Source organism: Gordionus sp. m RMFG-2023, chromosome 1 (assembly GCF_954871325.1).
Source record: "Gordionus sp. m RMFG-2023 chromosome 1, tfGorSpeb1-WG-v2, whole genome shotgun sequence".
In the NCBI taxonomy this organism is placed as follows: Eukaryota; Metazoa; Nematomorpha; class Gordioida; order Chordodea; family Parachordodidae; genus Gordionus; species Gordionus sp. m RMFG-2023.
Window position 1 is genome coordinate 79,629,644 of NC_088775.1, and position 130,896 is coordinate 79,760,539.

General features: G+C 26.3%; 6 protein-coding genes and 1 long non-coding RNA gene across 10 annotated transcripts; 3 read left to right on the forward strand and 4 right to left on the reverse strand.

Annotated features, from left to right (window-relative positions):
- Positions 1 to 4,059: 4,059 nt before the first annotated feature.
- On the reverse strand, positions 4,060 to 13,359 carry LOC135931949 (uncharacterized). The gene is made up of 3 exons (XM_065469267.1): positions 13,108 to 13,359; positions 12,985 to 13,068; positions 4,060 to 4,491 (listed from the first exon to the last, which is right to left on the reverse strand). The coding sequence occupies exons 1-3, from the start codon at positions 13,130 to 13,132 to the stop codon at positions 4,268 to 4,270; spliced, it is 333 nt and encodes a 110-aa protein (XP_065325339.1). The 5' UTR covers positions 13,133 to 13,359; the 3' UTR covers positions 4,060 to 4,267.
- Positions 13,360 to 14,015: 656 nt separating this feature from the next.
- LOC135922193 (DNA topoisomerase 2-alpha-like) lies at positions 14,016 to 30,863 on the forward strand. Of its 2 annotated transcripts, none has more exons than XM_065456618.1 (22): positions 14,016 to 14,147; positions 14,258 to 14,476; positions 14,517 to 14,607; positions 14,654 to 14,717; positions 16,710 to 16,953; positions 20,444 to 20,659; positions 20,807 to 20,980; positions 21,211 to 21,312; positions 21,774 to 21,968; positions 22,028 to 22,267; positions 22,461 to 22,697; positions 23,049 to 23,154; positions 23,601 to 23,710; positions 23,924 to 24,016; positions 25,350 to 25,464; positions 25,547 to 25,668; positions 25,990 to 26,542; positions 26,934 to 27,145; positions 27,200 to 27,514; positions 27,778 to 27,939; positions 29,553 to 29,717; positions 30,044 to 30,863. In XM_065456618.1, exons 1-22 carry the CDS (start codon positions 14,088 to 14,090, stop codon positions 30,686 to 30,688), a joined length of 4,440 nt encoding a protein of 1,479 aa, XP_065312690.1. In that variant the 5' UTR covers positions 14,016 to 14,087; the 3' UTR covers positions 30,689 to 30,863. The 2 variants fall into 2 exon arrangements, with proteins under 2 accessions (XP_065312690.1, XP_065312691.1); XM_065456619.1 differs by having other exon boundaries at positions 14,082 to 14,212.
- Positions 30,864 to 53,142: 22,279 nt separating this feature from the next.
- LOC135931657 (rRNA-processing protein FCF1 homolog) lies at positions 53,143 to 57,125 on the forward strand. The gene is made up of 6 exons (XM_065468911.1): positions 53,143 to 53,208; positions 53,250 to 53,311; positions 53,354 to 53,416; positions 55,631 to 55,852; positions 56,371 to 56,553; positions 56,623 to 57,125. The coding sequence occupies exons 1-6, from the start codon at positions 53,206 to 53,208 to the stop codon at positions 56,669 to 56,671; spliced, it is 582 nt and encodes a 193-aa protein (XP_065324983.1). The 5' UTR covers positions 53,143 to 53,205; the 3' UTR covers positions 56,672 to 57,125.
- Positions 57,126 to 65,484: 8,359 nt separating this feature from the next.
- Positions 65,485 to 84,255, reverse strand: LOC135922798 (striatin-4-like). The gene is made up of 19 exons (XM_065457275.1): positions 83,949 to 84,255; positions 83,803 to 83,906; positions 83,701 to 83,762; positions 83,574 to 83,661; positions 83,179 to 83,528; positions 83,050 to 83,134; positions 79,876 to 79,930; positions 79,608 to 79,731; positions 78,332 to 78,421; positions 76,799 to 76,890; positions 76,652 to 76,719; positions 76,303 to 76,419; positions 76,185 to 76,235; positions 74,349 to 74,473; positions 73,964 to 74,152; positions 71,305 to 71,448; positions 69,518 to 69,616; positions 69,368 to 69,454; positions 65,485 to 66,163 (listed from the first exon to the last, which is right to left on the reverse strand). Exons 1-19 carry the CDS (start codon positions 84,150 to 84,152, stop codon positions 65,988 to 65,990), a joined length of 2,310 nt encoding a protein of 769 aa, XP_065313347.1. The 5' UTR covers positions 84,153 to 84,255; the 3' UTR covers positions 65,485 to 65,987.
- A 1,770-nt stretch (positions 84,256 to 86,025) lies between these two features.
- Positions 86,026 to 97,373, reverse strand: LOC135922799 (uncharacterized). The gene is made up of 3 exons (XR_010571034.1): positions 97,276 to 97,373; positions 92,647 to 92,748; positions 86,026 to 86,316 (listed from the first exon to the last, which is right to left on the reverse strand). It is a non-coding gene; the product is annotated as an uncharacterized LOC135922799 (long non-coding RNA).
- Positions 97,374 to 99,755: 2,382 nt separating this feature from the next.
- Positions 99,756 to 103,563, reverse strand: LOC135930780 (GATA zinc finger domain-containing protein 15-like). Its single transcript, XM_065467567.1, has 2 exons — positions 102,807 to 103,563; positions 99,756 to 99,862 (listed from the first exon to the last, which is right to left on the reverse strand). Exons 1-2 carry the CDS (start codon positions 103,561 to 103,563, stop codon positions 99,756 to 99,758), a joined length of 864 nt encoding a protein of 287 aa, XP_065323639.1.
- A 662-nt stretch (positions 103,564 to 104,225) lies between these two features.
- On the forward strand, positions 104,226 to 117,714 carry LOC135931710 (RING finger and CHY zinc finger domain-containing protein 1-like). 3 transcript variants are annotated; one of them, XR_010573133.1, is made up of 9 exons: positions 104,226 to 104,313; positions 104,358 to 104,477; positions 104,640 to 104,758; positions 109,912 to 109,984; positions 111,758 to 111,861; positions 113,777 to 113,806; positions 114,894 to 115,014; positions 116,820 to 116,948; positions 117,505 to 117,607. XR_010573133.1 is itself a non-coding variant. In XM_065468980.1 (8 exons), the coding sequence occupies exons 1-8, from the start codon at positions 104,260 to 104,262 to the stop codon at positions 117,580 to 117,582; spliced, it is 699 nt and encodes a 232-aa protein (XP_065325052.1). In that variant the 5' UTR covers positions 104,226 to 104,259; the 3' UTR covers positions 117,583 to 117,714. The 3 variants fall into 3 exon arrangements, 2 of the variants coding, with proteins under 2 accessions (XP_065325052.1, XP_065325053.1); XM_065468980.1 differs by lacking the exon at positions 116,820 to 116,948 and having other exon boundaries at positions 117,505 to 117,714; XM_065468981.1 differs by lacking the exons at positions 104,226 to 104,313; positions 104,358 to 104,477; positions 104,640 to 104,758; positions 116,820 to 116,948 and adding an exon at positions 109,675 to 109,772 and having other exon boundaries at positions 117,505 to 117,713.
- The last annotated feature ends 13,182 nt before the right edge of the window (positions 117,715 to 130,896 follow it).

Here is a 130,896-nt window from a genome sequence, read left to right on the forward strand (position 1 = left end):
CATTAATTTTTCCGACTATAACATCCGAAACAGTTATCGATAATCTGGTATTTAAAATTTTTTTTATAAGAATATATATTTTAATGTTTATCTAATGAATTTTAAATGAAAAATAAAAGTTAAAAGTTTGTTAGCCTTCTTATTGTTAAAATTTTTCAAAGATCCGTTAGCACTTTTAAAAATTCGAAAATATTTTAAATAACGATTATGACAATTATCATTCTTCTATGGTACATATTCATTTAAGTTTTATTTTAACATCCTTACAATATATATTCTTACCTATTTACTTTAAAAAAATTCAAAACACAAATAACGATTATGACAATTGTCACCTATCTATGGTACATCTTCACTGAAATTTTATTTTAACATCTTTACAATATATATTTTTACCTATTTGTTTTAAAAAAATTCAAAAAAGTTTACAAATAACGATTATGACAATTGTCAGTACATCTTCACTGAAATTTTATTTTAACATCTTTACAATATATATTTTTACCTATTTACTTTAAAAAAATTCAAAAAAGTTCAAAAATAACGATTATGACAATTGTCACCTTTCTATGGTACATCTTCACTGAAATTTTATTTTAACATCTTTACAATATATATTTTTACCTATTTACTTTAAAAAAATTCAAAAAAGTTTAAAAATAACGATTATAACAATTGTCACCTTTCTATGGTACATCTTCACTGAAATTTTATTTTAACACCTTTACAATATATATTTTTACCTATTTGTTTTAAAAAAATTCAAAAAAGTTCACAAATAACGAATGGTACATCTTCACTGAAATTTTATTTTAACATCTTTACAATATATATTTTTACCTATTTACTTTAAAAAAATTCAAAAAAGTTCAAAAATAACGATTATGACAATTGTCATCTTTCTATGGTACATCTTCACTGAAATTTTATTTTAACATCTTTACAATATATATTTTTACCTATTTGTTTTAAAAAAATTCAAAAAAGTTCACAAATAACGATTATGACAATTGTCACCTATCTATGGTACATCTTCACTGAAATTTTATTTTAACATCTTTACAATATATATTTTTACCTATTTACTTTAAAAAAATTCAAAAATAACGAATATGACAATTGTCACCTTTCTATGGTACATCTTCACTGAAATTATATTTTAACATCTTTACAATATATATTTTTACCTATTTGTTTTAAAAAAATTCAAAAAAGTTAACAAATAACGATTATGACAATTGTCACTTTTCTATGGTACATCTTCACTGAAATTTTATTTTAACATCTTTACAATATATATTCTTACCTATTTACTTTAAAAAAATTATAGTTCTAAAATAACGATTATGACAATTGTGACTTTTCTGTGGTATATTCACTAAAATTTTAATTTAACATGTTTACAATATATATTTTTACCTGTTTGAAAAATTCAAAAATAACGATTATAACAATTGTCACTGTTCTATGGTACATCTTTACTGAAATTTTATTTTAACATCTTTACAATATATATTTTTACCTATTTGCTTTGAAAAAATTCAAAAAAGTTCAAAAATAACGATTATGACAATTGTCACTTTTGTATGGTACATCTTCACTGAAATTTTAACTTAATATGTTTACGATATATATTTTTACCTTTAACCTATATATGCTGCTAACTAAAAAAATCAACTTAGTCGACTAAATTAGTTGTTTTAGTCGACTATATTAGTCGTTTTAGTCGACTATGTTAGTCGTTTTAGTCGACTATATTAGTCTTTTAGTCGACTATATTAGTCGTTTAGTCGACTATATTAGTCGTTTAGTCGACTATATTAGTCGTTTAGTCGACTAATTAGTCGTTTTAGACGATCAAATTAGTCGACTAATAGACTAATTTAGTCGCTAAAGTTTTTAGTCGATTTCCATGACTACGACTATTAGTCGTAGTCGAAAGAACTCGACTAATTAACAACACTAGTGCTGCCTCAATTCGGTAACTTTGGTTTTTGCCAAAATTTACAGAGGCATTATCAGCGCAAAAAGCTGACATGCAAATCATAACCCTGAATCAGCTATATTTATCATTATGTGGCTAGCTACATCGTTGGATTTTTCACTATCCGAGGAAAAATTTTAACAGTTTTATGGAAATGTTGCTATTCTTGTTGAAATAGCGAAGGATCAACGAAAATGTTTTAATATTTCCCTTATTAGATGCATCTGTTAGAATTGAATATGGATACCCATCTTTCAAATCGTCTAGAATTGACCTCTAGGATACTAAAACACTTGTGATAGCCTTGCCCATTTTTGTTCTGCCACAAGTAAGGTTTGAACTTATATTGGAGTCGTTAAATATCATGATAAAAAGATTCGACCCACATTGTGATGATATAGCTCTGTGAATGTTGAACTACATGATAGATGTATACGATTTCCGCAAATGTAGTTGCATCTGTATTATTTATTATTTGAGAATATTTTTGTATTGCAATCAATGTTGACCCCTGTACTGACTTATATGAATGAAATGATGTTGATTTATTATTGGATAAAAATAAAACAGGATAGAAAGAAATTTACAAACTAGACATGTTTTTCGAATAAATATTTAAAATTATTTTAAAACTCATCAATTAATGTCTCTCAAAATTATTATTTATATATTAAAAATGTTAAAATACTAAAAAAAAATGCGGGAGAAATTAAAAAATAGCGGTAGATTTCCAATTGCGGTAGTTTTGCGGGAGAGATGTCTGCGTGTAAAATAAAAAATTACGGGAGTCTCCCGCTGATGGAGGGAGAGATGGCAGCCCTGAACCCTATTCATGAAATCAGCTGTGAAAATGATACTCATAATTTTTTTTAACTACTTAGCACTAATTTCGAATTCAAAAACCGAAGCTATATTTTGTCATTTATGCGGAAAAAATAGAATTAGTAAAAATGAGCCCTAAAAATTTGACAATTATCCTAAATTTCGCATTTAAAGGATTTGCACTTAAAAATATATTTAACATTACACCACAGCGAATTTTAACAAAATGGTGACATTTTCTCATTTAAGTATTTCCGATTAAGCCAATTTGTGTATTATAAAATTGTTTAATATTAGAAAAACTTAATTATAATATACTTACTTTATGTTTATATTATTCTTAAATTAATTTTTTTTTTAAACTTTAATAATTAATTTGAACACTTACGGAATTTATTATATAAAAATAATTTATTTCAAAAAGTTGATTAAGAATACAAAGTCTTCTTCCAAATACCAAAAGTAGCTTTTATAGAATTTTTTATTATTTCAATTATGAAACAAATTTATTATTGCTAAGTCCATCAAAATTTAGTTCTTGTGGCAAAACTGACACTAGATGTTATTTTTCGGCATATTACAGTATTATTATCATATTAGGACAAAATTAGTTGCTGTACGTTTTGTTAGAATAGCTCTATAATTTTTATATGTAGTAATTATTTAATTGACCGAGGAAGTTTTTTTGTGTTTAGATGAACCTGATTTCATAAAATTGATCATGCGAGGAAAAATTTTTGTTATGGCATCATCCCATGCCTTAAAGTATATATACAATTAATATAATATATAAAAAAATTACATTTTGAAATTATCCACATTTGTCAGGTAAAAAATTTAAAAAGTTAGAAAAGCCAGTTTTCGTAAGCATAATTTATAATGCCTAATAAAAATTTAGTATTTAGTACGAAATTTATTATTTGAACTTATTTTAAATTTTATAAAATGTCTATTTGGCATATGTCGCTTTTCATCATACTTCGGAATATGCACGAACCTTGACGCATAATCAGCTGATATTAAATTTTTTAAAACCTGATTCTCATGGAGAATCTGATTAGAAACACCAACGATAGTGTTTTAAGATCGTGTAGAATCGCTGATGAAACTTCACAGATTGCCAATCAGATAACTGAAGATTTAAATTGTCAAAAGGAAAGTTTGTTAAATACTCAAAAAAAAGTTCACATTAAATATTAGCTTAATAATAAATATTTTTAGGCAGAACAAACAAATCAAGATTTATTGAAAAGTCAAGTATACATAAGAAAAGTGTTTTTGAAGTATATATTTACTATAACAACTTATAATATATAATTTAGCACAGTCACAAATAAATATATACTCTATGGTGTTATATTGTTGGAAATTATAATATTGATATCATTGTTATATGTTAAATATTTATCTAAAATTTTATAATGCTATTTTTAATTACTATAACAATGATTACAACATTCTTTAGTCTTTATCACTTGTAGGTTTAAATTCACAAAGTTGATGTAAAGAATTACTGACATTATTTAACCCTTTCATCAGTTTATCTATAAATTCTTCTGATTTTATTCGAGTATTGTTGATATCATATTCTTTCATATTTTGCTGTAAACTAAAATCAAAATGATTCTGAACTAATTGCTCTTGTTGGTCTCTTATTTGATTCATTTTGTCATACAAATGTTGACCTATAACATATAACATTATATATTTGTATATACTATATTATTTTTTAAATTATAATGATTAATTTTTTATAAATTTATATCTGCAAACCATTTTGTAATTCTATTTGAAATGCTTAAAAAATTATTTTACAAAAACAAAATATGATAATAGTATAGAAAAAGGTGAATAAATAAAACCTCTAATATTTATTGTAATTCTCAGATATTTAATCAATATATTTTTTTTCATTTTTGCCAGTATAAAATTAAAATGGAAATCAGTATTAAATACAAAATTGGCCAGTAATTTTTATCAGTAAAAAATAAACATTTCTTTATAAGTAGCAGAGATGTGTAAGGTTAGGTTCATAGAAAAATTTTGTATAAGCTACCTATCCCATTATTTAAATGTTTATCCAACCCAACTGAGCCTGATAAATTTTTTACTAATATCCTAACCTGGCCTGTTAAAATTTTACAAAAAGTCAAGTCTAATGAAATATCTCACCCAACCTATTAAAATTCTAGAATATCATTAAATTTTTTAGAAATTTTCAATGTTTATATCTATTCTTTTCTCAATATCAATTAAGACTCTTATATCTCTACTCTATGACTATCCATTTTATAAATTAATTGTGTTTTAATATCTGACTTTATTTATAGGTTTATAATATTTTTAAACAGCTCTTAAAATACAAAATAATCATGTTGTAGTTTATTTTAAATAAATAAAATTAGATTGAAATTCAATGTCTGGCCTAGTTTATAATTTATTTCAATTATGGAATCAATTTATATAGGCAGTTTTTAAAATAAAATAGGCTCATTGTCATTTCAAAGAATATTAATCAAATTCTAAATCAGAGATTTGTGAGGCCTAGCCTGATTTTATATGTATGAAATGTCCCACCCAGCTTGTTAATTTTTTATGTAAAAATTTTCTGCTCTGCTTGATCCATCAAAATTTTAATAAATTTGCTCAGCTAGGCCTACAGATTTAGTATACCTACAAAAATACAAATCGAATATTTGCATTATTCATATTTGATTTGTAAGTCTTGGTATGCTCAGATTGTTAAAAATCTATCCCCATCATGGGACAAAAATTTTTTTTGAAACCAACTCCTTGAAAAAGTAGTTCAAATAAGGTTAAAGTGTTAGATGGGGCGGTGGTAATATACGGTTTTACTAAACTAAATAAAATGTAAGCAAACTTACATTTTAGTTTCTCTCATATAGTTGTTAAAAATTTAGAAATTTTTTAGCATTGTGTTTTTCCAAAAGAACAGTTAATTTTTTAAAGAGGTAGATATATTATTTTGCATTTCCTAATGCAAAAAAAAACGTTTACCAATTTTGCACATGCCATATAAGATATTATTGAAATAAACAAGTCATTTAAATTTAATTACTGGATATATTTAAATAAGGTAATATGAATTAATAATTTTTTGGACCCCTCATTTATTACTTAAAATGAAATATTAGATAAATCAATAAATAGTACATTATAACCATAAGTGTATCCAGGACACTGCTAAAGGTGGAGGGAAAATATTGTAAGCCCTATATTAGATTTTCATAAAAATCATTTTCGGTCTTTAATTTTTTTTATTAAAACGGTTTTTTTTTTCTAAAAATTTTGAATTAGTCGTTATTTTAAAAGTTAACTTTTACTAATTTTTCTTTTAAATTCTTCTTTATAATGATATATTTGTATACATTTTTTGGAGGAGGGGGTCGAGTAGTAATGGCTGAAAATGTTTACATATTTAGTCACATTTTATAATTTTTGGCCCAGCCCGTGTTTATAGAAAAATTTATTTTAAAAAATTATATGGGCCAATCCATATACCTGAGGCGAGTTTTGGTCTGGGCTAGCAGGCCTATAATATGTACATAAACTATTTCATGCATTTTGAATTTAAACATGTCTGGGATCCTATAACATCAAGGGGATTAAGATTTTGGTAAAACCCTAAATCCAAAAAATTATTCAAGAGGACTTTTATTTTAACCGTTTAAAAACTGTTACTCTTAATAAAATATTAATGGCCAAGGGTAGGCGGTTTATTCAAAAAAGAATGCAGATGAAATAAATTATTTATATTCAATTCTTTTGGATGAATCAAAACCTAATAATTTATTATTTAATTAATATATTCGTTTTTCAATATGTCTAGTTAGTTACTGACATACTTTTAAGAAAACGGTGCTCCTAGTAAATTCTTCTTGCATGATTTTTTTTATAAGTCTTAAAAAAATATTTTATTTTTTAAAAAAATAAAAATTACAACTAAATTCTATATTTAATATTAATATAATAAATCATTTAAAAAAAATAAACAGTCAAAAATCTAAAATTCCAAAAGTTACCATCCCAATTTTAGAAAGGATAGTTGATTAAGTGAATATGAACATCACTTATGCTTGGGTCATGATTTACATAATATTGTTACAGTGGATGGTATTAAATAGCTTTTGTTGAATATATTACCAAATGAATAAGAGAAATTATACTGCTCTAGGATATAAAATTGCAGAGTTTGAGGCAGATCAAGGAAAATGTCTATGTACAATATATCTAACATTAGATATGCTAGATATTGATAGCACTAATCTATACTCTGATACTCGTTTCAAATTGGCGATTCCAATGATGATAATAACAATAATGCCACACATGAAAACGTTAAAATTATATGTCCCAACCAGGTGGCATAGTATATTAATTATGCTTGAAAGCATATCTGTAGCAAATATAAATTTAATTAATAACGATTGAAAAGATTTTCAAACAATCTCGAACTATGAATCAGTTATAGTAATAGAGCTACTAGCGTTTTCTAAAATTTAAAGAAATAGTTGAATTTCTATGCTAAAAAAAACTTGCATTACGATATCCGGTTTGTGATCTGCAAGTAATAATATATAAGTTTGTTCATATTTTAATTAATTTTTTTTTCAAAAATAATCTAAGTGTTGGCATCTTTTCTAGACCCCAGATTTTAAAAATTGAAAATTGTGTCAATGTGAACAAAATTACAGTCGGAATTTATAATAAAACATCTTAAACGTATAGAGTATGATGATATAAAGATAGAAAATATAGCGATTGAGAATTAAGAGGAAATATTAAATTCAAAATAATTGACAAAATTAGCTACTAAACACACTTTAAGTGATCTTGAACAGAAATGCCATATTCTTCTCGGAAAACGCCATCACAAGACATGGATTAAATTTCTGGAAGGATTAGAGGATCTAACTTCTTAAATTTTCCGCGCTACATAAAAAATTTCTCATGTACTGGTAACTAACACACTTAGTGAAAGAGTTTTCTCTTCCGCTGAGTTGACGTTGAATTCAAGAATGTCGTAATCGTAGAAATATATATATATATATATGTGTATATTAAAACATTAATTATTAGAAATGTCAATCATAGTAAAATAGATAAATAATATGGGATTATTGATAAAAATTGGATTATTGAAAAATTATTTTTTCTTTGTATTAAATTAATTCTTTTCTTGTGAAAACATTAAATAAAGAAACTTGTGAATTAAAAAGTGTTGTGATTGTTTTATTTTAATTATTTTTGGGCAGTTATTTGATTATTTTATTTAAATTATTTTTGGGCAGTTATTTTAAAGATCATCATCATGTATTGAAAATTTAAATAAAATTACAAAATCGATTTTGAATTATGAGTTTTCTATTAAATAAAGTTCTAAAAATATATCGAGATATCTGAAGTGTAAAAATTAATAAACAATTAAAAAAAATATATGTTGCAGACCGCTGATTAGATTTTTGAAACTCGCGCTAATTTAAAATGATAAATATCAGGCCCTTTAACAAGACTAATATTCATAAATTTAAAAGTTTATAAAATATTTTGAATGATAAATCACTTATTTATACAATAACATTAATCTATTTGCATAATAAGTAATAAATAAATATATTATGAAATTTGAAAAATTTTTTTTGAAAAATTAAGACGCGATTTTGTTGGATTTTTATAATATCCTCCAATAACCGTTCTTATATAAAGGATAAATATTGGCCCAATCTGATAAAAAATATCAGTAACCCTAGTTACAAACAATATTTTTCAGGGTTGGCATGTCGGTCAAATACTCTAAAATATTACTGGCAAATAAATATTTTGATATAATTAACTAGTATGCATTAAAAGCATGCTTATCAATATTATTAGGTTACAATTTATTTAAAAATATATTTGTAAGATAAAAAGGAATCGTTTTAATTAAATTTTATATTAAAATTTAAAAAAGTTTATAATATATTATAAAAGAATTTTTTTTAATAATAAAATAAATAAATATAATAATTTAGCTTAGTCATGGTTTATTTTTTAATAAATTATATTAATTCTCATTTATTTTACTTCTACTTGCTACATTTGATTGTAATCTTTTTAGTTGTTCTGGTCAGATTTACAAAATAATTTATTCAAGTAAAAAGCTATATAAGCCAAATTATTGAAATAATTGGTCGATAATTATAAAATAATTAAGATTGAAATTTTACAATCATCAAAATCTTTTATAGTTGAATTTTAATAAATTAGGGATTATGGTCAAACCAAAGCATTAAGTTTGGAAACATTTTCAATAAGTATGCGATGGTAAATCAGTTAAAGCGGTATGCAGGTTTTGCAAGATGTCCTATATTACTCACTTTGATAAAATGGTTAAGCATTTATTAAGCAGCTGTACTATGTGCCCTGTCATAATGAAGGAAAAATATTCAAATTCCAAAATATTAACCTCGACAAAAAATATCACAAATGTAATTTTGTAATACTTCTAGCTCTAATGAAGAATTGGGTAAAATTAGTGAGAATAATTATCAATAGGGATGTACCGATATTTTATATCGGATCGGGCCGATATTTCACCCATTTTAAAATATTAGTTATCGGTCAATATTATAAAATTTCCCGATCTGATCTGATATAAAATGGCGTCTTTAACAAAAATAAAATTTTTAAAAAGTTATATCTAAAATCATTTATTTTTATAAATAAAATCGAAATCCATTTTTATGTATATTTTTTTTAATAATAATAATTACATTCTGCCATATTGTTATTTTTTTGCGCATTCTGTTTAAAAAAGTGTGCGATAAACTCTTCAGAATCTGTTTTTAGTGAAGTTGGTGATATTGACAGTTACCATCGCGCAGGCTGACCTCTGATAAATTTGAAATTTTGGTATTTCTAAAAAGAAATCTTCGAAATATTATTTTAAATATTTATTTCAAATTTCATAACATATTTCTTTATTACTTATTATGTATATAGATTAATGTTATATAAAAGTGATTTAACAATAAAAATATTTTATATACTTTTAGAATGGAATTTGAATTGAATATAAAATATAACTGGTAAAAAAGAAATCTTCGATATATTAATGTTAAATATTATTTTAAATATTTATTTCAAATTTAATATATTTCTTTATTACTTATTATGTATATAGATTAATGTTATATAAAAGTGATTTAACAATAAAAATATTTTATATACTTTTAGAATTGCAATTGAATTTAAAATATAACTAGTCATTATAATATATTTAAATGACATATATAAGTATAATTAAATTATAGATGTTATACTAATAAAAAGTATATTAAAAATTAAAACCATAGGTATCTTTACAGAATACAAAATTAGATATGATATCGGATCGGTAATCGGCCGATATCAATTTAATACAGGAAATACCGGATCGGATCAGCTTCCAAAAAGTTTGCCTTATGACTCAGGAGAATTTGATTCCATATATCTGATCAATCTACAAGCAAGGCGATTAAATGTAAATCTCAATCTTGTATAACCGATTTCATAGATAGAATAAATCCCAAAGAAAAAAATGAGCACATTGTTTGCAAAATGTGAGCAATTAACCAGACCACTGAAAATCCCTACAATAGGTCCTATTTACACTTTACCCAGGCAAAGGCAGTTGGCTGGATATCTTCTATACAAAAGTGTCAGGAGATATGTAGGCGAGAGTTGCAGATATAAAAATTAAATCTCCTCACTTATAAATTGGGCTGGAGCAACATCTGAAACGAGAGAATTATTAAATTTATGGTGATGACGCCTGTTCCAATATTCTACAAATTATTAAATACTGAGGAAAATCGCCATACGGAAATTGTATTGCCCAGAAATTTAAAAATATAATTCATGAATTGAATCTGGCAAAAGAATATTCTCTGGTTACTAATGATGCCGTTAACATAAAGGTAGCCTGAAAAATTCTAAAATCTGAATCTATTTATTATACAATGTTATGGTTATGCAGCGCATACATTGCAGTTATTCTTTCACTATTTTGAACAACTTCTGTTACCATATTTCAATAATTAAAGAAATTGTTAAATTTTTCAAGAATAAATACAAAGCAGCTGCAGTATTTTCCCATAATAAGAATCAACATACCATCTACATAAAGTACAATTATCCAAACAAAACTTTGTCAATAAAATGTATGGGGCAAATACAAATATGTAAGAAAGCTCTGAAAACATTAGGTGCTGAAGAAGCTGTATGTGATATTTGTCCCATATAAATTACCAATAATATATTAAATGAAGAAATATTTTGGGTGAAAAATTTAAAAATTTAAGCTATACTCCAACCTTTAGCTACCTCATTGTTGGTGCAAGGGGATTTTGGCCCATGTAAAAACGGGATGCTTAATTTGGAAAAACACATGATACAATCATGCCATGATTCTAAATTCTCTCCACCTGAAGAAAAAAAAAATTAAAGTTAAGTTTGAAAAGAGAAAAAATGATCTAAATACATGCTCACAAAACTGCTTATTTATTGGACCCCTAATAAGGGGAGCATCTTAATAGTATTGAATTTGATGAAGCATGTAATATAATACAAGAATTAGGTATTTTACAAGGTGGTGGTGATGATGATAATCAAAATATTTTAAGTGATATAATAAATTTGAGAAGTAAAAGCGGCATATTTAATAGCCAAAATATGTGGAAAGTGGTAACTTCCATAAGAAACAATCAGATTTCAGCCTCAAGTTAGTGGAATGCACCTGGCTCATTAAGAGAAGTAGCTAATATTCCCTAGTTTGACTTCTTTTTCAGAAAGAAATTGGTCAGTTTGGGGAATATTCATATGAAAAACAGAAATTGATTGAAGACTTCTACAACAGGAAAATTGGTAAGAGTATATCATAACTTAAGATTGATTAAAAATATTAAAGAAAATAATGATAATGAATATGAATCAGGACAGGTCTCTGCCATGGAGGGCAAAACATTAACTATAGAATGAACTAAAAAAATACTATTAAATTTAATATTATGATTCATTATAATATTATATATATATATACAACATAAAGTTAATATTAGCATGAAAACATTTATTTGAATTTAACCATATTTGACCAGTCAAATATTGGTCAATTGACCAAATCATATTAGACCGGTCAAATGCACAACCCTGATATTTTTGCAAAACACTCATCATCAGATTTGTAGTCATTTATATTAAATTTAAGAATCATTTGGGTACAGAAATTAATTCAAAATTCCAAACTAATAAATATTGAATATAATTTATAAAACTATTTGAATGCTATTAACAAATAATTGTCCTTACTAAACTAATATGACTCTTTTTGAGGTTATACAATTGGAGCAATAAAAATGTCATTCAATCTTGATGCAATATTCTTCATATTAAGTTCAAAACAAAAGTAAAAAGAATTAGGAAAATTTTATTAGCAAATTCTTCCTAATCTGTTTAGCAATTTGTAAACAATTTTTTCCCAGTTCAAATTATAAATAATTGTATTCCAATTTTCTATATATTTTTTTAATTTGTAAGGATTAATTTTTGGGTATTGGTTACTGGTATCAGTTATAATTGAAGATACTATGTTATATCTCAACTAGAAATTATAGTTTAAGTTTTATTATTTTTTTTAAATCGAAATCTTGATCACTAATATATTTTTATATGTTTTATTTTTAAAAAAAGATTTAAACACAATTTTAAACCATTTAAGTTAATTTTGCAGAGCCTAATTTAAATATTTCTTTTAAATATAAAGCAGTACTACTTAAGAGCTTTGGAATAGGATTTTTAAAAACATAGGTAACAATTTTCACAAATTAATTTATTTTCAACAGTTTATAATATCCACAAATAAACATTCTTTCCACATATATAATTTCAATTAGCTTTGTTCAAAAAGTTAAATGAGTGATTATTCTTTTATATAATAAACATGTCTAATAATTAGAGGTTGAAAAAGATTAAAGTAGCAAAAATATTAATATAAAACAAAAGTATCAAAATTTAATTGTGGTAATAAAAAGGTAGGAATTTATTCCTTCTTTAAATTTATTAACAAAATCATATTAATGCAATAGGATATACAGCTTAGTTGAATTATAAATAGTATTAATCATAATATTAATTTTTACCAAATGCGTCATGCTTTCCATTTGTAAATTCATTAACAAGATTTATTAGATCATCTCTATGCCCAACTCTTGTATCACTTTGATCTATTTATTATAAAATTATATTTATAAAATTTTTAAAACCTTCATAATTTAATCCTGGAATCATATTCGATTTAATTTACATCTATCAATAAATCAAAACTATATTGCAATAGCTTAGACATAATGATTTAGTTGTATATATTTATAAAATGTAGTATTAATTGAAAAGCTTTATATAGAACGCGACATTTAAAAATGTGATAAAAAATATTATAAATTTTGTTTCATTTTAATAAGTAAAGAATTAAAATGTAACCCCATATATGTCATAATAAACTGAGTTCTGTCGTAATTTTCTTCAAAATAAAATTAACACTCCTGAAGATAAAATAAAGGCAGACTTTACCTATACGTTTATAATCTATATATTTTTTAGACCTTGTTAACCTAAAAACAAAACGAACTATTTCGAAATCACATTTTTTAATCGCGAACTAGTCCATATTTATTAAATAATTAATTACTAGTTAAATCAATTTTTAAGCTTATTATAAAACTCATAATGTAAAATTTTCCCGGCCCAAATTTAGGATACAATAAATGAGGTCCTTTTTCTAATCTTAAAAACTTCTTATATAAGAAAGGGGAGAGCCCCAAATTATACACAGGAAATTAAAAGACCACAAGTAATCATTCTGGGAAATTACATTTTAATAATTACTAGCAAACTTAGTTTTTAAAATGCCTAAATTGTTATTTTATATCTTCTAAAAATGAATATTAGCATCTCGTCGAAACGTTATATATAATAAATTTATTATTCTTATAATTCATATTGCCATTACATAAATTGATTTACTTAAAAATAAAATGCCATAATGAACTATTTTAAAACTTTAAATTCACCTTTACTTAGTAGTTTATTTTCACCGTCAAAATTTTATAAAATTACAATTTTTTATTAAGAATATTTTAATAATTTTTAATCCCCGATATATTACAAAATATTTTATATCTTTTGCGCTTTTTTGATTAATGGCCTGTTATTAGCATATTTTCATAATATATCAAACGATTTTATGAATTCAATATCTTCTTCAGACGATGATGCTTGGGAACCGCAAGAGATTAAAAATGGAGTAAATAAAACACAATTTCAAATCCCTACTATTTATATATGTTGATTCAACGTTATTTAAAATATGTAATTTATTAGTTAGAGCTAAAATTTAATCAAATATGTTTAAAGGTTTCAAAGGCTGGGAAGATGAAATCCAGTTTATTAAAGAAACCTTCTCAAATTCCTGATATAACGCCAAATCAAAAGCGAGATAAATCAGATAATGTTAATGATAAAAAAGTTACAAAGAGGCCATCAATTGAAAGGATATATCAGAAAAAAACTCAATTAGAGCATATATTACTCAGACCTGATACTTATATTGGTTCAATCGAGCCTACTACACAGGTATTATATTTATATAATTATTATAATATAATTTAAATAGCAAATGTGGGTTTGGGATGGAAATGAAGGACTGATAAATCGAGAAATTACTTATGTCCCTGGACTTTTTAAGATATTTGACGAAATTTTAGGTAATTTTTTTAAAAATATGTCATAAATTAGTTCTTTTTAAAATAGTGAATGCAGCTGATAACAAAATAAGAGATAAAACAATGAATTGCATAAAAATAAACATAGATATGTAAGTTATTTAATATATTTTACAATATATAAAATATACCATGATCCAAAAGAAATGCATATTTGTCTGTCCCTGTTCCAGGCAAACTTGTTCTGTTCTATTCCCAGTACATTCCAAAGTGCATTCCTAATAAAATAGCAATTAATATATTTTTTTATTATTCATTAGTACATATAATTCAAGTATGTTATTAGGACTTTAGTATTAATTAAGACATGCTATAAGATTATTTATATTTAGGCAGTAGTATTAGTATCAAGCTGAGTGTCAAATAACAGTAACTTGGAAATAAAATTATCCATTTTTAATATAATATTAATTTTATAAACAGTTAAAAATATTTTAAATTTGATCTGAAACAATATTTTTTATATCCTTAACATTACTTAATGATGCAATGAGTAATAATATTATGTGTAACAAACTAGAATTAAAAAGAAAAAAACAAATATTTATGAATAAGCCATTCTAAATATTATTATATTCATGTTCATAGTGCTCTATAATATTCCCCAAGTTTTGTTCTATTTCTTTAAATATAATACATCAGTGATGAAATGTCCATAGAACCAAGTGAAGCATTGCTTTCCTTCAAATTTTTCTTAAAAATTCTTAAATAAAATTAATATAATATTTATAATAATCTAACTTTGTTAAAAAAAATTATTATTTTTATAACATTAAAAAATATTTAAATTTATTAGCATATCTTCAACAGTAAATAAATATAATTAATTGACAGTATTCAATATTTTTGTTCATCTAGAGAGGATTTTTTTTTGTATTGCATTTATTTATTTTATACATAATTATTTTTTAATTATTTTTAAATGTATGCCTTAATATAATATTTAATATAAGAACCAGTTATATTTTACATGATTAGAAATTATAATAATGAATATAATAGTTTAGATATCATAAATCACTAAATTATACATTTCCAATCTGATATCCAGGCCATATATCAGGCCCTTGCATATATATATGTCTAGTATACTAATACAATGTGATAGGCTAGTGTTAGTCCATAATTTATTAATTAAGGATGATTTTATTGCTAATAATATAGTGTTATTATTTTCAAGTTTTAAATAAATATTATCCAGAAAGTAATAAAAAAAAATCTGGTATTCATATATTAACTGATAGTAACCAATCCGATTTTAAATGATAAACATCTGGGACAAAATATCTATATAAAGAAATATTGATAAATATAAATAATTGGGAAGGCCTCCTTTGATCATAAGATTTTGATCGTATTTTCGTCCATTTCGATCAAAAAGGACAACATAATCAATTCAAATTTTATGCAATTTAAGCATTTTATATCAAATATTTCGAAGTAATATTTTAACAATATTTAATATATCTTAATTTGCAACTATTAAATGGACCAATCAGAGTGGACGAATTTACGATCATTGTTAAGTAAATCATTATCCGAGCTTGTATCCTAGATTCTAAAAAATGGTTTTTTGATTCGAATTTTAAAAAAAAATTAAAATGGATTTCCGGTTCTGGATTTATACCTGTTAAACAATATTTAGAAAAATTTACACAATAAATATGGCATGAATAAAAATTTAGCATACCTGATTCAAAATAAATGTTTTAAAAACAAAAATACGCAGCTTTGTTTCACTATTTTCTAAAATAATATATTTGACACAAACGATAGAATCGCGCCATTGAGCCATTGAACGATATCATTTTGAACGATTAGTAAATTCGTTACCATTTTAAAAAAACTGGTTTCGCTAAAATGAGTTTGATTACTATTTAAGAAATGCTTCTAGATCCTAGATTTGTCCCAATTCCAGCTGTTATTCTCTTTATCATAAAATGAATTCCTTTTTTACTTTCACAATTTTAAGAATATCGCCCTATAACAGACCGTGGATTTAAATTATAATATTTTATATCATATTTTTTAAAAAAAATGATGAAAACGAATAACGATGGATTATTTATGATTTTTTTTTTTAGAGAAACGAATACTATTTCGATTTGGAATAACGGAAAAGGCATTCCAGTGACGGAGCACAAAACCGAGAAAATATATATTCCGGCCATGATATTCGGGCATTTACTAACTTCGAGCAATTTTGATGACGCTGAAAAAAAGGTCGTCGGGGGGCGGAACGGTTACGGAGCTAAATTATGCAATATCTTCAGCAAAAAATTTACCATAGAGACCGCTTGCAGAGATTACAACAAAAAATTTAAACAAGTAAATTTTTTTTAGAATGAAATTTTAGTGTAATTAAACATTATATTTTAGCCTATTTTATAGTTATGTTCCATGTAATTAATTTTAAGCTTGACCCCTCGTTCACAGTTAGCAAGAATTTACAACAAATTATACAAAATATGTTGTATTTTTATGTTTTTATATATTTCGCCATGAATTCGCTCTAAATGTGAATGCAGGTTTAGGCTTAATTTATAGTTAACCCGTTATGTTCAAGCGGTGCTGTACTTACAAAATTAAACCAATAAATAGGTATAATTTATAAATATGAATTAGTAAAGCTCAATTTACCATTGTTAAGGTCAAGAAGAACTATGATTTTGATAACGTTAAATAAAGCAACACCAGTTTACTATCAATTAGACCTTAAAGGCAATCATCTTATTTATAAATATAATATTGTCTTCAATTTTGTAACTAATAAACATTTCAAACAGGATTTCATTTATTAATAAGGTGGTGCCAATTCAATGTTGGATGTCGATTTTAAAAAATATTGGATCGGGCCAATATTTTCAAAAAATTGATCTGATCCAATATTTCTATTGTTATTGGTTATATTATGATTATACATAGAATTAATATCTTATTTTATACATAATTTCATAGTAATAAATTCATAAATGGACAAAATTCAATATATTTATGCTTATAAAGAAAATCGAATTATTAAAAGATAGAGTAGCTAAAGATTAAAAAAAATTGCTTTATCTCCATAAAGAAAATGATTTTAAAATATTGAATGAGTTACATTATGCTAGTGTTTTTTTAAACGGTTAACTTAGTCAAAAGTATATTATCCATGCTTGGAGATTTTGTCCACAGCTAGCAGAAAGGTTTGGACATCTATTGTCAAAATTTAGAGGAATAGGTAACAATATTTTGGCTAAAATCTTAAATCGAGCCTTTTATTTAACAACATACAATGTACCATAAACACTGCCCATATTTTTAATAATATTGCTACCTAATTGAGCGTTTCTCAAATGGTATCGTGTAAATTGATCACAATTTACAAACATTAATAAAAACATAAAACGTTTGCCTTTTTTCGAAAACACTCAATTAGGTTGCACATAAAGTTGCTTGCCTAAGTAGTTTCTATAAGTTATAATAACACCATTAAAATATTTATTTTTCAAATTTTGTCTTTGTCAAGTTCTATTTTTATCATATATAATGAATAACCCATAACATTACTTTAATAGTTGGATTTTACGAAAATTTCCTTAAGAATAGTTAGATTTCTTGAGCTGATACAATTATTGACAAATTCCTTTTTTCTCTATATAACAGCACCAATATCTTAGAAATTTTGCCAAAATTCCAGGCTAGTTATGTCTTAATGTTTGTACATAACATTATAAATAAAATAAAGTCAAAAAACTTGAATTGGGTGTCAGGAAAATTGAATTCAGGATAAAGATCATAATTAGTAAAGATGCACTCATATGATATATTTTTTTTATCCATATCACCGACTGATACCTAAATAATATATAACTCAAAATAACATCAAATATTTTATATTTAAACAACTTATTGTGTCAAAAACGCCATCTTGCGGAAATTAATTTAATAAAATGAATTACTAAAAATTACAAAATAAAAAATTTAATAAATGATTATAACGAATCAAAAAAAATTAATATTATTTCTTATTTTTTTTAGTTAAAAAAATATAATTTAAAAAAAAATAATTGTGGTTACGATATCAGCTAGTGGCACTCTTTACGATATAAAGTCAGCAAATCTTTATATATATTTGTTTCATTCAAATAATCTTTCATATCACATCAGCATCTGTAGAAAGATTATTTTCTTCATTTGGAATGGTTCAATCCAAACTTTAGGAATTGTTTGGGAACTTAGTAAATTTCAAACAATAATTTTTAAGTATATTTTGTTATTTGAATGATTTTATTTACACAAGTCCTGTATAATTCGAACTCGGCCCCTAGACATTTTAAACTTTTCCGAGCTGGATCAGCTTCGGGCCAACAAAAAATTGAATTTACAGCTTGCACACAATTATTATTACATTTTTTTTCTAGATTACTCAAATAAAAGTTGACGTTATATGTTCAGATTGATTTATCAAATTTATGCTTTTATTTAGGGCTATGTCGATATTAAAATGACCTATTTATAAATGTATATAATTTAGAATTGACACAAGTTTGGCAGCAAATTTTTTATCTTGTAATATCGATATATCATTAAAACTTGTTATATAACAAAATTATTATAAGGAGGCGTCAGAATTGAACGATCAAAATTTGTTCTGGATCGAATCAGCAAAAAATTTTTAAAAACCGATCCATAACATAGGCTCATTTCATTTGCCTACGCTGACTCTTCTTTGAAATATTGATTGATAAATTATTTTAAAGTTTTTTGTAACATTCCAAGATGGTTATTCATTAAAAATTTACTGCTTATCTTGTAGCAATTCTGAGATATGCACATTTTTGTTCATATTTTAATATCGGCACAGCCCTACTTTTATTCATTTCATAATTCGTGTATGGTTAATATAAATCGATAACTTTTGAGTGATTAGCTCTCCCTTACATTTCTTTTTAGGACTTGGAACTAAATTTCTTTTTTTTTATTAAACATATAAACGAGACAAAAAAGTAACTAAAAAAATGGTATCAAAATTTAAAGGTCTATTTTATTTTTGAAATTCAAAAGGCATTTTTTTTTGTTTTCTCTCCATAAATACAAATTAGATTTTAATTATTTTTTCGAATGAATGACGTTGAAAACAATATAATATGAGCATTAAATAAAGCAGACGATCATGCATATCATTTTTTTGTTACGAACCTAACCTAAACCCTGAATCGCTATTTTTACAAGAAAATGGCGCCATAGTAATAAATGAAATTGTTCTATCTCGCCAGAAGCGAAAATTTGTTCTGCCATTTTATTATTACTATTTTTTGAAAAATTAATTGTATATGATAAGTTAAAATGTGTTATATTTTTAATTTTAGATCCATTTTCTTGAGCGCGTTTTTTGTATTTTACCGGAAATGTATTTCAGCATGTTAGGAATACCTCTACCATAAAAATTCCAGAAAATTTTGCCCTTTCAACTTTTAAATCATTTTATAATCTATACTTAAAAAATCTATGAAAAAAATATATAATTTAAATTATATTAACTTTAAAATCATGAAATCGCTGAGTAGATATTCTAAACTTTCTAGAATACATTTCCGGTAAATTGAGGTGTTTTTTTCCAATCACTCTTATTATATAAATAAAATCACCAGTTATATTTAAAAAAAATTTTTATGATCAATTAATTATATGCTAACCAACTATTAATGAATAATTAAGGATTTGTCGGCTTCCTTGCTAAAAAAATCAGCTAAGGTTTCTCCTAATTTACTTAGAAAGGAAAGGTCGCAGATCAACGTGTAAATGAATGAATTATTAAATTTAAATATTATTTAAGACCTGGAGCGATAACATGTCAAGTACCTCTGACCCAAAAATTTCTGATTTTTCTGGAACCGATTTCACGTGCGTCACATTTCAACCGGATTTAAGCAAATTCAAGATGGTGAACTTGGACAAAGATATAACCGATCTCTTTTCCAAGAGAGCCTACGATATCGCGGCGTCAACGTGGGGAGGGGTTAAAGTTTATCTTAACGACAAAAGATTGGCTGTAATTTTTAATTTAATATTACACATGCTTAAAATTATTTTTTTATATATCTGTTAAACAATTCTCAAAATGTCGAAGACGATGATTTTTTAATGCCATATCTTTATTTTCACCTTTTTTTATTGAAATAAATAAAAATAATTGTAGATAAGCAATTTTAAAGATTACATCGATCTGTATACGAAAGGAATTGTGGACGAAAATGATGAAGCCATAAAATTAGCATACGAAAAAATAGGCGATAGATGGGAAATAGCGGTGACTAACAGTGATAAAGGATTTCAATCGATAAGCTTCGTTAATAGCATTTGCACTGTTAAGGTAATTAACGTGTGTTTATGATATTATTTTTGGGATTATTTAAATGATTTAGATAGAATATATAAAAGTATAGGCAAAGAGTTAAAGAATGCTTTGTAATAATTTTCTATTATTTACCAGAAAAGCATTTTTTTGGCTGAGCAGGTTTATAAAAGCTAGCGACGCCAAATTGACGAATATGCCCAACCTTAAGCTAACTAAATTGATTTAATTTTTTATTATATAATTAGGGTGGTCGACATGTCGATTACATAACTGATCAAGTAGTTGATAAGTTGATGGATGTTGTAAAAAAGAAAAATAAGGCGGGAGTCAAAGTTAAACCTTTTCAAGTATATCCTTAAAATTATTTATACCTACGGTTTCTCACTGCAAAGAACGCTTAACTAATTTTTTTGAATATAACAGCAGGTACCAAAATAATCCTTATTTTAATATTAGTAAAATAAATATAGATTTATTATAATTTAATAAGATGAATATTTAAATAATAACATTTATAATGTACTGTATCAAAATGATTAATCATTTATTATGCCAAAAATAAATAGTGATTGGGGAAGATATATAAAAATCAAAGAAGTATATGATAAAAATTAGACATTCCGATCTTGATCATGCCAAAAAGGTTTCTTAAAAAGAAAGAGAAAAAAAATGGTTAGGGGGTATTTGCAGTTAGACTCACAATATATTTCTTATTTAGTATATCAGCTATAAAACCTTATATTATTAATATCCATCTTATATTTCATCTGAATAACCATTTATCTTTTGTAATGATTTTTAAAAAAAGATCAAAAATCATTTGTGGGTTTTCGTGAATTGTCTGATAGAGAATCCCACTTTCGATTCTCAAACGAAAGAAAACATGACTTTACAATCCAAATCCTTTGGTTCTAAATGTACAGTTTCCGAAAAATTTCTCGGTGTACTCCTAAAAACAGGAATCGTTGAGAATATCATGAATTGGATTCAATATAAGGCTCAGGTTTGATTTTTTTTGACTCATTTGATCTTTATTATTATTATATTCCTTTTTTAAAATAGAGTCAATTGAACACTAAATGCCATGCGAAAAAGCATTCAAAATTGAAAGGAATCCCCAAATTGGATGATGCCAATGACGCAGGTACGAAAAATTCGCTGGATTGCACGTTAATCCTGACTGAAGGGGATTCAGCCAAAACGTTGGCCATATCTGGCTTGGGAGTCGTTGGCAGAGATCGATTTGGCATATTTCCACTTAAGGGTAAATTGCTTAACGTGCGAGAAGCAACTCATAAACAGGTCTTATATGATAATATATAAGAGAACATGTGTTTGCAGTTTTACATTATATATAAGTTAAAATACACGTTGTCGTTTTTAATCAAAATGTTTTTTTTAAATATAAATTTGTTATTTTTTTAAAAAAATATTTGCACAAGTTATATGAAGTTAGGTTAGTATTATCATAAAAATATATTTTTTACAAAAAAAGCTAATGGAAAATGTCGAAATCAACAACATGATTCGGATCATTGGGTTACAATACAAAAAACAATACAATTCACTCGAAGACCTAAAAACATTGCGTTACGGTAAAATAATGATAATGGCTGATCAAGATCAAGATGGCTCTCACATCAAAGGCCTCATTATCAATTTCATTCATTATAATTGGCCATCCCTGGTTAAACAATCCTTTCTAGATCAATTCATCACTCCAATCGTCAAAGTTATTTACGAACTTTTTTTATATGATTTAAGTTGTAAAAAGACTGATCCAATACATTTAACCAATATCAGCTGAAACTGTGTTGGTATTAAAGCATCTCCTTGAAATAAAGACTATTGTCGATTCTTCAAAATTTTTATTTGCTTAAAACTGATCCGATGACGAATGCGAACTAATTAGCCCACTTTAAAAAGAAGTTGTAACTTAAGAATTTATTGATTTGATAAGAAGGGGGAGAAAAAATAATTTTAATGATTGAGCAAACATCTTTTAACTTATTGAAAATAACTAAATTAATAGATATTAAAAATGTTGTAAAAAATTTTTTTCCCCCGCCATCTACCCATCAAGGCATTTAAAGGTAAAGATGAAAAAAGTTTTTTCAGCATACCAGAGTTTGAGGAATGGAAAAATCAAACGCCAAATTGGCATTTATGGAAGGTCAAATACTACAAAGGTAATATAATTTTTATGACTCTATTTTTTTAATATAGATTACTTAATTGGTCACAACTTTCTAACTTTGGTTTATGTACTTTTTTTTAACCTCTTAAATTAAATTAAAATATAGATACACAATATTTTATTTCTTTCTTTTTAAAACTAAAAATAATAATTATATATTACAATTATCGCAATTTCAATATATGTTATATAATAATAATTCTATTTCTTTTTATACACACAATATTTTATTTCTTTCTTTTTAAAACTAAAAATAATAATTATATATTACAATTATCGCAATTTCAATATATGTTATATAATAATAATTCTATTTCTTTTTCACGATAAACAAAAAAAAATAAACACACATTTTTAATAATAATAAAAAAAATAAACAATTACATAACAACAATTATTTTTTTTATTGTGATATATTGGTCTAATTTTTCTTTAAAGGGTTGGGAACATCTACTGCTAAAGAAGCCAAGGAATATTTTAACAACATGCCTGTCCATAGGATTAAATTTAAGTATCAGGGCAATGATGATGACGATTCTATCTTATTGGTATATACAGTATTTAAATTATTGAAATTTCGAGAAAGAGTTCGATTTCATAAAATATTCTGTAAGCATTTTTAATATTATTTGGAGGTTTTACTAATAAATTAAATTTACTATTATATATCTTTTATATTTTTTTGAAAATTCAAACAATAAATATAAATAACTGATTTTATTTGTTCCCTAAAATTAAAAAATATTTTAAAATGGATTTAGGCATTCAGTAAAAAGCGGATAGAAGATAGAAAAGATTGGTTGAGGAACTGGATGGAAATTCGTAAAAGCAGACGCTTGCAGCAATTGCCCGAGGTTCATAAATTATTAAAATAATTCTGTACCATAGTAATGTTTAGTTTATGCATACCAAATTATATTAATAGTTCTTACTGCAAAACTGTCTAACTCAAAATTTTCAAAATGCGTTTTTTTGGAATTTATGAACCTTATCAATCAATATGTTTTTTTAATCATATCAAGGTCTCAAAGCTAATACCAATAGAAATTCACTATTTTTTATTTTTAAAACTTTCATCTCTATTTGTATTTATTTAAGGGAAAATACACCTTATAATATGAATGCATATTTTTTATTCATATTTATAAAATATAATTTTTGATAATAGGAGAGTTTGCCTCCATTATTTAACTTTTATTTAATATCCGAAAATTGAAATATAGAATCTACAGGACATAAATTAATATTATTTTTTGAAGGGTATTCATATCTAAAAAAAGGTTGGAGATGCTAAAATATCACAAATTCAAATCTAAAGCTATATCATCAATTTAAGAAATTAAAAAACATATTTTTAATACATGTATGCCTATCCTTCCGATAAAAATAAGTTAAAAATGGGAACATCGAAATATGAGCATCATCCAATAATTCCTACATTTAAGTGGATAATTAAAAATATATTTAAGGTGATTGGATAAATTGTACGTCACAAAATTATCAGGCATGAAAGGGTCTACTGATTATATATTTTTATGGAACAACCCATCCCTCATAATCTTTATTAGGAATCATATATTGGTATAAGGGTGAAAATCTATTATTTATTGGGATAAAAAAAATGATTCCATAACAAGAAATTTATTAATTTAGACAAGTATCCTCTATGAAATATTTTTTCCCAGATCTTTTCAAATAAGCAAGTTTGTGGCAGCTGTCTAAAAATAGAGTAACAATATTCTGGTTAATTTTGACCTAAATGATGTTACTCGGTTATGTTAAAATGGTGGAATACTTAGATCCAAATCCCACTATATTATTCGGATCAACCTAACCTAGCCCAAAGTGAGAAATTAAAGAAAATTAAAAAAGATCAAGTCCGGGTCTGAAAATAATTTATTTTTAGTCAGGGCCTGGTTTAAAGTTTTGAAACTCTTACAGGTCTCCGATTTTAATATTCAGGAGAGCATTTTAAGAATTTGATCTGGTGGCGTAGATAAGAATGGTCTAAAGCATTTTTCTAGTATGAGAATAAGTAATTGCCATCGATTGAAACAATTTAAAAGACAATTTTCGAGAATGCAAGCTTTTATTATAATTGAATATTTTTATTTAAATATCTGAAATCTAATTTATTTTTTTTTAAAAAAAGAAAAGTAATAATATTATATATTTAAAAATTAATAGTTCTTTCTCTACGGGAGACAAACGTCCGTATTATCATATGCAGATTTTATAAACAAAGAATTGATCCTATTCAGTAATATGGATAACGAAAGATCTATTCCAAGCTTATGCGATGGTATTTCAATTATTTTTTAAAAAGCACTTTTTAAATAATTATTAATAACTTTTTATATATTTTTTAATAAAATAAATATTAGGTTTAAAACCTGGTCAAAGAAAAGTATTATTTACATGCTTTAAACGTAATGATAAGAGAGAAGTTAAAGTGGCTCAGCTAGCCGGCTCAGTTGGAGAATTGTCGGCATATCACCATGGCGAAGTTATTTCATTTTTATCTCTTGTGATATTTCTCACAAGTTTTTAATATTAATCAAATATTGAAAATGGTTAAATCAAGATTTTATAAAAAAATCATTCCTAAACATTGAGATGATTATTCAAAAATTAGGCCCAAAACATTTTGTCATACTTTAATGAAATTTCATCTCGAGGCATAGGTTAATATTATCTTGGTTAAAATTTTGATTTATTTATTAATTTTTTTAAAAAAAATCTGCTAAATCAAAGTTTTTGATTATATAATTTAAGATCTATGGACATTAAATAATTACAATTTTTATCTCTTTTTTTGCTTTAATAGGCTTCTTTGATGGGTACAATAATTAATTTAGCTCAAGATTTTGTTGGATCAAACAATGTAAACTTGCTCCTACCCATAGGTCAATTCGGCACCAGACTTCACGGTGGTAAAGACGCTGCCAGTCCTCGTTACATATTTACGTATTTGAATCCCTTAACTCGAGCCATATTTCCGGCTTTTGATGAACCACTCTTGAAGTATATGAAAGACGATAATATTCGAATAGAGCCGGAATGGTACATCCCCATTGTACCCATGGTTTTGATTAATGGGGCAGAGGGAATAGGCACTGGCTGGAGCACAAAAGTTCCGAATTATGATCTCAAGGATATCATTAAAAATTTAAGGGTCATGATTGAAGCCTCCATCACTCTGCCTTTTGGTAATATTAGTGATTTGCCAACCACTCACATGGTTCCGAGTTACAAAGGCTTTAGAGGTAGTATATTGGAGGTAGACTCGGAGAGGATAGCAACTTTTGGGGAGATCAGTGTGCTCTCTCAGAATGTTATGGATGATGAAATTGAGTTCATGGACAGAGGCGACTACGAAAGTTTTTTTTTACTTTTAAACCTCGTAGATATTTTTTTTTTATCGAATGTCTTATTTTGTTAAATATGTTTTGTCTTTATGTTGTATGAAAAACGATCTGCATAAGACTTTCAAATTGATTAGATAACAATTTTTTTAAAAAATAACCATAAAATATCTGAATTAATTTAATAAAATCAGATTAGGATAGTGTTTGTTAATAAGGTGACTAAAAAAATTGGTTACGCCTCGAGACGGTAGTCGGAAAATCAGCTTGAATCCGTTTCAGAGGCAGCTCGTGGAACTAATTAAGGGGGGGGGCACCTACGGATTATGGTTTCGATTCTTTACGCAATTTTTTTTTTTACCAAGTGAAAATTTAATACTTATAATATAAATGAATGCATCACAAGGTAACAACAAAGAGGTTGTAGAACTCGAGATATCCGAATTGCCTATTAAGAAGTGGACTCAGGATTACAAAGAATCTGTTTTAGAAGGATTGCTAAATGGTTCCGAAAAGATTACGCCCGTTATTCTGGATTACAAGGAATACAACACGGATACAACGGTCAAATTTGTTATCAAGATTAGCAAAGAAAAATTTAGAGACGCTCAAAAGGAGGTAATTATTACGCTATTATTATCTTTTTCCATAACACATTTTTTTTAAATGTAGGGTTTGCACAAGTTCTTCAAACTTCAAAACACCATATCAACCAGTAGCATGGTTTTATTCGATGCCAATGGCGTTATCAATCGGTACAATAGCCCCTTAGATATTTTGAAAGACTTTTTCTGGGTTCGACTCGATTTTTATAAGAAACGCAAAGTTTACCTAGACGGTTTGTTGACGGCCGAGGCTATGAAATTGGATTTTCAAGCACGTTTTATACTGGAAAAGATTCGCGGGGACATTGTTATTGAGAACGTTAAACGCAATGAACTAATTAAGACGCTTATAAGTAGAGGGTACGAATCTGATCCCGTTAAGGTTTAAAAAATTTAGCATAATATACATAAATATTTGAGACTTGATCGGCACAAAATTTTGTGTGCAATGTGCATTCCTCACATCTAAATAGTTAATTGTAGTTTTATAATTATAAATAAGATTTTTTTATCAATCATAAATTTTTTAAAAAATTATAAGTATAAGAGCTATACCGGTTACACAAATTATTTTATTTTTACTGATCCGATAATATCGGATATGGTGGCTCGTCACTGCCCTAATTGTGTTATTAATAAATTTAGACTTGGAAGGTCAACGTGTCTAAAGAAGACCTTGAAGTAGAAAATACTGACGAAGTTGGAACTGAAAAAGGCAATATAGATTTTGATTATTTGTTAGGAATGGCATTATGGAGCTTGACTAAGGAAAGGGTCGAGGATTTGATACAAAAACAAAAGGCTAAAGTATTGAATAATTTTTTAAAATAAATTTAAATGATCTTTTTACATTGTATTATTGCGAATTTCCTAATATTTATATAACAATACAATTTTAATAATATTTTATTTTTTTAGGAAATGCCAATGTTTTTATTTAAGTTTATGAGCAGTTCTTATCTGGTGCATATTTTTTTTCGTAATCGTATGAGTTTTGAAGGAAATCCTTTGTCTTATAAATTTTAAAAATTAAGAACTTTCTTACATTCCTTTATAGCAATGACTAAACATTTTAAATTCTGCACCTGTAAGAAACTACACAATCTCAATTGCTCATATTAAAGCATTGACATTACCCTGAAAAAATTGTTAAATTTAGGATAGTAAAACAAAAATTCATTGTATTATTTTTTTTAAATAATAAATTTGAAATTCAAAACTTTATGCTCTCAAACAAAATATTATTTATTTCATATGGAAAACATTGCGAATTCCAAATGGCTACCACCTCTTTATATTCGCCCATACTTATTTTTCAAAATACATAATTTAAGTCTCTTCTTATATGTTGATCAAAAGGCAGCCGCATGAGTAGGCCATTTTATAGAAGTTTCACTAAATGTTCGATAATTAAGAAATTTCTCATTAGTACAAATAATATTGGTATGATCTAAATTTTATTTTAAATAACAAAGAAATTGACAATATGGTATGTTTTGAATTGGTAAATGCTTTGTTTAAAATTAAAAAGATTTGTGTATTAAATTAAAAAGATTTGTGTATTAAATTAAAAACGGCTACTATAAAAAATATTTCTGCACTTGTTATAATAATATATATTTCATGAAAAAAAAAGACACGGAAAATTAAGTCAAATCACAGCTTATGTAATTATCATATTTTTATCAGATGAGATATAATATATTATTCAATCATCTATTTAAAAAAAATAATGTAGTTTTGTTTTGCTTAATAGCTGAAGTACAATTCTAAACTTACTGTTTTTTGAAAATTTCTTCTGTTTTGAAGTATAAGCCATAGACAAGCTCTTTTTTACCATATCCATAGCAACAACTTTAAATCTAAATAGAAGTTTACACCCCTCTCTTGTAAATTGACTCTAAAGCTTTTTTGGAGCTTGGAATATTATTCCTATACCCCTCAAACCATTTATTGTTTATAGATAATCCAACCACTCATTTCTAAAATAAATTATAAATTCATTTAAAGTCTCTAACATCTCTATGAATAAATAATATTTTGAAGTATTGTTAAATATATCATAGCTCGGAGATCGTTGAATTGTGTTGATATACATTTATTTGAAAAGGTTCAATGAAGAAAACTTAGCAAATATTAATTAACATATAAATTTAAAATGTTTGCTTACCAGAAGAATAAAAAACATATCAATATAAAAACCATTGCATTTAAGTAATAAACAACAATTTAATAATAATATATATATTTTACATGGCATTCTTGATTAAAAAACATAACATAAATTGTTCTCCTTAAATATTGATTCATTTTTTCCTTTCAAGATCTTAAAATTAAAAATTTGCTTTTTTAAAAAAAATAGGTTCACCATATTTATTATATGCTTCAGCAGAGCTAATCGAAATTTTTATTTAATAAAGAATACAGAATTGCAATTATTAAGATCTCAGACAGAGCAAACCCTTTGGGTTCAAGATTTAGACAATTTAATGCAAGAAATGGCAAAAATGGAAACCAAAGAATTGGAAGAAAGTCGTGACGAAAAACCAGCTAAAGCGGCCCTTGGTAAAAGCAAAGTTGCTCGGGTATATATAGTTTTTTTGTCACATTTTAAGTAGATAAATTATGTAAAATCTCTAATTGTTTTGTGATAATCACAGATAAATTCTAATTGTCATTTTAATTTAACAAAACAATAGAAAACAATTATTTTCTACGTTAAATTTTTAGAATTTCTTATATTTTCGAACCGACTTGGCCCGAGGTCCGAAATATTTTTAGGTCCGAGACGCACTTTGGGCCGGATTGCCAAGCTCTACTTCACTTTCATTTTTAAATTGCAATTCAATATTTAAATAATTATTTACTAAACTCCCCTCCCCCCATCCACAATCAATTAAAAAATTGTTAGAAAATTAATTCGAAAAATCGCTCTGACACGCTTCCGTCAATCCGAGGCACTCGAGTAATTCCCGCGATAGACGAAGCCCTAAAAATAAAAGTAGAAAAGGCCAAGGAAACTAAGGAGAAGCGCAAGGCTACATTATCCAACAAAACCCCCGATACCGCCAACGACAAGAACGATATCGTGCTCATAGACGAAGAAGAAGACGACTCTTCTATTCAAAGTCCTCCTAAAAAAGCGAAAGTTGAATCTGAAAATGAGATCAAAAAAGCTAATATTGAAACAAATGAGATCAAAAAAGCTAATATTGAAACAAATGAGATCAAAAAGGTAAACATTGAAGCAAATAAGATCAAAAAACCAATTCTGGATAATAGAAAAGGTGTAAAAAGTCACCAGATAATGACTAACGGAGAAAAATCGGCTAAACCTACTATTCATAAAAAGGAGAAAAAAACGGTAGTCTCTATCCCAAACTTTTTATCTTCGTCTGAAGGCGACGACGATGAGTTTAAGGTTGAGCACATCGATTATGAGAATGACAAGAGTGATAAACAAAATGGCGGTAGCCCGTTACCTCTCAGAGCTAGGCTTGGCCGGGCATGTATACCGAAAAAATTTAACTTCTCCGAATCTGACGAAGATGATTGAAATAAAATTGTCAATGAATTAGATTTTTTTGATATAAATTTATTTTAATCACGACAATTTAATTTCTGTTAACTTTTTCTATTTATAACAAACTATAAATTAATATAATTCATAAATTTTTAACCCTATAATATAATCTCGAAGTAGTATAACCAATACTCTCATTTTATTTATTACACGATTTTACTATTTTATATTAGAATATTTTTTTAATATATTTTTTGTACAAAGTATGTAAATTGTGTGTAAAACTTAATAATATTTAATTTTTGATAATAAAAAAAATTGTGATAGTATTTGTAAATTATTATTTTTTATCAATAATTCTAATTCCGATAATATTTACCTGGCCATAGTTTCATAACTAGAACTTTTGAATGCAATAATAATGTTATTTAAATGTTAAATTTAATTAGGTTCCGAGAAAATAATAATTCAATTTTCTATAGATAATTTTCATTTTCTTATTTTTATAGAAATCTTACTTTGTTTAAGTTTGGATATATTATGCAAGGATCCTTGAGAAATTTTTTATAAAAATTAATTAATAGCTTGTTTGTATACTTTTTCTTTGAAAAATTTCCTTAAAATATAGTACCATAAAATGTTATCTTGACTCATAATATCAAGTTGACTAGGTCATTCCAGAATCATAAAAATGAATTTACTTTACTAGTGCTGTAAATATTTCTAAAAAAATTGAACCTTTCAACGTTCATTGACAAAAATCGAACACGTTCACCTGCAAAAAAAAAGAAATGCATTCACATTTGTTCAAAACTCCTTGAATAAATAGCATATATAATACAATATATTAGCCATGTTTAAAATTAATATTTAACGTTGGCAAGTCGGTTACAGTCAATTGGCCGAGGTCAAATACTCTAAGGAAATCTGAAGAAAAATATGCTTGAAAAAAACGATATAAATACATATGATCACAATGCTTATTTATTGGGTCAGTCAATGTGATATAATACAAGAATTAGGTTACATTGTGGTGATGATCTAAATATTTCAAGTGATATCATAAATTTTAGAAGTAAAAGGACATGTTTAATAGAAAATAATATTGAAAGCAGTTAATTCCACAATAACCATCATATTTTGGTCTCAAGTTAGTAGATTGGGCATGGCCACCGTGCTATTTAAGAGAGTTGGCATTTTACTAACAATTCCTAATTAATGAGAATAATAATATTGAATATTAATCAAACTAAAGCTCTGCCACGGAGAACGAACCATTAATTATTAAATGACAATGGATTTAAAAAATATTATAAAATTAATATAGATTCATTTTACTATTTTATACAAAATAAAGTTAATACTGACTTAAAAACATTTATTTGAATTTGACTGGTCAATTTACCAAATCATATTTGACCGGTCAAACACACAACCCTTGTTTTAAGTGGATAAAAAGTTATTTATATTAAAAAAATTTTTTTTATTAATTTTAATATAAAAACTTTTTTATGTCATATAAAATTTAATTATTTATAAAATATATATTCATAATACTTTAAATAGTGTTCAAATATAAAACCCTTGATAAAAATAATAGCGAAATTTTAAATCACACCAAAATAAATATATACTAAAAGATATTAATTATTTTATAAATTATCATCATAATTTAATAATGAAATACAACAATCTAAAAAATTATTAAAGGATACTTATAGTTATATTTAAAATAATAAATTATACAATCAAGTTTCGTTTTAAATTAGAACTTGAAAATTTTGAAACTGAGATATTTTTTTTTGGACACATAGTTTATTGTAGATATGATGTTACTGTAAAGTATTTATTATATTTGGGCCATGGTAATATTAATTAACTAGTTCTGAATTTTCAGAATCAGATGATGACAATTAACAACTTACCCTAATCTATAAATAATTTTCAAATTAATAAACTATTCCATAGGACGCTGGTTAAATAATTTAAATGTGAAAAAGGAAACATTTGATTGAGAAATAACAACTTTCTTGAAATTTTGGGTTAATATTTTTTATTTTCAAATGAATAAATATAAGATTTTCTAAAATTAAACGAACGCGTTCATCAAAAATAAAGGGACTCGTACAACATTACTTTAAACTCATCTTATTTTCTTTCTTACCATGTTATACTTAATTTTTGGCAGAGATCAAATTAATATTATATCTTTGCCTCTTGCTAATGATTGGTAATGTTGCATTATAATTCTAGACTAATAGTATGTGCTATTCAAGGAATAAACTTCAAACATTTAGACATTTTGCCTTTGATGATACCAACGGCATTTTTAGTTATTTCTTTTAATTTTACCCGATCGTCTTAATTATTGGCGGGTTTTCATTTTAAATTGAATAAAAAAAATTCTTTGATTTTTTAACCAATATAACAGATCGATGGAAAACATTATCACAGAAAGAATCTCTAAGTTATAATAAGAATTTTGTAAACGTTACTTCAAAAAAGAAACACGTTACTCTACATAAAAAAACGCGTTACCTTGTGAAAAAAGGAACGCGCATTACTTACTATTTAGAAAGTAACTAGTTACTGGAAAAATTAAAAATTATATACAGATATTTCCTATATATAAAAATAATATATTATAAGATGAGATCTTTTTATAATAATTTTTTTATATATAATATAAATAGAATTTTACAATAATATATTATAAGATATTTTTTATTTATTTTTAACAATTAATATTCAAAATTTGGATCAGATAAACAAGAGAGTGCTCAACACATCTTTCACCATACTACGCACACGTTCAACTGGCTCAGAGTATGGGAGGGTTATTATATTTGATAAATACAAATGTTATTTGAAAGATTTTATTAATAATTAAAGTTATTTTGAAAAAAGCTTAATAGATCATTTTTAAAATAATTTTTTTTAAGATCCTCATCAACATCTTTTTTTTATCTTTATCAGAAAATGATTTGGTAAGTGTGTTATTTTTTAAAGGAATCAAAGTCTGCTTTTTCCTTACCAAAATATTTTCTCAAACTAGAAATATGTTCAAACTTTCCACTTTTGTTGACCTAAAATTTTATTCAAAGTTAATCTAATTTAAATAGTGGGTGATTTATTGCTGATTGTATATATTCATCTTTATAGATAAGTTCGAATATATTAAATAAATATAATCTAAATTGTAAACAATATTTAAATCAGGGACCCTGAGTGAACCGTAACGAACAGTTACACCATTATAAACCGTTATAAATATCTGAACCATAACCGTAACCTAACCGATATAATTATTTTTTGAAGGAGTGAAAAGAACCTTTATCAAAAAAGGTTAACCCGGTTCAGTTTTTATATTTTAGAAATGGAAATAATTTGAATATCCAGAATTATATAAACTTGCTCTTAAAGTACTGGCGGTTCCTGCAACACAAGTTTCTATAGAAAGGGCCTTTTCTGAGCTAAAATTTGTGTTATCGTCACAACGAACAAAAAGGAATCCATTTATATTAGAAAATATATTACTTATATGTTCAAATAATATATTTAAAAATGAGTTATTTTGAATCTTATGATAGATGATTATAATAAAAATAAATTAGAAGATGGTGTTGCTTCAAAAAAAAAATTTCTAACCGTATTGAACCTTCATAATTAGCTGAACCGAACCGAATCTTTATAAATTTTTTCTTAAGAACCGTAACCAAAATGTAATCATTATAATTTTTTACATACTGAACCGTTATAAATAAAGGTTCGGGTCCCTGATTTAAACTGTATAAGTTTTATCTATGTCCTGCATAATTGCATTAATAAGTGGCTTGCGAAACTTGAAATTATTTAATTTTTAAAGTTATCATTATAATGGTTATTGTGGGAATGAGCTATCCTTGATGTTCTAAAATCAAAAGGGCCGTAGCAATAAATCCCTTAACATATAAAATCATATATATTATTTCTTAATTAACACACCATGCAATATGTTTATGAATGGCTTGTCATTATCTGAAAATCTCTGCAATTAGGATTTATCACAAGATTTGTCAAATTGGTTATTCTAAGACTAAATTTCACGGAGTTATAAATAGAGTTCCGTCTTGTTATTAACCGGTTAATCAGATATCTTCCCTTTTTTCCTTATAAATGGCTGTACAGTTTCGAGACTGCCCTTGTTTATTCCACAATTAAGGAAATATTTGGGTTGGGCAATTTTAACAAAATGTAGAATTTGTGCCCTTATTTTTTTTTTATTGATGTAATAAGTATTGTTAAATAATCGAATTCTCCTAACTTCGACTCCAAGTCAAAGTCAAAATTTCGACTTATTTTTACCACTCGAGTTCTGATTGAGTTTAGAATTTGAGTCGTGAACTTAATAGGTTAATTTAAATTTTATAAAATCGATTACTTATATTAGTGTTGTTTTGTGTAAAACCCAAACCTGAGGTTTGATCTAAAAATCGACTTAACCAGCCATCACCACGAACCCCACATCACAGACCCATACATTTTAAGATATTTTTTCTTGACCTTATTAAACTATATAAATATATGGTTAATAAGGTATCAATCGTTAGTTAATTAAAAGATCTACCGAATAGGAAAATACCCAAGCACCACCTCTCGATAGGTGAAGCTATTACGGGGGTCAGGAATAATTTTATCGGTATCAAACACCAAATATTGATATGATGTTGGATGGGTATAAAACAAGCCTGGTTATACCTTAATATGGTATATATGAGTACGGGGGGTGGGGGGGGGTATAAATAGATATGGTTACTCATATAATTGTTATGAATATTTACGAGCATTGCATGGCTCTAAATGGGCGGGTCTAGATCTTAGGGGCAAGAATAATTTCAACTTTATTATATATAAATTTAATATACATATTGTTAAATATATTTTAAATGGTAAAATTATTCGTACGACCTTTCGTACTTTTTCTTTTTGTAAAATATATTTGTATGACCTTTAAAAACTTATTGTACTTTTCTTTTTATATATGTTAAAATAACTTTTCTTAAATAACCATAAAAATGTACATAGGTAAATATTGTTAAAATAATTATATATATATAGTTGTAAAAAGATGTAATATAAGAAGAGAAATAAAGATAAAATAAAATAAACGATATTGCCTTCCACATGAAAATATCATGGTGGCAGAAAAGCTACTTTGGAGATTTTTTTAGATATTTTTCAGAGACAAATTTTAGATATGATTTTAGATAATGAAACTAGATGAAAGAGGATTATGGAATGATGTTTATTTAATTGTAAAACACGTAAGAGATGATCAAAATGTAAAATTAAAAATAAATAAAATAAAAATTTAATAATAAAATATCTAAAATATGAATAAACTAGAGTTGTTAATCGCTTCTTTTAAAAGTAGCGCGCTACCACTATCGCTATTTGTCAAAAAAATTAGCGCATTACCGCTATCGCTATTTGTCAAAAAAAGTAGCTTGCTATTAGCTACTATTTTTAAAAAGTAGCTTTAGCTATTTTAAGATACTTTTTATAAAAAAAATTTTTTTTTTTTATTTTGCATATAATGTAATTGTATAGTAAATAATATATAAAAATCAACATTTATAAATATTAAAATAGTAAATTTTGATTACAAAAAAATTTATGTAATAAATTTTAAATATTTATGGTAATTTTTTGAATTTTAATAATGAAATCATTTCAATATTATCATCCCAAAGTCTAGAGCGACGATCAGAAAGTATCAGTTTTGCCTTACTAAATAATCTCTCGAAACTAGCACTTGAGGGCAAGGGATTATTTAATCTTATATACATTGTTGTGTCCAACTATCAGCCTTGGTACATATATGAGATATCTCTGATAATTCTACTATTAAAGCATCTTTCATCACTTTAAACTTATTTGCTATTTTATTCACAAGTATCTGGCGACATAAAATAGTTGTACCAGGTGATAAAGTTTTAATCATCATAGTAAATGATGGATTATCAACCATTGGCTGAACTGTATCAATTATAAAATCTACTTTAACTTTATCAGTTAATTACTGAGAAATATTGGCATTTGTACTATTAATTAATTTTGTCTGAATGGAATTAGTCTTTTTGGATGTAGATTCACCTATGCCAAAGTTATTTAAATGTTGTTCAATTTCCTTAAAACTATTAGCATGAACAGTCTTTTAAAATAAATATTATTATTTTATGTAAAAATGATAATTTACCTTTAGGTGTTTCTTGAGGTTATAGCTACTGGAATGATTTGAGGAAATATTTTTTTTACATTTTAAACATATAAATTTGAAGCCAGTTTTTGTTTTAATATTTATCTTGAAAAATTTTTGAAATCTAGGGAATGGGAAAGTATTGCTATGAATATCATTTTTTTCCCTGGTATCTTCCATTTCATTAATATCATTGTCTGACTCTGAATCATTTTCAACGATTTGGATATCCATATGAGATGCCATTTTAAATTATTAACAGGTGATTTAGGTTTATAATACAAATTGAAAATTTGCAAATTGAAAATATATTTCAATTTCAAAATTAAATAATAAATCATAAAAATTATAATTAATTATGGTATTATATTTAAATTTTCGTGCTTATACTACTTTAACAACTCTGGAATAAACCTATATGCAACAATAATGATAAACCAAAATCCATAGAATAATTAGAAGATTATTAATTATATCATGATATTAAAAATATTTTAAGCTTAATACTTAATTTACCAGATGATTTATTTTTGCTTATGGACGCAATGGTACCAAAAGATGGAAGTACAAGTTATGAAGAAGCTATGTTTATATTAAAATATTTTTGTAATTATAAAGAGGTAAGGGAGATAAAAGAAACATCTAGATCAAATAATATATCTCATCCTAATAAAAAATTTCAATGTCAAAATTATAACAAAAATCAATATAATAAATTTAATAATAAAAAAAATTATTATGAAAATAGAATAGATTAAAAATATTATGAAGATACATATTACAATAAAAAGCATGAGCATTATAATTATAAATATCATAATAATAAAAACTTGAATAAAATTGAATTATGTAAATTAATACCAAATGTTAAAAACGAAATAAATTCTTATAAATGAAAACAAATAAATCATATGATAAATATTGAAGAAATAATAGTGATTAAATAAAATAATGAAATAAAAATTAAAGAAAATAATAAAATAAAAACTTTTATAATTAATAAAATATTTTAAAAACTAGTGTTGTTAATCGGCTTAGCCGAGTCGGCTCGAACAGAGCTCACCCAAATTTTGGGTCGTTTTTTTCGACTCCAACTCAAAGTTTTGGTCGTTTTTTACGACTTCGACCCGAGTTCAAGCCGAAAAAAACGACTTCGACCCAAAATATGGGTCGTTTTTTTTCGACTCCGACCCAAGTCCAAGCCGAAAAAAACGACCTCGACCCAAAATATGGGTCGTTTTTTTTCGACTCCGACCCAAAGCCGAAAAAAAAGACCTCGACCCAAAATATGGGTCGTTTTTTACGACTCGGACTCAAAATTTGGGTTGTATTTTTCGACTCGAACTTGAAATTTGGGTCGTATTTTTCGACTCAAACTTGAAGTTAGGGTCGTATTTTTCGACTCAAACTTGAAGTTTAGATCGTATTTTTCGACTCCAACTCAAAGTTAGGGTCGTTTTTCTGACTCAGACTCAAACAACGGGTCGTTTTATTCAATCCGACCCAAAATATGGATCGTTTTTTTAAAGACGCCTTAAAGTTAGGGTTGCTTTTTTTCACCTAACCAAATATCTAGATCATTTTTTTCGACCAAAAGTCAAATAACATTTAGTAGATATTAATATTATAGGCGGGAAAGTTTCTTAAAGCTTCTTTAAATTATAACGCTCTGGATTAACTATTCCATCATAGTTATTTTTTAAAATTTTTAAGTAAAGATGTACCATAGAAAAGAGGCATTTGTTATGATGGTTATTTTTGAACTTTTTTAAATGAAATAGATAAAAATATATATTGTAGACATGTTAAATCAAAATTTCAGTGAAGATGTATCATAGATAAGTGACAATTGTCATAATCGACATTTTTGTACTTTTTTGAGTTTTTTTATAGCAAATTGCTAAAAATATATATTCTGAACATGTTAAATTAAAAATTCAGTGAGGATGTATCATAGATAGGTGACAATTGTCATAATCGTTATTTTTGAACTTTTTTCAATTTTTTTAAAGGAAATAGCTAAAAATATATATTCTAAACATGTTAAATTTAAAATTCAGTGAGGATATATCATATATAGGTGACAATTGTCATAATCGCTATTTTTGAACTTTTTCAAATTTTTTTAAAGGAAATAGCTAAAAATATATATTCTAAACATGTTAAATTTAAAATTCAGTAAGGATATATCATATATAGGTGACAATTGTCATAATCGCTATTTTTGAACTTTTTCAAATTTTTTTAAAGGAAATAGCTAAAAATATATATTCTAAACATGTTAAATTTAAAATTCAGTGAGGATGTATCATAGATAGGTGACAATTGTCATAATCGTTATTTTTGAACTTTTTTCAATTTTTTTAAAGGAAATAGCTAAAAATATATATTCTAAACATGTTAAATTTAAAATTCAGTGAGGATATATCATATATAGGTGACAATTGTCATAATCGCTATTTTTGAACTTTTTCAAATTTTTTTAAAGGAAATAGCTAAAAATATATATTCTAAACATGTTAAATTTAAAATTCAGTGAGGATGTATCATAGATAGGTGACAATTGTCATAATCTTTATTTTTGAACTTTTTTCAATTTTTTTAAAGGAAATAGCTAAAAATATATATTCTAAACATGTTATATTAAAAATTCAGTGAGGATGTATCATAGATAGGTGACAATTGTCATAATCGTTATTTTTGAACTTTTTTCACATTATTTAAAGGAAATAGCTAAAAATTTATATTCTAAACATGTTAAATTTAAAATTCAGTGAGGATGTATCATAGATAGGTGACAATTGTCATAATCACTATTTTTCAACTTTTTCAAATTTTTCTAAAGGAAATAGCTAAAAATATATATTCTAAACATGTTAAATTAAAAATTCAGTGAGGATGTATCATAGATAGGTGACAATTGTCATATTCGTTATTTTTGAACCTTTTTTTATTTTTTTAAAGGAAATAGCTAAAAATATATATTCTAAACATGTTAAATTAAAAATTCAGTGAGGATGTATCATAGATAGGTGACAATTGTCATAATCTTTATTTTTGAACTTTTTTCAATTTTTTTAAAGGAAATAGCTAAAAATATATATTCTAAACATGTTAAATTAAAAATTCAGTGAGGATGTATCATAGATAGGTGACAATTGTCATAATCGCTATTTTTGAACTTTTTCAAAATTTTTTAAAGGAAATAGCTAAAAATATATATTCTAAACATGTTAAATTTAAAATTCAGTGAGGATGTATCATAGATAGTGACAATTGTCATAATCGTTATTTTTGAACTTTTTTCACTTTTTTTAAAGGAAATAGCTAAAAATATATATTCTAAACATGTTAAATTTAAAATTCAGTGAGGATGTATCATAGATATGTGACAATTGTCATAATCGCTATTTTTGAACTTTTTCAAATTTTTCTAAAGGAAAAAGCTAAAAATATATTTTCTACATGTTAAATTAAAAATTCAGTGAGGATGTATCATAGATAGGTGACAATTGTCATATTCGTTATTTTTGAACCTTTTTTAATTTTTTTAAAGGAAATAGCTAAAAATATATATTCTAAACATGTTAAATTAAAAATTCAGTGAGGATGTATCATAGATAGGTGACAATTGTCATAATCTTTATTTTTGAACTTTTTTCAATTTTTTTAAAGGAAATAGCTAAAAATATATATTCTAAACATGTTAAATTAAAAATTCAGTGAGGATGTATCATAGATAGGTGACAATTGTCATAATCGCTATTTTTGAACTTTTTAAAATTTTTTTAAAGGAAATAGCTAAAAAAATATATCCTAAATAGTTAAATTAAAATATCAGTGAGCATGTATCACAGATAAGGGACAAAAAATGGTTATTATATATACGAGTAGTTAGGTACATAATAATCTTTAAGTGATAAAATGAGATGCTAATATATTTCTTGTAATTTTAATTTATAATAAAATATATGTTATTGTCATAGACTAGGTTAGAAAATAAACTATCACATAAACTCATCTATGTTTTATTCATATTATATTTTTAAGTTTGAGGATATAAAAATATTTCCTCTTTGAAGCTACTAGTTAGGATAAAATTTACTTGGCACATCTTACAATGATATTTATACTTGTTTTTTTTTCGATAATAAATTTTATGCGATATCTCATGAAGGAAATTACATATCATTGTACAGAGAAATAACTTTGTATATATTATCTGCACCCATATCTTTTTTATCAATCTCTATCGATGACATTTTAAATTATATTGGAAACTAGATTGTGTAGATTTCTAAATATTAATTTAAAAGATTAAGATGCTAGAATTAATTATAGATATATCTTAATAATTTGTATATGCATTTATTATTTAAAATCTCTCGTTTTAAGCTTATTTAGCAAGAAAAATATTGACTAATCCTGAAATTGATAATAGATATCTATACCTTTATATAATCTATGAGAAAAATTGCTCTCATAATATTCTTCTTAATAAAATAGTGAATAATTAACGCCTGAAAAAAAGTAAGCGCTTTATAACATGGTCCAAAGTTAATCCCAGTATCAAATGTGTAATTTTTCTCAAGTGTTCAAAATTCTATATTTTAATATCAAAAACTATTTTAGTTATCAATTTAAAGTCAAATAATATTAAAACACTAATATTCTCCAGTATTAATAAAAAACAACAGCCTGAAACAAGAATACTAAGCTCAAAACATCTTAAATATTTGATACATTTATAGTTTAAATATTTTTATTTAAATTATATATATTTATTAATGTACAAAAAATTTAATTTAACAATATATATAGATATAAAAATTATATATAAAATTTATTATTCATGATATTGATATCCCATGAATTTAAACATAAACACTGTTTAAGTGTTTCACAGGCCATGCGATTTCTTTTATTTGTTACGGTGTCCACCCCTCTTGAGAAGACACGCTCGCTCTCAACGGATGTACTTTGCTGCGACAAAAAATCTTTAGCCATCATGCAAAAGTACGGTAAACGCTCAGAATTACAGTACGACTTAAAAAAACTCGACTTAACACTACGTTTTTGAAAAATATGGCTCGCCTAAATTACTAAATTATATTTAAAAAAATTCATATTTTATATTAAAAAAATGATTTATTGTTTTATTAGTTTAAAAATTCCATATGGAAGTGAAGTGACTATTTAAATTCTAAAATTAAAAAAGATATTTTATTTTACTTTTGTCCCTTATCTATGATACATCCTCACTGATATTTTAATTTAACATGTTTAGGATATATTTTTTTAGCTATTTGCTTTAAAAAAATTGAAAAAAGTTCAAAAATAGCGATTATGACAATTGTCACCTATCTATGATACATCCTCACTGAATTTTTAATTTAACATGTTTAGAATATATATTTTTAGCTATTTCCTTTAAAAAAATTGAAAAAAGTTCAAAAATAAAGATTATGACAATTGTCACCTATCTATGATACATCCTCACTAAATTTTTAATTTAACATGAATATATATTTTTAGCTATTTCCTTTAAAAAAATTAAAAAAGGTTCAAAAATAACGAATATGACAATTGTCACCTATCTATGATACATCCTCACTGAATTTTTAATTTAACATGTTTAGAATATATATTTTTAGCTATTTCCTTTAAAAAAATTTGAAAAAGTTCAAAAATAGCGATTATGACAATTGTCACCTATCTATGATACATCCTCACTGAATTTTAAATGTTTAGAATATATATTTTTAGCTATTTCCTTTAAAAAAATTTAAAAAAGTTCAAAAATAACAATTATGACAATTGTCACCTATCTATGATACATCCTCACTGAATTTTAAATTTAACATGTTTAGAATATATATTTTTAGCTATTTCCTTTAAAAAAATTTAAAAAAGTTCAAAAATAACGATTATGACAATTGTCACCTATCTATGATACATCCTCACTGAATTTTAAATTTAACATGTTTAGAATATATATTTTTAGCTATTTCCTTTAAAAAAATTTGAAAAAGTTCAAAGTTAGCGATTATGACAATTGTCACCTATCTATGATACATCCTCACTGAATTTTAAATTTAACATGTTTAGAATATATATTTTTAGCTATTTCCTTTAAAAAAATTGAAAAAAGTTCAAAAATAAAGATTATGACAATTGTCACCTATCTATGATACATCCTCACTGAATTTTTAATTTAACATGTTTAGAATATTTATTTTTAGCTATTTCCTTTAAAAAAATTAAAAAAGGTTGAAAAATAACGAATATGACAATTGTCACCTATCTATGATACATCCTTACTGAATTTTTAATTTAACATGTTTAGAATATATATTTTTAGCTATTTCCTTTAAAAAAATTGAAAAAAGTTCAAAAATAAAGATTATGACAATTGTCACCTATCTATGATACATCCTCACTGAATTTTAAATTTAACATGTTTAGAATATATATTTTTAGCTATTTCCTTTAAAAAAATTTAAAAAAGTTCAAAAATAACGATTATGACAATTGTCACCTATCTATGATACATCCTCACTGAATTTTAAATTTAACATGTTTAGAATATATATTTTTAGCTATTTCCTTTAAAAAAATTTGAAAAAGTTCAAAGTTAGCGATTATGACAATTGTCACCTATCTATGATACATCCTCACTGAATTTTAAATTTAACATGTTTAGAATATATATTTTTAGCTATTTCCTTTAAAAAAATTGAAAAAAGTTCAAAAATAAAGATTATGACAATTGTCACCTATCTATGATACATCCTCACTGAATTTTTAATTTAACATGTTTAGAATATATATTTTTAGCTATTTCCTTTAAAAAAATTAAAAAAGGTTGAAAAATAACGAATATGACAATTGTCACCTATCTATGATACATCCTCACTGAATTTTTAATTTAACATGTTTAGAATATATATTTTTAGCTATTTCCTATAAAAAAATTAAAAAAAGTTCAAAAATAAAGATTATGACAATTGTCACCTATCTATGATACATCCTCACTGAATTTTAAATTTAACATGTTTAGAATATATATTTTTAGCTATTTCCTATAAAAAAATTGAAAAAAGTTCAAAAATAACGATTATGACAATTGTCACCTATCTATGATACATCCTCACTGAATTTTAAATTTAACATGTTTAGAATATATATTTTTAGCTATTTCCTTTAAAAAAATTTGAAAAAGTTCAAAAATAGCGATTATGACAATTGTCACCTATCTATGGTACATCTTTACTTAAAAATTTTAAAAAATAACTATGATGGAATAGTTAATCCAGAGCGTTATAATTTAAAGAAGCTTTATGAAACTTTCCCGCCTATAATATTAATATCTACTAAATGTTATTTGACTTTTGGTCGAAAAAAATGATCTAGATATTTGGTTAGGTGAAAAAAAGCAACCCTAACTTTAAGGCGTCTTTAAAAAAAACGATCCCTATTTTGGGTCGGATTGAATAAAACGACTCGATGTTTGAGTCTGAGTCAGAAAAACGACCCAAACTTTGAGTTGGAGTCGAAAAATACGATCTAAACTTCAAGTTGGAGTCGAAAAATACTACCCAAACTTCAAGTTGGAGTTGAAAAATACGACCCTAACTTCAAGTTTGAGTCGAAAAATACGACCCAAATTTCAAGTTTGAGTCGAAAAATACAACCCAAATTTTGAGTCGGAGTCGTAAAAAACGACCCATATTTTGGGTCGAGGTCGTTTTTTCGGCTTGGACTTGGGTCGAAGTCGAAAAAAACGACCCATATTTTGGGTCGAAGTCGTTTTTTTCGGCTTGAACTCGGGTCGAAGTCGAAAAAACGACCCAAACATTAAGTCGGAGTCGAATAAAACGACCCGAGCTTTGGGTCGGGGTCGCGACTCGCGGCGTTTTAACAACACTATTAAAAACTTTGGAAATAAAGAAAATTAAAACAAATATTAAAAAGAGAGGCAAGGTGATTAAATATCTTGATGTTGAAAAAGTTTCAAGAATATGATATGGAAATTGTATGTTGAAAATGGAAGGAGAAAGAGAAATTTTTTTATAATGAACAAGTTGAAGATTGTTAATATGACTGATTATATTTTATTATTCAAAAAAAATAAAGTTATATAATTTTTTAGATAAATTTTATATTTCTTACCTTGACTAATATTCAAAGTATCTTAAAAATTAGTTTTTTGTAAAATCTTATTTTTTGTAAGATATTTTAGTATTGAATAGTAACAACATACTAAAAAACGTTAATTTTATATAATTTTTTATTTCACTTATTTTGTGAATACTTATAAAACTAATTAAAGAAATTGTATATAAACTGTAAAATATTAATGTAAAATATCATAATAAATATTTTGAAATAAAGTTTATTTTTACCTATATTTTATACCGTGCCTTCCATAAATATTATGGTGGCAGTTAATAACTACCTGTTAGTCATAAAGTTACCTTCGAAATACACTATTAAACGAATTTACGATGAAGCTACCCACAATTACGTTTCACAAAACCAGGACGATTGCTCATGTATATTACGAAAATTTTGACGACATGCAACACGTTTACAGGAGCATCAACAACAAGGAATATATAGACAGCGATGGAAAAAGATTTATTTTAAAAGCGAAGATGTATCAAAAATATTAAATAATTGTAGTATGATATATATTATGAATTTCATATAAATTATAAATAATTAAATATTAAAATATTATAAGATTATAATAAAATGAAACCATTAAAAAATTCTATACTTGAATGCCCTTTCTTAAAAAGATTTGATGCAATACTAAAAGATCCACAGTATACAGAGGCTGAACATATGCTTTCACACAGAGACTTCCAGAAGAGGAATATCTAAAATTAGAAGCTATTTGTACGGTGGCAGAATTCACTAACCCGGCAATCGTTATCGAAAGGTTCAAGCTTTTACATCCGGAAAAATCGGTGGACTCTTACATAAAAAAATTCAATGCAGCTGAACAAGTAATAGGTGAAACGTTCGAAAATTGGGTAAGCAAAGTATGTAGATTAAATACTAAATGTAAATATGCTAATTTTGATAGAGCGATAGAAAAAATAAGAGTGTCGACCATTAACAAAGAATTACGAAAAAAAATTGCAAAGTCAGAAGGGTTAACAATATCAGAAATATTAAAATTAGGAATGGAGTTTGAGGAACAAGAAGCTGTTGTAAATATAATTAATAAAACAGAAAATATAAAAATAGAAACTGACAATGGAGCTATCAAACAAATAGAAGGACGCAGGGATGATAAAATGGATAGGCGCATGGTTAAATATGATGATCATAACAAAGGGTCTAACGCACAAATGAATTATACAAATAGATATCAATGGACACCAAGATTTAACAATTATCAAGGGAACAATTATCAAGGGAGCAACCATCAATGGAACAATTATCAGGGGAATAACTACAACCCAAGATATCAAAATAGTTATTACCCAAGACAACAAAATTTTAATCCGCGATACCAAAACAACTATAGATATCGAAACAACTCTAATTCAAGATTCTATAATAGAAATAATTATTATAATAATGATAATCGATACTACAATGATTATAATAATAGATTTAATAGACATCAAAATGAATCACGATACACACCTCGTTACAACAATAATCAAAATTACAACCAATCATATAACAATAGAAATCAGAGCAATAACAATCAACTCAGATACTCTAACAACGTAAACACTGTCGATATAGAGGAGATAAAAGAAGATAATAATGATAAAATAATAAATTAATTTGGGTGCAAAGAACTTGGACGAGGACAAAGCAAATGATGCATATAAAGTACAGTATACATAAATGATATCCCTACGATGATGCAGATGTACAAGATACACAATATTGCCGATTAATATTGCAAGAAAGATAGGAATCAAAATCTTAAATAAATCGGACATAAAACTCACGGGCTATGATGGCAAGAGAATAGAAGTATTGGGAACTACACAAGTCAATGCAAGATTTGAAAAGAAAACTCATAAATTAAACGCGTATGTGGTTCAAAGTGACAAGATTGCACTTCTAGGAAGGACCTGGATAAGAGTTTTTGGAAATATATTGGATAAATTTGTAAATCAGATCGAAGAAAATCATAATGATACGATAGAAAATTTGATAAAAGAATGCAAGTCAAAAATCAACAAAAAACCGATCTGTAAGCAACGTCAAGTTATATCTAAAAGAAAACGCCACACCCAAAATAATACCACCAAGAAGAATTCCATACAAAAGAATTGATTTAATAACAAGAGAGTTACAGAAATGGCTCGACAACAAGATAATAGAACCAGTAGAGGAGGTACGCTGGGCAAGTCCACTTACTCCTGTTTACAAAAGTGATGGATCGCTCAGGTTATGCGCGGATTTCAAAAGCACGGTAAATCCTGCTTTGGAGGACTTCAAATACCCAATTCCACGGATAAACGATCTTATTGCAAAATTATCAAAAGGAAAAAAGTTCACCAAAATAGATTTCAAAGAGGCCTTCTTGCAAATTCCGATCGACAAGAATAGCCGAAACATTTTGACCATTTCAACACACAAAGGGTATTATCAATTCACAAGACTACCTTTTAGTTTAAAAACTTCATCTGCGATATTTCAAAGTACCATGGATCGAATATTTGGGGATATGAAGGACGTGATATTCTACATAGATGATTACTGATAACTGGTGTAAATGATGAAATACATATTAATAATATAAAAAAAGTCTTCGACAGAATAACTAAATATGGGCTCACACCAAATTTCGAAAAAAGCGTGTTTATGAAAAAAGAGATCAGATTTTTAGGACACGATATAGATGAAACTGGCATTCACCCGAACGAAAACAAAATAGATGCCATTACAAACATGCCAAAACCGACAACAAAAGAAGAACTAGCGACATTTTTAGGCAAGGTCAGTTATTACAGGAAATTTTTGTGCAACTTTGCTGACTTAGCTGATCCTCTTTATAAAATGGTTAACAAGGAAAAATGGATATGGGAAGATGCGCACCAAAAGAGTTTTGATGATTTAAAAACGTTGATTAGTAGTCCGCCAACTTTAAATTTTTACAACCCTGATCTACCAATTGGAATAGCGACGGACGCATCGAAAAAAGGACTAGGAGCAGTCTTATTTCACATCGAAGGAGATGGTAAAGAAAAACCTATTGCGTTCGCATCAAGAACTTTGTTAAAAGCTGAAATAAATTATACAAATATCGAAAGGGAAACGTTGTCTATAATATTTGCGGTAAAAAAATTTCAGGAATATTTAATAGGGACCAAATTCGTAATAATAACCGACCACAAGCCTCTTATATACATTTTTTCAAAGACACTCAAAGAAAACACTACAATATCGATGCGTTTACAAAAATGAAACTTGGCAATGGGAGCGTATGACTATACAATAGTACATAGACCGGGGAAAAGATATTTAGTGCCAGATTGCTTATCGAGATTACCACAGGAAAATAAAGAAAACATGATAAAGAATGTTGTAGTCAGTGGCGTAGCTACGGGGGTGGTTTTCGGGTTTGGACCCTTCCCAGAGCAAAATTTTTTTTTAGATTATACGTTCAAAAGACTTAAAAGTGATTTTATATCAATTATATTTTTCTGGTTTTGATGTTTGTGGAAGGATATTATATTACTATTGAAATTATTCTGGATAGTATTATTATAAAGTCATTGAGAATAATCTACTCGCCCCCCCAGACCCCCCCCCCCCAGCTTTTATATGTATGGACCCCCTCTAAGGAAAATTCCTAGCTACGCCACTGGTTGAAGTTGAAAAAGTTGATGATAAATTATGGGATATACCAATAAACTTGAATCAATTAGTTAAAGAAACAAAGAATGATAAAGAATTAATGGAGATAATTGATAATATTAGAAATAATGAACCAATAAAAAACAAAACATACAGAAACATGGAAATGGAATTGAGTTTGATAAAACATTGTTTATTTAAAGAAAACAGAGTAATAATACCACTGAACATGAGAAAAGAGATTTTACACGAACTGCATAAAGGACATCTGGGTGCAGGCAAAACAAAAATGTTAGCGAGAGATTATTTGTGGTGGCCTGGTATAAACACGGAGATAGATCTGGAGGTAAAAAATTGTGACTCATGTAATAGATTTTCGGACAATCCTCACATTATACAAAACCCATGGGAACCAGTAACAAAGATTTTTGAACGTGTACATATAGATTTTGCACAATTTGAAAACAACAATTTTATGGTATTTGTGGATGCATATAGCAAATTTCCGATTATAAAATGAATGAAAAACATTACGACGGAATCAACAGTAAAAGAATTGATGAGAATAATAAGCTTATTCGGAATACCACATAAAATCGTGACGGATAATGGTACGAATTTTACTAGTCAATCATTTAAAAAGTTTTGTGAAGATCATGGCATAAAACATATACTTACAGCACCTCATCATCAACAATCGAATGGGCAATGTGAACGGATGATAAAAATTATGAAAATGAGTCTTAAAAGAAATATGGAAAATAACACGAACATAGATTTGGACATAGCTTTAGAAAGATTTTTGTTTAATTATAGAAATACGCTGAATGATACAACAAATATGATACCCAGTATAGTAATGTTTTCAAGAAATATCAGGACGAAATGGGACTTAATCAAACCTACGGAAGATAACGAGAATGTTTTAAGAAGAAAAATATGCAAGAATAGAGAAATAGGAATAGGAGACAATATTTGGTACAAAACGTTTAAAGAAAATATTTGGGACAAAGGAGTAGTAGTACAAAAAGAAGGAAACTTGACATATAGAATAGATAATGGACATAACATTATTAGGAGACATCTTGATCAAATAAAGAAAAGAACAACAAACACAATAACAAACAATAATATTACACGGATTTTTAGAGGGGGAAGAGGTGAAGAAATTCAAAGTCAAACAAAAGTTCAAGTTCAAAATCGGAATTAAGACTTACGATCTAGAAAAACATGATTATTATAAATAAATAAAATATTTGATAAAAATAAATTTTGAAAGCAGATAAATAGATAAATGGAAATGTGAAGGTTAAATGCAAACAAACCGACGATATCTAAAGAGCGATGATACAATGCACAGACGAATTCAAAACAGATCAACAAATAAATAGTAAAGCTTTAGAGGAGACGAACAATGGAGGAACGAACGAAGTCAGAAAAAGGGGGAGATGTTAATATGACTGATTATATTTTATTATTCAAAAAAAATAAAGTTATATAATTTTTTAAATAAATTTTATATTTCTTACCTTGACTAATATTCAAATTATCTTAAAAATTAGTTTTTTGTAAAATCTTATTTTTTGTAAGATATTTTAGTATTGAATAGTAACAACATACTAAAAAACGTTAATTTTATATAATTTTTTATTTCACTTATTTTGTGAATACTTATTAAACTAATTAAAGAAATTGTATATAAACTGTAAAATATTAATGTAAAATATTAATGTAAAATATCATAATAAATATTTTGAAATAAAGTTTATTTTTACCTATACCTTTTATACCGTGCCTTCCATAAATATTAAAGATAAATTATGATATAAAAAAAATTGTTTAAATTGAAAAATAAGGGAGTAAAATTTAAAAATTTAAAAATAAAAATAATTGAAATTTAATAAAAAAAACTTTATATAAAACGCGACAATTCAAAATATTCTATTATTCTATATCCCAAATTATGATTATTATTCTTATTCTATGAATGAATCCGATAAATTATTTATTCCATTATCATCTCAATTATTTCAAAATTATTTTATTCGAGATAAATGATAACTAAATATAAATAATAATAAATAACGAGATGAACAAGCTAATGTGATAATGATGTTCAATCGAATGATTCAACGATAAGGATAACAAGCTACGAACAAACCAATGAAAAAGATATGACTGAGGCTAAACAACGAACATAATATCAAATGAAAATTCTACAACAAAGCAGAAAAATTTTTTAGAGGAGGAAGAAGTGAACAAGTTCAAGTTCAAAATTCACAAGTTCGTCAAGTTCAAAATCGAGAATATGACTTACGACCTAGAAAATGATTGTTATAAATAAATAAAAATTTTAAAAAATTTATATATATATATAAATTGAAAGCGAAATGGAAATGAAATGAACAATACAAACAACAAATCAACAAACAATGTTAAACCAACGAACAAATGATGTTCAATAAACGATTCAACAAACGATAATTCGATGGTTAAACAAACAAACTCAAGCCATACTAACAATAACTAATGAAGCAATCGAGAAACAAATAACGAATGGTAAAGAGGAGAAACTGAAGAAAGAAGTCACTTAAAAAAAGAAGGAAATGTTAAATATATTTTAAATGTTAAAATTATTCGTACGACCTTTCGTACTTTTTCTTTTTGTAAAATATATTTGTATGACCTTTAAAAACTTATTGTACTTTTCTTTTTTTTATATATTAAAATAGCTTTTCTTAAAATAACCTTAAAAATGTACATATGTAAATATTGTTAATATAATAATATATATATAGTTGTAAAAAGATATAATATAAGAAGAGAAATAAAGATAAAATAACATAAACGGTATTGCCTTCCATGAAAATATCACAAATCATATTAAAAATATTTTTGGACAGTGAGGCAACATTGTATTTTTAACTTATTTAATATTATGAAAAATATTTTTATTTGATGAAATATCTTAAAATAATAAATAAAAATAAGTAAAAATATAATATTAAAATAATGCAATAAAATAGAGGGAAAAAAATAATATATAACCTTAAAAAATAAGGGACTGGCTTTATTGTTTTTAATTTTATTTTTTAAGAAATTTAAAAAAAAGTATGTTCTATATTTATTTAATTATATAACTATAAACATAAGAAGTAATAAACAAAAATATAATGAATTTTATTATTCGATTCCACATACATCAAACATTAAAATATATTATTTATATATTGCATATTAGAATAAGAAAAAAAACATGTTTGGTTTCTTTTTAAAAAAATCGCATTATATCAAAATTAACGAAATAAAATGCTCAAGTCGAGTAAAATAAATAAAAATAAAATATTCAAAATTATTCTTGTTAATATGTTCCTTGCGGAGCTTTATATATAAATCAGACCTGCATATTTACAATTTTATGTGCCAAGACCAGGTTTTATATTTTCAGGTCCGGACCAAATTTTTCATAAAAAATATTTTGAGGTCCATATATTAAATTTTATATAGTTTTAATAAGATATCGATTGATACATCTAATGACATTATTTATATGTACTTTAATAAAGTCATAAAAATAACTTTAAATATATGGTAATAAACTCCTAGCCTTTGCTCGGGGTTCGTTCTTATAGCTTGTTTAGTCGATTTTTATACCCTAGCTACAGTCTGGGTTTTATTCAACCAACTAATTTACAACACTAATATATGTAATCTAGTTTCATAAAATGTAAGTTAACCTATCGAGTTCACGACTCAAGTTCAAAACTCGAGTCGCGACTTGAGTCGTAAAAACGAGTCTACTAATCGACTCAAAACTCTACTTTAATCATGGCTAAGCCAACTCGGCAGATTCTCTAAATTTTGATCAGATAAACAAAAACGCTTAGTGCTTAAAGCAACTTTTACTGTTCTTACATATACTGGTGCAGAGGGTGGAAGTGATGTATTATATTAAATAAATAAAAACTTTAATTAGGGGAATTTTAATGATATTTAAGTAATGGTCTTTATTTTCAAAATGCTTATTAGCTTACTAGAATTTTCATTCAAGTCCTCGTCAAATTTTTCTTATCTTTATCAAATTTAAGTATGTGTATTACTAGGAACCAAATTTAATTTCTTATAAATGTCAAATTTTACTCAATCTGAAAAGTTCAAGCTTTTTCCGTAACTTTATCCAGGACTAATCCAATTTAAATATGGGCAAATTATTGTATACTACATACTATTTTTGGAAAAAGTTGTTATTTTTAAAATTTTTATGTAACATCTTATAACTTATATGCAAAATTTTGAAAGTATCTGTATCTATAACTAACTTGCGTACCTTTCACCAATCCTGCTTAGAATAAATTTATAATTTTTAAATAAACGGTCAAAATATAGCACTAACTTAATATTTAAAAAGGGCCTTAAAATCATATTAATTTTTGCAAATTTAAAAGTCTAATAAATGTGCTTGATATGATATGAAATGGTAAATTTTTAATGATTATGATTGCAATATTATATTTGCAGGGCAAGAAGTTGCTTAATAAACCTTTATCAACAAGAGTAATATCCTTAAACAATTCACAAATGTACATATAAATATTTGACTAGTTATATATATATATATATAGAAAAGGTATAAAGCACAAGAAAAAGAAGTCAAAAAAAGGTGGCCCTATACCTGTTAAAGAATTGTAATTCCCCATCTATATTGTTAATTTGAAATATAACCATGTTCATATTAAATTTAAAAGTGGATGAAAATAAGTATGCCAGCACTAACAGTAGTGTAACAATCATCGTCACATGAAATGTTGCAGCCAGGACTAGTCCCTATACATGCACAAAGGGGTTACAGGATGCCCTTAATCTTAATCATTCACAATTAGTGATGGTTAAATTCTAGTTCTGACTACATAGCCATCTAAATTATCACTTAAGACTAGTGTGTTCTCTCAACTTAAGACCAATGTCTTTAATTTAATGACTGCACCATGGAAACTTATTCTTTGCCAAAATATTTCTATGTATAAATTTAACTAACATTCTTTTTATTTTATGAAACAATTTAATCTAAAGTATAAATAACCATAAATTTATATGAGCTGAAGAATTTTTATTGCAATATTGTTGTAAATCTGGTCAAAACTGTTTTCCGATATAAAAAGACTTAGACTGGTTGGACCTGTTATTTTAATTTTTTGTCATGACAGGGGTACTGATACTACTTTTATAGGCTTATCCAATACAATATTGCTGATTTTAAATTAATATTGGGTGATTGCCTACCTGATTTTGTTTTACATATTTAATTATTTTTATATATCATAATATAAATCATTTAAAGAATATCAGAGACCTACAGGCCTGGGTACATGGGTTGGACATATTTAATTTTTTTAGATAGCTGGGTCAGGCCTAATAAATTTTTTTTAAATAACTGGGTCAGGCCTAATAAATTTTTTTTTAAAAATACCCAGGCCATATTTTAAAAAATTTAGTCTGTGCAAATCTGCAGGTCAGTTAAAATGTATCAGATACAGATACATCTTCTAAAATTGAATCTAGATATAGTTACCTTACCTAAAAACATAACTTAATAGAAATGTATCTAAACAGATATAATTTATCATACTTAACAGGGTTCACCATATTTGAACAGAGACTTATTATGTAAGCACAAAGTATTTAAACAATATTTTTATATTTTTTTCTTGTTTAGTTCAAACATCATATAAAAGAATAATAAGAAAATATCAACCTATTTTTATAGTTCTTTCAAAAAAATTATCATTTTAAAACTAGCATTTATTTTAAAAAAATTTAACATTTGATTTTATTTTTATTTATTAAAAGTCAAGGGAATATCAAAAATTGTTTTAAAATATTCTAAATAAATATATTTAAGTAAAAAATTTTGCGCATCAATGGTATCATTTTTTGTAATTAACTGGTGTCATATTCCTTTACATGATAAAAATATCCTTCACAATCTTGAACTGATATCTATAGATTTAAATGGGGAAAAAAATTTATATACAAGTTTTGATATAATAAAGAAAATATTATTAGTCTTAATATTTTTTAATACATTTGTTTAAATATATGCCCATATGAATAAAATGAATTTTTTTGTTCAAATATTTATATTTTTAATATAAGAAAGCATTAAATAAAAGAATATCAAAATGTATCTTAAAAAGTATCTGGAACAGATATAGATACTTTTATTAGATCATCTAGATACATATATCACATTTTTATATCTAGATACTTTAACAACTATAGAACAGGTCTCTTAAAAATATGCTGTTATCAAATTTTAATTAAATTATCATTTAGGTTTATTTACCTATTATATTTATCAATGAACGTATTCATATTGATAAATCATTTACCTATATAGTAAAATGATTGAGTTCCAAAAGTATTTCTATCATGTAGAAATTAGAATCCCATGTAGTCTATGATCAATATATGTTAATAAAATACATAGTTTATTTTCAAAAGAATATACAGTATTGTGATGATTTAATAGAGTTTGCAAAAATAATTTTATATGGATGAGTTTTAATTTAATCGTCAATATGTTTCATTAACTTAATAAATGTTAGTTTTATTTAATAATTTGAACACTTCAAAGATAAATATATTTAATTAAATAATAAGAAAATTAAATTTAGACCCCATTTTATCAGATCTAATTGGTAAATTTAATAATATCAGCCAATAACCAATTTTTAAAAAAGGGAAATAGCATAATAATCATATATGTCACTAAGCCTGATTGCATTGTTACACTACTGCTAATTAAAGATGAAAAATAAAACAATTTTAATATGAACTATTAATTAATTTTATATTAAATATATGATTTTTTTTATAAATTATAAATAAAATAATTATAGAGTTCCCAAGTCCTCTGCATTATTTTTTCAATACAATACTCAGCTTGGTCCACCATATCACATATTAATGGATACGAATTTTATAAATATCAGTCTTAAAAATAAATTAGACATTTTTAAAGGGCTAATGGATTGTCTTTATGCAAAAGTGAACTGTTATATTACAGAATGTGTGATGGGCGAAATTGAGAAATTAGGAAATAAATTTAGAATAGCATTACGGTTTTAAAGAGAATACATATATTAAATGATATTTATATATACATTTTATGGGCCCCTATAGTGATGCAAAATCGCTCCATTTATTTTTAAAAAGGCTTACTTAGTATTTTATCCAGAAAAATTTTATGCAAGCTTGAAGACTTTGCTCATACATGGCACAAAATTTAGATATCTGTTAACGAAATCTTGAAGTTTAGGCAATATTTTTAGTCTAAAATATTGAGTTAGCCTTTTTTAAAAATCGGCTCAAATGGATTGAATTTGCATCAAAGATGCTTTGATTAAATTTGGATTATATGTTTTTTTTTAAAGTATGTTTTCTTATATTTTTCCAACTATTTTCTTTTTAAAAGTTAAATATCAGAATGGTATTGACAATTAAAATCTAAAGTTATTTTTGATATTATTATTAATTTATTTAAAAACTTTAGAACGAGTTTTGTTATCAGAATATCTTGGTTTTGATTTCAAATAAGGACACATAATCATTTAAAGAAATAAATAAATGAATATTTTAGGATTGCAAAGGATCCTAGATTTGAACGAATTACTTGCTTGCATAAAGGAATCTATGCCGATGACTGCCTTGTTAATCGTGTCCAACAACATAAGTGCTATATTATCGCTACATGTGACAAAGATTTGAAACGAAGAATTCGTAAAATTGCAGGAGTTCCAATTATTGGCGTAGCGAATCACAGGTAAAATAAAATATAAAATAGTTTTAAAAAAAATCTATAATAAAAAAAATAAATAATGTAAAAACATAGATTTACTGTGGAAGGAATGCCAGATGCGTTCGGAGCTCCCAAGATGTAATGACTGAATTATTCAGATTATGACAACGCATTTTTTCGCATTCTAATATATTACCCTGTTCGTGACTATTGAATATAATATTACTACCTATAAATATTATATAAAGAAGATATCCTTGATTTTTAGATTATGTAAAATATTTTACTGGTAGTATAATATTATAAATCTAGGTCTAAATGGGGGGGGGGGGGCAAATATCTTGAAATTAATTTTTTTGGACCATCAATTTTGCTTTTTATTAGGGCATTGCCGATATTAAATATCAGATCGGCACCTATATTTACCTTTTTCCAAAAATATCGGATCGGGCCGATACCTTTAAAAATCGATCCGATATTTTTACTTTTCTTTTTTTTGTTATTTTATGTATATTTATTTTACATTAATAATTTTTTCTAAATAATTTTTTTTAAACAATGCAAAATACTTTAAATAAAATAATTTTTTTTAATATGATATCTGAATTATGGAAATATTTTACAAAAGACAAAGATAATTTTGCAAAATGCGTTATCTGTGGAATTCTAATTTCACTGGGAGGAATAATGAAAAATTCAGTGTTGTTAAACTCTACTTTTAAAAGTAGTGCGCTACCGCTATCGTTTTCAAATGAGTAGCGCGCTATTAACTTTTTACGCTATTTTGATTTTTTTTTAAATATTTTTTTTGTAACTTTATTTCCACAAATAAAATATTGGTATAAAAACATGACTATAATTTGTTACATATATATATATATATAATTTATTTATTATTGCACTTTAATAATAATAACATTTCGTTGTCATGAATATTACAAGTATTGTTATTATCTTCACCAAATATTCTATTTTATATCTAGACCTGTGCGCCGGCTTTGGTTACGCTGAAAACTCCGCCGTTTAAGAAAATCATGCCGGCGCGCCGCCGCATATCGGCGGCTCACGGCCGGCGCAGAAATATCTTTCATATTTTATACCTTTTTATTCTAATAATTGGTCAACATCACTCTTGTAATTTTATAATGTCAATCAGGATTTTATGAATTTTTATTTTTTACTATTTTAAAATCATAATTATATTGACGTCATTATAGAATTCAATCAATCAAAAATCTAAAATTCCAAAAGTTACCATAATTTTACATATTTTTAAAATGGATGTATTTACATTTAATAATTCTATAAATAATTTTAGTATCCTAACTCTGGATATTAAAAAATCGATAGTCTGGAAATTTTTTGCAAAAGAATTAGAGAAATTATTACTGCTCTAAGATATGAAACTGCAGAGGTTGAATTTGAATTCGAGGAACAACAAAGAAAATGTCTAAGTACAATAGATTTAACATCAGACATGTTAGATCTTGACAGCATTGATCCATACCCGGGTACCCGTTTTCAAATTGGCAATTCCAATAATAATAACACGTTGGCATGGTATATTAATTATGCTAGAAAGCATATCTGGATTAAATAAGAATTTAATTAATAATGCTTTGAAAAGAATTGGGAAGCACTTTCTCAAATTATGAATCTGATCTGGTAGAAGAACCATTAGCATTTCTTTCAAAATTTAAAGAAACTGTCGAATTTCTTTCAGTACAAAAAGGGCCTACTTTAAACTTGGCGTTACTTTTTTAGAAGTGAAATTGAAACTAATTTAATAGTAAATGATAGTGATAATTCTGAAATTATTTCACTTAAGGAAAATATGCTAAAAAAACTTGCGTTACGATTTCCGGTTTGTAATCCGCAAGTAATATTATATAAGTATATTCTTTTATTTTTATTTAAAATTATCTAGGTATTGGCTTCTCTTTTAGATCCAAGATTTTAAAAATTGACAATTGTGTCAAAGTATTTAATAGAGCAAAATTGCTCAGCTTCAGAATTTATAATAAAACATCTTAAACTTATAAAGAATGATGATAATCAGGTAGTAAATATAACTAATGAGGATGAAAATGAATGATTAAATTCAAGTATTTGACAAAATTGGCTAATAAACATTCAACAAATATAAATTATGATTCCAAGTTAGGTGACTTAGAACAAGAATCACATTTTCTTGGACAAGATATAGACGTTCTAAATTTTTGGAGAGAAAAGAAGAGTGAACTTCCAAATCTTTTCCAGGCTCGACAAAAAATTCTTTGCATTCGGTGACTAACACACCTAGTGAAAGGTTTTCTCTACCGCTGGATAAAATTCAAGGAGATTCATCATTATGTCCCGAAAATTTAAATAAAATAATTTTTATAAATGATAATTATAAAATTACTAAATCGATTTTGGATATAATAAGTATTCTGTTAAATGAATATTAAAAAATATGCCGAGGTATCTGTAGAATAGTGTATATTTATTTGTTTTTTTTAAAAAATTATTAAGCAATTAAAAAAATTTATGTTATAAAAATCTATAACTGAGCCGATTTACGCCGATTTTTATTGACGGCGGCTAAAAATCGGCGCGCCGCCGGCCGTCAATTGCGCTAGCCGCCGATAGTTTCGTCTGCGCACAGGTCTATTTATATCATATTATAAAAAAATTATAATAAATTTAAAACCTGAAAGCCTTCAGGAAATTAGACCCATTATTTGTAATCACCTTATAAACCTTGTTCTGAATTTGTAAGACATATGGATTTCTAAAATAATATTTGCTAGAATGTCATACAATTATTCTTTTTTTGAATCAATCCAATGTACGGTCACTCCTAAATAAGCTCTAAAAATAAAAATACACATATTTACCTTCTATTGTGCGTCCAGAAATCTGCTGTTGTATTATTGTAGGAGACATTTGATAGATTTAATATTAAAGATTCTTTCATTTCTTTAAAGCTATTCAAAATTCTTGCCATCAATGTCTGCCGCCAAAATATCTTGGTACATGGAGAAAAAGTGTTTATCATCCTTTATAAAAGAACCATTATCCACCAAGGATAATGGTTGAACAGTATCTATTATAAAGTTCATTATGACTTTGTCAGAATTTTTGAAATACACCTGGTGTTGGTGAATCCAAATTGCTTAATTTTGTTTGAATTAAATTTGATTTAGAAGTGGATGTATCTTCTTCCATTACCCCAAAACTTTTGAAATATTTTTCAATCTCTTAACAGTCTAAAATTATAATAGTAATACTTAGAATAAAAATTATGTAGGAGATAAGTACATAAAAATGATTGAAATAACTTTTAAAATGTTTTAAATAATGATTCGATTTTTTGCTTAAAAAATATTGATTTCTTAATTCAAAGTGGGGTGGTAAAAAATAAATATCGGATCGGTTTTCAGCCAATATCTGATCATATCGGTGAAAAATATGTGGATCGGCACAGCCCTACTTTTTAGCAACATTCTAAGAATAGAATAATTTTTCGAATCATAAATTTTAGATTAACTGAACTTAAAAATTATTTAACTTGGGCCAGAGATGGAAAAATTGCACGAGAGGTGTGGTCCTTGGTACCCCGATTTTAATATATAAAATTTTGAACATAATCAAAAAAAATAATTAGAGTTTACTATTTAATTCATTGCAAATGTTATTTTGTTTTTATTTATTGTTAGAAATATTAGAGAATATATAGATTTTATTTTTTGTTAAAAATATTGGTGAATAATATTATAGTTTTATTATATTTATTACAATGTGATATTTTTTTGGAGAAACAATATTATCTCAGTTAATATCATAGAATCTTTTGCAGTGGTATATCCAAGATTTTCTATGAGACCATTTTCAGTGTCGCATCTTCAACCATTTTTCTTCTTGGTCTACGGCTATCAATATTGTTTACTAGATTTTTATAAATAAGTTAAGGTTGGGACATATTTTATTCTCCAATTCAGGTCCCTTACGCCTCATTTAAGCGTAATTTATTCAAGCAATGCTAAATTATCCTCTGTGTAATTATAAGAGCATGTCAATTGAAACTTTAGTTTCTAAATAAGTAGCGAAATGATGAAATCGCGATAGCTGTTTATGTATATCAAAAAGTATTTTAGCTGTTATGTATGATTTCTTTAGCGATTAATTTGACATTACTTGTGTTTTACTTATATTTATTTATTTATATAATTGCAAATAAGTAATCCATTGTTTTATATTATATATATGGTAAAGACCTGGAACGAATCGAAAGATGGTATTTAAAAATCTGAGATGAGCTTAAGAATCTGCAAAAATCAGGTTAAAAATGTTAAAATCCAGGTATTGCTAGACCGATTAAAAAAAATGAATCTAAATTATACAACGAAAAATCATACAATTAAGTGTTTAATATTCATGCAATCATACTTTCAATTTTCAAACATCCAAAATAAAGAAATTTTAAAAATTCAGAGACAGGCCAAAAACCCTATTAAAAAAAGGCAGAGCTCAAAAATCCAGGGTCAGGCCTGAAATATCGATCCTTGCAGGTCTCTGATAAACAAGTCTAAAATATCGGTCCGTTTTCATGCCGTAATCCATGATTTAGTTTTTATAATGTAATTTATGGTTTAAATTTTTTTGAAATATAAATTAATTCCACAACGAACCAGACCGTGAACTTCAACAAAGCAAACTCTTTTCAAAACATCAAATAATTAAATTCACAAACTTTTTAAAACTTTAATGAAAATAAACAAATAAGGTATTTCAATTTATAAAAATAAAAACATGTCGAAAACATAATTCCAGAAATTTTTTTTTAACTTTTTGAATTTTTTTAAAATGGTTTTGGTCTTTAAAATTATTCAAACTAAAAAAAAATTTTCCCACTTTCCATTCACAGAATCGTGATTTAGCGATAAGATACCCCTGCATCAAAAACGCCAGCTATAGAGAACTAAAGCTGCATCAAGCTCAAAACTAAGCATCCCAGAATTAAAAAACAGCTTTTATTTAAGCAGCCCTAAACAAAGTCTAGTAAGAATAAATATATTTTTGTAAATATTGGTTCCTTCTCATTAAGATCACATTAGGAAATTTCTTATTAGATATTACATTTTTAAGCCAAGATCCAATATAAAGATAATATCTGGTTTGATAGTCTATTACTCTCTTCTAAGTTCACCCACTTTAGATAATAATTGTTGGAAAAGAATCGAATTGTTTATATTTAATATAATGCAAAACCGATTTTAAAGGCTAAACTGCCATGTTAAGACATAATATTGAGTATTTGTAAACTAGATTATGATTTGACGATGTTCAACTTAAAAAAAGGCCTTATCTCTTTTCAAAAAAAAATTACTTCAAAATATTTTTTTGGGTCCAAAATTGAAAAATATAAACAAAACACATTTTTATAAAGTTATATTAAAAACCACCATTTATCAGTGTTAGAGTATCACGCTACTTTTTCAGTAGCGTTAGCTTTAGCATATTCCTCTAAAAAAATAGTGGTAGCTCGCTATTAAATTTTTAACTTTATATAATTGTTAAAATATATTTATAATTAATTCTAAAATCACAATCTTTTAATTTAATTTTGAAATTTATATTTAAAAATCCGTATTATCAATCTAGTTTTCAAAATAATTTAAAATATCGATGATAGAGATTGACTTATAGATAAGTTTGGTACAGATCAAATTGATAAATTATTTCTTGAAAAATCATGATAATATTAAATTTCCTTTTCCTGAATTCGCAAAATATAGTTATACCTTTAACACAGGGTTTAAGTTACATTGTAAGATGTGCCGGAAGGTTTTATAATCAAACTAGACTATTATCCTTAACGAAAAAACATTTAAAAGTATCATAAACAACAAATTTAATATTAATGTGTAGCCCAATTCTAAATCATAATAATGTTTTATTCCATTTTAAAGTTTGATGTTAATATACGCGTTAATGTCATATTATAATATATTTCTTTATTTATTATTGTCTAAAGCGTTAATACTTTACATGTCCATTTAAATGTTTACTGTTTAAAGCAACAATTGTAGATCGTGATATGTAAATTAGACATTTAGTTATATTAAATTATGTTTAATTTAGATATATATATATATATGCATTATAATAGAAAAAAGACATAATAAAATTTTTTCTTTAAAATACTATTATCATCGTTTCTGTATCTCAAGACCGTTATTAACTACAGATTTCATTTTATCGACCAATTTTCAGTGCAAGCCCATCCCACTTGCATAAATATAAATTTTGTATCAAAGCTGTATCTATAATAGTTTTTGAGTTATATAAGTTTAGGTCAAAGTTGATTTTCTGGCGCAGTCCAATCATGATATGTTTAAACATTGACTATAAGATATTATATAAGAATTATATTATAAATTAAAAATTGCAATTAATATTAACATTTCATTTTATTATCAGACTCATCTAATGATAATATTTTATAAATTATTATCTGGATGTTACACATATTTAAAAACTACTCATCTATTTATAAATTTTTTCAAAACATGCTAAAAAATACTTATTTCAATCCTTCACATTTTAACATTATTATCCCTTACATAATTTTTATTTTAACTATTATTAGTATAATTTTATATTGACCCTAGCCCGATCAAAAACACCACCTACTATGAATGATTATTTTGAAATAAATAATACTTATTTAGACATATTTTATAAATCTAAAAATGCTCAAATGAATATTTTTGATGATTTTTCTTATTAAAAAATATGTATATTAAATTTAATTCTGTGTTATGTGCTAGTGTTGAACGATTATTTATCAGCTTATACTTTCTGATTGTAGCTAACTTAGGATTGACAGTATGGGAATTAGTGATCTGCATTGGGCCTAATTTTTCAAGCTCTGCCCAAATGTTTTTAAAAAAATTTGTTACCCGATCCCAAGCGAAATTCATTTTTATTTGCCCCAAAAAACCCACTACTCCCGAATTTATTTAGTTATGGAAAAATGTAATTTATATTTAATTGTAAAAAATCTAAAAAGAGTTTAATTTATTTGATAAAATGTAATATCGTATTTAAAAATTTAATCCCGACCCAGTCCGATTTAAAAAATGTTAAGAAACCAGAACCAAATTTTTTTTTAAATAGTCCCTACCCGCATATAGGCCCAGCTGTGTAGCAGATTTCTAATTGGATATGTTATTATCATTAAAAATAAATATATATATCATAGACTTGCAAGCCTGGGTCGTATTTTAATTTTATGAAATATAGCAGATCAGGCCTGAAATTTTTTTTTAAAAAATACTCAGGCCGTGTGTATTTAAACAAAATATTTTAAATCGCCATTAACTAAAAAAATTAAAAATAAATATATTTCAAAAAAATATTTTAAATCGCCATTAACTAAAAAAATTAAAAATAAATATATTTCAAAAAAATCCGGGTCTGCTTGAAAATATAAAACTTATGCCAGGCCAAAAGATTTTTTTAAAAATATCTGGGCTGCGCAAATAATACCACTGTAGTAGTGAAGGTCACAGGGTCTTTGGTCCGGACTGGACCGATACCCTCGGACCGGGCCGGACCGCGGTCCTTAAGAAAAAGATCGATCCAGACCGTGGTCCCAAATAAAAAACATATTTTTATAACCTAATTTGATTTGTTTTATCATTTTATTAAATATAAGAGTATTATATAAACAATAAAATTTATCCAATGGTATTGAAAAAAATGATTTTGTGCTTGTAGAGGGCATATTAAAATTAAGAGTAGATTGTGTTTTTTGAGATATTTTCATTTTCATTATTAGAAGTATATATTTTATGTTTTATCAGATGTCTGCTTAAGGTACCTAATTATTTTATTAAGAATAAGGTTAAGTAATTTTTACAATAAATTATACAGACAGTTTCTTTAAAAAAAATAGAACTATATAATAACTAAAATATTTTAATATTATTTCTTATTTTGATTAATTTATTGCTTAAAAAATTATAAACAATTATTTTGTTACTAGGTGCTGACGATACATTAAATTTGGTACTGCAGTGAACACATACTCTATGTTTTTATTGGGACTATAAGTAAAATGTTTCTTGGACAAACTTATGGTTTTCATATTGTAAAATAAAAATTAACAAAATCTAAAATGACTCCTCTAGAAAAATATCATAAAATAAAATATACAAAAAAATTATATTAATTGTATAGTAAAGCAAACTTAAACAATAATAAAAGACCGGTCCGGACCGCAAAAAATAAAAAGACCGGTCCGGACCACGGTCCTCAAGAAAAAGATCGGTCCGGACCACGGTACTCAAGAAAAAGATCGGTCCGGTCCGATCCCGGTCTAATACCGATAGGACCGGACCGTTGACCTTCACTACACTGTAGTCTCTGATATATATTTAAAATTTTATTCATATTATTGATGTAAAAAAATTATAAGGTAGCTAATAGTGCTCTACTTTTTTGTGAAATAGCCATAGCGAGCTACTTTTAAATGTAGCTTTTAACACTGCCATTTAAATAAAACATCATTTTTAAGGCCTGGCCCAATTTTAAAAAACATTTTTAGGTCCAAGCTCAGAACTGACCTTGGTATTAATAATGAACCTTACATAGCTAATGAAAAAAATTACTTTTAAATTATATATTAGTGAAGTGGTGGTGGCTAGCACGTTTGAGATATCTAAGGACGAATAGTTTAAAAAAATGCGGAAAAGAATAAGTAGAAAATAGGATATAAATAGGAATATTTAATTCCCTCCATTTCATAAAATTTTTATTTCTAAGAGACGGGTAAATATTTTTAAAACCTTTTGTTAATTGAAGAAATAGCGTTTGATTTATCATGATCTTGAAGAAAAGATTGAAAATTTTCAAAAACCTGCTAAACTAAAACTTCACGTAACTAACAATTTAATAAAACAAAAGTCAATTAAAACCATTAATTTATTTTTTTTAAACTGAAGCTATTATGCATTCATATAAAAATTATTTTTTGAAACCAGCTTAAAATATAATAAATATCGGTTTTACGACGAATAGGAAATTCTGGAAATTTAGCACAAATCATTTTTAGTAATAAAAAAAAATAAGTATAATAAATTAATATAAAAAAACATTATTGCTTTCTTATCCTTTTTAAAAAATATATATAATAAATATATTTATAAGAATAAGCCGTAAATAAGAAATAATTTGGTGGAGTTGAGTTGAATTATAAATTTTGTTTTAAAAAATCTCAATTTATTTTTTAAAAAAGATGTGACAAATAAAATATTCGATTTAGTTAATAATATATATATAAAAATATATATAATAATCATGGGAAGAAATTACATAATATTATCTATAAAGTTTGTTATATATAAAACTATTAATGCAATTTATTGACGTAATAAATAATGTGTTATAAGAAACGTAGAAAATATCGGTTATAACAAAACAAAGATTTTAGCTATGGAATCGGCGCCGGCACTGGCCATGTAAGAAAGCGAGGGATGAAACGCGACTGAATTAACGCCTTCATCGAATTTTTTGCGATGACATGTAATTTCTTGCACGCAACTTTTATTTTCATAATTCCATAGTCTAATAGAATTGTCATGACCTGATATATATTTTAAAGAAATTTTTTTTTGAATAAAATATATTTACACTATCCAAAAATTTTGCAAGACATAAAAAATAACAGTGTATATAAATAGTGAAATATTTAGTAGGCTTCTCATTTCCATCCCGGAGTCGGGGTATGAATGGTCGGAAATCAAAATGAGTTATAAGAATATTTTCATTAAAGTTGGTAAGTGTATAAGGTGGTTTCGAGGGTTCTTGCGAATGCCTGACTACCCATTGTTTAAAAAAATATAACCATCCAGCCTGCCCATTTACTTAAAAATTTAATTTAACAGGCCAATTCAATTTATTAAAAATATTTTTAACCCGTTCAATCACCCGCTCAATTCTAAAATTGATTAGTCGCATAACTATAGTATGGGAGAGGGGTGTGTTAGGTCGGGTTAAAACCCGCTTGTTGTAAATATTGGGGATGTAGTATATGAACTCTGATTACTCACCTTTTATAAAATTACTCCCAGTGGTCCTTTTCACAGTAAACATTAGATAAGCTGGTAGTCACGTAGATAAGCTTACCCTAGTTCACGATGACCAGAGTTGCCAGATACAAACAAAAAGCGGGAGAATTTAACCATAATTCAAAAAAAAATTTATAACAAATAATATTAACTTTTTGTGATTATTATTTTATTTAAATAAATATATCTAATAGGCAACAGTAAAATAAAGGAAGATCGTTTAATATAAAATTCATAGATATTATTTGAAAAATCAGTACATATTTATATTTTTTTTACATATTCCTTAATATCTTTACAAGTATAATTAAAATTATTTGATCATTAATTCCGCTTTTAAAGCTATAAAGATAACCGATTACGATCTTTCCGCCAGAAATTTTTCATTAAACTAAATATGCGCTCTGAATCGGTGTTTGAATCTGGTAACTAGAATATAATACTGCATATTTTTTCAAAATTTGGCGCAATATTTTCTTGTTCAATAGATGTAATAAAAGCAACGAATTCCTGAAATAATTTATCTAATTAAGATATCTTTTATATTAAAATTTATTATTATTAATTCAAGTCCCTCGAATTTGAATTTATTATCGATAATATTTAGATTATTTACTCAATTATTATTTATAAATTCATATTTTTTTCTAAATAGGATATGATTGAATAAATTAGTTTGATAATGATGCGATTTATCTGATTATCACATTTTATCAAATTTGTCTTTAAAACCAAGCCATAAAAGTTATTGATAACTTGAGCTCTTAAAGCTGTACCTAATTTATTCATTAATCAAAACATCTCCACTGCAATTAAATCTTCAGATTAGAATTTTTAACTACCTTGCTTAAGGTCGTCTCTATATTAAAACTAGGTCTAAATAAGCCTCGGCCTATACATTTTCAAAAAATAAATTTAATATTCAATTGGGATTTTTTTAGGATAAAAAATAATCAGCTAAATAATTTTTATTAAGTCTTTCGAGAACCGGTATTAATGATAGCCATTTTGTTGGAACAATTCGTATAAGTTCGGACCATTCAATATCTTAAGACTCCATATTTTTTTCTAAAATACAGATACCCTGTTTGTGGATCTGCTGAATTCGGCATAACATTTTATAGCAATTATTTCATGCCTATTGATAATGAAGTATGCCCTTTTCTTCCTGCATTGTGAATTATATTGCACAGGCAAACGATATTTTCATTCAAAACTAATAATTCCGTCATTACACTTTGCCTTTTCCCGAAATTCACACTTGCGTTATTGACACAAAAATCAGTTACATTTGATAGCGAAAGGTTACCATTTTCAAGGCTCTGCACGCATAGACGCAATATCCTTCATTTCTCTGAACAGATGAAAATTTTTTAGAAGTTTACTTGAAACATCATTAAAATAGCGCAACATTAAGAGAGTATTTCAATTATGTGATGCATCTGTTAATAGAGAAAATGAATGACTTTCCTTCAAATCCTCTAAGATATGTTTCTTAGTTTCAGGACATAGGATATTTAACACTATGCTTTTGGCTATTTTGGAAAGAGTATAGTCAATAAGTTTGCAGCGCAATCTGTAGAACAACTAAGCGAATGTTTTATCGTGGATAGATGAATGAAATAAATTATTGTTTGAAATATGGTTGTTGATAATTCCTTATTTTTTGTTGAATGTTTTTTTTACATCATGGACTCCTCCATGGCTGATATTAAATTTAGCATTGCATTTTATATATAGACTAAATTCCTTATCTTCTGTCACCCCTGAATAAATGCAATTCCAGATATTGTGCGATTTAAATTTTTTTTGTATGTTAAACTTGTCTTGAAATTGTAATTTATATTTGTTTTTTCCTTTTTCAAAATATGGATAAAAAAATAAGCAAAAACAAGATGAATTTTTAAATGTATGATTGAATTAAAATAAATAGAGTAAGTTTCTGGTTAAGCTATTTTTAATAATTTTATATTAAAAAATTTATAAAAAAATCGGAAGAATTCTTTTCAGGAAAATCTGGAAGCGTGAAAATCGGAAGAAAGTGTAAATCAATCGACAGCGTGTTTGGCGTAAGTCAAAGAAAAAAATCTGGAAAATACGCCAAAAGTGGGAGATCTGGAAACCCTGGTTATGACCTTATCATACGTGTTTATAAGGCATTTAAATATAACTTTCCTTTTCTTTAGAAATAAAAATTTTTAGCAAAACTAAAATCCGTTCCTATTGCGCTTTTTGATAATCTATATATATTCCACCAAGATACTGGCAAAAAAATTGGAATTTGGGTGTTTATCAGTTGAAAATATGGATTTTGTTACATCTCTAATATTTTTAGATTTACATATACCTTATGTTTTTTTGCATATTATAATAAATATAGATTTCCAGTAGACGCACAATGCTCATATCTTAAAATAATAATAATAAACCTTTAGAACTTTAAAAATTTTTTTTAGTCTACATTACACCATGAATTTATTTTTAAAAAATTCAAATAAAAATTTCTAAACCCACAAAAAATGATTAAAGAAAGTAGATGCTATTAATTTTTACTTCCTAATTTTTCTTATTAAATTTACTATTATTATTTTATTAGTGGCATCAGTGGAATCTGAAAAAAAATTTAAAAAGAGAGAAAGTTATATACAATAATGTATATATACTATCGGCGATTCATTAAGTTATATACACATCATTGTGTATATGATAAATTAACAAACTTCCTGTTAAAAGGTATAACCCATAAGGATCTAGAGAGAGACATGATACCGAATCTAAATGAGCTATCATTTTGTGAATGCATTTACCTATACGATAAATATAATAATAACAGCATATAAAATTGTTCTTTAAAATTAAAAATATTGTACCTGTATATATATTGAAAAATCGAATGTAATTATCATTGTGTCCCGATATAAGCACAGGAAACGTAGGATGACAGGCAATGAAGTTAATGTATAACGTATCTAAAATAACAGTTTTAATATTTTTGTTTATTTATCATCCATTCAAATATAATATCAAACACAGTCCACATTCAAATATAATATCAAACACAGTCCAGTTAACTAGGCTAATGCTTGTACAACCTTAGATTCTCTTACATCCAATTACAATTATGACTCTCCTTTAAATTCCAAACCTTCAACCTATACCCATAATCTCCCAAACAAATAATTCACTGCAATTTTAGCACTACTACAGATTTTTAAGTTACACTTCTTTACTAAAAAGTGTATTTCAAACACAGGCCCGATTCTAGTTTTGTTTATGGGGGAGGCAGGGAGTAAAGATTTTTTTAGCACTACAGAACGAATATTATTTGAATACAAAATTGAAATATCCAATGATTAAAAAATACCACTTGAAGAAATAATATATGTAAGTGAAAATAATGTCAAAGAAATCCTGCATTTCAGAGATCATTTCTAAAATACCTTTCCGACTGCAATCTATGAATAAAGCAATGAATGTAAATAACATAGTGTCCAACTACTTTGCTTAAATATGCCTTAACATACCTTTTCTCCACTCATGACATTAACACTGAGCAACTAGGTTATAAGAATTGAGCTGATATTCAATGAAAAGTTCATTAACTGTATTTGCTATTATTTCTTTAGCCTCAAAACTTTTAATTGCTTTGAAAAATACGCAATTTTCAGTCACTATCTTATCACCTTTGATAGTATTTCTGTGTGTGATCGTAAATTAACTTTTTATTGAATATAATAAGCTCAATTATTTTAACCTATTTGCTCAGTGTTATGATGGGGCTAATGTTATGAGTGGATAAAAGGGAGGTGCTCAGCATGCAAAGTAGCTGGGCAGCATGTTCCTTACATTCATCGCTCAATCATAATTGCACTTAGTTTTAAAGGACACTATAGAAATTATCTCTGAAATGGAGGATTTCTTTGACATTTGTTCTCATTTACATAAAATAATTTCTCCAAGTTATATTTTTTTAAATAAAATCGTTGTATATTTCAATTGTGTTTAAAACTCAAATATTCGTTCTATGGCCATCAAACAGAAAGTTTTCTCAAAGTGGTTTTGTGGCATGTTTTACGCTAATTTTTTTTATTTCCGAGCAGAGAATAATAATTTGTCAAATTAATTCTTTTATATAAATAAATTATTTTAAATAATCCGGAAGACCCAGAACGATGTGAATGAAAGTGGCAACGGAAATGACATAAGAATGGATCTTACAGATAGTTATGCCCATGGAGAAGGGGGATCAGAGGAGAAACTGGTTTGTTTGGAGTCTTCATTGTTGAACACAATTAAAGGTATAATAAATAAGCATATTTTTAATAAAAATTAATTTTTTTTCTCTAAAAATATTTGTTTTATTTACTATTATATTGCATTTATTATACATCAAAATAACAATTATTTTTAAACATAGCAAATATATTGTTTTATTTATATGAAATTTAAAAATAATTTATTCATAAAAGTTTTGAATGAACGTGAACGCGTGCCTTTTTTTATAGGTGAACGTTGAACGTAAACGCGTTCGATTTTTTTAGAAATGTTTACAGCACTATTTAAATTTAAAAAATGGGATCCCAGATGATTCTTTCCCTCGTAGATCAAAACATAATTCTATTATAAATGATATGAAAAGTAAGATTGATATATTTACCAGACATATCACATTCAGGTTTAAACGAAATAACGGGTATAAAACTTTGAATATCAAATATAACGATATACGACGAAGCATAAGATACCGCCACGTGATTAAAATTTTCGGAAGGCAATAGATCTAAAGAGGTAGCCGAGTCTTCTTTAATAACATAAATATAATTTAATATCTCAAAATAAAATAGGAAAATAAATTAATTTTTTTTAAAATAAATATATTAGCTTATTTTGTAATTGGTGATTAGATGATCATCAAATAAAATGTATTTTTTTAAAAAAAACATGTGTTTTTAAATTTATCTCAAAAAAAATCGTTTTGAGACTTTTATTTTAAAATTGTTTCATATAATTACAATATTGTTTCTAAAGTCTTAGTAGTTTTGTTAAATCAACATTTTTAGCCAATTCGAAAACCGTTTAGCCGGTTTAAGTCAATTTTTTAGGCTAAAAACTTGAAGTAGTCGTATTGGAGTGGGCTAAAGTGAAGTGATTCATGCGCGTACGCAGGAATTTGGTGTGAGGGAGGGGGATAAAATTTTTTAAATAAAATTATTGTTATTTAAAAATATCAAGCATAAATTTATTAGGACTAATAACTATTTCTAATATACAAATTTAAATTTATATGAATTATAAAAAATTAAATATATAAACCGGTATATAAAAATAAATTTGAATTAAAAAATATTATACGGATATAACTGGCGGCATATAAATACTTTAAATAAATCTGAATTATAAAATATTAAGTGGATATAACCAGGATATGAATGACTATAAAATAAATAACCCATAACAGAAATTTAAATTTTTTTGAGCCTTTAAAATTTATATATAAAGTATAAAAAATTTAAATGTTGGAAATATGAATAATTATATTTTTTATGTAAAAGAAAAATATATAAGACATTAAAAAATGATTGCACAAAAAATATTATAGAAACATTATATTTTTATAATGTAAAATCGAATCTTCGTTGGGATTGAGCTAATTTTTCAATTATCTCATCCGGCTTGGCGTCAAATGCCTATGAATATTCAAAAGGGCCAGACCATTCAATCTACTTTCAGAAGTTGTACTTCTTAGGTACGTTTTTAATCTTCTTAAAGAAGAGAATGTTCTCTCATTAGTTGCAGTACTATTGGGAAGAGTTGCTAATATATATAATAATTTCAATATATTGGGAAAATAATCTAAAAGATGTTTGAAATGATGCAAAGCACCCATAGCATTTTTGGGGACTATATCAACCATATATTATTAAAATTTAAGCTTCCTGAATCCTTGTGGCCACGTAGTGCTAGGCCTTGTAAGCCACAATATAAAATAGCATCAATAGTTAGTTTTATCTTACATCTATTTTCTTTTGCGATTTTAACCCTTTTATCAATAAGTGATGAAATGGGAATCATATCCCCCTTTTGAATAGTCTGACGAAACCATCAGTTCACAGCTTTTGTGATAATTTGTTTTCTGATGATTGTCAAAAATTTCCCCCACATCTTTGTATTTGTTGAAAGGAATCTTAACAAGAGTGTTAAGCTTAACTAGATTTCTGCCAGCATATCGTGGTCCAAACAGGACACATATCTTGCAATAAGCTCCATTGTCTCAGATGGAGTATGCTAGCTATAACCATCTAGTAAAATAGCTATTTTTGAAATTTTAACTTTCAATTAGCATATAAAGTTTGGGGATATTGAAAATTGAGGGGTGGAATATAAATCTATTATTAAATAAAATATTTATCATAGGTATCTTTAATATATACCTTTTTAAGAAGTATATGTCTTTCTTCTAGGCTAATATTATCTTTATTTAAAAAATTGGCTATATCATATGGATGTTCATTGTACTCTAATTTTGTATAAATAAAGATTTTAGTTTTAAGTTTGTCTAAATATTGAAATATAAATTAAAATTATTCTTAAAAAAATTATTGCTGCACATTTTTGCAATCTCATTCTTTTACTAAATTAAATATCTAAAATTATCATTTATTAAATAATACCAGCTAAGTTATTATAAAACTGCCCAAATGTATTTTTAGAATAACTAACCTTTAGATGGCTCTATATCCTGACTCTCAATTATTCTTTCAACAATTCTCATTATTTGCTATTATGGGAGGGGTTTTAATTGCTAAAAATATGGGAGGGGTTTTAATTGCTAAAAATATTTTAAAATTAAAATTTTATTAAATTATTATATACTTTTTTGCTTTTTGGTATGATTTTCACTATCTTCAGTTTTTTTTTAAAAAAATCCATGACTAAAATAATACCGGGAAATTTAAAAATAATAGATAAATATTATGGCAAGGAAAACTTGAAAATGAAATTAATTTATAAAATATAGTAAATGAAAAAGGTAATAATATAAAAATTTAAAAAGAACGAGATATGAATAATTATAATAAAATATAAATGAATATAAACAATAATATTTTTGAAAAATATATCCGGCATCTGCATTTTTTGGCTTTGGGGGGGGGGGGGGTTCGCTGCGTACGCCAATGAGTGATTTAACAACACCATCGTTATTAATGACGTCATTTTTACAGTACTGAAAAAATAGTCATATTACTTATTTTTATACTCATTAAAGCATGATCAAGAGAAAAAAAAATATATAACACAATTTAAAAAACGCAAACCTATATGATTCGAGATATGAGGTGGAAGCAGTCGTTTAATAATTTTTCCGCTTTCAAATACATCCCAAAGTAAAAGTGAGCCGTCGGCAGAACAAGTTATGCTTATGTTAGTCTTAGGGTGAAACTTAACCATCCAAACCGCGTCGCTGTGGGCCTTCTCCAAAGATAAATAGGGTTTTTCGAAGACATCTGTCATAGCAATTTAGAACAAAGTTTGCAAAAAAAATTGTAATATCAGAAATAATTTTCATGCATAAGAATTACAACATATTTACTTATGATTGTTTCTCAAATTCTGATTTTTGAAAAAAATTTATATTATTCAAAATATATAAAAATTTATATTATTCAAAATAAATTGGGAAAATTGATAAAAATGACTCACCACACTGAGATTCAAATTGATCTGTTTCGGGATCGGGCGTTTTCCAGCATATAACTTTACCATCTATTCCACCTGATAAAAAGTATTCACCGTTTGAATTAAAGGTTACAGAGAGAACTGCGCCACTTCAAAAAAATAAATATGGTTTTAATTTCTTTTAAAATGCACTTTTAAATTCGAAATTATATAAGCACAAAATAATTCATTTAAAGTAGTATATTAAAAATACAATATTACATTTTTCCAATTTACAAAAATTAATTTATTATCAAAGATAGTGTTGTTAAAAAGCCCGATTCGAGTCGATTTTTAAAAACAGTCTGATTAAGATTTTATCTAAAAAATATTATATAAGCCTTGAGATTTGGGAAATAGAGGTCCAAACCTGACTGCCATGTATGAGCAAAATATCCAGGCTTACATAATATTATTTTTGACTAAAATAATATTTTAAAATTTGGTTATTCATCAATAATTTTGGCAGAATTTTGTAAAAATGGTTTCAAAAGAAATGGAATAATATGTAACACAAAATGAATGTTTATTAAATGATCCATTGGGCGATTCATCTCTAGTAAATTTGATATAATTTAGCTTTATATAATCAAACAGTAATTTATTATATCAAAATTAATAGTTATTTTAAAAAATCTGTATCAAGATTCAAGAGATAATTTTCGTGCACATTGAAAAGCGATAAATATACAATATTATAAATCAAATGCTAGGGTATTGTGATAATAGTGCATTGTCTAATTCAATAAGGAAAGGCGCATAAATAGTTTATAACAATAGAGTTAAATTTAAAAGAAAATTGATGTGAATAAAAAATATGTTTACAAATTTTGTGTTACCAGATTATTTTGTATAAAAGGAAAGTCCCAAAAGCATCGGTCCCCGTCGAGCTCAACTTTTTAAAATCGGAAACACTAACACCTAAAGAACATTTTTAAATGAGCAGTTTCCACTAATTTTTATTTCTGACAAAACGACCAAAAAAAGCGGTTTTGGACATCAAAACGAATGATTTTGAAAGATCAGTTGATTGAATTAGTTGTAAATTTTACACAAATTAAATTTTTTAGAGCTTTAGCTAAACTAAATCCTGGGCCATGAGATTTTAAAATAAAGGGTAGGCCACATCTGGATTTAACGAATCTCAAATTAATCAAAAAATATTGCTGGAACTTGTAACCTCCTAAAATTTTCGAATGAAAAACGAAATTTTAGGAAAAACATTTTCTTCTCTGAGCAAGCAACTTTCTATGAAGCTAAAACTCATTCCGAAATGTCTGCTCCCTTTAAATTTAAAATTAGAGTTTAGAATGTTTTTCAAACCAAAAAAATATTCGATCTCCGAAGATAATAAAGATTTTTTTGAAATGGGTCAAGCAAAATTTTTTATCAAATTTAACATTAAAATTCTTATTATTTTAAAAATAATTTTTTTGTAATTTTTATGTATAAAAATTCTTTCACAGTGAAATCCAATTTTTTTTACACTTTGATTTTCTTTATAAAAAAATCTCTCATTTTGTTGATCGAAAAAAAATTTATCAAAATTTTTGGATATTTTTAAAAAACTGATAGCGCAGTAGTATCTGGAGGACAGACCCCAAAATATGACAACCCCCCGCTCCCAGGTTTTCCCAAAATGTTAAATATGTTATTTATTATTTATGCTTAAAAGTAAAATTAAAAAATATCGAATAAATTGGTCTAATCCAAATTTACTATATATAAAATGAATATGATTTGGATTCCAAAATCATTGAAACACTTAGACGAATAATACAATTTTAGTTTGTAAGAATAAAAATATCTAATATTGTATACTTGTGACTTCTAAACGTGGCTATCGATTCGATTTCGTTGAATGCGTTTCTACTATAATAAAAGATTTTTTTTAGATATAAGTAAAAATCTAATATTTTTGAAGGAACAAAATTAATACTTTTTAGGAGATATATTTTTTTCGATATTCCAATATTTAATCGTTTGGTCCTCTGAGGCAGTTAAAAGACACGGGAGACAAGGATGAAATGCTAAACATCTAATCGAATCCAAATGGCTTGTTTTTAAAAACATATAAATACAATTTGATCTTTAGAAAATAGTTTATTTTTCAGGTTTATAAAAAATATATTCTAAGGAATAACATTAAGTAAATCTTTTGTAAATGAGTGATTATATATATAAATTACACCTAGGCAAACGAATCATGCATGGCTGCCGCCAATTAAAGTACAGAAGAGTAGGTTTAACAAGTATAAAGAGATATAAAAAACAATTAGTTCAATTACCCACGGAGTGACGATCTAATATGCCAGGTTTTTGAGTTTTTATCGTTATCTGAGTTGGCCATTTGTTCCTGGAAAAAAAATCAATATTTTTATAATACTAGACATGTAAAAAATATTTAAAATGTATTTCTTAATCATAAATAAAACTTCAATCGTGTCATCGTTGACTATGTTTAAATTTGCTAATTCATCATCCAAATCGTTCAACATTGTTTTATCGCCGAAAGTATGGGTGAGATCTATGTTTAAAAAAATTTAAATTATAAGTTAATTCAAATTAAAATCTAAGATATATGTTGTAGGCAAGGCTGTGTCGATCTAGAAACTTTTCATCGATCTGATTACAAAACCGATATTTAGATGCATATTATTTAGCATTTATCTTTGAACCAATGTCATATAAAAATATTTTCTATCCAAAAAAAATAACAAACTGTAAATTGTAGGCAAAACAAGAGACCTTATATTTCCCGGCCAAGGCGATATTTCGTGCATTTATCAAATGCGATGACGTTAATTTGTTTTTAAAATTCCATAAATTATTTATATTTAAAATATTATGAGCAATTGTACTGAATGTGACTCATTAAATATTTTTTTTTTGCAAATAATACGACAAAAACGATTATGTCCGATTTTTAGCGATTATTGTCCAACTCAATTGATGATTTTTTTTAATTACCATTTGTCTATTTACAATCACAATGACATGTCAGATTCGACAGTTTATTAATAAATCGATTAAATTTTACTAAAAACAATTTTTAATAGATATTTTAAGCCCGAACCTATATCTCTTAAACCTTACATTAACCCTAATCCACATCTCTAACCTTTAATTCTACTCTACTTCATATAGTTATTTATTTTTAAGTATATATAATCCAATTTAAAATTTTTTTTACAGTTGAACCCTTGAATTGAGCTATTATAACTTTAAATACTCTTTCTTTTAACTTTAAAATAATAATTTCTTTTAAGCATTTACAAATATATAATTGAGGTTTCTTTTGCCCATTTATTATTAGAAAATTATGTTTTAAGCGGAAAAAATATTAATATGGGATCGGGTTTTCTTTAAAAAATATCGACTCGGTCTGAATTTTTTTTCTAAAACAGCGAATATCGGCACCGATCTAATTGTAATATCGAAGTAAAAGAAGATATTTTTTTAAATCTAAGTTTCACTAAACGCAAGTTTATACATTATATGAAGTTGAATGAACAAAAAATAGAAGATATACTTCCATTTAAACTCAAATTGTTTATAATGAATATTATTAACATTATAAATACAAACATTATTAGAATTAAATTGAATTGTAAATCTAATTTATAATTAAAAAATATATGCAAACAACCCTGTAAATACAAATTTTTAAATTATTATGCCAGAAAGTAGCCTGGCTCAAAATATTTATATATTTTAATACTCAGGCCAGATCTAATTTGATTGATAATGGCCAACTTTTAAAAATTTAATTATGTTATCTATATCTATATATTTATAAAAAATTAAAATAGTGTCATAAAGTTATGTCAAAAAACGTGTTACTTTTTTTGTAAAGTAAATAACTTAGTAAGAGAAAAGAGTTACTTTAAAAGGTAATGTTTACAGCAGTTAATACTAATAATTAATATGATTTGATTTAGAGTCATATTGCTAAATTTTATGATTACTTAATTTTCCATTTTGCATTATATTACCGAAAGATGACAAATTTGGGAGTTGTGACATTTTATTATAATTGATATTTGAGTCCTTTTTATCTATAGTTAAATATTAAAAAAATGTCATATAAATTATTTTATTAAAAAGAAAATATCTATGCACCTTGGTACCATTAGAAGGGGGGGGGAGATAAAGAGACTTGTACCATTGGAAGGGGGATGCAGATACCTTCCATTCATGGGCAGGCCAATACCCAAGTAATAGGCCGGGTATGGGTACAATATTATATTTTCTAACAAGCCTGAGTTTTTAATAAAAAATTTTAATGGGTTTGTGACTTTTTTAATTTAAATTTAGTTTATTTATTGCTAACTTAAAAAAAATATATTGCACTATATTTTTTTAATAATAATAAATTTCAGAATTGCAAAAACTGAATGCCTAAATATACTTAAATTATGTTTATTTTTATAAAAAATAAATTAAATTATTAGATATAGGCTAAAAAAAAATTGAAACTTACTATGGACTTGAGCAGGACTTGGGTAATATTAAATATGGGTCGGGCTTGAGCCTAGAAAAATTTCTATGTGCCTGAATCAAGCTTAATAAAAAAAACTCAGGCCCATGAATATATCTGGAAGAGGGTGATGCAAGATATCATAAAAATGGGGGGAGGAGACTATTTTAAAGGCATTAACATCATTTGAATAAAAGTGAAGAGGGTAATTATAATTTGAATTTCCGTTTTTGCTAACTTGGTAGGAGGGGAGTAAATTTTAGAAGGTAAAATTTTCAAGTGGTAATATTGTCATCAGTTTGGGGGGGGGGGGTGTAAAAATCTCTGTTTGTGTACAATCATTCATTATTTAGCCATGATGATTGAGATGGTGTCACCAGGTCTAAAAGTTTTGTAATTTAAATAATTAAACACTCCAAAAATGCTCCCTCATTTTAACAACTTTGGCTTGGCATCCCAAACCAAACTTCTTAAATGTATATTTAGACCAAAAATATAACAACCTGTTGTCAAACGGCTTGATTTAGTAGATTTTTAATTCAAAATTTAACCAAAGCAATATTACGCAAGCCTCAATATTTCGTTATGAGATGTCCAAACCTTACTGCCATCTATGAGCAAAATTTTTAAGCTTGCCTAATATATCTTGGCTAAAATGGAGTAGCCGTTTTTAAAAATCGAGCCCTTTAACAATACTATAACCATCTGAAGGTTACCAAGTTGCGGAGGTTTAATTTGCTATATAATAAGAATATTTTAAAAACATTCATTCGAATGATGTTTATCATCTTCGTTAAGATCGTCATAATTTGTTTCGATGTTATTGTTCGAAGAAGTCAGGAAATTAAACTCGTTCAAAGCTTCGTTATGATCTAAATCTAAATCGTCCTTTTTTAAAAAAATATATATATACTCATGTTATCTGTGTCACTGGATTTATAAACTCGGATTAAAAAAAATTATTTAAAAAAAGAATTCTTTCTAGCCCTTAATGTTAATATAATTATCGTTAATTATTTATATTAGCTTTACTATGGGTCCATTATGTAGGAATTCTGATTTTTTGAATCTTGATCCAGAGGGAATTCTGTCAGTACATTTAAAAAAAATATATATAATATAAATATAATATTTCTTTTAAGATCGTTTCTTTTACAAACCGGAAATGCAACATTTTAACCAATTATTTATAATTTGCTTTTCTGAATCCTTGCACATTATTCTTAAATATTATACATATGGGGCAAGGTGGTGAGGGCTTAATCGGACGACCAGTTCAGATGATACAATTCAAATATTCTTTTTGAAAAAAATGCGTTGACTGCATTTAGATAGTTTAGAAATAAAAACAAAAATGCAATCTATTTATTTTGTAGGACAAATCTTTTCAAATGGTCGAGGTCCTAGCTAGCCGGGTATGGTCTAAATGAGGTCAATGATTAGACTATGTAAAATATGTGCTAAAAAATTTGAAAATAATTTAAGATAACGGTTTTTTAGATATTATTTTCATGTCCAAGTGGAGAAAAAAGATATGCCAAAGTATATACGGTACATGGAAACGTTCTGTTGATTCTATGATGAAATATTTAATCTTTTTTTCAATAACCTTTTTGTTTGATGTCCTATATTCTATAGTAAATTAGCTATATGGAGGAAGGGGGGGGGGTGATCTATCCCATAAAAATAAATTAATGCTTAGCCTTCTCTTATGAACTTGCGTTTTTTATATAGATTAAACAAAATTGTGATACAAAATTAAATAAATCAATAACACATAAATTAGTCCTTCAAAACAAACATTTATCATAATTTGGTATGATGATTGTGTAAATGATGTATATAAACTTGTATTTATGGGGATTACTTAATTCATATTACATTAAAATAGATCTAAACTAACTATATCCCTAGTCTTAAAATTTTGCAGTCAAGCAATTTTTTAGAATGTTATATGAAATTTTCCATAAATAAAAACTGGTCACATAATGTATCCATAAATTTTTTATACTTTCCTTAAATTCCGGCCAACCTAAAAAAAATACAACAAAATTTATGAGATGAGCTATTCTACACTTACATATAATTTTTTTTAAACAGCTTTTAAATGAAGATTGACTCTTATTTTATCTTTGTTAGAATAAGCCATAAATAATAAGAATAAGAAAAAATAATATTAATTTTTGGGTTAAATGGACCAATTATAATTATACCTAATCATACCTATTAGAAAATTTGAAGGTCAAATATTTAAAATTATAGGCATAATTATTAAGGAAAAAAAGGTATTCTGGTAAACAAAATCAAAATATAAATCAGGAGATAGCCCCCATTAAGTAATCAGCTTTCCCCATAAAATTCATAATTTAAAAGTAAAATCAGTAATGTAATTTTTAAGTTGCCGCTTGGGAAAGGGGCTTATATTTATTTTGAATAAATTAGACTAAAATTAATTGTAATACAAACATATAGGGCAATAATCAGAGTATAAATAAACATGGGCAAACACTTATTCAGTTTATTATTATGGGTAGTACTTCTCAGTAGTCGTTAAATGTCCTTATTTGAGCCAATTTTATAAAATGGCTAATTCAATATTTTATCGAAAAAAATATTACGCAAGCCCCAAGATTTTGTTTATAGATGGCATAAATTTTGGACATCTATTAAATAAATTTTGAGGCTTAGGAATATTTTCTGGTTAAATATTGAGTTAGCTAGTTTAAAAAATAGGATCGAGCCATTTAACCACCACTTCTCGGGTATGTTTTTATTCTGGTTAAAGATGAAAATTTTCTTTCATTGGTAGAAGTATTACTGGGTAGATTTGCCAAAATATATAATAGAAAAATAGTCAAATGATATTTGGAACATTAGCTAGTAATTCATCATGTGATACTTTAAAATCCTCACAATAAAAATATGCCAAATATTTAATTTTTACTCTATCAAGATTTGAAATTGATGATTCTGTGGCAATAATATTTGCAGATTTATAAGTGCTCCCGATTAATCAAGAACCTTTCAATCATTTGAGATATAAAAGTATTTAAGACAGAGATAATGAGATTTATTTTATGGTATCAACGACTCTATATTATTTTGGATCAATAAGCTTGTTTTGCTGTGAGTTGAGGAAGGCAAATATTAAATTTATAGATCTCTGCTTTTGACTCAACAATGACATTTAATTTATGAAATTCATAATAATATAATGCTTTCAGTAATATTGCTAAACAGCTCGATTTGAGCCAAATTTTAAAACTGATATGTTAGCCAGAAAAATATTGCTTAAGCCTAACACTAATAGATGCCCAAACCTTTGTGCCATATATGAGGAAAGTGCCCAGGCTTGCATATTGAAAATTTGCTCAAATCGAGCCATTTAACAAGCTAGTTGAGCTATTCTCATGCAATGTAATTTTTTTTGAAATTTACTTTAGTTTATTAGTGAAAAAGTTTCAAATGATTTGATAGGAAATATAATCAATATATTGCTAAGGAAAATTTGAAATCAATATTAATTCATAAATTAGGACATATTTATTTCTGCTATGAATGTAAATTGGAATATATATGTGATAAGATATAGGGTTCTTTCTTTCTCAGTGATATTTTTAATTTATTTAGCTGAAATATAAATTTATTTTTTGGCTTGTGGGTGGGGCTGGGAGTTGTCCCCTTCTGGGCCAGCTCATTTGTAGAGAATTTTTAAAATTTTTAGACAAGGTGGGGCTAAACCCATTTTAAAATTCTTAGCAGGCAGATTGATCTCTAATGAGAATTATTATAAAAAGTATTCCATAAAATGTTTAAAATGTCACTTTAAATATCTAATTTGATTAAAATATAATTTCAATGATACTAACCATCAGTGTTGTTAATTAGCTAAGTCAAGACAAAAAGGATAATCTCATTTAGAGAATTTAGTTATAAAAAAAATCTAGACTGACAACTCATAATCAGGTTTCAGTATTTGAGTAAATTAGAGGTCAATATTTATAACTAAATCCATATGCATGTTGGCTAAACCCCACATGCAATATATGGCTAAATTTTAAATTTGATCAATATATAGAGGTGATCAAAATTTTATAGAATAATTTTGTTAGGATCAGATTTATAACATGAGATTGGATGGGATCAAACTAAGTTGGTCATCTTTGAAAAAAAAATTTGTATATATAATATTGATTTTAAACTTACTTATCTATTTTTTGGTCTTTGTTATATTTATTAGAACCTAGCATCATTTCTTCTGAAGGGAAGTTAGTAGAATTTTGATTTTTATCTAAAAATTAACATGTTTAAAAAAAATAATAATAATATTAATACTTTGATTTATATCATTATTTAAACTTTTTTGGTAAAAAAAGTGTTGTGATACTCTGGGAGATTTGTAATCATTTATGTCTGAGTCAAATACATATTTTATGTTTCTATCCATATCGAGTGAATTGTTCTCAATATTATTGGAAGAAATCGGCTGATTAATTGAAGGTAGAGAAAAGTCATAATTTTTTTCTAGGTTTAAATTATTAAAATAGTCATTTTCATTATTAAATTTTTCATGTGCATATTGTGTAGGATTATTTGAGTAATTATTTGACAATCCCAATAGAGTACGAACAGTCTGTGTTCTTGCTTCTATAACAGAGTCTGCATAACCAATTTCTTTTAAGTATCTAAACTCCAAATATAAAATATGGTGTAATTTTTAATAATATAACTGTTGGAGTAGTTGTCGCCCTTGCTTAGATGGAATTTCTGTAAAAAGATCATTTTCTTTAAGTTGGGAGATTATATTTGAATCTTCAGCTGACATATAGTGTAATTAATAATTTAATAAAATTTTACTTTCATCTTCCATAACATTTTGATCATCATCTATGCCACATTTTAGTTTATTATATTTCGATCTACATTCAATTTAGATTAGTTAATAAATATTTTGATAACCTTTCTTGAATTAAAGCATATTCTAACATTTTGATTCTCCTTATCATATCCTTTTTAATGTTTTCCTGCCCTTTTCTTTCTCCTTGTAAAAATGAAATTTTGGCCTATTAACATAATTGAGGACAAAATAATAAAAATTTTATTACATATAACTCAGCCTTTTCTATTTCCCATTGAGATTTTTCAATTTCAAATTTGGTCCATTGATGTTCTAAATAATGTATAATACCGGGTAACGAGTAATTATAAGAGTAAGTATTTGTATCATTTAATAAATTATTCGATGCTAAGTTTTGAGTTTTATCATCATGATGCACATTAAGATCAAATTCTTCAGATGTTTCTTGCATTAATTCTTGCACACAATTAAAAAAAAATAAAAGTGGATATTTGAAATAAACATCCACCAAATATTAACATTTTAAGATAGCCCATATGAAATTCAAATTCCTAATTATTATAAATAGCTTATAGCCCGTCAAGAATAGCCGTGAATTATAATTTTCTCCTTATGATTATAGTTGAGTCAGAAATTTCACCTTTATTTGATGATATATAATTCTGAGATCAGGTAATCTTATGAGGTGTGTGAATCAGAATTTTATCATTATTTGTAGTGTTTAGGAATAATTACAAAAAAAGATTGTTTTCTATCAAATTAATTTAATTTTATGTAGTCAAATCCCAGCTATTATATTAAAATAAGAACTATCTATAATTTTAGGTGAAGGCCAATTTTTTGCCACATATATAATCTTGACCGACCATACACCATAATATTTTATTATGTGTTATGACAAATATAAAAAATAAATATATAGAATATATTTATAGGTAAATAACCTTTTTAAGTAGTAGCGCCACTGGAGGGGGGGGGAAAGGCGGATTGAAAAATCACTCAAAGTTATGACTTTTTTTATATCAAATGTAATTATGGATAATGTTAACTAAAAAAAGGTAAAAGAAGGTAATTTTTAAAATAATTATAAAAAAATTTTCTGAGCTCTATGTAATTGTTTATTAATTTATATATTATATAAATTTTATTGCAAATTCAAACCTCCTAGTGTTATATACAATATGATACATAGTATTTTCATTATATCAATTATATTACAATATTCAAAATTAATTTTCTTATTTAATTTATTTCTAAATAGATAAATCGTCATATAAATTTCAAGATAAAAGCATTATATAAATTTATAAAATCAAAATAAAATTATTTACCTTGATCATAGTACAAAAAAGTATAAGAATCATTTATTTTTATTTCATGGATAACAAATAATGATGCAAACATTAATCATTAAGCATTATAAAAAGTAAATTGTTAGAATTGTTGCAGTGAACACAATTTCAATCCATATTTTTCTCTATAACTTAATTTTTGACTCCAATAATAAGAGGTATAAGGGCAGACCTGATTTTGCCATGATTCATTAATAAGTGGTTTGCCCAGGTTTTCCCAATTTCCCTTATTACAAATTCATGTTTTTTGTATGTTTAGTAGGAGTTAACCCGTAGACTAATTGGTAAATCAGATATTTCATTTCCCTTTCATTAATTATAAATTTAATATCTCCGGGCTTAGGAAAAATTTTTCAAAATTATTATGTGTTGAACTGGGTTAAAAATTATTCCTCAAAATTAATATTGGCTTGGTTTTCAAAAATATTAGGGATTGAGCTGGGCTTGGGAAAATTTTTAAAAATTATCAAGGTCTTGGATGCTTGGAAATTTTTTTCAAATATTATAGGCCTGAACCTAGCTTAGGATTTTTTAATGTTAAATGTTAGTCTTATACAGTAATATTTTTATAAAGAAATATATTTTGATTCAAAAGTTTTCAGTAACCTAAAAAATGTAGAGATCATTTTTTTTTAAAAATTAGCCTAAATTTATTTGGCAAGAAAAACAAATTTCTTAAAAAATATATAAATAAATGGCATATAGGTTTTATAAGTATTGAATGGCATTTATGTAATTGTAGAGTAACATGAATATGTGCACAAAGGTAAAAAGGTGTTTATTTATATTTAACTTTATTAATACTATTAATACTATTTTTTCCATTTCACACTTCTATTATATACATTTTTTATAAGTCCAAATTAGAATATAAACGAAATACAAAAAAGTAAAATAATATTAAAAAAGTAAGGTTACGCCGTTTATAAAATAAAATTAGATTATAACAAATAACAAAAATTATATTATATAAATAATAAAAATTAGATTATAAAAAATTCAAAAACAAAAAGAATTCAAAAACAAAAAGTATATAACGCAACATTCTCCCTCTTCTGATAATTTCATCGGAGAAGTCATAGAGAGTTTGTTGTCCAAGTGGTTTATCATTTTGGTAATCAAGTTGTATCACAAATCATCATAACGTTGGCTTGTCCCAATCGTTGGTTTGATCAATTCGATTTTGCACGTTGGTTTGTTTAATCACAAGCTTGATATCCATATCGTAAATTGTCTCCATTAATCATAGCTTGTTTGATAGTACTCAATTGTTATTATCATTTTTCCGAAATTGTTATTATCATAAATAAGTTGCAAATAAGAAATAATAGTTCATCATAAGAATAAATGAAGAATGATAAATCAATAAGATTGTTATATTTTTAGCGTTTTAATTTTTTGCGTTTTAATATAAGCGTTTTAATATTTAATTTAGTTTATGCAATTTAACATTTATTTTATATTTTAAGTTACATAGTCTTTTAAATAAGCAGGTTTTTTTTAATTCGCACAGGTCTAAAGATAGGTGTTATATCGTTATTATCAGTAATTTTTATATTTTTGTCCATACTTCCCTCCTTAAAAGAATCCTTAGAGTCATAGTTAATAATTGTGTTAAAACAGTTTCTAATTCTTATTTGATCTAAATGTCTCCTCAAAATACCTTTCTCAGTCTTAATTTGGAACATCATATCACTTTCTTTATGTGTGATCATACCTTTGCACCATTTATCATCACCTTGTATTTTATACCAAACAAAATCTCCTACATTAAAAGTTCTATTTCGTGGTAAAGTAACGTTTATTTTATTCTCCTTCTCCTCCATCGGTTTTAATACGTCCCATTTAATTATAATATCTCGATTAAACATTCTCTGTGATGGTGTAACTCCTGTAGTATCATTACGCGTATTTCTGTAATTAAGTAAAAATTTGCTAAGTGCGATATCTGGGTCTATTTTAATATTCCTTTTCATATGTGTTTTGAACGTTCTAACCATGCGTTCAACCTGGCCATTATTGCTGGTGATAAGCAGATGTAAGCACATGTTTAATACCAAAATTTTTGCAAAATTTTTCAAAATCGTTACTCGTAAAGTTAGTGCCGTTATCAGTAACTATAGTTTCAGGTATTCCGTATAGAAATAGTTTTAAAGATTTCTTTTAAAGTAACATCAGTCGTAATATTTTTAACAGGAATAATAATAGGAAATTTGCTGTAGGCATCGACTATTATCAACCAATTTTTTGTGAAAAACGGACCCGCATAATCTATATGTATCCTTTCAAACGGTTTGGTTGCCGAAACCCATGGTTTTTGTATCTTTATAGGATTATCATGATATATATTACAATCGTCACAACCTTTCACTTCCATAACGATATCATTATTTATACCAGGACACCACATGTAATCTTTGGCTAAGGATTTGATTTTTCCTGCTCCCAAGTGACCTTCATGTAATGACTGTAGTATAGTTTTTCTCATAGAAGACGGAATTATGATTTTATTGCTTTTGTAAAGACAATCCTTAATTATACTTAATTCCAATTCAATGTTTTTATAAATATTATTCATTATAGGTCTGTTGTTATTAAAATCATTTATGACTTGTTTTAATTCCGTATCTTTCAAAGTTTCATCACGAATTTGATCAAAATTAATAGGTAAATCCTCCAATTCATTTATTATGGTTACATCTTCAATAGTTTCATCACGACATTCTTGTGGTAATCTTGAAAGGCAATCAGGAACAACATTATATTTACCGGCTTTATACTTTATATTAAAATCATATCCTCCTAATGTAATATTCCACTTCTGGAGTCTTAACGACATAGTGCTATTATCCTTAAAACCCTTGGTGAAGATGTGAACTAGAGGTTTATGGTCAGTAATAATTGTAAATTTTGTGCCCATTAAATATTCCTGAAATCTCTTTATGGCGAACATTATAGCGAGAGCCTCACGCTCAATATTGGTATAGTTCATTTCAGATTTTAATAAAGTTCTCGACGCGAAAGCTATAGGTTTTTCTTTACCATCTTTTTCAATATGAAATAGTACAGCTCCTAAACCACATTTTGATGCGTCAGTGGCTATCCCTATAGGTAATTCAGGGTTAAAATATGTCAAAGCAGGTGGAAGACTAATTAACTTCTTTAGTCATTAAAACTTTTAGAGTGTTCTAGGTTCCAAGCCCATTTTTCTTTATTGACAATCTTATAAAGAGGATCGGCAATTTCCGCAAAATTGTTCAAAATTTTCTATAGTAGCCAGCCATTCCCAGAAATGTTGATAATTCAGCAGCTGATTTTGGTTCTGGCATATTAATTATTGCTTCAATTTTGTCGTGATTAGCATGAATCCCCTTAGCGTCAATATCATGACCCAGGAACCTCACTTTGTTTTTAAAGAACGCACTTTTATTAAAGTTAGGTATTAGCCCATACGATGATATCCTATCAAATACTTTTTTATGTTGTTTAGGTGGGCTTCATCGTTTTTTCCAGTTATAAGTAAATCATCAATATAAAATATAACGTCATCCATGTCACCGAAAATTTGATCCATAATCTGTTGAAAAATTGCAGATGAGGTCTTAAGCCCAAAAGGAAGTCTAGTAAATTGGTAATATCCCTTATGCGTAGATATGGTTAAAATATTTCTGCAACTTTTATCAATTGGAATCTGTAAGAAAGCATTTTTAAAGTCAATCTTCGTAAATTTCTTCCGAAAGTTTAGCAATTAGATCATTAATTCGTGGTAGAGGGTATCTAAAGTCTTCTAGAGCTGGGTTTACAGTATCCTTAAAATCAGCGCAAAGCCTAATGCTCCCATCTTCTTTGTAGACAGCGGTAACAGGACTTGCCCATCGGACATCATTCACCGGCTCAATTATTTTATCATGTATCCATTTTTTGAGTTCATTACTAACAAGATTTTTTTTTGAATAAGGGATACGTCTAGGCGGTATAATTTTAGGTTGGGCATCACTTCTTAAATGTAACTTGACACTTGCTTTGTTGATTGGCCCATTAGTTAATTTCGATTCACACTCTTTAATCAATTTTTTTATTTCATCTTCATAATTAGTGTCAATATTTGCTATAAATATATTTAAAATATTTTTGAAAGCATTGATCCACATACGTCCCAACAAGGCATTTTTCCTTGACTCAACCACTACCGCTTGTAAATATTTGGAAATACCATCATAAGTCACTTTAACTTGAGTAGTTCCTATGATTTTGATTAATTTCCCATCATAAGCCGTGAGTTGTAGCTCGGATTTCTTAAGATCTCTAATACCAAGTTTTTTAGCCAGACCATGAGGTATAATAGTGTATTTGGATCCAGTGTCCACTTGCATACAAGTAACAATGTCGTTCACTTTTAAAGTAGTCATAAAAGCGTTATCTTTGTCATTAATCATATCGCCAGATAAATTGTTGACATTAAAATCATTATCATCTTTGTTCTTTGTAGAGTCGCCTTTTTCTTCAATAATTTCTTCAATATTCATGTTGTAATCATTATTGTATTGTATTTGCTTTCTATTATTTTCGTCGCCACTTCTATAATTATTTGAGTTGTTGTTATATTGTATTTGCTTTCTCTGATTATTATCATTACCTCTATAATTATTTGAGTTGTTGTTATATTGTATTTGCTTTCTCTGATTATTATCATTACCTCTATAATTATTTGAATTGTTGTAATAAGATTGGTGATTGTTACGATTTCCGTCACCGTATTGGATTTGTTTTCTTTGATTATTATCATACCATGTATTATTTCTACCATAATTCGATTAATTATTATTATTATAGCGATAATTGTTATAGTTATAATTGTTATAATTATCGTGGTATCGCGAATTATTATTACCATAATTGTATCTAAAATTATTATTGTGATTCCCATTTCTATATCTATTATCATAATTATTTCTAAAATTATTTCTAAAATTATTATCACTTCTACTGCAAAAATTTTTATCTTTATCGGACTTTTTATCCTTATTTATATAACTTATATCATTATCCTCCGACTTAATATTACTAGAATCCAATTTCACCCCTAATTCCACCATCTGATTCAATGTAAGGTCAAAATTTTTGGAAAATTTGTATTTAATCTTATCGTTTGAGGTAGATGTCCGTAATTTCTCTTTTAATCTACTATCGTCCAAAAAATTACATTTCTTATGAAGTTTCGATACTCTAATGTACCACAGCATAAAACTCTCTGATGAGTTTTGTTGAAGAAGATTAAATTTATTAATTAAAGTATTTAAATTTAGCGCTGGTAAAAGATAGGTTAACTTTTTAATCACAATTTTAAGATCTAAAATATCGGTATCAGAACAAATTGCCTTAATGTCGTCAAAAACTTCGTCTGATAAATTATTAAGCAAAGTATTAATTTTAATAGAGTCCGATAATGTACTGGTCGAAAAGTAATTTAATATTCTGTCTAAATAAATTTCAGTAAGAGGACCCACTAACTTAGGGATCTTATGTGTAAATTCTTGTTTAATTTCCATATTTAATTAATAAGACACATAAATAAGCAATTATAACATTTATTATTTTATTAATTCAAGTTTTGGTATAACTATTTATGTTTTAACGAATATACAAATTAATTCAATGAAATCACTATCGCTGTAAATATAGTGTTTCCCGTTTAATAATTCAAAGCAATTTATCATGTCTCTTAAATTCATAAATTCAAACAGTACATCCTCCGTACCGTTTATCCTAGAAAAGTTGACATCGCAATTATAAGTTAAATCAAATAGAATATCGTAGATGGAAATTTGATGGGGTACATTTAGTACTTTGAAGGCAAACATAATTGATGAAAATAATTTTGAAATGACTTACCCTTTTTTTATCCATCTTATATAGAATTGTTTGTACAATTTTATAATTTTTTTTATTAACCATATTTACAAAGGGAAAAAAATTTTATTTTTAAAAAAAAATTTCCATGAGGCGAGTTTCTTTTGCCAAAACTGGAGCACCATGTAGAGTAACATGAATATGTGCACAAAGGTAAAAAGGTGTTTATTTATATTTAACTTTATTAATACTATTAATACTATTTTTTCCATTTCACACTTCTATTATATACATTTTTTATAAGTCCAAATTAGAATATAAACGAAATACAAAAAAGTAAAATAATATTAAAAAAGTAAGGTTACGCCGTTTATAAAATAAAATTAGATTATAACAAATAACAAAAATTAGATTATATAAATAATAAAAATTAGATTATAAAAAATTCAAAAAACAAAAAGAATTCAAAAACAAAAAGTATATAACGCAACAGTAATTTAAATAGATAGCATTTTTTTTTACTTAACATAAAGATATAGATAGCCCTTATCAAATTCTTTGATAAATAATTTCGGAAATGCAAGACATACACTAAATTTATCTGATGAAAAACAACAATAACCCAATATAATAAACAACAATTTATTTTTTAGATATAATTTTAATTGATCTTAGTACAAAAAGTATAAGAATCATTTATTTTTATTTCATGGATAACAAATAATGATGCAAACATTAATTATTAAATATTATAAAAAATAAATTTTGTTAGAATTGTTGCATTGGACATAATTTTAATCCATATTTCTCCATAACTTAATTTTTGGGGTTATCTCCAATAAAACGAAGTAGGATTTGATATTTCTTATTATAATATTAGGGCAGACCTGATTTTGTCATGATTCTCTAATAAGTGGTTTGCCCAGGCTTTCCCAGTTTCCCTTATTACGAATTCACATGTTTTTTTTATATGTATTCTAGAAATAAGTCATAGACTAATTGGTAAATCAGAGATTTTCCCTTCATTAATAATAAATTTAATATCTCCGCGCTTGGGAAAAATTTTTCAAAATTATTATTGGTTGGACTGGGCTTAAAAAATATTTCTCAAAATTAATATTGGCTTGGTTTTCAAAATTATTAGGAATTGAGCTGGGCTTGAGAATTTTTTTTAAAATTATATATCAAAAATTATCTAAAAATATTTAAATTTTGATTAAATTTTTCTTTTAAATCTTAAAACAATATATTTTAAATTTTAATACTATTTAAATTAACCAATATAAATTTTTTTTTTAAAGTATCTGTATCTTTTTTAATACAAAGTTGGTTAAGATACAAATACTTTTAAATAATATGTATCTTAGATACTGGATACAAGATACTTTCCAAAATTTTAAAAAAAATACAAATATCCGCGATACTGCCCAACCCTGGCTATAATAATGATCAGTTATGTCTAAATTTGAGACAAAAATTTACTGTACCTTCCTGGCAGCTAAAATTTAAAAATATAAGAATACCTATTTAATAGTTTGAATTATAACTTATATACACTTAATCAGTTATGTCTAAATTTGAGACAAAAATTTACTGTTAAGGATCTTGAAACAATAATACATTGCTCTTGATTTTCAGTACTACAAATTGATTGTTGATTTTCAGTATTTTTTGTTAAATGGCAGGAATCCATAAATATAATATAATGTATCAGTTATGTCTAAATTTGAAACAAAAATTTACTGTTAAGGATCTTGAAACAATAATACATTGCTCTTGATTTTCAGTACAATTTGATTGTTGATTTTCAGTATCTTTTTATTGAATGGTATCTTGTGCAGGAATCTAAAAATATAATAAAAGAGTAACTAAATCAAAAAATTTACCAAGAATATCTATTGTATAAGTTAGTTTCAGTTCAGTTGTTTGATTTATCAGATAGTTTGTAATGGAAGATGAATGAATGTTTAATATGATTCTGTGGTGATTTTCAAAAAGAATGTAAAAAATTTATACCTATTTAATAGTTTGAATTTTAAAGTAGCTACAAACTTTGAATCGTATCTTCTATTTGATTAATTTTGTCAGATTAAGGGAAAAAAATTATTTTGCTAGATTATGAAAAAAAAACCTTTGCCGGGATTCGAACCTAAGTCCAATAACCCATTAGATTTGTAAGCTTCGTTCTTGCCGATTGGGCCACATTCAAAATTGAGGATTTTTTAAATATATATTATAGATTGAAAGTGTGACAGTGTCAGCGTAACGGTATTTTTGTGACAAGGCTTTTATATATTATTATAGATGATTTTCATGGATTCATTCTCTACAACCTTTCGGTATCTTAGCCATTCGCTACATCTCTCCTGCACCTTCTTTATCCAATCAAAACATATAAACCTTAATGGCTCAAATATCGTTTAACATTGAGCGGTCCTCAAGGATCCCACTATCGCTTGCACTACCACGCCGTCCTCATACACAATTCTGCACCAACCTTTGTCCCCGATTGTACTCATGAGTTGAGCTCACATGCCATTAAACTTCAAATAATCCATAAACAATCCGCTATTGATTGAACAGCCATGATCACTGCATCCACCACCATCATTTTACTCCAAATGTTAAATCTTCCTCCTTTTCATTGCTAAATAGTCATTAATAACTTGCCCATATATATCGATGGACCTATTTGATGTATATATAACTTTAATTGACTGAGCAAACTATGCTAGGGTATCTTCGATATACCACATCAAATCTAATTTTTATAACTGGTAGACCAATCTTTAATCTTAGCACCTACCATATCGACCATGGACTAAATTGAATCAATTAATCGAAATAATAAGCGGGGACTATGGTTGATAACCTATAGCCCAGTTCATCATATGCGATTACTTAAATTTAATAAAGATGAATTTAATTAAAAAAGGAATTTATTTGGATAATAAAAGTGTTGTTTTTCCCCTTATTATTTTTCTAGAATACTTATATACCTTTTTTAAAATAGAAAAGGGTTGCTCCGTGGTGCGACTCAGACCGCTCTTTTCAAATAACCTCCCCCCCTTTAATTTATCCCGTTTTATCATAGCTTAGGAATAACCACGGGTTATCCGTGGTTCGGCTGAGGCAACGCTTGCAAATAAACCCACGTTTTCAACCCTTTTATAAAATTTATCCTAGACTATGTGGTTAAATCATCGTCACTAAAGCCGGGTCCTCATCCTTGAAAATACCGATATAGCGACCGTGATCGAACCCTCTCTCCACTCATCGCTCGAGGGGCCTGCCAATACGGCCCCAACCATTAATTTCAACTAAATAAATCATCATTAAATTATAAAAATGTTGATTAGTCTTATATTTTAAATTTGAATATTTATTTATTTTTAAAATATATTAACGTTATATCATTTGAATATCTATATTATTTAAATTGATTGTTTAATATATTCAATTAACTTTGTTTGATATTTTTTGTATAAATAGATTGTGATAGAAAAAAGAAGTTAGTAAATAAAATTTAAATTTATATTATTAAAACAAATTTGTTTAACCATATTTAAAATGGTGCCCCGGTTACGGTGGTACGTTTCTTCGTTTTTTTTAAAAAAAAAAAATATATAATAAAAGTTTAAAAATTAAAATATAATAAAAGTTTAAAAATTAAAATTATATCCTTACCTTGAAAATAAAATAATCAAAGAATTTATCCGTTTTTTTTGTCGATTTCTTTTGTAAAAATAAAAAGTAAAGGAATTACTTATCATATTCGTCGTTCGATATTGCAGATGATAAAAGGACATATAAAATTTTTTTGACTTTTCTTTTCGATAGTCAAAATTTTATCCAAATTTACAAAATTATAAAAGGTAAAAAAAAAAAGTAGAAATAAAATTTAATTTAAAATAAATATAACTTGTTAAATTTACTTGTTTTCTTTCATGGCTTCCCGTTACGTTTTTGTAAAAAAAAAAAGAAGAATATATATAAAATTTGCCTAAAATTAAAATAAAAAAGTAAAAATTAAATTAAATTCGAAATTGTGATGACTACCTTATTTATTGATTTAACTACCTATTGTGACGATTGCTTAATCCATTGAGATGACTCTATTTATATGACTACCTATTGTGGTGACTACCTATTGTGACGATTGCTTAATCCATTGAGATGACTCTATTTATGACTACCTATTGTGGTGACTAACTATTGTGACGTTTGCTTAATCCATTGAGATGACTCTATTTATATGACTACCTATTGTGATGATTGCTTAATCCATTGAGATGACTCTATTTATATGACTACCTATTGTCTAGACTACCTATTGTGTTGATTGCTTAATCTATGGAGATGACTAGAATCAAACCTTAGCACTTTCATGCAAAAAGCTTCTTTCTTCATGGTGTCCTGGCTCTGGATGCTGGAATGGAATATGATAACCAGCACCTAACCTAATGTGACAACCTAGAAAGAACCAATATGGAAGTTGGACGTTAGGTTATGAATTTTATATTGTGAGACCAATGATGATCACTTATTATTCTAATCCACGTAAGAAGAAAAGTTATTTGAAATTAAAATTTTATGCCGAGATAAAGGCATATTGTAAATTTACTTATTAAATGTAAAAATTAAACATCATTATTTTAGAAAAATATTGTGTGAAATTTAAATTTTTTTTAAGAGAGGGAAATGTGCATAATATTTGCATATTTTTACCTCGGAGATTGAAAATAAATAAAAATAAATTAAATATTAAAACGCTACTAATTAAATATTAAAACGCTACTAATAAAATATAAAACGCAATATTAAAAAAAAAAACGCGAAATTTCATATAATTTTTTTGATTTATCATTCTTATGTTATTCTACATTCCAAAAATTTTATTCCAAATTCTTTTATTCCAAAATTTTATTCCATATATTCAAACTTGATCCTTATAATAATGATAACGTACATCAACTTTTCTAACCTACAAAAACGTATGGACTCACGCAACTCTAATAAACGATTTTATCAAACCTACGTGATAGAATCAAGCCTACGAGAACATATGAGACTTATGCGCTAACCAAGAAGAAACCGAGTACAATCGAAACGGGAAAAACTTCTAGGACAACAAGCTCTCGATGACTGCTGAGAAGAAGCTTTGTGCTTTGTAGAAGAGAGGGAATGTTGATTAGTCTTATATTTTAAATTTGAATATTTATTTATTTTTAAAATATATTAACGTTATATCATTTGTATATCTTATATTATTTAAATTGATTGTTTAATATATTCAATTAACTTGAAAAAAGAAGTTAGTAAATAAAATTTAAATTTATATTATTAAAACAAATTTGTTTAACCATATTTTAAAAAAAATGTAAAACTTCCAAATATTCATAACATAGAATTATTATAACAAATTTCAATAAATCTTTATACAAAATTTTGCAATTCCGATAATTATTCAACAACATCAATAATCAGAATTTAAATTTTATCCTATTTTCCAAATTAATATCTTTTTTATATTTTCAATAATGGACATTAATCTCCCAAAGCAATTTCTATAGATACCAACATTAAGGAAACTTAATTGTTCAATATTTCTAAACAGAATTTACTTATTTAGATACGTAATCGAAAATTAAATCAACCCTTCCCCTGCCCTATCAAGTATTAAATCAGTAAAGAAGCAGCCATATAAGCACGGATTGGCAAATTTATATGATCTTTATGTTAGGTTAAAAAAATTGATACTAATTTTATAACATTTTCATTTTACAACTATAAAAAAATTATTATTTTTACTAAGTTAAAAAAATTGTATTATTTTTATTACGTTAAAAAATATATAAATGACGGAAGCACATATAAAATTGCTTATTTTTTTAACAAATAAAGAGTTTTACTACATTTTCATATTACAACTATAAAAAAAATTATTATTTTTACTAAGTTAAAAAATTTGTATTATTTTTATTACGTTAAAAAATATATAAATGACGGGAGCACATATAAAATAGCTTATTTTTTTAACAAATAAAGAGAAAATCATGCGAATGTATTGTGTAATTTTACATTTAAAAAATTAATTGGGTCAAATAAAAAAAAATTTTTTTTTATAAATAAAAGAGAAAGATAATTTTTTATATTTTTATCTTTCCTTTTTTTTTAAAATAAAAAATGTTTTCTTTTTTTAAAACAGTTTTGCAACTATGTTGTTGAATATTTATTAAAAATATCATTTAGCTCAGGAAATTTTAATGCGAGGAAATTGATTATTAAAAAAGGAAGACCTAAAACTTATTTTAATCAAATTTTTCATTCGCATTTTTTCTATCATTGAATATGAAATTTTTAATTCATTACTTTATTGGTCATGGCTATTATTCCTGTTACCACTCCTTAAATAGGATTGTAATTTATTTGTCGAAGCTAGTGGGAGAGACTTAATACAAATAAGGAACCTAGTATTAAATAAAATTAATATATAAATATTTAATAATTTCGGTTAATAATCTTACGAATGTTACACTTCCTTATATGAATTGTAATCAACTCTAATTTCTTCAATTTAAAATAACTCTAAATTTCTTCAATTTAAAATAACAACTCTAAATTTCTTCAATTTAAAATAACAACTCTAAATTTCTTCAATACAAAAAAAACTACGTACTTATTTTATTTTAAATTTTTCCATTTATATACATCTTTTTAATATGCAAAATTACAAGTATAATGAAAATTCATAAAAAAATAATGAAAATTACAAGTATTCATAAACATAATTAAAATTACCAGTCTATAAAAAAAATAATTTCCTTGACTACATATTCAAATTAATATTTAACCCTCATCGATTTATAATAAAAATTCATAAAAATTAAAAATATTAAGATTACAAGTATGTATTCTAATAATTAGTACACAAATACAATTCCCAAAGGAGAAAAAATGTTTGGATAAGAAATATTTTTTGAAACAAAGGGCATAAAGAATCATCAGTCGATGTTTTATAATTTAATCGAATTGACAATCTGATAGATTAAATGAGCATAATATCAATCAAAATTTTACTAGCCGAATTCTGTTTATTTATAGATCTTAATATTTAATAAAAATAAAGAATTTTGAAATTTTTTCGCTAGAGTAAACTTGACTCTTCGTCACTGAATTAAATATAAAGTCAAACCTATATAATTTGGATACCGTTGAGACAAAGATTTATGCTAAACTTAGACAGTTGGTTTATTTATCAAGACTTCTTACTTTAAATAAAACATTTTACCATCTGTTATATAATTAGTTTAGCAAATGGTAATATTAGGTTTTTTTTTATTAATTCATTAAAATCGTGAGTAAAATTATGTATATAATACATTAACTTATACAAAATAAAAATGTATAAAATTATAAAAATACATTAAAAAATAATTTTTGAAAAAAAGATGATGTCATCTTTATTTGTTTATTTGATACAAGTTTTATTTGTATGACGTTTATAATATCTTCTTTAGATTTATTAATATTGTGAACAATTTATTCGGAAATATTAAATCTTTTGATTATATTTTTTTTGAGTATGATGATTTAGTAAAATAATAACCGATTTTTTTTTATAAATGAACGATAACTCATTCTACTTGTTTTCTCTATTAATTTTGTTATTTGACATGAGTAGCAAAGAAAAAAATATAAAATATGCCCATTTTTTAAAGTAGACAGTTGCCTAATTTATATAGGCATTTTCTAATACTAGTTAATGGGAATTTGATTGGGACTCAAATTTTGGTCTAACTGGGAAGTTTCTCAAATTATGAAGAGCCCAAATTAGATATATACTATGTATATAAAATTTATGAGTATGAACTGTAGTTCTTGGCCCAATCTCTTTTTTTTTAGGCTACAGCTATTTAAATAAGTATACGTACTATAAAACAAGTATGTCTGGTTTGTCTACAAACGTATAGAGCTGTAGAAGGTTCCTCATAATTAATTTATATATCCTCTTTTACATCTGATTAGATGGAAATGAGGAATACCTAACGTAGCTTCGTTGTAATCACAACATGAATGGGAGTATATGCTTTAAACATATATCACTTAAATTCATTTTGTAAATTTATACATAAATATAAAAATAAAAAAGTATTTTTAATACATGTGATTCCAAAAAGAAAATATAATATAAAAATTTAATAAAAATATTATCACAATTACTGCTGCTACCTCTAAACTCCACATTCTATTACATTTTTAGATACAGTGGATTATTACGCATATATATATTGAATTAATAATAAATCATTTCCATCAATTACCCATTAAACCAGAATGGCAATGAATGGAAGAATCAGATATATAATATATTTGTATGATAATATGAGTAATTGTAGAACAACGGAAGGTAAGTAAAAAAAGTAAAAAATGTAAAAATTAATTCTTTTTATTTTATTTTTGTAACTACTAATAAACTAATAATTTTACAATTTTATATATAATATACAATTTTTAATTTACACTTTTTACATAAGTTTTTTAAAAGGTTAAATTTTAACAAATAAAATTTACGAAAATTAGGAAAATATAAAAGGTCATTAAATAAATTTAAAAGAAAGAATTTTACGAAAAGGTCATTAAGAAAAATATAAAGTTTAAAGGTCATTAAATTACAAAAGTAAAAAATATATAAAGTTTATGAAAAATTTATATATTAACATTTCCCTCTTTTTTTTAAATGTCTTCTTTCCTCAGTTTCTTATTTACACTTCCAGTCATTCAATTGCTCCATTAGTCATTTGTTCGTATATCTTTAGATTGTTTGTTTGACTTATCGTTTGTTGAATCGATTATCGAACAACTTTTATGAAACATCGTTGGTTGCCCATCATTGTTGATACGTCGTGGGTTGAACATTGCTTGTTGATTTGCTGTTTGTATTGATCATCCCATTTCCCTTTCAAAATTTTATATATATCTTTTTTACAAAAATTATTATTTATTTATAACAATCATTTTCTATGTCGTAGTTCATATTCTCGCTTTTGAACTTGACTTTGAATTTTCGAATTTTGAATTTAATTTTGAACTTGAACTTGACTTTGAATTTTTGAATTTTGAACTTGAACTTGTTCACTTCTTCCCCCTCTAAAAATTTTTTTCCTTTGTAGTAGAATTTTCAGATATTTTGTTTGTTGTTTAGCCTAAGTCATATCTTTTTCATTGGTTTGTTCTTAGCTTGTTATCCTTACCATCTAATCATTCGCTTGAACATCATCCTCACATTAGCTTGTTCACCTCGTTGTTTATTATCATTTTTATCAATGTTTGTAAATATATATTATGATCAATATATCTCAAATAAAATAATTATGGAATAATTGAAATGATAGTGGAATAAATAATTTATCAGAATCATTCATAAGAATAAGAATCATAATTTTGAATATAGAATAATAGAATATTTGGAATTGTCTCTTCTTATATAATAATTTTTTATTTTTTATTTTTTATTTAATTATTTTTATTTTTAAATTTTACTCTTTTATTTTTCAATTTAAACAATTTTTTTATATCATAATTTCTCTTCAACTTGTTCTTTATAAAAAAATTTCTCTTTCTCCTTCCATCTTCAACATACGATCTCCATATCATACTCTTAATCTCTTTTTCAACATCAAGATATTTAATCACCTTGCCCCTCTTTTTAATATTTGTTTTAATTTTCTTTATTTCCAAAGTTTTTTTAAATTTTTTATTAATTATAAAAATTTTTATTTTATTATTTTCTTTAATTTTTATTTCATTATTGTTTTTAATCAGACGCGTACGCAGGAATTTGGTCTGGGGGTGGGGGGGGATAACAAAATTTTTTAAGAAATATTATTGTTTTTTAAAAATATCAAGCATAAATTTATTAGGACTAATAACTATTTCTAATACACAATTTAAATTAATGTGAATTATAAAAAAATTATATGTAAAGAATCACTTAAATGACCCAAAATAGAAATTTGAATTTTTTGAGCCTTTACACAAAAAGTTTCTTAGGAATAATTGCATTTTGTATGTTATAAATTTACAATGTAAAATCCAATCTTCGTTGTGATTGAGCTAATTTTTTAATTATCTCATCTTTGCTTGTCGTCAAATGCCTATGAATATTCAAAAGATCCAAATCTTCAATCTACTTTCAGATGTTGTACTTCTTGGTATGTTTTTCAGAGATCTGTAGGCCCGGCCCCCAGGCCGGACATTATTTTAATTTTTTTAAATATACCCGGGCCGGGTCCGAAATTTTTTTAAAAAAACACCCAAGCCGGGTCTGAATTATTTTAAAAAAACACCAAATCCGGGCTGTATTTTTTAAAACAGCCTATATTTGAAATCTTTATTATTAGCTATAAAAATCAAAAATAAATATAATTTATTTTAAAAAAATCCAGGCCGGGCCTAAAAATTTTTTAAAAAAAGCCGAGTCGGGCCTAAATATTTTTTTTTAAAAAGCCGGGCCGGGCCTGAAATTTTTTTAAAAAACCTAGGCCAGGTCTTAAAAAATCTTTAAAAAAAATCCGGGCCGTGCCCTGCAAATGGTACTTCTCCAGACCTCTGTTATTCTTCTTAAAAAAGAGAATGTTCTCTCATTAGTTTACTAATGGGAAGAGTTTATAAACCCTATACATTGGGAATTTAATCTAAAATGTGTTTGAAATAATGCAGAGCATCCACAACATTTTTTGGGACTATATTAACCATAGTTAATCTTATAAACATAGTTATTCAGCTAGTAAGGCATCATAAGATACTTTAACATATAAATAAAATCTAACAAATATTTTTTTTTCTATCACCATCTGAAAAAGGTTGGAAAGGCTTTTGTGGAAGTTATTTGCAGATTAGTAAGTGCTGCATGATGAATTAAAAATTTATTTATTTGGGTTATAAATGTATCTGATTTAAGATATACTCTTCTACTGATCCTATATTAATGTTTTAACGATGAGCTTGCCTTGCTACAAGTCGAGGAAGACAAATATTAAACACGTATAGCTCTGCTTTTGACTCAACAATAAAATATAAAATATGAAATTCTTCATCAACATTAGTCCTAATTTCCTTGAGTTCTGATAAAATGCTCTCCGCTATTCTCATTATCTTAATCAAGTCAATGTCATGTTTTTGAAAAGTAATACTTAAAATAATTGTATAATTAAATAATACATTCTAATGAGAAATAAAATTTGGAATAAGCATTGTATCCAATAATTTTCTTGCTTCTGAGGAAATATTTCCTTCAGGCCATTGTGATATTTCAGTAATAGCAAATAATTGGCTCTTCTAACTCCTTAAACTGTTACTGCTTGATGGCAGAGACTCTATCTCGTTGGACTTGCAACTTTTTCCCTGTTGGACAAGAAGTTTCAGAAATAATTATTATTTGACTAGAAATTTGAAAATGGTAGATAAATATTACGCCACTAAAAATTTGAAAATAATAAGTAAATATTACGCCGGAAAACTTAAAATCGAATTTAAATGATAAAATAACTTAGTAGATAAATGCGATAAAAAATGTAATTAAATATATATTTAATATGACGAATAAATATTAACATATATAAATTAATATAAACAATTTGAAAAATATATCCGGCATCTGCATTTTTTGGCTTTGGGAGGGGGGGGATTTGTCCCCCTGCCCCCCCCCGCTGCCTACGCCGATGATTTTAATGACTATTATTTCTTCAATTGTTATCATATGATTTATTTCTTTTAATTTATAAGAATTTATTTCTTTTTTAACATTTGGTATTAATTTTCATAATTCAATTTTATTCAAGTTATTATTATTATGATATTTATAATTATAATTTTCATGCTTTTTTTATTGTAATATGTACCTTCATAATTTTTACTATCTACTTTTCTATTTTCCTGGATAATTTTTACAAATTTATTAAGTATGTTTCCAAAAACTTTTATCCACATCCTTCCCAGAATAGCAATTTTGTCACTTTGGACTACATACGCATCTAAGTTTTGAGTTTTGTCTTCATATCTCACTTTTATTTTAACGATTCCTAGCACCTCTTTTCTTTTCCCATCATAGCCAGTCAGTTTCGTATCCGATTTATTCAAGACTTTAATTCCTATCTTTCTAGCAATATTAATCGGCAATATTGAATACCGCGACCCGGTGTTGATCTGCATGACTATCGGTAAATCATTAAGGTATATCATAACTTTGTAATAATCATTTGCCTTGTCATCATCATCCATTCTATTTACGTCAAATCTGTTGTTGTATGACTGATTATTATTTTGATTATTATTGTATCTCGATTCGTTTTGATGTCTATCATATCTATAATTATATTCATTATATTTGTAATTATCATTATTATTATATCTATAGTTATTGTAGTTGTTATTATAATCAATTTTATTGTTAAATCTTGTAAAATTATTATACGGTCCTGGCCCATTATACCCCCTATCATTATCATAAACTCTAGGATTATAATTGTTTTTATATCTTGGTTCATAATTATTTGTATGTCTCGAATCAAAATTATTCCCACAATTATCGTATCTCGGTTTCCACTGATATCTGTGTACGTGCGACTTCATCCCTTTATCGTGCTCATCGTACTTCATAATCCTTAAATTTTTTTTTACTATCTAAATAATCTTATAATTAATATATGGATTTTGTTTTATCATTATTGTTCTATATAAGTTTATTCATATTTTAAATATTTCATCATTAAAATTTTATTATATTTTTTTTTAATTTTATATTTTAATCATCTCTTACGTGTTTTTGGAATTAAATATTAACATCATTTTCCATAATCCTCTTTAGTCTAGTTTCACCATGTTCCAGTATCTAAAATCATGCTAAAATTTTATTTACATACGCTGCTACCATTTTAGAACAACGGAAGGCAAGTAAAAAAAGTAAAAAATGTAAAAATTAATTCTTTTTATTTTATTTTTAACTATTAATAAACTAAAAATTTTACAATTATATATATAATACAATTTTTAATTTACACTTTTACATAAGTTTTTTAAAAAGTTTAATTTTAACAAATAATTTACGAAATAGGAAAATATAAAAGGTCATTAAATAAATTTAAAAGAAAGAATTTTAAGTAAAGGTCATTAAGAAAAATATAAAGTTTAAAGGTCATTAAATTACAAAAGTAAAAAATATATAAAGTTTATACAAAATTTATATATTAACAAGTAATATTTTTAGTTTCCTATATTTTAACTATTACCTAGTTTGTTGAAAGGAGTTATAGTCCATCCGTATAAATAAACTTTCGTTTCGTTCATTAAGTCCATATGTTAAATTCGAAATTTGACTGCAATCATTACCAAAGGAAATGCCTAATTATTGTAATATAATTTATTATAATGATAATTAAATAAATATACTTTAGACATTGTGCTGTAAAAAAATATATCCATGCAGATTGTGTCATGATAAAGAGGAAGATCATCAATTAATTAGCAAAAATGTGGAAGAAATTAAATGTGTCATTTGTGGCTTTATTCAATTAGTAATTCATTATATATTAACTTTTTTCAATTATTTGGTTTAAAATATCTTTTATTAAAATGAATTTAATCAATTTTCATATAGTAATTCATTATATATTTACCATTTTCAATTATTTGGTTTAAAATATCTCTTATAAAAATGAATTTAATCAATTATAAAGGTCCAAAACAATTGTCAAAAATGTGGAACTAAGTTTGGGAAATATTACTGTAAAAAATGTAGATTATTTGATGATACAGATAAAAAACAGTTTCATTGCGAAGGTTGTGACATTTGTAGGTTTGTTACACCCCATTAATTAAATAGTTTATGAATTATTATATAAGGAAGATTTTAATAATATTGTTTAGCTCAATTTAAGCCGATTTTTGAAAAAACTAACTCACAAGCCTGAAGATTTTGCTCATAGATGGCAGAGAAATCTAGGCTTCTATTTAATCTCAATGTTTTTATAAAACTTATAATGGGTATAGAATGAATGCAATAATAGGGTATAGAATATGTTTATTGGCCAGATATGAAAATAAAAAAATATGTTAAGAAAATGGTTTTGAACCTGTAATACCTGTGTTAATATGTCCTATAAGAAGAACAAATTAGGAGCTTTGCTGAAAAAAAATCAGCAGTGGAAAGAGTTAGTTTAACTCCAGGTCAATGATGTATATATACTTCTAAATTAGCGATTTATCAATTAAAAGTGTGCATACATAGAAGTTAGCTGTGTAGCACCATTTTGTGGTTGCACGTTGTCTAATTTTCTTATCGATATTATATGAATGCATATTAATGTTATTTAATTAAAGTGAAACCACAAGATAACCATACAGCTGACTAGGCATAAAAAAAATGAATCAATAATTATGCTATTCGTATTTGAACAAATTGAATAATTTGTTATTTGTATTTTTACAAAAAATTAAATCATTATTCAATTTAATTCGTTGAATATTTGATTCAAAATTTTTTCTTAAAGTAATAGATTATATTTTGCAAAATAATTATAAAAAGTGTGGATGTTTTAAAATGACACCTTGAGGATTCTAGTAAAACTAAGCTAATTCTCATTAGCATATTAAAATTTACAGAAAATAACAAGCGAAATAAAATTTAATGATTTCATATCCTTATCTGAAAAAAAATTAAAAATAATTAATTAAATTATATATTTTAGCAGAAATGTGTTATTTTTTCAACTTTAACTCTCTATTGCGTGACATATTAAGATATTTAAAAATTCTTGTCTTTATAAGGCCCTTAGTAAACTAAAAATAATTTTAAAAAAAATTTTTTTAAACTAAAAAAAATTTCAGTATGTTTATTTAAATACACAGTGCTTGTAAAAAGTATCATATTTTTTCAATTTTAAACCTATTACAATAAAGAAATATATTTTTATTATTTGTTAAATAATGTAAAAAAACAAATTTATATTAATTTTCATGAAATAATTTAAAACAATCTTTTTTATAGTAAAACATAATGATACACCATATTTGGTACTATTCACTTTCTTAACCAATTTACACCCAGGGGTTTTGCATCGCACCTTTTTACTATATTTTGACCAATGTGCTATTAAATCCTGTCTTATTTCTTTCTGCATAATAAGACTTGTCTTCCCCTTGCTAGATTTTTCTTTATATATTTGGTGTCAATTGGTATTCGTTTTTTTATGCTAGCCTTCATATTTTTGTTATATTTACAGAGTATCTGCTATTGAAATTTTAAATGTTAATAAAGGCATCTGTTCTTTTACCGGTACCTTTAAAACTACAAAATCTCGCCTATACATTAACCAATTTATGAGCATTATCAAGTATATGGAATACTATACGGTGATACCATTTACGTGATCTTATGTAAATCCACGCTCCATCTTTTAGAATTCTTTTTCGTTGGGAATTTTATAATTTATAGAAAAATCTATGGAAAAATTAATATAATTTTATTAAGTTCAAAAGTTTACGATAAAATCATCTGAAATTTTTAGGATAGGTATTCCAAACATGATAGAATGCATTTCAGGTAAAATCCGATTTTCAAATTAAAAAAAACGCGCTCAAAATGTGATTTAAAGTTGAAAATAAGACATTGCCGCTAACATACAACAATTAAATGTTTTGCTTTGCAGTATTTCATTCAACATTATATAATAAAACTTGATATACTTTAGTGTGATTTTTTAAAATATTTTGTTGTAATATGAAATCAGAAAATAAAACCTAAAGATATATAATAGAAGAAAATAAAATAAAGTAAATTAAAACTCTAGAAAAATTTAATAATACTTTATATTTTTACTTACAATACTAACGAAAAAATAAAATCGAATATAAGCAAATATTTACAAACAATTTTGAATAATACGAATAATTTCAAATACGAATAATACATATAATTTCGTACACGAATAATTCGAATCGGATGATTAAAATTTACTATTCGACGAATATTTTTATACGAATTGAAAATGAATAAATCGTTTTAGGCCTACAGCTGACACCTATGTATGCACATTTTAAAAAGACATTTAATACATGAATCGTTAATCTATTAGTATCCTCCAGATTTAGTCATAAATTAAAAAAAATCACCCATAATTCAGCACGTATTAGGAACGAATGCTTTGAAAGATTTTTCATAAAAACGATGCACTGATCTCATATTTAGATATAGTCATCACGAATTTTGCTACTTTTAAAAACACTAATTCTGAAGTTTAAAGCAAATATATAAAGAGTAATAGATATTTTATTTTGACTTCAGCTTGCTTTTATCCGTTTGTTAATTTTCTAAAATTGGCATCAAGACAGAACGAAAAATATAGAAGCATTTAAAAGTAATTTATAAAACTGAAAAATTTTATTTTTTTGATCCAAAATACTTAAATGAGCAATTGTATTATACAACATTAAATTAAATTCTAATATTCAGTCCAAATATATCACCTATACTATATATATTTACCTATATCGCAATTTAGAAATATCCCAAAAAAACGTCAAATTAATATGTTACAATTTTAAATTAAGATAAACGAAATTATACTCAAAGAGGTTTAAAAAAAATTAGTTCACGTCATCGTTATCAATATCGTACATAGCTCTGTTGTTTACGTCAGAGAGCATATGCGCTATATATCAAGGATCACGGATCTTACATTAATTAAATATGAACTCTTTAATATTTAATGTTTAACTTGTTCCCGCTCTTACATTAAATATGAAAGCTGTAATATTTAATGTTTAACTAGTTCCCGCAAGTGTTTTTTTTATATAATTTTCGTAAAATATAATAAATTTTTATTATATTCATTATAAATATAGAATAACATTTTAATAAAGAAAAATTTATGAAATTTATCGATATTTATTTAATTTACTGTATTTTTTTCAAAAAAAAATAATTGTTTTGATTTAAATACTTTTCCTCATGTCTAAAGAGGATATAAAATATAATAATTTTTTTAAAAACTTTTTATTCTACTTCAAAACACAAAATTTAATTCTCCAGGGTGTAGCTTTGATACTTTTATAGCGTAGTAGCGATAACATTAAAAAAGAAATCAAATAGACATGTGACATCTTTAAATATGTTAGAGAATAGTTACGGGTGAAAATGTTCAAGTGCAAGGATTTAGCGATTGCTGAGCAAGGCAAGGCAAGGCTAGGCTAATACTAAGCGCGCTTCTACACTTGGAAATAGAAAAGGTCAAAGGTCTTTCTCATACGAGGTGAGTTGTCATCTTCAATAGACTCCTTAGGGCATGCCCACTCAGATTATAGCGTCTTAGGGAAGCATCGCGTTTTATAAAAAGATTACTTTTTCAAATGTAAAAAAATTTATTAAAATTTAAATGTAATGTTGCGCCTAACATCTTTTGAGAAATAGTTATTATTTAATACATTTTTTAGGGTAATCACACACCTTTTAAACGGAAGAAGGATTTTCTGAGATGATTTTAGATCTAGAAAAAGAAAATTGAAGTTTCCGAGGAAGGAGTTTTATCATTCTTTTCATCTAGATATTAATATAAAAGTAACTAGATGATATATAATTTTACATTGAATCCTTTTCCAAATTTTTTTTATCATAATTAAATTTAATTATGAAAACCGACATTAAAAGCACAATGCGTTGATCTAGTATTTAGTATCAATTATAATAGTACAGACAATATTGTCTAAGCGACGTGTCTGTTAATGGGAGAGTATACAAAGACAAGAAAATAATATACCAACTATCTCCTACCTACCCTGGATTGGAACGATTTCCACGATTTATTTATCGGCTAAATGTCTAATTTGTTCCTAGGGCACATACTGCCTATAGGTTTAAACGACTTTTTATAATTTTTTAAATTTTTTAAAATATTTATATCTGGTTACCAAACATATCCACCACATTCAAATTGTTGGATTTAAGATCATTTGCCGGAATGAATTTTTTTAAACCGGGACCCGTCCGGATTCTTATTTATTTTTTCCTTCAAATATATATTTTTTAAATGGTCATTTTGATAAGAAAAATATGGTTTTATTTTAACAAGGTTTTTTTATAAAATTATTGTTTGATAATTCCTTTTAAAATTAGATGCTTGAAAAGCAACCGATATATTTACTAAAACTGAAATTAAATAATATACTATACCTTAGAGGTCAGCAATGGGTGGGTTTAACCCGACGCCTTTCTGCTCATTGCCATTGTTTTTTTTAAATTCCTCCTCCCGCTCATTTATCAAAAAAAAATTATTTTATTGGTAGGTTTAGTTTTTTATTTATTTATTTAGTTCAATGTATTTTTTTTTTTGACTTGAACTCATAAATTATGCAATATTATGAAATAAAAATATAAGTTTTAATAAATATAAGTTTTGTCCTGCTCATTTAGCTTGAAAAATATTTCAAATTCAACTGCCCATCGCCCGCCCACTCCCTCTCTTAGAATAAACGGACTGACTAAAAAACCCGCCAATTGCAGACATCGACTATATCTTATTCTTATAATTTAACCTTTATAATACCCCTCTTGTATTTACTCAGCCCCAAATTGTTATTCCATTTACCGATTTCTCACCATTATCCTTCATAGGCCATTTTTTAAAACCTTCAATTAACAGAAGTTAAAAAAATTTTGAAGGTATCTTAAAAGTCCATCCCACAAATCATTCTCTTTATATAATATAAAATTTAAAAACACAAATTTGAAGCATGTACACCGCACCCCTTTCATTTTTAAAGTATCACAATAAAAATGCCCACAAAATCGGAGGTCTAGGCTTACCCAATACAGGGTTTTTTGTATAAAGTTGATGATGCAATTCTATTTAAATAATATCAATCTATAATTTAAGAAAGTATTTAATTTTCGAAGAAAATTATTATTTAAATTTTAAAATCATAAACTTTATCATTTTTTTTAAAAAAATCTAGGATTGGGGGAAGAGAAAATTATTACCACGACTATGTATGCGGTATGTGTTATCAAAAAGGGACAGTCCATAAAGTTTTTATTTTTTTCATTTTCTCTTGTTAGCTTTAATCACTTTACAACATTCTACCCCGACTCATTGCTATCAACATAATATTGATATTTTATTTTAATAAATCTTAAATAAGAATTGTTTAAAATTTATATGGTTGGTATTATTGTAAAAATTATATTCGAATTATTTTTTAAAAAAAACGCTAAATAAATGATTTCAATTTTAAAAAATATCACAACCAGTTGAGCGCGTTTTTATAAATTTGAAAAAATCTTATTTTACTCCAAAAATATATACCGCTATGTGTATTATAACCTATCCTATAAATTTAGGACAATTTAGCCATGAACCTTTTGAGTTATTATATATATAATGAGCAATGCGCGGATTTCTCGCCTACCTTGATATTTTATCGTGTCAAAGGTTCCCCATTACATGTTCCCTCTAATTTTTTTCCCGATCTTTTGTGCAACTTTTTCTTTATTTAACGGCCTAGTTTATTTTACTCTATTCACCCACTACTAGTGCTGTTTTTTTTTGTTAACGAGACCTGATATCTCAACATCTACACTTCCGTCATCTCACTGATGGTTATTATTTTTTAGTTTTTTCCCCTTAAAACTCAGGTCTTGGAACCGTAGCCTAGAAACAATTAACCTACCTTTCTTTATTTTTATTTTTATATTTAACGTATAATTGTTTGTATCATAAATAAACTTGATCAGTGCTATGTTTTTTAGACACGGATTTTTGACAAATTTTTAAAAAAGCCTATTTTGACGGTTTTATATTCCACCATGTTTCGAACACTTACCTTGTTAATTTCAGATAATTTCGCCATGATATTTTATATATTTTTTTAAAAATTTATATAAGAAATATGATTATTTAAATTAAGATGAATTCAAAGGTTCAAGGCGTAATTTTTTCTTTATATTCACGAGATAGTTACTCTATTCATGCTGGAGATTTGGGTATAATCACGTCTTAAACCATTTAAGGTTTAATGATTTGCTAAATAAAAACCAGGTTTGTTAAACTGTTACAGATATTGCCATTTAAACGGATCCCATTCACTCATTCAATTATGATTAAAATATTCTTAAATATTAACATAAAATTGTGCAATTTTAATTGAATAACATTGTTAAAATCTTTCGAAGGAGGGCGAACACGCAGGTTAATCTTTTATGAACATAGTTTTTTTTAATAGTGGCCAAGGACTGCCTCAAATTATTTTTACATCAATTATACCATAATTAAGGGTTCCATTCCATTTTTTTTAAAAAAAAGAACCATTTATTCAGAAATTTTTTTAATAAATTTATCGTATTGAAGGAATGACAGATTATTCGATTTTAAAACATTTATGAGATTACTGGTGCATAAAAGATTTAGGCCATGGATAAAATATTGCATATAATTACATGACCTATGTTATAATCATAAGGCAATTATATTTATTTTTAATTATATTATGTATGGGTTATACATTTTTTTAAAATGCCCATGAAATTTATCTACCATCTTTAAGAACAACTTAAATTACAGTTATTAAAAAAATTGAATATTTTTTTTTAATGTGTAAGCACATAAGCTATTATTTTGAAAAATTTGTTTGTAGGTGTTCCAACATATGACTAGTTTCGTCCTAATAGGACATATCAGATATATGTTGAAGTTAGTATTTAGTCTAGAACGTTGGCATTCACAGTCATCTGTGCTTACCAATGTACACTCTCCTACTTAAGAAAACGTGAATTTTTTTTTTAAAATATATATAATCTTATAAGTGCATTGAAAATATTGGGAGATCGCCCTGTCCAGTTTGTCTAGAGGATCTTCACACTTCAACAATACCTTGTATAGTCAACAAATGCGGTCATATATTACACCAGTAATTTACAATAAATGAACATATATTAAATAATAATTTTTATAATAAAAATCATATCCACAGTTAGAAAGATGTCTTATCAAATTTTACGATTTTAAGTATTCTTATTACTCATTATATACTGTTGTTAAACGGCTCGATTTAAGCCGATTTTTAAAAATGGCGAACTCAATATTTTATCCAGAAAAATATTACGCAAGCCTGAAGATCTTTCTCAAAGATGGCCCAAAATTTCGACATCTATTAGCAATATTTCAAGGTTATTGCAAATATTTTGGCTAAAATATTGAGTTTGTAAAAATCGGCTCAAATCGAGTCGTTTAAACACTAGGTTATTTATACCTTAAAGTTAGACTTCTAGATTCTTTATTGTAAATTTAATAAAACCCTAATACAAATATGGGAATTAATTTATCCGGAGCTTAATATTTCATCATTTTAAAAAAAATATTTATTCCTATTTCAAAGCTGAGGAAATTTGCTCAGATTTCATTATTAATATAAACTTTAATGGATATGAAAATGACAACAAAATTATTGGACAGTTTTTAATAAAATAAGAATGAGCAGATATATTAATTATTTGAGTATTTACTTTAAATGGGTTGTATATAAATAAATTGGTGGTTTTTAAAAATTTTGACAAGTTATTTATTAATTTCCAATTTTTTCTATTGACTTGGCGTTGTGTAGGATTTAAAATAAATGGATTATATGGAAAATAATTTGTTAGTTTTAAATTTTCTGCAAGTTATTAATTAATTTTCAAGTTTTTTTATTTAATTTTGGTAAAATTTACGTTCGAAAAAATGTAACGAATTATATTTCCTTAAATATAACGAGAATACAAGTTACTTTTTAAAATATGTTAAATAATAATATATATCTCATTTATCTTCTTCGTATGATGATTTCTCAAATTCGAAATTACCATTTCATTTATTAAATACACACCTTTACGTACAATTATTTTAAACATTATATTGTGTTAATTAATGTTTTTTTGCGGTACAAATATATGTATTATGATAAAAATTTTCAATGCTGATAGTTACTTTTTCACAGGATGTGAACCCTCCTTCTATAAAAATAGGTTCGGGTTTAGGTTCAGTGAAAAGTCAGTCCCTGAACCCGTTCGGGTTCATTTGGGTTCAGGGTTTGAGACCAGAAAAATAATAACTTATTAAAATTAGTTAAAATAACAGAAACATCATTTTTTATAAATATTATTTGAATTAGTAATGCCATAAAAATAATTTATCATAATTATAATATATTAGTGATTTTGTACTTCTCTTGTCTTACTATCAATTTAATAATCTACAAACAACAATATCCTAAAATAGATATTATATTTATATAAAAACTTTTAAAATCTGCTTTGCTGGGTAAAATTTAAAATGACCAACTCTTAAATATAACAAAAATGATTCCACCAAAATATGATAAAAAAATGTTTTTTTTTAAATTAATATATTTTTTTGAAATAACAATTGTTTTAAATAGGAAATCCTTTATAAGTGAAAATCGTAAATTAAATGAAAGTTTAAAATAATAAAAATAAATTTTTTTAAAATTAAAAATTTTTTTTTAAAAAAAAAGGCTTGTACTCTGAACCCGAAATAAAAAAGGGTTCAGGTTTGGATTTGGGTTCAACGAAATACCGAGGGTTTGGGTTCGGGTTCTCATCCTTGCTTTTTCAGTGCAAGTATTTTTTTTTTCATTTAAATTGCTTTGATTAAAATATGTAAAAATTTTGTATGATAAAAAAAAATTATATTATAAATGATGGGTTATATAAATTATTTATAAAGTAAATTGCAACGTAACTAGCTGCCACTAATAACTCGAATAAGTTACTTAAAAATAGCATAAATTATTATTTAAATTTTATTTTTCTCATTCACTATTATAGAACGTGCTTAAGAATTTTAAAGACAAATAGGTAAACATAATATTTTATAATTTAAATTTTATGTTTATATATATTTTTAAAAATAATCGCTTTTCTGAAAATTTTTAGTGTTTTTCGTTTGACTTACCATATATTTAATGTCAGAAACTTGGAACAGAAAAGTTCGAGAATGGAACCTTGATAAAATCGATGGAATGAGAACTGAACGAGAACCATATGTTATAGGAAAAATATCTAAGGGCATATTCCCATTTTATTTCCCTATTCTATCGACTAAACAACTGATGATTTTTAAAGTACTTCTTCTTCTTCTCCGTTTTATGGCGATTTCCAGGTTTACCCGGGTAGGCCAGTTTTCCCTCTGATTTTTCTTTTCCATTTTTGACGGTCCTGAGCCTCAATATTTTTAAGATTCATGTTTCTCATATCCGCCGCTATCACATTTGTCCACGTCATCTTGGATCTTCCTCTAGGTCTTGATCCTCCTACTTCCATCATTGTGCATCTCTTTACCCAGTCATCTTTTGTCATACGTTCCACATGCCCAAACCATCTTAGTCTATTTCGTCGCATTACCATTCCAATCATTTCTATACCCAATCTTGCTCGAACCTTGCTAGTTTTTCTGTCTCTCAGAGATACCCCACACACCCATCTAATCATCCTCATCTCTGTCTGTTCTTTCTAATTTGGCTTCGTGAGTCGCTTTCATTGCCCATGTTTCGCCGTCATAAACTAAACAAATTCTCACACAGCTTACTTAAACTTTCCCCTTTAACTTCAGAGAGACTTTTTTATTTGTAAGAATAGACTACATCTCTCTAAAGTACTATAATACCCAAAACGCATTCTATTAAGCTAAATCTGTTTTTTTTCTTTTAATCACGTTTATATTTATAATTCCACAAAATATCTAAAATGTTATAATTTAAAATTAATATCTCAAATCTTTTTAAATAATAAAAAATATTCCCATAACTAACAGGCACGGAACAACGCTTTTTATTTTGAAGGGATCACAAAAATAATCTCCTTCCCGGTTCCTGATATAAATGCGTGATTCTAAGATATTTTATTTAAAAAATATATAATGTAAATTTTTAAAAAATATTCCTAGTGATAATAATTGTCCCTTATGCAGAACACCCATGATTACGGATGAAGATTTGGAAAAATTAACATCCGCTCAGCTAGTACTGGAAACACGCGTTGAAATTCTGTGCTACAATTGCGGACACGTAAACTCATTTATTATAATTATTTATTAAGTGCTATGGACATTCCGTTACTTTTAAAAATTGAGTAACCATAATACGTTGCTTTTTTTACAAGCAATAATGCAATATCTTCCTTTTTTTATACTCCTAAATTAGGGTTTAACATAAATTAAATTATATTTTTAACTCGGTATAATTCGCTTATAGCACCTTCCCTCTTTTTAGCGTTAATTATTTTGGGTTGCCAGAAATCGGATAAATTTACACATTTTTAAGTTTTTTAAAAGTCTAACTAAGGGAGGGTTTTTTAGGCAAAATATGAATTAACACTAAAAAGAAATACCCTGGGGGGGGGGGGGTGAATATTTATTAGATTATTATATTTATAGGGAAATCTGCTGGGGAGGTTAGATCCCTTGTTGGGATGAGTCTCCGTTTTTGCTGAAGGTTTTAATAAGATTAAGTGCCTCTTTTCCGAACATCCCTAGGGTGTAGTACTATGGGTTACAGTGTTCGTGATTTGAGTTATATGAGAAACTAACAAATAGCTTCATTTATAGATCGGTACAGATCTCAAGGTCATAAATATTTTGAATATATTGAAATAGTTAATAATTAAAAAAAAATTGATGTGCAGGTAGGGTGATTAACTATATAATTTAGCTTAGGAAAATCGTTGAGAGTTTTGTTTAAAAAGTATTGATAGCTTTTTCTTCATCAATGGGGGTCCCGAGATGTGCCTTTGATGGTCATAATGGAATGAATGTAGGATTGAGAAGCATATCTCACACTTTAGATGATTGAATGAAAGAATTGTAATATATGAGAGTTTATCAATTATGGGAGGAGTGGATTTGATTGTGGGATAATTGCCAACAACGATATCATCACTCAAATACCAAAGATTTAAGGTAATTGAAGGTAGATTGTATTGATTATTTTGTGGATTCCGATGCAGAAAAGAGAGGGATCTTGGGGGGGGGGGATCTCCTTGTTGTATACCCTCCTGAGATTTAATTATATTATTGTTTTTTTAAAAAAGGGTTTGAATAGCTATATATAATATATATGTAAAATGTTTTGGATATTTGTTACAAAACAATGGGACAAAATGTTGTCGTTTTATGGTATTAAAGACATTTTGAAACTATATGACCAGGAATGCTATTTTCCCGAACCCTAATTGGAGAGGGGGCAAAAATGAGAAAATAGATTCCATGATGCAATGATATAAAATGGCTTTTCGGAAGAAAGAATCGCTATTGGATGGATCCCTCCATCCTTTTCAAAATGCTATTAGGCGAGCACCGAAAAGAATAGGAATGATGGGTGGAAGAGCCCTATTGAATAGTATAGTTAATTACCGATAAGGTTAGTTAGATGTCAGGATATCTTATATAAAGATAGCACGAATGCCACCTAGGCCTCCAGTCGAATATTTTTTAAATGATCTAACAGCCTTAATCGTCTCATCGATGATAATTTCAGGAGTTATATTATTTTGTTTTGGGCAGGCGAACTCGGGGCTGCCTGAAGGGTATTTTTATAACAAGACTTTTAAAGTGGACTCGTTGCTGGTGACCAAAGAGTCTTGAGAAGTTATAGAGCGAGGGCTAAGGTTATGTTAAGGTTATTTATTTTATTTTGCAGCATTTTTGTCCTATAAGCAATATAGAGTGATGGAGTTTCCTGAGTATGGCGTACAGAATCTTGTATATTATCTGTACTGAAGAGAGATGGTGAAGTTTTAATAAATTTGGATAATGGAATATTTTGGTATTTTGAGAATAATATAAGTAAAACTTAATAAGTTTTTCAAATTTTAGATTTTCGGGATTGGATACAGTTAAAAAGATCAATATATGGAAGGATTCAGCAAAAGAATTATGGGCCCCACGAGGTGCAAGAGATAGCTTGAATGTTTGGTAGAGTTAAGAATCCACTGACCCACAATTGTGAGTTGGATATTTAATGTATTGATGATGTATACCTCCAGGCTTGCGTAATATTTTTTGGCTACAATAGGGTTAGCAGTTTTTAAATATCGAGCCTTTTAACAAATATAGATAAATTTATATCTTCCAAAAGGATTACAGCTACTAATTAAATAAATTTTTTAGAAAACAAAGTGTAATTGTTTTTTTTACAAAATGTTTGTCGTTTTGAGAAATTTTAAGCGGGTTATAACTAATTCTATCTCCACTTTTTATAATTTTACAGGCGAGAAATTTTAAAAATTAAGTTTCTATATTTTCAATATATTTTATAAATATTTCGGATTTTTTTTATATAAATAAGAATAGTATAATTATAAAAAATGGATTTATTTAAAAAAAGTTAATTTTAACAAAAATTGGGGAATAACCTAATCCTCAGGCGACAATATATTAAAGGGTTACATAAAATTTAATACATCAATCTTATTATCAAACCAGCTATTAATTTCATTCTTAAAGAAATTAGAATTTAAAAATACAAAAAATAATTCTCATTTTTTTCTTCTCTCTCTAGACTTTTCATACGTTAGCTAATGAAAATGGTTACACGTGCTTGGATTGCCACTCAACTCATACGGGATTGATAACATAAATAATTTTTTATTAAAAAACTTCAGTTCACTTAAAAAAATTGCATTTTTTAATATTGATTTTCATAAAATATACTTCTCGCCTGCATGTAAAAATTGATATATTATATAACCATTTTGTATATTATAAAATTATATCATAATTAATATACGCAAATGAATTAAAACTTCTAGTTTATTTTTTTACCTAAGATAATATTTAGTCAATATAAATAATAGAATTATTAGTTATAAATCAGGATTCTAAAACTAACTCTGGTCTTAACCTGTGCCGAATCTTGAACATATTTAGGTTTATGAAAATCTGGACCAGATCCGAACAAAATTTATTCGAAAATAAATATTTAATTACGCCCAAATTTAATTAATTTGTTTTTTATTCCTGAAGCATTGAGGATCTTCAAACTTTTATATGTATTTATTTTTTCAAAATAGCTTACGAATTACATACCTCATTCTATTCTATCGATAGTTTTGGACTAGATCTGAAATTGTAAAGAAAGGATAGAAGGATTAATAACAAGATATGAGGAGATTTTCAGAGAAGAGTTAGGATGTTTAAAAGATTTTGAACCAAAGTATTGTCCAGTGAGAAGAGTACCATATGAATTGAGAGATAAGGTAGATGAAGAATTAAATAAAGGGTGGATAGACAAGTAGATAAGTTCCAATAAGGAAGCCAAGCAGATGTGAGATTATTCGCCAATTTTAGAATAACCCTGAATCCGTGGATAATGGAGGTTAAATATCCATTACCAAGGATTGAAGAAATATTAGCGGCCTTGAAAATGGGAAAATATTTTTCCAAATTAGATTTTTCAAACTCATACTTACAATTGCCGGTTAGTATTCAGACCAGTAAGTTATTAACTTTAACCACGCCAAAGGGGTTATTAGCGTTTTTAAGATTACTATTTGATTTAGGTATTCCAAAGAACTATGGCTTGTCAGGGATTAGTAGGAGTTTTTTTTACATAGATAATGTATTGGTAACAGGAAAGAAATGAATAACATGACGAGAGATTAGAAGTGCGAAAAAGAATAAGAGAGAAGGGTCTGAGAGCAAGTAAAAAGAAGAATATACTTGGGGTGAAGTAAGTTAAATATTTGGGACATAAAATAAAAGGAGATAAGGTAGAACCGTTAAATGAGAATATAGAAAGTATTAAGAAGATGAGAGAGCCTAGGAACAAAAAGGAAATACAAACCTTTTTGGGCTTGATAAATTATTATCATAGGTTTATAAATTAATTTGTAGAATTAGCTAGTCCGTTATATCAGTTGGTAAAGAAAGATATTAAATTTAAATGGGGAGAGTAGTTTAATTAAACTTAAAGAATTAATAGGAAAAAGACCGATTTTAAATTGTTTTAATAGAGATAAAGAGATGATATTAGCAATGGATGCTTCAATGAAAGGAATTGGGGAGCATTATTACAGTTAGTGAATGATTATAAAAATCCAGTTATATATTTTTCGAGGAAATTAAAACGAGCAGATAAAAATATTAGGCCATAGAGAAAGAAGCGTTGGATGTAATTTTTGGACTATTAAAGTGTAGAGAATATGTTATGGGTAGAAGGTTTACGATTTGGACACCATAAGCCATTAGTAGGATTATTTAAAAGGGGACACAAAGAGATGATGTTTTCCACAGGGTTACAAAGATGGATCATAATGGTAGAGAGGTTTTGGAAATTAAATATAGGAAAGGTAGAGAGAATAATTTTCCGGATGTGATGTCGAAAATGGCAATAAGGGTAGATAAGGAAGAGGATAAAGATGGAGTAGAGTAAGTTATAAATAATCAAATGATAAGAAGGATAACCAAGGTAATTAAAAATAATAAATTTATATTGGAAGAAATAAGAGAAGGGACTTTAAAGGATAAAGAAATGAGTAGGATAAAGACTGTTTAACGGAGAAAGAGAGATGGAAAGGACATATAAAGAAAGAATTGACAAAGAGGACGATTGTATAGGGGATGGAAGATTACTGATTCCAAAGGAGATTAATGCAAAAAATAGTTAAGTTGCTACACGCAAGTTATCAGGGAGTAAGGTGAAACGACTAGGAAAGGAGTATGTGTGGTGGCCAGGAATGAATGGGGAGATAGGGGAAATAAGTAGAAGATGTGAGACGTGTGATAAATGGACTAAGATGCCGGTAATAAGGGTAAGTGGGGACCGTCAAAGGGGCCAGGTGAAAGAATACATATAGATTTTGTCGAAATAAATGGGAAAAACTTGAATTTTCAAAATGGATCGAATGGGAAAGGTGATGGGGTGAACGAGTGAAATAACCATAGAGAAATTAAAGTTATGGATGGGCACAGGGATTCAAACCGAACCCGGAGAAGATAACCTGGGTTTTTGGGGAAAAAGCTGAACCCAAACCGAACTTGAACCCCATTTATAAAATTTTCAAAACCCCGAACCGAACCCGGGAATTTTATTAGAACCCTATTTTAACCGGGTTCAGTGTATTGTTTAAAATCATATATGATATTTGTAAAATTTTAAATGCAAATATTAACAATTTAATTGAGATTTTATAATATTTTCAAATTTCCAATTAAGTGTTAATAAATTTTAAACAACTTTATTCATTTATGCCATTTTTAAAATTTGCTCAAAGATTCCTATTGGAGTGTAATAAATTTTGAACAATTAAATTCATTTACGCCATTTATTTTTAATTTTTAACTTATTCTCAAAGATTATTAATTAGAAGAAAATGAAAGTGAACAAGTCAAAGTAAAAATTATTATTGGATATTGTTAATTTAAAAAATACGTCTAAATAAAATTTTTAATATTGATACATGACTATGCTTTGTATTTTTAACTATATTTTGCATAAAAAAAATATTTATTTTTTATACCATTTATGTCTAGTTTTTTAATTATGATTTAAATATAGAATTTTTTTTTTATCAATTAAAAAATTCCTAAACCTGAGCTGAACCCGAAACCAAACCCGGGTTCAAAAACATTACCATGAACCGATCCGAACTCACCTATTTTTTTTAAACCGAAGCGAATCATGGCAAAAATTTTGCCGGGTTCGCATCCCTGGATGGGTAGATACGGGTTAATAAAGACTGTAGTATCAGACGGAGGGCCGGCATTTATAAGTGCAAGGTTTAGTAAATTTTGTAGAGGTTTAGGTATTAAACACATTTTATCACCACCATATCATCCAAGTTAGGATGGTAGGGTTAGTGAAGTCGAGAGAAGGGGGGGGGAAGAAATATGGTTTGGTGGTTGTAATACAATAATAGTATAAATGATACGGGCAGGACACCTTCCGAGATGTTTTGGGAAGGAGAACAAGATTATTTTTAGATACATTAAAGAAAAACGATAAAGAATGGAAAGAAAGAACAGAGTGTTTAACACAATTTGTGGAAGGCCAGGCGGTATGGGGAATGTTTACGGGAGTAAATAGATGGGGGAAAGGAATAATAAATAAAGTGACAGGAAGTAGAACTTATTTAGTATTGGTTAGTATGGCCAGGCATTAGAATTAATTAAGGAGAAGGGAATAAGCAGACAAAGAAGTTTATCTATAATACATCGGTTAAACCAAAATAAATTTATAGGCATACCTTATAGTACACTTAAGCCTACATTAGAATTAGGGTAAAGGAAGGAAGATTATTTTATTTGCTTCATGTTGAAAATTTTTTATAGGCGTACGTCATAGTACAAGTTAGCCTACATTTCTATTTAAGGTAAAATTATTTTACTTGGTTCTGGTTGAATAATCTTTTATAGACCGTTGTCAGAACACATATAAGCCTACATTAATTTAATTGTTCTAATAAAAGAATAAAATAAGTGTTCATCATAGTACAGATAAACCTAAATTAAATGGTAATAAATTTAGAAGAACACAGAATTTCCAATGTAAGAAATAACAAAGATTTTATTAAATTAATTTTGGTAAATTGGAAATTTTAAAAGAATATAATCTTATTAGATTAAATTTTCTTATATAAAATTGAATAATAAAGTAGAATTAGAAGTGAGAGTTAAAATGATGGATTTTGATAGAATTATCACAATGGAATAATGATAATTGTGAATTCATATGAAGGGTTATGAAGGATACATATGGAAGATGAATTTTTTTTAAAAAAATTATGGGGAAAATAATTATATAATAGAGAAGAGTTAGAAGTTATGCAATATTGAAATGAAAATAAAGTAAAGCTAGGAATTAAAGGTTATGAATGTTATGTATCGAGAGGGTTAGTTGGAAAAAACTTTTGGGGGTAATTATTAATTATTTGTAGGGAGAAATAAGGATATATTGAAGAATCTAGAAGTATGGCCAGGCAAGAGGATCATTTAAGGAGAAGAGAATTAGAAGAGTAGAAGTTCATCAAACAGTTAGACAAATAACGAAAGATTGTATATATATTCGTATTCATAATCTATTTGGAATTGGGTTAATATAATATAACTATATTTGTAAGAGTCGAAATATAAAATTGAATTATTGATTTGGGAAAATTCGACAGAATAGATTAATTGAATTGAGCGTGGGATAAATAAATTAATTCGGCGAATAATTCGAGGAAATATTCAATTCGAAGGATTTAGATTGAATAAGAAAATAAGTAGTAAATGACTTACGAAATATACTATAGGAGTATTCATCGAAGAACAACTCGATTATTGAAATTATTCGAATTGGAAACTGGAGGAAAGAAAGAGGAGAGGGAAATTGAAGGAAGATTTAAAGGAAAGGAGATGAAAAAGGAGAAGAAGGAAGTAAAAAGAAACATTGAGATTAAAAGAAAGAAGGGAAGGATTTTTAAGGTATTAATAAGGGACAACATATGAAGACTGATAAAAAAAATCGATAAATTATATAGTTCACTAAAGATAATAGAAGTAGAGAAGCAGATGACAAAAATTAGAACTTAATTATATTTTATCTATTTTATATTTAAATTCTCCTTTTTCTACATCTTAATTAATTAGTTACAATTATTTATAATTTTAAGTTATATTTTTTTTACAATCATTCTCAGAATCAGAGAATAATAAATTATATCCTGTAATTAGGAATTTTTATATTTTCACAATCTAATTATTGATTAAATAATTATTCCATCTTTTTTTACATAAATTTTTGTAAAACGGAAAAATTGTAATATTCTATACACACGCAAACATGATATAAGTTAGACAATTTTAAGGAAGTTTTTACAAATAATGTTTTATAACGAATCATAATATTACTATATATTTAAAAATTCAGACCCGGCCCGGCCCAAGTTTTTTTTAAAAATATAAGGCCTAATCCAGCTCAATCCGATTTTTAAAAAATAGGCCCAACCCGAAACCAGTTTGAGCCGGGCTTTGCAGTAGTTTAATCAAGACAATTATTTATATCCAAAAAAGACGAGGGGCCCAGCCGATACCCAAAGCTTAATTCTAAAATGATAGGCTACTTTAACTCTCATATTACAGAGGAATTTTGAATCGTGGCTTCAATAGCCAAATAAAAATTTAAAACATGTTTTTTTAGATCTGATGCTAATTCTTATTTTTGATTTTATTTTGATGCATTATTCACCATAATATAGGGACAATAATTTTATATTTTTCTTCCTTGATAGCTTAATATTGTATAGTGGGGTGATTATAATTTTCAATATTCTATTTTAGCACTGTTTCACTTAGCTGGATTTAAGTTAATGGCCATTATCATTAAGATTATCAAAACCTTATTTTCATCACACGCATGATCGGATTCTTGGGGTTCAATATGTAGCTTTTGAAGATCGTTTGAAATATCTAAAATTTAATAATCTCTCGTACAGAATTATAATATTATATTACTTGTTGGTTAATGTAGATAATTATGTTTGGAGAAAGGAAAGTCAATTTTTAAAAAGTGCTTTTTGAAAGGATAGTGTGGCAGCAAATATCTACATGGATCCACATAAATTATGATTAAAGAAAAATTACCAAATACCACTTTTTGCCTACACATGATACAATAGTATTATGCAACTGATACTTCTATTTAAAAATAATTACTGAACAAAACGTACAGAATAACTTAAAAATATTTCATCAATTCCTTTTTTTTTCAAATATAAATAAAATGATTAATTTCAGAATTTTCCATAGAAAAAAACCAAAAAGTATTCAAAGAATTTTTATTCGAGGTTTGAATAATTTAATAAAGCAAAAAGCCCGACTCGGACATTGTTAACGTAAATATAAATATATTTAACCTTCAAATTAACAAAATTCATCCTCTTCTCATTTTCCGTTAAATTTATTTAAGATAGTAGCCCTAAGGCTGCGTTTTAAATGGAGGGTTATTATTTTCAAATAATTTGTTTAAATTTAGATAAAAACTTTCTAATAAGGCCCTCTCCGTGTTATATCTTAGAAACTTATAAATGTATAACGTGATGTCCTGGATAGGCTTAATTAGGACATTTGATTTAGTGGTATTGTTATTTTCAGTATTTTATTCTCGACTTTTTGTTTTCTTTCTTATTTTTTTTAAATTTTTATTTATTTAGCCGATACTAAATAGGCGGCCATTTAGTAAAGCCGATCCACGGCCTAAAGACTTATTTTTAAGAAATTATATGGTTTGCATTATGACTAAACTTAGAAAAAAAAATTGAGATGCGATAAAAAAAATAACAAGACATGATTGGTGGTATCGTATAGTAAAACGTCAAAATCTGGGCCAAGATTGGCTATCAAATTTAATTTTTAAAATAAAAATTAATCAAAACGATTTTTTACGAAGTATAATAAAAAAATTCACATCATTACTTTAAGTTTTTATCTAGTATTTATTTTTGCATCTAAATGAATTTCAGTTTAGATAAGAATAGATAATTATTTAAATGATTTTCACGTCAATAAAGCCATTTTTTAAAATCTATCTTATAAGGAGAAAATATAAATTTTATAGTTGAGACATTACTACTTTACACTAACTTGGATAGCCGGTATCACCAAATATACAGTTTGTAAAAAAAAGACAACTTTGACTGATGGATCCAAAATTGATGATAAAATCTTAAAAAAAATTTGAATATTATTACATTATCAAAAATTTATGATACTCTACTCTAATATTTAAGGTTCGGAAGATAAAAGAAATGATAACAAAATGCCCTACTACCGTGCCCTGATTCGATCTATTTTTGATACTTATTTCCGTTTAGTTTAAGTTAACATCTTTTGAACTAGAATAGCTTCTTTAAGAGTTTGTAGCATTGTTATTTTTCTTATTTTTTTGTTTCGTTTTTTCCTTCTTATATTTAGGCTGTTGAGTCGTAGCCGGCTAAACCGGTTGTCTAGTAATAATACGAACCAACATCCTATATTATCATTAGATTTTTTTGAAAGGGTTAACTAAATCGGATTTTAGAACCTGAACTAAACATGGATTTTTTCTGAATATTATTTTTAATTTTATAAAGGAGTCATGATTTTTAGTTGGCGCAATTCCAGGTTCCAAAGTCTTAATAAAAAATTAATTTTATTTATAAACAATAATTAAACTTTTAAATAAAGCATGTAACATTTTGATTTACATATAAATAAATTGTTGCATTTAGTTAGAATATTTCTCCTGTTTAGGGAAATTTAAAAATGGATTTAATAGAGCGCACAGCACGCTTTCAGCTCCCTAGTATTGTTTTTAAATTCTCCTACTCTTCGTTATGGAGAACGATATTATGCCCTTAGACCATCAAATCATAAAAATAAATTATACTAAGCAGACAATTCATTCATTTAAATGCATATCAATACAAATCAGCGGGCGAAACGCCATTTTGATTTCCCTATAATTAATTTACATTAAATTTAAAAAAAAAGTTGCATTAATATTTATCCTTTTTTTTAAATATGTAAAACCAACATCGTGTCTCCAGCTAATTTGTATTTAACGACGCTTCAAAATTCATTTTAACGAATGTATCATAGGTCTAGGTAAAAATTAATATGTCAGCAAAACCTGGCTTGAGTAAAAAATTATAAGGGACCTGGAGCAACTCGTAAATAAAATTTTATCTGGCCGGACTGAACAACTTTCACATAAAAAAAAATCAGGCAGGGTAGCGTAAAAATCCCTGATTCTTTTAGTTAAATTATAATAAGCCAGCCTTGGGACATTAAAATTTTAAATTTCAAGCGACTAATATACCTCAATTAACATTGGGAAAGAATTAGAAATATATAATACCAATATTAAAAATTCGTACAAACAAATATGAACCAAACCGGGAAAAGGGTGCAAAAATACTTATTGGGTCGGGCTTTGCAGATCTATTAATTTAGACATAAGATAGGCTTCGTTTATAGTAAGCACGAAATATTGAGATATGGCTCAAATTGTGGACCTAAATTATAATTCTATAATTTAACATTATGTATTTTGTAAATTACGCTTCGCTTGGGCGATTTCGCTATTTCGTGCTTACTATAAATTAGGCCTAGGTCAGACAATATATTTTAAAAGAATTATAATGTGATTGGAAACTAATAATTCCTAGAAAAAGGAGCCTTCCTTATGCCATTTCTAGAATATTCCATTTTAAAAGATAAGTTTTTATATTTTCTTATTTTTTTTAATAATATTAAATTAAATTTATAAAATAAGATTTTTAGTGTCCTTCGCCTTATTATTCTTATCTGAGCAAGAAGGTTTAGTCAACTTTATTCCGAAAAAAAGGCACAGCGATGAGGGGCTTCGCGTAATTCACAAGAGTTCTTAAAGGACGAGTTATAGATCAACATGCAAAATGAATGAAATATTTTTTTTGAAAATGATTTAAATAATTATAAATTTACGTAAATATAAAAAAATTATAAAACAAATATTTAAAATAGTTAATAAAATAAAATATGATGTTATTTTTAGATTTTTTAAATTTCTTTAATACAAAAAAATAAATGAATATACATAAATATTCGGTTCATCCATAATATATATATCACCCGACAGAACTAGTTACTTAAAACTGTTATATAATTTACACAAACAAGTCAACCACTTTCAAATTGTCATTCGTGACTCTGGAGAAACTTGTGACTACTGGAGTTCTCATAAATTTAGTTGAATTTCTTTGTCATTAAAAAAATCCCTGCTTAAAAATGGCTAATACGTACTTCACCAAACCCTGTCCTAGGTCTTCACAGTAAATAAAATTCAATTTCAGGAAATTGAATTACCATAATCATTGTTAATATTTTTTATGCATTATAAAATTGAGATTACTTTCATTTAAAATTGATAATTAGTCTGAGAAACTTTTATTAAAAAATTTATTATTAATATGTAAAAAATTAAAAAGTTATTTTTGGCGTGTTAAAATTAAAGTTTGCATTATAAATTTTTCATAAGTAAATTTCCGCTATTTTCATTGTGGCATCTTATTAAAATATATTTATAGTTTAAATGTTAAATATCAAGTTATATTAGTTTCAAAAATATTTGATAAGGAAATACATGCCCCGGGATAACACTATCGCCAGCCTCTACGACTTTTTTAAAAATTATCGAATTAGTAATTTTGCCATAGTAGCATGAATTTATATAATTGCTTCAGTTTAGTCATTAGGCTTGTCATACAAAATATTGCGGATAGAAAAAAAGTAATTGCTGTCACATAAAACATGATATAGGAGTTATGGAACATGCTAGACAGCCAGCTAACGAAAGGAGAGCCTATTACTCCTCCAACACAGTCCAACATCATTAATACCATAGGCCCTGAAAAATTTGGTGCCATACATACCTTCCGCCATATTTGGTGTTAATGTAATTCTAATTCCAAAAAATACGCCAAATAAAACTGTTAAAATGGAATAATAACCATATTTAGAAGTTGGATACAAATATGCGGCACATACTACTAAATGGACGATTAACGTGGAAAGATAAACTAATGTTTTGATTAAAAAACTTGTAGATTTAAAGGTTTTTATGGCATATAAATCGGTCGAGACTATATTTTTCCTTCTAGAACTTTCTAAAACACCCCACAATATCACAGTGACACGACCCATAAGATCTCCTAATCCAATCCACGATATTAATGCTGAACTTTGCAAGGCGTCGAAGTGTAAATTTCTACCAAAATTTGCTATCATTAAATAGATTATATTACTACCCATTTGCCATAATACGCAGGATATTAAAAATATGACGCTTTCCCAATTTTTTACTCTCATTTCTTTGACGTAAATGTTTTATGTGTTAGTACTTTTAATAGCTTTAATCTATTCTGCATCTAAAATATGGTCCTTCATAAGCGATGCAACCTTTATTGAATGATTCACATCGGTTATATTATCTTTTGTCTCTAAGGATTGTGACAATCGGGGTAATCTAAATAAAAGACACCCAGAGATACAAATATTTAAAAAAATACCCCCATTAATTAAAAGCGACCCTCGAATTCCGTAATTTGTTATAAGTTGTGATTAGGATTGGAAAACAAAGACATCCCAGTGCGGTACCACTAAGCGCGAGAGAATTTGCCATAAGGTATTTCCTGTCAAAATAAATTTTATTGACTGATATAGCCGCAGTGAAAATTATACCAGCGCCAGTGCCTACCAATAAGCCTTGCGTTACTAATAATATATATATGTTAAGGCTTAAGTAAGAAAGACAAAATCCAAGAGCAGATATAATGGAACCGATGACTAGCGTCTGTGAACACAAAAAAAAATAAACTTTAGTTTATTATAATAATACAATTTTGAAAAAAAAAAATGTTAAATATAAATTTTTTAAAAATAATTCCTCTCATATTTTATATCTTCAATTTCATTAAAAACTCTTAATTATTTAATTAAAATCATAGGCGTTGCTATGATTTTGCTAAGGGAAAGGGGGAATGCACTATTAGGTGAGGTTTCTCCTCATAAATTTTATTGGAGGCCTTTAGGCCCTCTTAGAGGCCCCTGGCTATGTTAGAAATATTTTAAATAATTTTGGGTTTTCTATAATAATTCCTTTTTTAAAAAAAATTTCGAATTATAGTCGTTGTTTTAAAAAATTATTATTACTAATTTTACTTTTAAATTCTTGTTTATGAGGAGATATTAGCTTAAAGTAATATTTACGTGAACAAGGAAATATCCGATAAGGGATTTAGCTTATCTTATCCCGGCCCCTAGTTGTTTAGAGTCCTATTGAAACTGTTATGGACTAGTGGCAAGTTTATATATTTAGTGTCTAGGTGTATGAATGTTTTTTTAATTAATTTTTATTTGTCCTATAGGCATAACATAAAAGAAGCAATGGCTAAATTTATTGCTGCGCTACTAATGCTAAGGCTTAATGTAGGTTATTGTTAATTTAAGTAAAATATTAGATTAGGAGAAATGACACATTTTATTAGATTCCAAACAGAATGTTCGGTAAAATCAAACAGATACTTAAGGCTGCAGAGCCATGAAGCTATCATTAAGTATCTACCATTTTTAGCAAAACACGGGGTTCAGGTGAAGGTCTAATACCAAGTTCATGCATCGCGTTGACTGTTTAGGGTTATATAATAAGGGTTCATATTAGATGGAGAAATAATAATTTAATTTGACACCAAATCCACTATATTCGGTTAAATCTAACCGATACTTAGGGCTACAGAGGACCGCTAAGCTGCCATAGGTAGTTGTTAGCTTTTACTGAAATACACGGTTCAGGCAAAGGCTTGATATCGAACTCGTGGACCACGCTAGCGGTTAAGGTTTATATTAGATGAGGAGAAACACTTAGGAATAAAAAACCTCTTTTATTGTTTTAAAATAATAACTACTATAATTTTCTTTATGGAAAATATATTCTACTAATATTATATTGCATTTTATTACAAAAGGATTTATTAATATTATAAATTATAGTTATGATATCTATGACTTATGTCAATAAATATACTGGTGATATTAGTACAGTAATAATAAAAAGCTAGAAAAGTTTTGAAGTCGATATGGTGCATAGATGGGCAAATGTATTGTCATAGGAAATTCTAGAAGCAAAAGCTGAAAAAATTATATTAGCAGAATTTGATCAGTTCAGATTACCATTTTACAAAATAGCTAGATTTCTAGCTTATCCAAGGTCAGCCTACATGGATGGGGACTACCAATGTCACCATCTTCACTAAAAACAGATTCTGAATACATCTGTTACCAGAGTTGGACAGTACCGCGAATACTTGTATCTAATATACAAGATCCTTTTTGTATCTTGTACTCAGTATCTTATTGACATTTTTAATAAGATATTAGTATCTGTATCTAAAATTCTTTATTTTGAAAAGATTCTTGTATCTTTTTCATTTTCTTTAAAAAAATATAGATACAGATTCTTTTTAATATTCATGTTAAAACATTTACATATCACACAATGTAACTTTATTTTCTTCGTGAAATCTTGTATTATTTCTTTATTTTTTCCCGCTATATTTTAAATATATTGATAACCAAAATTAGTTGGAAATTTTACAGGTCACAAAGATGGATAGATTAAAATAACAACACCAAAACTAAATAAGAGAAGGATATATTTTATATGTAATATTTTTAAATTTGTAGAATGTTTAACAATCATAGTAGTGTGAAGATGAAATTATGGAGATAGGTTCTCTTAAATAAAATCCGAAATTTAAAATTCTAGATGGAAAATTTTATAAAGTAATTCATGTGAAAAAGAACAAGGTACAATCTGAATGTCAAAATTGCACAAGTAAAAAAGTTATTAAAGGTTCAACAAACTCCTTTACAAACTTTGTTAAACATATTAAAGTATATTAAACATTTTTATTTTATAATTATTAGCATAATAATACCTATACTTAAGTCCCTCTTAGATAATTGTTATTAATTTGGATATATATTTTTTAGGGGTGTATCGATACCACTTTTTGGAGGCCGACCCGATATTCCCGAGATTAAATTTATATCGGTCGATTACCGATCCGATATCATATCTAATTTTGTATTCTGTAAAGATACCAATGGTTTTAATTTTTAATATACTTTTTATTAGTATAAAATCTATAATTTAACTATACCATAACTTATCTCATTTAAATATATTAAATGATCAGTTATAGTTTATATTCAATTCAATTGCAATTCTAAAAGTATATAAAATATTTTTATTGTTAAATCACTTTTATATAATAAGTAATACATTAATCAATATACATAATAAGTAATAAACAAATTTATATGAAATTTGAAATAAATATTTAAAATAATATTTAACATTAATGTATATTTTCAATATATCAGAGGTCAGCTT

What these genes read in the sequence shown, in the direction of transcription:
- LOC135922193 (XM_065456618.1), top strand. Translation starts at nt 14,088, where the DNA reads ATGAATTCAATATCTTCTTCAGACGATGATGCTTGGGAACCGCAAGAG. An exon ending in CGCAAGAGATTAAAAATGGA is followed by an intron (nt 14,148 to 14,257) that starts GTAAATAAAACA and finishes ATATGTTTAAAG; the next exon opens with GTTTCAAAGGCTGGGAAGAT. An exon ending in TCAAAGTTAAACCTTTTCAA is followed by an intron (nt 21,313 to 21,773) that starts GTATATCCTTAA and finishes TTTTAAAAAAAG; the next exon opens with ATCAAAAATCATTTGTGGGT.
- LOC135931657 (XM_065468911.1), top strand. An exon ending in TCCTTAAACAATTCACAAAT is followed by an intron (nt 53,312 to 53,353) that starts GTACATATAAAT and finishes ATATATATATAG; the next exon opens with AAAAGGTATAAAGCACAAGA. An exon ending in CCTATACCTGTTAAAGAATT is followed by an intron (nt 53,417 to 55,630) that starts GTAATTCCCCAT and finishes AAATAATTATAG; the next exon opens with AGTTCCCAAGTCCTCTGCAT.
- LOC135931949 (XM_065469267.1), bottom strand. Translation starts at nt 13,132, where the DNA reads ATGATTCCAGGATTAAATTATGAAG. An exon ending in TCCAGGATTAAATTATGAAG is followed by an intron (nt 13,069 to 13,107) that starts GTTTTAAAAATT and finishes TATAATAAATAG; the next exon opens with ATCAAAGTGATACAAGAGTT. An exon ending in TGGAAAGCATGACGCATTTG is followed by an intron (nt 4,492 to 12,984) that starts GTAAAAATTAAT and finishes TATATGTTATAG; the next exon opens with GTCAACATTTGTATGACAAA.
- LOC135931710 (XM_065468980.1), top strand. Translation starts at nt 104,260, where the DNA reads ATGTTAAATTCGAAATTTGACTGCAATCATTACCAAAGGAAATGCCTA. An exon ending in TTTGTGGCTTTATTCAATTA is followed by an intron (nt 104,478 to 104,639) that starts GTAATTCATTAT and finishes TCAATTATAAAG; the next exon opens with GTCCAAAACAATTGTCAAAA. An exon ending in AGAATTTTAAAGACAAATAG is followed by an intron (nt 113,807 to 114,893) that starts GTAAACATAATA and finishes AAATATTCCTAG; the next exon opens with TGATAATAATTGTCCCTTAT.
- LOC135922798 (XM_065457275.1), bottom strand. Translation starts at nt 84,152, where the DNA reads ATGCAAGAAACATCTGAAGAATTTGATCTTAATGTGCATCATGATGAT. An exon ending in AATGCAAAATGGAAAATTAA is followed by an intron (nt 76,891 to 78,331) that starts GTAATCATAAAA and finishes TTTTAAACATAG; the next exon opens with ATCTCACCCATACTTTCGGC. An exon ending in GCCACGTTTAGAAGTCACAA is followed by an intron (nt 74,474 to 76,184) that starts GTATACAATATT and finishes ATTTTTTTGAAG; the next exon opens with TGGCGCAGTTCTCTCTGTAA.
- LOC135930780 (XM_065467567.1), bottom strand. Translation starts at nt 103,563, where the DNA reads ATGAAGTACGATGAGCACGATAAAGGGATGAAGTCGCACGTACACAGA. An exon ending in AGATAGTAAAAATTATGAAG is followed by an intron (nt 99,863 to 102,806) that starts GTACATATTACA and finishes AAATTTTGAAAG; the next exon opens with GGAAATGGGATGATCAATAC.